The sequence below is a fragment of the Lethenteron reissneri genome, chromosome 7 (assembly GCF_015708825.2).
Source record: "Lethenteron reissneri isolate LAM-NWPU_2019-01 chromosome 7, ASM1570882v1, whole genome shotgun sequence".
In the NCBI taxonomy this organism is placed as follows: domain Eukaryota; kingdom Metazoa; phylum Chordata; class Hyperoartia; order Petromyzontiformes; family Petromyzontidae; genus Lethenteron; species Lethenteron reissneri.
The window spans coordinates 7,229,770-7,346,135 of NC_083785.1; the positions used below are offsets into that span (position 1 = coordinate 7,229,770).

Sequence of the window (116,366 nt, forward strand, 5' to 3'; positions counted from 1 at the left end):
ACATCGCCCCCTCCTGGCAAGACTCAAGCCCACTCGCTGGTCCGTGCTGGCGATCAGCTGGTGCCGCACAGGGGCAGCTGCCACCGGAGGCAGTGGGGAAGGGGGGGGGGGTCCTCGAGATGTACGGGATGGGAGGCGCGGTATGAATAAATAGTCGCCTCCGTATCACTCTTCTATCGCTAGTACTGCTGCTGCTGCTCCGGATACTGTTCCCGTGAACTTCACCGCTTGATTCCTACACCCCGAATCGAGGATTCGGTCTCTACCGGCACTCACTTGCTCGGTCTCATCCTGCGAATTGACTCCCACCACTACCACTACCACACTGCAGGTCACATCAACGAACTCACCAACTCACTCACCCACTAACCGAGTCTCTCACATACTCACCCACTCACTCACCCATTAACTTACTCACCCACTCATTCACCTACTCACTCACTCAAACACTCAAACACTCACACAGACAAAGATCACCCGTGTAGCCTTAACAGGCTATTGGGGCAAGTGCTGTTTGCGAGCACCTGTGAAGGCCGGAGCGCCACACGAGGGCGGTGGGTGGTGAGCACCACGCCCGGCCGCCTTTGTCTCCCTAGTGGCGATATTTACACGCCGCACCAGGTACTCATTTGAGGCTGAGTCGACCTAGGGGAGGCCCAGGACCGGTTCAGATAATCGCCACTGGCGTTGGCTGTGAGCGGAAATCGAACTCGGGTTGCCGGGTTCATAGCGCAGCACGCTAACCGCTACACCACCACTCCCCACCATCCACAGACACCACCACCACAACCACCACAACCACCACAACCCACCACCACAACCACCACCACAACCCGCCACCACAACCACCACCACAACCCGCCACCACAGAGACGCAGGGAGGGAATGGAGGTGTCATCTTTGGGCCATAACAGCCGCGAGGAACGATTTCGGTGCAAATTCTTCCGCGGGTGGAGGGGGGACGAGGGCGGTGGGGGGTGCGGAGGGGTGGGGGGGTGGGGCAGCGTTGCGATGGGGAGGGAGGCTGGGCGGGTATTAATATTAAGCATTATTAGTAATTAATTGGATTATTTATCATTCCATTGTTTTCTAATCACACGCAGAGGCCGTGCGGGTCCCGGGTGCCGCGAACGGGTGCGAGACGTCGCTAATTGTTTCGTAAAATACTTTCAATTAAAAGTTTGATGATGGTCAGAATTGACGTTTGCTCTGACGTCCGTATTCGTGCTGAACTACCTGCCACGGCATGCGGGGTGGCGGGAGTGAGTGGTTAGAAACGTGCTCATTGTGGTAAAATATGGAATATAAATCGGAAATGTCGCACAGAGAAGCGTGGAGAGGCGCATGCTTAGGATTTTCATTGAGAGACAGAAAGAGCGACACGTGGGTTCGAGAAGACGCGCAGGCTTGAGACACCAGGCTAGAGTCGTCATCATCAACACAACGCTCCAGCAAGCAGTGGATAGACCACGATGACGACGATTGCATTGAGAGACAGAAATACGAGCAACGTCGATTGGAGAACACACACGAGGGTTCATGATCAAAGGCATCCAAATCATGAAGAACATGGAGTGGGCTTCGGCAGGTGACGTCGTGGCTGTAGGTGGGATGATGGACAGACGGTCGAGGATAATAACGGAGCCGCGGTCAAGGAGCGGAGCCGGGTCTGAGAGGACGTCAAACCGAGGAGATGGAGCGCTGAGATGAGTTCGTGTGCAGTTGGCGGATTGATTGTCGCATCGCATGACCGTGAGCTGGCTGGCTGGATTGAGAGCAGAGACTTGAATCACGAACGATTTTAGCTCACACACAAGACCCCCCCCCCCCCCCCATGTCTGCTTGAACAGACTGTAGGGGCAAGTGCTGTTAGCGAGTAGCACCTATAAAGGCCGTGACGGCACACGAGGGGGTGGGTGGCCAGCTACAAAGCTCGGGTACTCATTTGAGGCTGAGTCGACCTAGGGGAGGCCCAGGACCGGTTCAGATAATCGTCACCGGTGTCGGCCGTGAGCGGGAATCGAACTCGGGTGGCCAGGTTCGTCGCGCAGTGCGCTGACCGCTACACTACTGCTCCCCACACACACAGACACACACACACAGACACACACACACAGACACACACACAATGTACTAACTTACATAGAGGGACGAGGTAGATTTCCCATCGTCAGCATCTCGCACCGTCCCTCCCTCCCTCCTCTCCTCTCCCTCCACCCCCCATCACGCGCATCTCCCCCCCCCCCTCCTCCCTCCTCTTCAGCTGAATCACAGTCGCCCAAGGGGACTTCTGTGTATAGGGTCGCTCAGCTGAACTGCGTGTTTGGGGTCAGATCATTGAGTCTGCCCTGAGGGCTGCAACGGGGTGGAGGAGGAGAGGGGAGCGGTGGTGAGGTGGAGGAGGGGGGAGGGGCGGTGGGTTGTCAGAATCGCCCCCTCCCCTCCCCCTTCCATCACCTCCCCATGTTACACCTTAAGTGCAAGGATTAGTTGACCGTGGCAGGAATGTTCTAAGAAATGTTTAAAGCAATAACAAACACACACATAGCGTAGAAGAGTAGGCCAAACACCCTCCAGCCAGCAGTGGCGTGAGCAGGCACTTGCCGGGCTGCGCCTTCACCCTTGGCGCACGTGTGTTCGTGCGCAGCAGCGTCTGTGTCGATCCACTGCTGGATGGGGGGTCGTGGAGGGGTGGGGGTTGTTGTTGTTGTTGTTAACGTGTTGTGTCACGGGAGTGGTGGCGCAGCGGTTAACGCAGCGCGCTCCGAACCCGACCGCCCGAGTTCCATTTCCGGCCACGGCCAACATCAGTGGCGGTCATCTGAAGCAAATGCTGAGGGGAAAATGTCAAAACTGGGTGCACCCTGGGTGGCCAAAAACTTGAGTTTTGGACACTCAGGGTGCACCCAGTTTTGACATTTGTCAAATACACTTGATAATTGTATACTAGCACAGTGTGCCAGCACCCCATTCATCCAAACACTTGGTATTTGTATACTGGCACACTGTGCCAGTATACATATGGCAAGTAAGTGTTACTGTAGTAGCGAGCTGGCACACTGTGCCAGTATACAAACGGCAAGTAAGCGAGCTGGCACACTGTGCCAGTATACAAATGGCAAGTTAGGGTATGTTCGCGAGCTGTAAGTGTTACTGTAGTTGCAAGCTGGCACACTGTGCCAGTATACATATGGCAAGTAAGTGTTACTGTAGTAGCGAGCTGGCACACTGTGCCAGTATACAAACGGCAAGTAAGCGAGCTGGCACACTGTGCCAGTATGCAAATGGCAAGTACGTGTATGTTCGCGAGCTGAAAGTGTTACTGTAGTTGCAAGCTGGCACACTGTGCCAGTATACATATGGCAAGTAAGTGTTACTGTAGTAGCGAGCTGGCACACTGTGCCAGTATGCAAACGGGAAGTTGTGGTGCAAGGTATGGAACATGAGCCACGAGAAACATCATTTGGAACGCTCTAAATCTGTGGCGACATATGGATGAATAACGCAAGGACCTAAACGTGTACAAAATGATACATTAAATCGTACACCTTCTTCACCCAGTTTTGACATTTGTCCACATTGAACATCACCCAGTTTTGTCATATCAAAAAGCACCACCCTGTTTTGCCTGTCGTTTTCCAAGACCACCCAGTTTTGACATTTGGGATCCAGTTTTGTCGGCAAAAGTTAAAAACCACCCAGTTTTGACATTTTCCCAAATGCTGAGCCACCCCAAGGGTGGACTCAGCCTTGAATGAATACCTGGTGCAGTGGTGTAGAACATCGGCACCGGGGAGACAAAGGCGGCCGGGCGTGGTGCTGCTCACACCATTGCCGACACGGCGTAGGGATGGCCTTCATGTAGCAGTGGATTGACAAAGAGAAGTAGACCACGAACAAACATTGTTAGCGAGCGCCTATTAAACAATCGACGCGATGTCGTGACCGACACCACCGACACCGCGTCCGATTCCCCCAGCCCAAATAGAAATTCTGATTATAACCCGGCCGCCTTTGTCTTCGCGACGCGGAACACACCGTTCGCCGCATCGGATCAGTCCGAATCTTTAAGGCTGAGACGACCTAGGGGAGGACCAAGCCATGAACCAGACGAATCAAATCTCCGCTGCTGGATGTGGGCGCATTGTGACGAGTCGCGCGCGCGGTGCACAGAGATTCCTGGGCGAAGTTCACGTCGTGGATTGGACTCAGACTGGCTACTGTCAGTACCCGTGGCAGGTTGAGTCGCGTCAAAGACAGAATGCCATGGGGGGGGGGAGGGGGGTTCAGAGTGAAGGTGGCCACATACGTCACGTGGTTTACGGGAGGCTTGAGCTGATTCAGGTAGAGAGGTGTGTCGGTGACAGATGAGAGATGTAACGGGGAGGTAGGAGGCTTGAGATTATTTCGATAGAGACAAATATCTGTAGAAGAGAGGGGGTGGGGGGGGATTCAGAGTGAAGGTGGCCACCCACGTCACGTGGTTTACGGGAGGCTTGAGCTGATTCAGGCACACAGAGAGAGAGAGACATATCTATATACACATACACGCGCGTGAAATGTCACGGTTGGATTCGCCTTTGATGGCCACGTGCATGCGCAAAAACCGCGATGTTAGAAACTCTCCGCTCGCTGTGCGGCGACTGCGGCCACCGTCCAGAAGGGGGGCCGCGGAGAGCGCGAGGACGACGACGACGACGACGCGGCAGCGCCCCGGTGCACCGCCGCTGCGCACTCGCACGACGTCTCTATTGAAAAAACACACGCTTCTTGAGAACTGCTTTTGTCGTGCGGTCGGTTTGGTTGTTCTTCCCCTTCCCCCCCTCCGCGTCTCCGAATCGCACGGTTGGCTACGTGCGGTGCGAAAGAAGTTCAACACGCGCACACACGTGCGCTCCGCGCGCGGCTCCCGACGCAATCGTCTGGCTCCGGCAACCGCCTCTGTCACATCACAGCCGTGGCTTCTCTGCGTCAACATCAGCCGTGCGAAGAACGAGCAGCTCGACACCAAGAGGTCTCAACGTTCCTTGCGGTCATTGCCGGATTATCCGAGTAGCAAGAGCAGCTACACATGTAGTAGATACTATGTAGTAACTACAACACGTGTAGTAGCTACAACACGTGTAGTAGCTACAACACGTGTAGTAGCTACACATGTAGTAGCCACACATGTAGTAGCCACAGGCCCCGCACTTTCAAGGACCCCGCGCTAAATGCTTCCAAGCTATCAATTCCGGTTCAGTGATTCTGCACTTGCTCTATTACTATAGTATTATACCGCCTTTGACTTTTACGAACGACTGTGTGTTTAGGGTTATCGATTTGTTCTATTATCTGAGCTGTATAGCAAATGAAAAAATACAATTACTTTACTGTGCAAGTAAAAAAATGCGTGTTTTAATATTTACGTTATTGTTTTATTTAGGGCCCCTTCATAGCGCATGCTACAGGCCCCGCGCAAGCTTAATCCGGCACAATGAGAGCCCTGCCTCGACTCCGTCAGGACCCAGAGCCCCTGGAGCTCATTGCTCGCGAGCCGCAGTCCGACTCCGACTGCCCCGACTCGCAACGCCTCTCGCGGTCGTGCGCGTGACGCTCCCCGTCGCTGCAGCCTGCTGGAGGGGGGTTGTGGGCGCACGATCGACGCCGATTGACGCCGATTGACAGCGACACCTCGACGCCTATTGGCCGGTGCGTTTGAAGTCGCCAATTGACTTCGTGCGGTCTGGACTCGGGCTTATTGAGTCCGAGCGCTCACCTGAGGACACACGCAGGTGCCATGGGGTGGGGGCAGGAGACTGGGAGTGCGGGGAAGGGAGCGGGGGGGGGGGTCGAGATGGTAGGTGGAAATGGTGGGGGTGGGGGGTGGTGGGGGGTGGTGGGGGGGTGGAGGAGGTAAAAGCCTCCAGGGCAGAATGAACGTGGAGTCAGGTGGAGCGACGGTGGATTATGATGTTGTTCGTGGGTGAGGGTGGTGATGGGTGATGGTGGGTGATGGTGGGTGATGGTGGTGGTGGGTGATGGTGGGTGGTGATGGGTGATGGTGGGTGATGATGGGTGATGGTGGGTGATGGTGGGTGATGGTGGTGATGAGTGATGGTGGGTGATGATGGGTGATGGTGGGTGATGGTGGGTGATGGTGATGGTGGGTGATGATGGGTGATGGTGGGTGATGGTGGGTGATGATGGGTGATGGTGGGTGATGGTGGGTGATGGTGGGTGATGGTGATGGTGGGTGATGATGGGTGATGGTGGGTGATGGTGGGTGATGGTGGTGATGGGTGGTGATGGGTGGTGATGGGTGATGGGTGATGGTGGTGGTGGGTGATGGTGGGTGATGGTGGTGATGGGTGATGGTGGGTGATGGTGGTGATGGGTGGTGATGGGTGGTGATGGGTGATGGGTGATGGTGGTGGTGGGTGATGGTGGGTGATGGGTGATGGTGGGTGATGGTGGTGGTGATGGGGGATGGTTGTGGGTGATGGTGGTGAGTAATGATGGTGTTGATGGGAGATAGTTGTTGGTGGTGATGGTGAGTAATGATGGTGTTGATGGGGGGTGGTTGTGGGTGATGGTGGTGGTGAGTAATGATGGTGTTGATGGATAATGATTGTGGGTGATGGTGGTGAGTAATGATTGTGTTGATGGGAGATGGTTGTGGGTGGTGATGGTGAGTAATGATGGTGTTGATGGGGGTGGTTGTGGGTGATGGTGGTGAGTAATGATGGTGTTGATGGGGGATGTTGTAGGTGGTGACAATGTTGGTGGATGGGTGTGGGTGATAGGAGATTTGTGGGGAGCGGTAGTGTAGGAGCGGTTAGCGATACGAACCTGACGACCTGGGTTCGATTCCCACTCAAGGCCAACACCAGTGACGTTTATTTGAACCGGTCCTGGGCCTCCCCTAGATCGACTCAGCCTCAAACGAGTACTTGGTGCGGTGTGTAAATATCGCCACTAGGGAGACAAAGGCGGTCGGGCGAGGTGCTGGTCACCTACCTTCTCGCGTACCGTTCTGGTCTTCATAGCTGCTCCCTAACAGCACTTTCCCCAAATAGGGGGATCTTTGTCTTATCTTGATTGATAATGATGGTGATGATGAGTGTTGTGGTGGGCTCATATTCTCTGTACTACCACATCCATCATCACAATCAGCTACAGAAGCAGCATTACTCAGATCACTCTCACTACCAACACCACCATCATCATCATCATCACGATCACCACCACCATCGTTATCAATCATCATCACCACTCACCATATCTGGTTTCGAATTAACGGCGTCCATCTCGCCGCCGCGGCAAGGTAGCTCCCCGCCTCATACCAGGCCGAGATGCTCAGCTCCTGCATCGATGGAAAATTAAAGACGCAAGCGACGGGAGCGCGACTGTGGCCATGCAACACAAAGTGTGGAGGACAGTGAACGGAGGAGGGGGAACAGCGACACGACACGACACGAACCCCCCCCCTCTCTTTCTCTCTCTCGATGCTGGCGTTCGCGACCAAAATTATCCATAAGAGGTTTTTGGGTTAGGTCGCGTAAATATAAATGCGTCGTTAAATCCGCCAAAATCTTGTGGGTTTACACTCCAACACGCAACCCGTGTGCTGAACTTGCTAACGAATTGGCACGTTTTGTTGACGTTTATATATTTATACGCGATGTAACCAAAAACATCTATTATGGATCAGGTTAGAAAGTGATAACAACGAATCAATCATCATATAACCCATCAGCATCATCATCAGCAGCAGTAGGAGCAGCAGGAGCAGCAGCAGCATTATCATAATCATCAGCAGCAGGAGCAGCAGTAGGATGGACACCGCTGAAACTCTTCGCACGACTGTCACCATCACGCGCGCGACCAGAGCCGCGGTGCCCGCCACCGCCGTTGCCTCTGATCTCCCCCACCCGCAACCTCCACAATCAAGAGGAGTTTGAGCCCCCCCCCCCCATTTGCCCCACCATCTCCCCCCCTTCCCCACCATCTCCCCCCCTCCTTCCCCACCATCTCCCCCCCTTCCCCACCATCTCCCCCCTTCTTCTCCTGCAATCCACCCACGCGCAGAGCTCTCACCCCCCTCACCCCCCCGCCTCGAAACGCTGCTGTGGCCCCGTCTGCCCCTGATCTCTCCCCCACGTCTCTCCGCTGCCCCCCACCACCACCACCACCCCCACCACCACCACCCCACCACCACCACCACCACCACCACCCCACGGCCCTCCTCCTCCTCTCGGGGTCCCTAGGAATTAAGGGCAGCGATGACGGACGGGGGAGTAAGGGGATATCGCGGCGCGGAGTGGGGGGGGGGGGGGACCTTCACAGAGCCCCCACGGGGGGCCCGCAGCTCCGATGAAGCGGCGCATTCACGGAGCAGCCCGCCTATCAGATGCGTCGCGGCGTCCACTACGCGACAAGCGGCGGAGCGGTGGCGCAGCGGTTAGCGCCGAGGGAGCGAGCGAGGTGGATCCCCGGTGGCGATGGCTGAACGCTGCTCGTGGCGATGGTGCGAAGCCTTTTACGATTGTTCAACCCCGTTAGGAACACGGGTGACACAGAAACAAAAATATTACACTGGTCAACAAAAAAATAAAACATTTTTTTCTGGCCTGGACTTTTGCAGCTGTTCTAGACTAATTTCAGGGTGCTGATTCCAAATCTGATCTCAGATTTGCTCTATCACATCTCATTTTTATGCTATCGGCATACCCCATTTTCATTGATTTTACCCGAAATTAACTCTGTCACTTATGATTGCAAGTTGTCGCGAGTCAGTGACTGCTTTAGTGTTAAAATATGGTGCTGTATTTTTAGGATAGTGTTTATAATATCATTTTATGTAGATATCCACATTTATTTAATATGTTTCTTCTGCAGTTTTTTTTATTGAAAATGCAATATTTTATATCTCAAAAACCTGATGATAGACAAAAACTGATGCCAGATTTGGAATCAGCACCCCAAAATTACCTTGAAACCGTTGGAATACCTTATGCCAGAAAAAGTGTGTTGACCAGTGTAATTGCGCGTGGCATGTGCCGTGGACAGGCACCCATCGTGATCATTCGACCAGCCATGGTCTATCCACTGCTGCATGAACACCTTCCTCCACACGCCGTCGGGAATCCCTGGCGATGGCGTAACGCAACTCCAGCTCGTCCTCGCCCTCCTGCACGAGTTTCATCACTCCGTCTCCGCGACGGCGTACCTACCAATGGGTGCTACAGGACAGCTGTGAAAAAGAGTTTTATAGCTCATCGGATTCCACCGGTATTAACACGCGATTTTCTGATTCTGTAATGAAATGCGTGCGGGTGATAATCTGTGCTCGTGCGCTATTCAATATCTGCCGCTGGTTATCATCCCGCTGCTGCTGATGGTTCTGCTGCTGATGATGGATTCTGCTGCTGCTGACATTGCTACCGCGAATGACGATTCTGCTGCTGCTGCTGCTGGATTATGCTGCTGCTGATGATATCGCTACCACGAATGAGGATTCTGCTGCTGCTGCTGCTCGGCTTGTCGATTATCTGGTGACTCACCGATGCGCGTGCTCCTGCTGCTGCTGCTGATTGGTTTCCGAGGAAAGATGTCCCGAGCGGGAGGGGAGAGTAGGGGGGGGCGGCTTGGGGATTAATCTGTGGAGGATGTGGATGAAGAGGGGGTGCGTGGTGGAGGGGGGGTAGATTTGGGGGGTGTAGATTGGGGGGGGGTGCGTGGTGGAGGGGGTGTAGATTGGGGGAGGGTGAGGGGGGTGAGGGGGGTGCGTGGGGATTGTAGGCGGAGAAGTGGGTGAAGCTGTGGGGGCAGGTGGATGTTCGGGGGGGGGGGGTTAAGGGGGGGGAGGGGGGACGGCGATGGGGGGGGGGGTCCTCTTCGCTTCACTTGACGTTGATCGAGAGTCGCCACGTGGTCCAGAGGTTAAAGAGATTGGACGCTCACGTGACCGCGTGCGGGACGGCTCCTTGCGAAATGAACTTCTTAATTAGAGTCCGCGGGAGAGAGGAGGAGGGGAGATGGGGCGGGAGGGAGAGTGGACAGACGGACAGAGAAGGTGGGGGGGAGGTGGGGGATGGAGAAAGACGGGAGAGAGAGTAGAGAGAGTGGAGAGGTGGAGGGGGAGATGGCCAAAGAGAGAGAGGGGGGCAGGGTAAGGAATGAGAGAGGAGCGAGATCGAGGAGCAGTGGGCGATGGAGGAGGCCGTGTGCTCGATGGCAGATGATGGGGAGCTCTGCATGTAGTTATGAGCTACCCGTCGGAGGCCGTCGGACTGCGAGAAGGGCTGCGTGCAGAACGAGAGCGGGTGAATGAGCGAGAGAGTGAGCGAGAGAGTGACCGAGAGAGTGAGCGAGAGAGTGAGCGAGAGAGTGAGCGAGAGAGTGACCGAGAGAGAGAGAGCGAGAGAGAGAGAGCGAGAGAGAGAGAGCGAGAGAGTGAGCGAGAGAGAGAGAGCGAGAGAGCGAGCGAGAGAGTGAGCGAGAGAGTGAGCGAGAGAGAGAGAGCGAGCGAGTGAGCGAGAGGTGGGGGTTTACATAAAGCAAAGTTACGAAAAAAAATTACGAAATGATGAACGAAGCAAAGTGCCGACTACACCGAACATCTTCTTGTTTCCACTGATCGTAAAAAAGGAGAGAGACCGGGGAGAGAGAATGGGAGATGAGAGAGCGCACAGCGGAGACAGATGCACACAGAGGGGGGGGGGGGGGGAGAACGGGGAAACTGAGAGGTGTGAAAGTCGTGGGGGGGGGGGGGGGGGGCGAGAGAGGGGAGATAAATGGTGAGATGGTGTAGCGTGCAACGAAGTACATGAACGATGGAGGACAGAGAAGAGAGGCCGATACAAACTCGCCACTGACGTTCGCTGCGGCCGGGAAATCAAACTCAGGTTACCGGTTTCGTAGCGCGGTACAATAACCACTGCGCTACCGCTTCCCACTCTCTCTCTCTCTCCCCATGTCAACTCCTGTTGCTATCCTCTTCCATCTCCCCTTGATCTCTCATCTTCTCTCTCCCTCCTCTCCCCACCCAGTCTCTCTCAGCTCTCTCTCTTGCCCCCTTCTCTACCCTCTACCCTCTTATCTCTCTTTTTTCTTACGATCAGAGGAAACAAGAAGATGCTCGGTGTAGTCGGCACTTTGCTTCATTCATCATTTAGTTTTTTTCCAATGCTTTGCTTTATGTGCCCCCCCCCCCCCCTTTTTAAATGAAAGATTTCACAGTTCTCCCTGCCGCCCCCCCCCCCCCCCCCAATCTCTCGCTCCCCCCTTCCTTCCGATGCCACCCACCATCTCGGGCCGCACACGGCTCCGCAATCTCAGCTGCTGACAGCCCCTCCTGACAGCATCTCCTGACTGCCCCTCCTGGCAGGCGGCATGCGGAGTGCGGAGTGCGCGCCGTGGCGAGGCCACCCCGAGACACACGCCGTCTCTCAGGGGCCGTCCAGAGCTCTCTCGCGATCTCTCTCTCGCGATCTCTCTCTCGCGATCTCTCTCTCGCGATCTCTCTCTCGCGATCTCTCTCTCTCTCGATCTCTCTCTCGCGATCTCTCTCTCGATCTCTCTCTCGATCTCTCTCTCGATCTCTCTCTCGATCTCTCTCTCGATCTCTCTCTCGATCTCTCTCTCGATCTCACGCGCGGCACGGGCGCGCACAGCGAGTCTAATCGCACCCGCGATTCCAACAGGCCGAGTTGAAGAGAAACTAAGCAGCAGCAACAACCACAACAACAACAAAACCCCTCCAATGTTGTCGTCCGTTTCTCAGTGCGCTTGTTCCTGGTGAGGGTCGCGGCGGCGGCAGCGTGTTGCGTCGTGGCGGTCCACACCTCCCTTTTCCTGACGACAGACTCCAGCACTACTACACTACACTATACACTACTACACTATACACTACTATACTACTACACTACACTATACACTACTACACTATACACTACTACACTATACACTACTACACTATACACTACTACACTATACACTACTACACTATACACTACTACACTATACACTACTACACTATACACTACTACACTATACACTACTACACTATACACTATACACTACTACACTATACACTACTACACTACACTATACACTATACACTACTACACTACACTATACACTATACACTACTACACTACACTATACACTACTACACTATACACTACTACACTATACACTACTACACTATACACTACTACACTATACACTACTACACTATACACTACTACACTATACACTACTACACTATACACTACTACACTATACACTACTACACTATACACTACTACACTATACACTACTACACTATACACTACTACACTATACACTACTACACTATACACTACTACACTATACACTACTACACTATACACTACTACACTATACACTACTACACTATACACTACTACACTATTATACTGCACACGACTATACACTACACACTACTATAACACTACACTAGACACTACTATACTACACAATGCTACATTATACACTACTACTATCCACTACACACTACTATACACTATACACTACAATACACCACTACACACTATACACAGACCCCGAGCTCTTCCTATGGAATCCCAGGCGTTCCCAGGCCAGCCAAGCGACGTCGTCCCGCCAGCAGCGGCAGCGGCGGCGGCAGCAGCAGCAGCAACAGCAGCGGCAGCAGCAGCAGCGGCAACAGCAGCAGCGGCAGCAGCAGCAGCGGCAGCAGCAACAGCAGCGGCAACAGCAGCGGCAGCAACAGCGGCAGCAACAGCGGCAGCGGCAGCGGCAGCGGCAGCGGCAACGGCAGCGGCAGCGGCAGCGGCAGCAACAGCGGCAGCGGCAGCGGCAACAGCGGCAGCGGCAGCAGCAACAGCGGCGGCGGCGGCAGCGGCAGCGGCAGCAGCAACAGCGGCAGCAGCAACAGCAGCAGCGTGTCCGTCCTGTGGGCCGGCCCCGGGGTCTTTGCCCCCTTGACGTACCAGCCAAATGAGCACGACCACCTCTCACCACCGGTCGTCGCTATCACTAAACGGCAACTCCACGTTCCTATGGCAAGGCCTGACCGTATACGGAATGATGATGGTGGTGGTGATGATCATGATAATGGATTATGAATGATGCGTGGATTTCACGATCGTTGATGTATGCATGTTGAACTTCTTTCGCACCGTACGTAGCCAACCGCGCGAATCCAATGAATATTCATTCATTCGATTGGCTGACGATGACAATGGACTATGATGGGCGATGATGACGATTATGATGACGGGTTTAATGGATGGACTGAGGACAATAGATCAATGGATGTATGATGGATGGACAAATGGAAGATGAGGCTATTCAAGAATCGTGCCTGAATATTGGTAACTGAAACGACTAACGCATGCCGAAACTGATGATTGGACGAACGGTTGGCGACAATTGAATAGGTGGAACAGATTGAATCGCGATGTAAGATGGCTGTATTGATAAACGAATGAATGATGATTCTGAATGGATGGATAAATACTATATTGATGAATGATAATGATAGTAGTGGTGGCGATATGATGATGGCGATGATAATGTTGACGGATACATGAATGATGCAGCTGATGATGGATAAACAATGAGATGAATATGACGAAGAAGAAGCCGAGTTGACCCCTGACCGAGATGTGACCTCACAAGCCTCTCCAATTATTATTTTTTATTGTGGGTGGGTTTTATTTTATTCATTCTGCGCGATTCGCTAATCCGCGCGGTGCGTTTGTGTCGCTGATGCAACAGCAGCAGCAGCTACTGAATCTGGAAATGCAGGATTAATACGGGATTTCCAAGATCCCCTTTCGCCTGCAAGGATACACGTGGCGCGGCACACAACGACAAAGATCCCCCGTGTAGCCTCAACAGACTTTTGGGGCAAGTGCTGTTCACAAGGCGCACCTATGAACACCGGAACAGCACACGAGGGGGTGGGTGGCGAGCCCCACGCCCGGCCGCATTTGTCTCTCTGGTAGCCATGTTCACACACCACACCAGGTACTCTTCTGAGGCTGAGTCGACCTAGGGGAGGCCCAGTACCAGTTCAGACAATGCGTCACACACACTCATTCACACATTCGGGTTGAGTGAGTGGGTAAGTAGGTGGGTAGTTTAGTGAGTAAGCTGGTGATTGGTGAAGGATTGAGTGAGTGAACCGGTGAGTGAGTCAGAGATTGATGGAGGTAGTGAGTGGGTGAGTGCATGGGTAAATTAGTAGGAGAGTAGATGATTTAGTGGGTTAATAAGCCAGCAAATGGGTGAGTGATCGAGTGAGTGGGTGAGGGTTTTAGCGAGTGGGTGAAGGTTTGAATGAGTGGGTGAGGGATTGAGTGGGTGAGTGATCGAGTGAATAGGTGAGAGATTGCGTGAGTGGGTGAGGGTTTGAGTGAGTAGGTGAGAGATTGCGTGAGTGGGTGAGGGCTTGAGTGAGTGGGTGAGAGATTGAGTGAGTGGGTGAGGGTTTGAGTGAGTGGCTGAGAGATTGCGTGAGTGGGTGAGGGCTTGAGTGAGTGGGTGAGAGATTGCGTGAGTGGGTGAGGGTTTGAGTGAGTGGATACACGAGTGCAAGAGCGAGTGGACGAATGAGAAAGTCGGTGAGTGGGTCAGTGATTGACCGACCGACAGACTGACTTTGCTCAGAGCACTGAACTCTCCAGCGTAATGCTCCCTTTGCTACAATCTCGACTCATCATCATCATCAGCCCTCAACGTGGCCGATATAAAAAAAACAACGAGTCCGTACCACATTGTGATCGTAAAAATAAAAATTAATAAAAACAAATACCCAGGAAATATTTGGCCGAGTCTTAGGCCCTGCTTCGGCGAGGCTCCTGCCCTGTGACGCGTGGCCCAGTTTCTTGTCACCCCCCCCCCCCACCCCCGCGGCCCCACTACCACCCCCATCTACAGAATCTGCGGCGAGGTGCCACCATTGTCCGTAATCCGCTGCGTGCTGTGCCGATCGCCGCTGATCCCCAAAGCATTTCCGTCGAAACCTCAAGAAGCCGTCCGTGTCAGCTCTCAGGAGATGGTCAACGTCGCTTGGCATGGCCGCGTCAGCAGGCGCACGCACCGCGCACGGGGGCAGCACGCGGGCTAGTCGGCGTGCCCGTAAGAGACAAGTCCAGCAGAGGAGGGCCGGTGTCGGGACTTGAGGCTGTAGCCCGTGGCCGAGCGAGGATAGTCCAACCCCCTCGTGTTGTCGTGGGGTTTTCTCCGGGCGCTGTGGTTTATTTTCCCGAATTATGAACGACGATGTGATCACGTGAGGGAGAGGAGGGTGGGGGGGGTTCGTCGTTTAACAAGCAGCAGGAAGCTTTGGCTATCAATATTATCCATAAGAGGAGGGGGGGGGGGGTTGTTGGGTTAGATCGCGTAATTATATAAATGTGTCTTAAAGCTTTCGTGACTGCAGGGATTCATATTCTTGGTTCTTTCGGTAAAGTCACGTAGAAGGAAAATAATAAAATAATATTCGTCGAAAAATTTCTTGCTGTGGATTTCACACCTGATGATGATTGCTTGTGTTGCAGTCGAAAAGTCGTGAGAATTTTTTTTGTTTTATATTTATATTATTTTATTATTTCCCTTCTACGTGACTTTACCGAAAGAACCAAGAATATATAAATGTGTCATCAAACCCGCCACCACCCGACACAGACAATCAGTAAGGTTTGTCACGTAAACAGAACGTGGCCAATTCGTCACGAGTACAGCACACCGGTGTGTTGGAGAGCAAATCCACAACATTTACAATCCGAGTACGACGTTTCGACGATAATTACAACCGGCATCATCAGGCGGCAGCCAGATTTGTGGATAAATCCTCCTCCTGTTTCCTTCCTTAGGAGGGGTCCGGACGGAGTGGCCTTGCTGCGACTCGAACTTTGCGTTATGCACTCCATGACCCTCGTTCGATTCACATTTCGCGGCTGGCGTCAGTGACGATTATCCGAACCGGTTCTGGCCCTCCTCTACGTTAACTCGGCCTCAAAATGAGTATCTGGTGTGGTGTGAACACCGCCCCGCTTGTGCGCCGTGCCGGCCTTAACAGATGCTCGCCAACACCGCTCGCCTGAGTAGTCGGTGTAGGCTATACGGGTGGATCTTTTGTCTTTGTACACGATGTGTAGGTCCAGTGGTTATCAAGTCAAATGTGCAAAGCCCCGGTGTGAAACCTATCTGCGCTGCAGGCCATGTTCACTGCCGTTTCCCCTGTGCGAGTTGTGTGCATTTTTTCAAATTTAAATCACGTCGCTCTTGCTTCGCACCGTACGTAAGCCAAGCGTGTTAAACGGATGTTCGGAATGCGGATGCAATATGCCCCCATCACATCAACGTGGAATTTACGACCACTTGAGCCAGGGCCACGAATGAAAAGGATGTGATGAGAGGGACACTCGGACCAAGCCGGGAAGCCGCGAGTCTCAAAAGAGAGTCACCCGCAGAGAATGTGACCCGGTGGCTCGAGGGGGAGGGGGGGGGGGTCATAATGGCCATGTCGGGGAAAACCAAACCGGCGCTGATCAGCCGCCGTGTTAGAATCTCGGTCTCGGGGCGCCCGCGATTACGCAGGCTTCTCAAGCGTGCCAGTGTGGAGGGGGGGGGGGAGGTCATCGATGACTGCACAAAAACACGCCCCACACAACCGAATTTGCTTCGTCACTTAATTTGACAAATTCCTGGGTTTGAGTTTGACCGAAAAAAAAAAAGAAAGCCACGATCCCCGCACGCCCGCCGCCCCCCCCCCCCCCTTTCATTGTCCACGTCGAGGAAAGACCTCGACAGCAGAGCAAGCTCGAGGCGGGCGATGAGAGGCGACTGAAGAGGGGCTAGAGCTCATCTTCTTGGTTCTTTCGGTAAAGTCACGTAGAAGGGAAGTAATAAAATAATAAAAAATAAAACATAATAAAATAATTCTCACAACGTTTCGGCCACAACACAAGCAGCCGTCCTCAGGTGAAGAATGAAACACCACCAAGCTTAGAGCGTATATTTAAGCTGGGTTTGGAGGGGGGAAGAAGAGCGCCTTGACAAAAGAATATACGCTCCAAGCTTGGTGGTGTTTCATTCTTCACCTGAGGACGGCTGCTTGCGTTGTGGCCGAAACGTCGTGAGAATTATTTTATTATGTTTTATTTTTTATTATATTATTACTTCCCTTCTACGTGACTTTACCGAAAGAACCAAGAAGATGAATCCCTGCAGTCACGAAAGCTTTAAATCAAAATTTAGGGAGAGAGCTCACAAGTAGTTATTTAACTCATTTGAAATCGGCCAATCACCCACCAAAGCAAGCAACCTGTTCAATATTTTTCGTGATATTTTTTCCACAGTTAGGGCCCACTTAGCTACGTAGCTCTTGTTCTGGCTATCACAAATGATAGCTCAGCAAAGTGGCTTATCACGTGGGAATTTACAGCAGGCAAATACTCTAAACGCGTGATGTTGTTGATTATAAATGCGGAGGGAAAAACCGGAGGAACCGGTGAAAAATACACGCGACCACGGGGAGAAAGACACGCAAACTCCACATCGACAGCGGGCATCAGGGTCGTGATCGAACCCACAACCTCCTGTATACCAGGCGAGGTAGTTAACATCTCACCACCGTGGTGCCCCACCTGCAAACGAGACTCGAGGGGCTTTCCTGGATACATGAAGGGCTTCGTTGTTATTTGGAATTGCATTGAGAGACAGTGCGCGGAACACATGGCTTAGAGAACATAATGGCATCATTCAAACCACAGAGTTAATAAAAGTCGGCGGGGTTTGGGTCAGCACAGCGCCGCTCGAAGGGACGATGAAGAGGAACGGCCGAGGATTGAATCGCATCGGAGAGGATGTCGGAGCGAGCGAGGGAGATGGAGCGACGAAATCAGCTCGCGCGCCGGGCGACTCGGAATGCCGCGGCGTCACCTCGGGGAGGAATCAAGTGGCCGCCCGGCCGGCCCACTGCCATCTCTCTCGTACAGCCGCTTCGGGGAGCGGTAACACAGAGGCGGATATCGGAACCCCCTTTTTCCAGTGAACTCTGGCCCAAGCGGCAGAGGGCCGCACGGACCCCCACCCTGCGCTCTGCATATTGAGAGTAATGGTTTCCATTCGAGGGTCAGACCCATGTCGAATTCTCAAGCGCTAGAAGCTGCTTGCCGACACTTTCGTTGTATCGCGCGGCCCGTCGGTGGGCGACCGCGCTGAGGCCATCAACTCGTCGCACCCGAGGACCCGGCGTTAGCCACGAGCGGCTGCCCCTGGGACTCGAACCCCGGGCCCTCACGAGCAATGCCAGCTCGCAGCCGTGGGGTAACTTCCGAACCGCGACTTTTCAATTTCATTTCCTAGCTGCAGTCCGGTGCGGGTGACGGGGGGGGGGGGGCAACGCGCTGGGGCAGAGAGAGAAAGAGGGGGGGGGGGCTCGCGTCCCAGGGCCTTCGATGGGCCGCCTTGTGACCGATGGCCCCAGAGGGGGCCCGCGGGACCAACGATGAGAGACGGCGCAGCGCGCGCTCTCTAATCCCGATAAATCCGCGGCGGCTCGGGGCGCCACAAAGCCTCGGAAGTCCGCGGGGCTCAGGTGAGCACACGGTGGGATTGTCTCGCCGTCTAAATTTGGCTCCCCGGAGGGACCGCTCGGCCCTGCAGCAAAACGCGCGGCTCGATAAATCCGAGCAACGCCCTGCACCGACCATCCTCCAGGGGGCGGGGCGGGGGGGCCTGGAAGGAGGGCGACGCAGCGGGGGGGGGGGGGGGGGGCAGAGAGAGCCGGGCCGGGCGGGCAGAGACGCGGACGGTGAGACAGGCAGGGGGTGGAGAGATGGGGATGATGGGGAGACAGGCAGGAGGAGAGATGGGGAGACAGGCAGGCAGGTGGAGAGATGGGGAGACAGGCAGGCAGGCAAGGCAGGTGGAGAGATGGGGATGATGGGGAGACAGGCAGGAGGAGAGATGGGGAGACAGGCAGGCAGGTGGAGAGATGGGGAGACAGGCAGGCAGGCAAGGCAGGTGGAGAGATGGGGATGATGGGGAGACAGGCAGGAGGAGAGATGGGGAGACAGGCAGGCAGGTGGAGAGATGGGGAGACAGTCAGGCAGGCAAGGCAGGTGGAGAGATGGGGATGATGGGGAGGCAGGCAGGTGGAGAGATGGGGAGACAGGTAGGCAGGTAGAGAGATGGGGATGATGGGGAGACAGGCAGGAGGAGAGATGGGGAGACAAGTAGGCAGGCAAGGCAGGTGGAAAGATACGGGCAGGGGACAGTTGGAGAGACAGGCAGAGAGAAGCAGGTGGACAGACAGGAGGTAGCCAGGTAGTGAGAGAGAGAATTGCGTAGGTAGCCAGGTAGACAGTCAAGCAGACAGGCAGAGGGGATAGGCAGACACAATTTACACAACTACACTTCCATACGCAGATGTACACATACATATGTATATCCGAACTACACATAAGTAAATATACACACACACACTCCACACACGTAAACAGAAACACACGTGTATGCATTGACATGGGGTGGGTGCAGCTGTGCACGTAGATGAGCTTCGTAGTGATCAAAACAGGGGAGACGGGAAGAGGGTCGATGGGCAGAGAGGAGGGACATTAGAGCAGGTAAATATGACAAGAGGCAGGGGGGAGAGAAGGATGGGTCGGAGAGAGGGACAGTGAAGAGAGATGTGGGGAGACGGGTGAGAGGTTGGAGAGACAGAGAGAGGGGGGGGGGGGGGGTAGAGAGAGGGGGGGAGGGTAGAGAGAGGAGGTAGAGAGAGGGGGGGTAAGAGAGACAGGGGGTAAGAGAGAGAGGGGTAGAGAGAGAAGGGGGGTAGAGAGAGAGGGGGAAGGGGTAAGGAGGAGCAGAGCGTGCTTCTTCGTCTTGATGTTTGTGTCTACGAAGAAAGTAGCGCAGATTGATTATGTTGCACAATGGGGAAACACGTTAAATCTTTCATTTAAAAAAGGGGGGGGCACAAAGCAAAGCAAAAACAAGGAAAAAAAGAGGTGAGGGAGAGAGTGGAGGGAGGGCGAGAGAGAGAAAGAGGAGGGGAGATGCAGCACTTGTCGTAAAATAATATTACATAGAAAACAGGGGGAACATAGACATGGAGGAGGGAGAGAGGAGGGGTAGAGAGAGAGAGAGGGAAGGGTAAGAAGGAGGAGAGCAGAGCGTGACATATTTTGTGAAATATTTCATTAAAAATGGGGGGAGGGGGGGGGGGGCACATAAAGCAAAGCATTGAGAAAAAAAACAAAAAAAACTAAATGATGAACGAAGCAAAGTGCCGACTACTCCGAGCATCTTCTGAGGTGAGGGGAAAAAGAGAGAGGGAGGGAGAGAGGTGGGGGGAGACAGAGGTGGGGGGAGAGGTGGAGAGAGAGGTGGGGGGGGAGAAGTTGGGGGGGAGAGGTGGGGGGGAGAGGTTGGGGGGGAGAGGTGGGGGGGGGAGACTCCGACAGACTTCAAAGTCCGTGCGTCACATCCGAGTTGGTTCCGGCTGCTCACGGCGCCCGGAGGCTCGGCTCGCATCTCTCCATCACCCGCCCTGCTGGTGACAGCCGTTGCCACGGCGCTGATATAAAGAGATGACATTCGTATTTATTTCTGATAAAACTGACTCACACCCACCAGGCACAAACACCCAGTCACACACACAATCACACAGAGTCACACACACAGTCACACAGTCACACACACACCGCCCATAAACAGGTACACCCGTATACAAAGACCCCCCGTGTAGCCTTAACAGACTGTTGGGACAAGTGCTGTTAGCGAGCACCTATGAAGGCTGGCACGGAACACGAGGGGGTGGGTAGTCAACACCACGCCCGGCCGCCTTTGTCTTCCTCGTGATGATGTTTATAACATCGCACCAGGTACTCATAAGGCTGAGTCGACCTAGGGGAGGCCCAGGACCGTTTCAGATAATCGTCACCGGTGTTGGCCGTGAGCGGGAATCTAACTCGGGTAGCCGGGTTCGTAGCGCAGCGCGCTAACCACTACACTACCGCTCCCCACAAAGACACGCACACATCCACAAGTAACCCCCCTCGAGACACACACCGACACACACACCCACAGGCAGACACACACCGACACACACACCCACAGGCAGACACACCCACAGGCAGACACACCCGAACAAACACACCCACAGGCAAACACACCCCGCACACACCCATATACAAACACACCCATAGACAAACACCCCCCCCACACACACACACACACCCATATAGACAAACACACGCGCGCCTCCACCCCCACCGGAAAACCCTATGACAGCTGATTCAAGGGACTGATGTCAGAAGTATTTTAAAGTCCGAAAACAATTAGGGGCTGGGGCTCGTACGGGACAGCTTTTAATATAAAACGTGCATCATCTTCTTGGTTCTTTCGGTAAAGTCACGTAGAAGGGAAGTAATAAAATAATAAAAATTAAACATAATAAAATAATTCTCACGACGTTTCGGCCACAACGCAAGCAGCCGTCCTCAGGCGAAGAATGAAGCACCACCAAGCTTGGAGCGTATATTTAAGCTGGGTTAGAGGGGGGGAGGTGGGAAGAAGAGCGCCTAAACAAAATAATTTGCATATCAAGAGGAAATTATTTTGTTTAGGCGCTCTTCTTCCCACCTCCCCCCCTCTAACCCAGCTTAAATATACGCTCCAAGCTTGGTGGTGCTTCATTCTTCGCCTGAGGACGGCTGCTTGCGTTGTGGCCGAAACGTCGTGAGAATTGTTTTATTATGTTTTATTTTTATTATTTTATTACTTCCCTTCTACGTGACTTTACCGAAAGAACCAAGAAGATGAATCCCTGCAGTCACGAAAGCTTTAAATCGAAAAACGTGCATCATCAAGGGCTTAGCTGGAAGCGAGCCGCCGTGGCCAGGAAGCTGGACAACTTTGATGAACCATAGAGCAAGAGGGGGGGGGGTCCGCAGAGGCGTAGCTAGGGGGGGGGGCAGGGGGGTACATATGTCCCCGGGCGCCAAGGTAAAGGGGCGCCAAAATGAGGCTTTTATAACTTATTGCGGCGGGCGCAGCAGCCTGAAACTACTGCACAAATCTACAGCTCAAACTAAAAGTTTATATATCCCGCCACACACAGCCTACACGTCATGTAATTACATTTTGTATGTGATTAAACGGGGGGGGGGGGGCACATTTTATAGTTCGTCCCCGGGCGCAAAATATCCTCGCTACGCCACTGGGGGTCCGTGCCCTTCGAAGGTGCGAGCCCAATCGTGCCACGGCTGGGTCTGTGTGCATTGACCAGAGCCCTCGCCGCAACTCTCACCCAGAGTCGACGATGCTAAACCGACTAAAGCTAAACCTCGCCCACATTATAATAATTACAAGTCGCAACGCGTCGCACATCGCCGTCGATCCTGCAAACCCAAGTCATAACCAACAGCTCTGATCTCACGACTACGGTATATCCATGTGACTAACCCTAAAGCAAAGCTCTAACCAGAATACCAAACTTAATTGCAACAATTTTGAACCCCAATGATAATAACAAATCCCCCCAACTCGAATCCGAACACTGTAATGTATAACATCAACCCGAACCGAAACTCTTACCGCAATACCAAATACATCTGCAACCCTAACATCAAAACTAACAGCCCAATGCTAATCAAACGCCGAACCAAAACTGTAGCCTTACGACCAACGATAAATCAAATGCTAACATTAACCCGAACAAAGTGCGCAATAACCAACCATTACCAAAAAACAATCACCGCCCCACCTCCGTCCCCCTACGCCAATACCAGATCTGTAACCCAAATATCCAACCTAAACCATAACCCCAAACCTAACACAGTAGTACTGTCATGTCTATATCACCTCCGCCATGAACAAACTTCGGATCGGTTAAAGGTAAAAACACACACAAGGCCACGCCGAACCGGACTCAAAACCCGAACCGGACTCAAAACCCGAACCGGACTCAAAACCCGAACCGGACTCAAAACCCGAACCGGATTCAAAACCCGAACCAGATTAAAATCCCGAACCGGACTCAAAACCCGAACCGGTTTCAAAACCCGAACCGGACTCAAAACCCGAACCGGACTCAAAACCCGAACCGGACTCAAAACCCGAACCGGATTCAAAATCCGAACCGGACTCAAAACCTGAACCGGTTTCAAAACCCGAACCGGTTTCAAAACCCGAACCGGACTCAAAACCCGAACCGGACTCAAAACCCGAACCGGACTCAAAACCCGAACCAGTTTCAAAACCCGAACCGGACTCAAAACCCGAACCGGACTCAAATCCCGAACTGGATTCAAATCCAGAACCGGTTTCAAAACCCGAACCGGATTCAAATCCCGAACCGGTTTCAAAACCCGAACCGGACTCAAATCCCGAACCGCCCAGCCCGAGCTCCCGAGTCCCAAACCCCAGGAGAGTCCACGGCCGTCATCGTTCCGGGGGGGGTGGGATTGGGGGGGGGATCCTACGGATCTTTTAAGGATCCGGCTTCGTGGTGACGTTATTTATTTATTTAAGGTGATACTTTTTATTAAGGACCGCCCGTCTCGTGCTCGCCATGCCTCTTCTTGTTATTTTGGTTGCCGACTGCCTCATCCACCACAACCCCCTAACCACCACCCTCTCACCACCCCCCCACCTCACCACCACCAACCCCACCACCACCCACCCTCTCACCCCCCCCCACCCTCACTACCACCCTCTCACCTCCCCCTCCCTTCTCACCACCCTTTCACCAACCCCCCACTATCCACCCCCACCTCCCCCCTCACCAACCCCCCACCACCACCTACCCCCTCACTACCACACTCTCACCACCACCCCCTCACCATCCACCCACCCACCTCCTCACCATCCACCCACCCGCCCCCGGAGTTAGTCCAAACATTCGCACGGACACGTGGTCGAGCCACAACACGCTCAGCCGCGTTGGAAAACAACTCATTTGTTTATTTCACATTTGATGACACGGGGGGCGGGGGCCCCCTCCCCCAAAAATGATCAATTAAGCAAACACACAAACCCCCCCTCCACACACCACACGTGAAGGCGGGTTCACACGAGGTCACGCCAAGGGGTCAACGCGTAGCCCACCCCCCCGTGGAGGCTTTGGGGTCAAGGCCGCTTTGGATGCATAGCGGCGCTTTTGCGAAACTCCCCGCAACGCGCCCCCACCCCCTCGCCCCCCGGTCCATGCGGCCAGTGCGACGAGAAATTCCAAAACGTACCCCCCCCCCCTTTCTCGTGCAGGGGGGGAGCGGTGGCGCAGGGGGGAGCAGTGGCGCAGTGATTAGCGCACTCCACTACGACCCCCACCCCGCTTGGTAACCAGAGTTGGATTCCCGGCCGGGGCGACCATCGGTGGTATTTCAAGCGGTTTGGGGGGGGGGGGGGGTCTCCTCGAGGTCGACTCAGCCTTAAATGAGTACCTGCAGCGGTGGTTAAACATCAGCAACGCGGGGGGGGGGGGGGGTCCGGGCGTGATGCTGCCTTGTCCTAAAGACGAAACGCGCACGCGGGAGAGCGGTTGCATAATTCACGTGGAGGCAGCATCTATCTCTCCTCGCTCCTCGCTTGCTTCACAAGCTTTCACCGTCCCACGGGGTCACGGAGTTTGCCAATGCGACCTTTCGACAGAGCGGCCTCACAATCAATCGGCTGGCCTATTTAACTCGGTAAAAGGCGCAATTTCAAAAGCGGGGGGGGGAGGGGGGGGTGATGTAGCGGTTACTTTTTTTCCTTTACGTCCACCTCTCAAACCCCGACGGGTCGACGGGATCGCTCGGAGAGATGGAGACTCGAAGCTGCAGGTGCCCTGGGGGAGGTAGAGCAGCGAGCGAGCACGGAGCGACCCCGCAGCGACGCGTTCACGCGCTAGAGCGGAGCAGAAGCCAGCTCCTAAAGAGCACAAACTTGTCAATTAAAAACATCATCTTGCCAGGTAAGGCCCATTGAGCTATACAGCTCTTTTTCAGAAATGACCTGGCCACAAATGATAGCTCAACGAAGTGGCGTACCACGTGGAAATGTATAGCAGCCAAACACTCCGAGCGCGTGATTCTAAATGTGGAGGGAAAAACCGGCGGACCCTGGAGAAAAATCCACGCGATCACGAGGCGAGAGACACGCAAACTCCAAATATACAGGCGTCAGGGGTCGAACCCACGACCTGTTGTATACCAGGCGAGGTAGTTAAGATCTCGCCACCATGGCACCCACAAGGATGAAAGAACCACAATGTGTTTGTAATACACGACCCTCCGTCACAGTTCGATTCCGAGTCATGGCTAAGATCAGCAGCTTATGATATATCCAAACCGGCCCGTGGCACGCCGCTCGACCATCCCGCGCAGACCAGCGGCGGGAAGAGGTATGGTCAAGCAACCACCGTGGCAGACACTGCATGGGGGGGGGGGGGGGGGGGGAGATGTTCATCCAGCAGTGGATTGACAAAGGCTTGACGATTACATGAGCAGGAATACTTTAACGGGACTCATTCACTAAACGAGGCCACTTTCATCAAACCTCCTAAGGTGGCACCCCACGTAAAAGCATGACGCCACAAACGCACGTTCAAATCACAAATACACATGGAGAGCGTCAGAAAATATCCCCAACATCAAACCAATCGTCAACATTCCACCCAAGAATTGCCCACTTAATTATTGTTAAATTTAAATCACATGTACGTACGGTGTCGGTGTCGTCTTTATGACACAAAATGCTCAATTTCACCCCGGGCTCAAAAGGCGTCAACAACAACAACACGAAGAATGGCAACAGCGGCAGCCAGGGCGGTCGCCCCGTCCACTCCTGAGACAAACGGCGATGAGGAGACTCGCTCGGTGCGCTCCCGGAGAACGCACGGCTCGGAGAGCAACCACGTGGACGGAGCGAGAGGCCGCCCACCGCCACCGCCACCACCGCCACCGTGCCAGGGCGAGCGCTCGTCAGCTTTCGCATCCCACGCGTGATGCGCGCGCACGTAGACACACCGTGCTAATCGCACCTCCGATTAGCACGGTTTGGCTACGTACGATGCGAAAGAAGTTCAACGTACGTGACGTCACCGCGGTACTGGCGCCGGGATAGGTGTACTCGGAGGCCGTCACGTGTCGCGTCGATGGCTCACTGGCAGGTGGTCCACGGGAGAGGGACCCAGGTGTTTTGAGTCGAATGATTAGCGGCAGACGCGCAGACACAGACGCCACACGTACGTTAATGTGTGTGTGTATATATATATAAAATCAAACGTACACTGCTGTCCAGTTTGAACGACTTGCATTCGGCGTGAAATACTCGCCCAGTGTTTTTTTTGGTCCCACTGTAGACCTACCGCAAGCGATTCAACTCATTTTTGACAGCGTCATTTAAAAATTCACAAGAGGTCATCAGAGGTTCAAGTCGCCACCACCTTCGCCTCATGCCAGTGTTCTCCACCAAGTTTCAGAGGCGGGCCACTTTCGCCGATAAGACATCATCAGTGCACGAGGGCAGCCACACATTGACAGCAGCACGATGACGAGGGGGGGGGGGGGGTTGTTTTCACCAGACGTTGTGTATCGTCGGTGGCCGCACAACAGGGGCCGCGCGTTAAAGGTCACCCAGGGGTCACCGTCAGTGGCCCGCGGGGCCTTGCAACGATGAACACCGGCCTTACGGCGCAGGCTTACCTTACGCGCTGGCAAGCCACGTCGCGGCTCACTTGATTCAGCAAGTCACGTGATAACACAGGTGGTGCTTCCCTCCCCCCTCCCCCAAGTGTAAAAGTGGAATTGTTCAAAAGTGAGAAAACGCTGGGCGTGCGCGCGCCAGGTCACGTTTCCACGCGATTACGGACGCGCACGACCAGCGTTTCGGTTTTATACATCGCTCTGGAACTAATCAGTTCGGTTGGCGCCTCCGTAAAAATGTCAACGTTTGTTGCCGATCTTTTCGCCGCCGAGTACGCATGTACACCCAGCGCTGCCCCTGCCATGTTTGAGACTCCGTAACACGACTAAAACTGAAATGTAATCAGGCACGCTCACGATTAGGTGCTTGCACCAAGTACAAACATTCGTCTGCTCCGCACGCCATTCCGATCTTCCTGTAAGAAAAGCCTCCAATGGCGTATTCACAGTGAGAGAATTTGCGAATCTCCGACAAGGACATTATTTGTTTTGTAAACAGAAATACTGCCGAACCTGCAGCAAGCCAAGTAAGGCTTACCCACCTAATGTAAGCGTTTGCCGCCAGTATGAGTTGGCCGAGAAAATATGATTCAACAATAAAACTCCAACATACAACCCACGCAATGGCACCCCGGGTCTTGCTACTCACGTTGGAGCCACCGGGGGATGCTGCCACACTGGAAAGGTTCGAGTGCGGGCAGTATCACCGCATCGCGCGGCGCTTTCAGATGCTCTTCTGCGGCCGTCTGGAACGCTCTTCTTTCCGATATTAGGAAGCCACCGGAAGCTACGCACTTTTAAATAATCTCTAGCTTTAAAACGAATTTCTTTATAACTGCTATTTGTATTTAGTTTGTTGTCTGGCCCCCGCACGTCCGATTAGCGCGGTTGGCTATGTATGGTGCAAAAGAAGTTGGCGCCAGTTCGATTCCATCTTGCGGCTCGACAGTTGAAACAACGGCGTAAGTTTCTTGGTGCTGCCCGATTGCCGATGACGGCACAAAAAAGGCCACCCTCCTCCTCCGCCCCACCACATTCATTTGTGCTTTTACTCAATTTGGCTCAATTCCAGCTCCGAGAAATCAAATATCAGTTTGACTGTCACCGAAACATTGGTTGACAAACACTACTCTCATACAGCAGAGCGGATGGGAAACTGCTGCTGTGCCCTGCTATGTGGACCGGAGGTCACTTGATGGGATCTCAAAAGTAGTTCCGTGAAATATCCTTCCGCAAGCCATTCTTTTTAACACAGGGTGACGCACCACCCTGCCAGAGTTCCGAATGGTCACTTTGTCTCGTGACAAGACGCCTTTCGAACAAATGCAATAGAATTGTGGGAAAAAGCCAAAAAAACAACCCGATTTTTGGCCACCTCAACCGGTAGTGACAAGGCACACACATCTCAGTTTGAGCATACGGCGAGATTTACATCTCGAATAAACGACCGAAACGCATCGCACCTTCGCGGTAAATTAGCCCCGCCCCCACCCCATCCGCCCCTGTTCGTCGTCGGCAAAATCGGGGACACAACCATCGGGAACGTTTTCACCAAAGTGCAAGTGGAGCACGTTTACACGCGCACGGAGGGGTGAGACGCGGCGGCAACACGAAGCCGGCGGTCGGACGGAAGCCGTCCTCCTCACTGCGGCTACCAGCGGCGCGCGCTCGCAAACTCGCCGGAGGGAAGGAAGGAAAAAAAAATTTACGCACATAAATAAAAAAAAGCACGGCCTGCGGTGGAGTGCCGGCGGGGGCCGCGGTGGCCATACATAATCATTAAGCACGACGGCTTGCATCCTCAGCACCAGCGCACAGATATATCTATTCAAAGCATTCTTAAGCGAGCGAGCGCGCGCGGCAAACGGAGGCCAGGGAGTGGGGGGGGGGGGGAAGCGGGGCGGCTCTGCGAAATCTCACGCCGTGGCGGCGGCGGCGGTGGCGTTGGCGGCCCGGTCTGCGCTGGGAGTGGGGCGATGGCCGTGTGGCCACGGTGGCCGCCCCCCCGCCTCCTCCCCCGTCCGGCCGCTCGGGCCCACGACAAGGGCCGAGCGGCCGTACTGAATCACGTGAGTGTAAACACGAGGGCGCCCAGACGTGACAGCAGCGGCGGCAGTAGCGGCCGCGGCAAGTCGGCACCCCGACCTTCCCATCGTGCCCTCCCCGCCATCCCACGGGGTCAACCGCTAACCCTCGAGCACGTGTCACCCGCCAACACAGGAAACGTCCGCTGGAATGAAATGTAAAAAAAAACATGTATATGGGTGCAGCGTGTATAAATAATCACTTAAAAAGAACTAAAGGGAAGGGGACAAAAAAAAAACTATAATTCAGCACTATCTGGCGCATACCACGCACTTGCATATTTGCGGACCCAGACAGTCAGTGGTCAGGGGTTTAAGGCAACAAAAAATAAAAGGAAAATAATAAAAGGAAAAAAAAAACACTCCGAGAGTAAACATGCCCCAGGGAGATGGAGCGCAGGCTGGGAGAGCGCAGGGCGACACAAACACTCCGCGCCCACCAACACGGCCCCGGGGGAGCGCGCACGCACACACGCACACACACACGCACGCACGGCGATCCCCCCACGGGAGCCGACACGGGTGGCAAACTCCGTGAAACCCCCCCCCCCCACCTGCCCCCCCCCCCACTCCACCAAGCGCGGTGGCTCGCCCCGCTGGCAGCACGCACCATCATATCGCAACTTCTTCCCAGGTGTGGACGGCTGCCTCGGAGCGTACCACCTTTTGCGTAGTAGGGGACAACCCTTCCACAATCTCCTGACGTGCGAGATGTGGTAGATGGGGCCGGGCGACTCGGGAGGCAGGGCTGTCGAGAGGTGTGGGATGACGACGGGATGACGGGCGGCGGTTTGCGCGGAGGTGTCAAGAGACGTCGCCCACGCTCCCGGCCGCGCGGAGGGCTCGGTGGACGCCCTGGGTTTGCGAGAGAGCCAAGAAGCCGAGGCTGGAGCTTATGCCGCACACCTGGGGCCCAGGTGTAGGCACCTTCTCCCGTTCCTCCGGCTGCTTCGCGGGAGGCTTGGCCGCCCTGCGAAAGCGAACGTCGGTCGGTCTCGTCACAAGCGGCGAATGAGTTGCGCGGAAGGGCGGGGTAGGTGTTATGAAATTCGTGACGAAATCGCTCGTCAACAAAGTGCTTTCAATTTTAGGCAACAACGACGACGACTACTACCGCACACGGAAGATCAAAGCGTGACCGACTAAGAAGACTTACAGAGTTCACCAATTGAGTGGGTGACCTGACAATATTGAGGGAGGGGGGGGGAGGGTGGAATTGCACACACACCCTCCCCCCCCCACACCAATACCTAATAACGGAGCCGACTTCATGTTTGGTCACCCGTAGTCAAACTGGGCTCAAAGAACAAGTACGTAAAACGACGGCCAAATCAACGCGGCGTTTCATTCCCAAGCCACTTGGGAAGCCACCGAGACGTGGAGCGGAGTGCCGTCGTTTGTGGAGGTCGCGGTGAAATGACAAAAACCCTCCCGCGCGAGTTATGGCTCTGTTTAGAAATTAGTTACACTTCATCACGGCAGACGGCTCTTAAGAGATGTGACCCCAGGCCTGACCTCTACCCCGAACCCCCGACAACAAACCATAACCCTTAACAGACTGGAGTCGGCCACAACTGATGACCCAAACCCTAACTATAACCCTTAACCCTGACCACCAATCATTCCCCTTAACAAACTTTCGTCGGCTTCAACTGCGATGGCCTCAACCCTACCCCGCGAAAACTGCAATCTCCGTCTTGCGAAGGCTTTTGCTCGGCTGCAATTCCCGTCACAATAGTTGGCCACGGGGGCCGATCCGACCCGAACCTTAGCCAACGCTCGTCGGCGCTCGGTCGCGTCCTCATCACTCTCGCAAACGAGCCTAGCCCTGGTCGTCTCTTGGGTTCTCACCTGGTTAAACAGGCCAACTAACGAGACCGTTCCGTGTCGCTGCTATGCCGCCACTGGGGCGGCGGTGCCGTTCACCGTTTGGCGCAGAGGTTTGACGGTTGGCGTCTAAGCAGGCTGCCCCGGTTAATGCTGCACGGGTGTTACCCGTGATATAATCTGCTTCGCAGTGGACGTTAACGATCCCGTCACGTCATTCGTAAGAGTTTAGGTCCTTGTGTCTATGGCATTACGGTGCAAATACGACACATTAAGAAAACAATCGCCTGGAAACAACTCATTAGGAATATAACATAATGAGCATTGTCCCCTACTGCAGAAACATGACATGACCCTCCTGAAAATGAGTCATGAGACTCAGCGAGGCTTTCCTGGGTACACAACCATAATATAACAACTGCTCCCACAAACTTCGCTCCCCCATTCCGCCATCCTGACTGGTTTGACTCATCCACTGTTCAACCAGCACACTGCCGGTCAGAAGAACTCACTCACTCACCCACTCACCGACTCACTCACTCTCCACACTGCAGGTCACACCCACACACTCCCTCGCGCACTCACCCACCCGCGCACTCAACCACCCACCCACCTCACTCACTGACGCACTCTCCACACTGCAGGTCACGGCAACACACACACACCCACCCACTCACCTCACTCACTCACCCACTCTCCACACTGCAGGTCACACCCACCCACCTACACACTCCCTCACGCACGCACTCACCCACCCACGCACTCTCTCCACACACTGCAGGTCACAACGCTTCTCCTCCTGCTGCTGCTTTCCACCCTCGCTGCACGGCTCGATTTGCCGGCGCCCGAGCTGCGAGCGTCTCCCCGCGAGGGTCTCCCACCTGGCGCTGGCGGCCTCGCCAGTGACGACGGCGCGGGGACGAGGCTCCGACCTCGCCGACGGAGTCCACTGCGCAGGACGAGGGGCGAGGGAGCGGGCAGGGAGAGGAACACGACGACGAGTCGGACTTAGTGCAAAGACAAAGATCCCCCGCATAGCCTCAACAGACTGTTGGGGCAAGTGCTGTTAGCGAGGAGCACCTATGAAGGCCGGCAAGGCACACGTAGAGATGGGTGGCCAACGCCACGCCCGGCCGTGTTTGTCACCCCAGTGGCAATGTTTACACACCGCACCAGGTACTCATTTGAGGCGGAGTCGACCTAGGGGGAGGCTCATCACCGGTTCAGATAATCATCAGCGGTGTTTGGCCATGAGCAGGAATCGAACTTGGGTCGCCGGGTTCGTAGTGCAGTGCAACAACACCCACTGAGAACACCACCAACACCGCCACTGGGGTCAGTGGATTTAGAGTGCAGTGGACCAACCACGGCGCCACCGCCCCCCTCTCATAAGTTCAGTAACTACTCCACAAGCACACTGCCACGCTGCATCCACACCACCACCGCCACCACCAAAACCACACCACCACTTGGATTTATCCTGGATAAATCCGATGAGCTTCGAAGCTCCTTTTCACAGACGTCCAGTAGTTGCACACAAACACCATGACCACAATCACTCAACCACCGCCACACCACCGAGCGCCGCACCGTTCCCGACCTCTACTTACGATGTGGGCGGGGTCCTCTGCAGGGCCCAGGTGAACGCCCTTCTTGCAAAGGCGCTTCAGAAGATCGATGCCTGAACAAGAAACGTAGATTCGTTAGAACATTACGACTGCGTGCTTCCCGCTGGGATTCTGCCGTCGCGTAATGGCTAGCGCCACGGACTTGTAAAACCCAGAGGGGGTCGTCGGATCGATTCCATCCCACGACGCAGAAAGTTTCAACAACGGTGCAACTGCCTCTGTCCACCCAGCAGTGCGAATGGTCAACGCCACAGTTCGTCAATCAGCAGGTTGCGTGCGGCGGGGTAAAGTGTGGGTAACTCCCGCTTTTTCTTCCAACACGGTCGGGCGAGCGTCGTGGAAGGGTGGGCCAACACTGCTCTCTGGAGGGGCTCTCTAGATCTCCCTCTAAGAGAAGGCCCCTTCCAGCAGCAGTGGCGTGAGCAAGACATTGTTGGGCTACACCTTCATAAACAAATCTACTTGGCACGTGGCAGGTTTTCGCAGCCATTCGTACGATTAACATTTCATTATTGGGTGAAGTTACGTGACGATCAAGACCCCCATTCTGACACCCTGCATTTTATTCCAACTTCCTGGATCTTGTCCGGAAGATTCTTGGTGTAGTCTCAAGTGCGATGTCGCGTCTCACTGAAAAATGTTCGCGATGCGAATTTAATTATTTTACTTCAATGGGCGAGCGAGCCGAAACAATAACAACCGGCGCGTCATTAACCACTCGTAAACGTGACAGCTTAGGGGCCATCCATTTAGTACGCGTGGAGGGGGAAGGGGGGTTAACCCAAATGCGTACGCTTGCATATGGGGGTGTCTACTGACAATGTACGCATAGGAAACGGGGGGTGGGGGTGGTGAAGCCTCGATAATAATTTGTCGACATTGGCCTACAAATCAGCCACATTTCAGTTTCTTCAGCTCAGACATCAAGTACTACCGGGACAAGTGGGACTGTGGGAGAGGTGTCACTCGTGTGCCACCGTGCCCCCGACTGCAGCCATCACGCAGCTCAGCAAAATAAGTGGCCAAGGTACGCAACTTAATTCTTTAATGCAGCCGGCGGTGGACTGTTTGCTTAAACACGTTAATATTATTAATCCTTGATCGTTTCTGCGTGGATTAAATATCGGCCGTTTTATAGGATTCGGGGGGAGGGTGCGTCAAGCGGGGGGATGTAAAAAGTACGCGCGGGTAGAGGGAGGGGGGGGGGTCAATGACAGATTTTTGCGTACCTTCTAAATGAATGGCCCCTTAATTTGTTTGGCAATGTCAGGTGGCGAAGGGGTGTTACGACACAGATTTTGGCCAGACCATGACGTGGCCTAAAAGCGAATCGCCGCATGGCATCGCGTCATCGGCGGACGGGCGAGCGGGCAGGCGGGACCGCGACGGCACCTGCTGTGGTGCCGGGCGGGTGCGCCAACGTCCAGCGGTGCAGCAGGAGGTCGTGGTAGCGCTGCTGCGCGAAGAAGACGAGGTAGCGCGGGGCGGGAGAGGGGAACGCACGCTCGAAGTGCCCGCACCGCCGCAGCTCGTCCTCCGCCTCCACCAGCACCCGCACGTCGCCCGGCGTCAGCGTGTCCAGCAGCGTGCCGCGCTGAGCCGCCCACCACCACCAGACCACGGAGCCGCGAGGCACACGCACGCACACGCACGCACACGCACGGAGCACACACGCACGGAGCACACACGCACGTACACGCACGGAGCACACACACGCACACGCACGGAGCACACACGCACGCACGCACGCACACGCACGGAGCACACACGCACGCTCGTTAGAAATATTCCGCCCGTCTCGGCTTATTTAAACCGATAATTCAAACACACTTTGCAAAAGGAAGCAAGAATATAAACGTACACCAATTCCTCATTTAACGCGATTCGTGCGTTGCTGAAAAGGGCCGCGTAAAGTGGAAACGTGTTAAGTGAGGAATGACTGTGCACACGTTTATTGGGCATGAGAAAACAATGCACATTTCAATCACATTTGAACAATAAAGTCAAGCCTGCAGCCATTCCCATGGCGGGAAAAAAGTACTGATATGAGAGTAAGCCGCCACGCGGATCGTATCATTCTGCGCGTATACCCAGAATTCCAATGCTGCTCGGCAGCGCAGGCGAAGAAAGTAGTCCGTCGTCGACCGCTCAGAAACCGGGTTATAACAACGGGCGCCGTTACGCATCGTGCAAAAAATATCCCCCGATAGAAGAACCACGGTACAGTGAAAACGCGTCGTGTGAACACGCGTTAAAGCATAGACTCACCGTACAATGTATTTGGTGCTAAGCACCCTGATGCCACGTTTCAAAACTGTTGCTTTTCCCCTTTTGGTATATCAAAGAAGAATCCCCAATGCTCAAAAATTACTCAACTGGGATTAGACACAGCAGCGACATCGCCCCCTCCCCCCTTCTGCGAAACATTGGCCTGGATATGAAGGACTGTGGAGTGGACGTGGAGGTCATTGCCCAGGAGATGAACGAATGGCGAAAGAGGAGCAAGGAATGGAGAACTCCCACGTTGGGAAGACGCCCAGAGGCAGGGAAGCAGGCAGGGCAGGGAGGGAGGGAGGGAGGCAGGCAGGGGAGGGAGGGGAGGGAGGGGAGGGAGGACAGGGAGGGAGGGAGGCAGGGAGGCGACGCTTCGCTGGATGTCGACGATTGTCTCACCTCGTCGAGGTTGCGTGGGGAGAGGTAGAACGCGTGCTTGGAGCGCTCGTTGGTGGCAACGTCGCTCCCGGTCCTCGCTCCGTCACCGCCTCCCTGCAAGCTGGGAATCCGCTCGCTGTGACACGTGCAATGTGCGAGCGTGTAACGTGCGTGCGTGTGAGTGCGTGAGTGCGTGTGTGCGAGCGCGTGAGCGTGTGCGTGAACACGTGCGTGCGTCTCCCCCTACCTGGCTGGAATTTGGAAGCCAGCCATGTTCAACAGGTCCTTGATCATCTGGCCCTTGACAGCGACGTCGAGCGGCGAGTTCGAATGGAGGCTGCGACGCACACGGGCACACCACCGCACAGCGTTCCCGTCAACTCTCCCACCCGGGCTTGCGAGTTTTAAATTCGACTGCGAAAAATTTTCGCGGTTGTGCTGTACGGCACTACGCGACAACAGGCCACTTAAACTAAAAACTAAACTATTTGTATCATACCAGGTAAGGCCCCACTGAACTTTATAGCTGTTTTTCAGAAGCGACCTGGCCACAAATGAGAGCTCAACGAAGTGGCTTATCGCGTGGAGATGTATAGGAGCCAAACACTCTGAACGCGTGACGTTGATTCTAAATGTGGAGGGGAAAACCGGAAGACCCGGAGAACCCACACCCTCCTGTCTACCAGGCGAGGTAGTAAACATCTCGCCACCGTGGCGCCCCAAGTGGGAGAGGGGTATGATGCACAACGGCAGAAACCCTCGCCAAGGCGGTCAAAAACTCTTAGCGCGCGGGAGAAGTTCCTGAAGAAGTACCCAGCAGGCGGAGTGAAACGTCGGACAGGATGCCGAAAACAAGTCGCACGCCGCAGAACCAGGAAACGCGTCGCAAGGTATAGTAATAGGTTTTTGCCCTTTCAACTGGTACAAAAACTGATACCTTTTTAATGCTGTGAAAGTGGATGGAGGATTTTACAGGAAAATCGGTGTATAATAAGGTTTAGTTTTACATGGGGTCGTTTATACAAATTGCATCTCAGCCTTGCCGAGGATCCACAGACAAGCTGAAAGGCAGCCAGGAGGTGAGCCGTTGCCAACATTTGCCCGAGCTCTGCACTCCTCTAAATATTAAGATGTTTTAAGACTAAGAATGAGTGTTTATACACGTGGGAGGAAACTGGAGTAGTGTGCTTATATCAGGAGTATTCCCTAACGATCCCACCCCCCCCCCCACCGGCCAACCAGTTCAAGGCAAGAATGCGAAGCTTATACATCAGAAGTGCACTCATACAAGGTGTGCTTATAATCCAGCATCTACTGCACGGCTTTCTGGCGCGGACCACGTGGGAGGAAGCGGCAGGGGCGAGAGCACGCGGCTCACCTGGGCGAGATGTTGACCTCCAGCAGCCAGGGCTTGAGCTTCTCGTCCAGCATGACGTCGAAGCCAAAGAGCTCGTGGCAGGAGCGGCGGTTCCCCACAAACTGGGCGAGCAGGCTGCTCACAAACGGCTCCGAGCTGCGCGGGACACGCGAGCCGACACGTTTAAAAAAAAAAGTCACGAAGCAAATTTTTAAAACTTATAAACTGAACTATTTTTTTAATTTTACCAGGTAATGCTCACCGAGCTACTTGGCCGTCCACAAATTGATAGCTCCACGAAGTGGCTCATCCCACGTGGAAATTTACAGCAGCCATAAACTCCAAACGCGTGACGTTGATTCGAAATGTGGAGGGCAAAATCGGAGGAGCCGGAAAAAAATCCACGGGGAGAGAGACGCGGAAACTCCAAATATACAGGCGTCAGGATGGGATTGACCCCACGACCCCCTGTATACCAGGTGAGGTAGTTAACATCTCGCCAATGCCCACAATACGCCAGGCCCGACCGCCTTTGTCTTCCCAGTGCTGATGTTTACACATTGCACCAGGTGTTCATTAAGAGAGGAGTCAACTTGGGGCATTGCCCAGGACAGGTTCGGATATTCGCCACGGATGTCAGCCATGTCCGGGATTACATTGCCAGGTTCGTAGCATGCTCACACACAGTGCCCACAACGCACCAACAACAAAGTGAGGTCAGTCCGGGTCCGTCTCATTAGGTCTTGTATCACTGGGGTTTGGAATCACGGTCCAATGTGCCATGGCTCGAATTTCATGAATTCCATAGGTTATTAGCTTTGATACTCGCGTAATGATTTTACAGACCATGTCAATCCACTGCTGGATGACGGGCTCCTCACCCCCTGTTGGTCATGGGGCTTGTTTGACCATACTTCACCACGTTGGTCAATGAGGGATGGTGAAGATGGGGAGTGGTGGGGGGGCGAGGGCTGGTTCAGATGTCACTCGGCACTCCCCCACCATGCTACCCCCCCCAATCTATTATGAGTTGTATAATCCTGTATTCACAATGAACCATTGTTGTATCATCCTGATTCGCAACGAACCACTGGTACCAGATGTCATGAAAATAATTTCATTTTATATCGCGTCATTCATGCAATTGCATCCCACAACGCTGCACATCAATTATCCAGTTCCGTACACAGATAATCCAAAAAGAAATCCCCACTACTTATCAAATAAAAAAAATAATACGTAAATAACGAGATAAAAAATTCACCGCAGAGAAAATAAATTTAAATAAATTAATTCGTTCGGTCTCCATACCCCAGACCACAATCCCAACATTTCGCCGGATTCTGGAGACCCTTCATCTGTGGTGGTGGTGGTGGAGTGGCCAAAAAGTTACAAGCCAGTTGGACAACAATGAAAATGCCTATTTTCCAGCGTATGCCAGGACAAATAAACAGGCCTTCCCGTCGCGAGTGCATGCGGCAACGTAACAACCTACACTACGTTAGGTTTCTCCATCGATTATAATAAAACCAAAGAAACAATTCGGTCCGCGTCCGTCCCACGCCACAAGGGCGGCCGCGTGATGCGGGGGGGGGCAATCACGCGATGACGCAGGGGGGGGGCACTCACGCGATGACGCGGGGGGAGGGGGGGCACTCACGCGATGACGGTCTTGACGGCGATATCCTTGATCTGCTCCCATATCAGGCGGCAGTTGACTCCCTTGTCACACAGGTAGCCCCACAGCGCTTTCAAGGCCCTGCCAAGTCGAGGCACAGAGCAAACACGTCACACGCCGGCACCGTCGCCGACCCCCCCCCGCCCAACTCCCGCCCTGTGTGCTCAGCGCTCTCCCATTAGCATTCCGCCACCGCCGTCTTCACAAGCGCTCCGTTTGAAAGTGGCGCCCTTATCTCTTCCCCTCTCGTGCCCTCCGCTCTCTGGTGCCGCTTATCACCTGCGTGCGTGTGGGCGGACATGTCTGTGTGCGTGTGGGCGCGAGTTGGGCGGGTGGGTGCGCGTTTGGTGGCACGCCTACGGCTGGAGCGACACGTCCGGCGTGGGTGGGCGCTTATCAGCTCGCCGGGCGATTTCGGTCTGTGTATGCCGCGGCCAAACACACGCCGCCGCCCCCCCTGTCACACAAACGTTTTGACAGCGGCGGTGGCGGTGGCGATGGCAGCAGCGGTAACAACGGGTCCACACCCTGGCAACGCAGCCAGCCGGCAGAACGTATTTGAGAGAAAACCCCGCCCCGGATCGCAAACACGGTGAACTCTCCCCGGCGCGAATCGCCCACACAACGGCGGCACCCGTGAGTGAAGTAGCGCGCGACGATGGTTCCTCCTCGCGAGACCGCCACCAAACGTTTGAGACGATCTTCCGCTGGCGAAGGTTTTTTGTTTCGTTTCGAGCTTGCGCCGTAGGGCGCTCTCAATCCCCTCACGGGTCCGTACCACGCAGACACACGATGGAGACGCGTATGGAAGTACAGCAAGTGGGTTCACCCATGTATTTATCGGTGGTGAACATCTCAGCAGCAGCCGGAAACGTTATATGTATGTTGAACTTCTTTCACGCCGTACGTAGCCAACCGTGCTAATTGGAGGTGCGGGGGGAAGGAAAACGACAAAAGATAGTTATAAAATCGAGGGAAGAATTCGAGCCACTCCATCCGAGTTCCTGAAGAAGCACGTGAAGCGAAACGTCGGCCACTGCCCCAAACGACGCGCAGGTACGACCCAGGAAAGCGCGTCGGACAGTTTTAAGCGATGGTCCGTGGCCGGCGGGAGCGAGAGAAGGGGGGGGGGGGGAGGGCGGTGGGGGGGGGTCCCCGAGCATCCGGCGCTCACCACTTGTGGCCCTCGCACTGGGTGCGGTCGTCGTTGCTCCTGTAGGCCGCGTTGTTCTTGTTGACGCTGTAGTTCGTCAGGTGCATGAAGCGGTTGCCCAGAGTCTTCGTGGCAGAGGAGTACCTGCGTGCGTGCGTGCGTGTGACGGTGGCAGCACGTTAAAGTCCGCGGGGGAGGGGGACTTTGCGACGCGTGCGAATCCGTATAACATTGTAAATGACTAATCGTGCAAAAACACATGTACACTCAGCCGCAACTTACCTGGGCCACTCCCGCTGAGGGCGTGCACGGGGAGATAGACACGCATGTGTCAATACGATGAGGCGCACAGACAAAATACAGACACGTCATCATCGCGATCGCCGATTCAACGGCAACATTGACTGTGGTCTCAATGCAGAACCTGGACTCTTACACGCATCTCTGGGACGGGGAGCGAGTGGTACTGGCCATGGGGGTTGTTTGATCATACTTCATCACAAGGCTGGGTTCAGATGTCATTCGCCGCTGATGTAAGCCGTGGCGTTAAGATGTTAAAACACCAAATGGAAACCTTTTGCAAGGAATCTAATTCGCATTAACCACACGTACTTGTGGTGAACATGCTAAAAATTTCTTGCTGTGGTTTTCCCACCTGATGATTGCTTGTGTTGCAATCGAAACGTCGTGATTTATTTTTTTTTCTACCTACGTGACTTTACCGAAAGAACCAGAGTATGGATTCCTGCAGTCACGAAAGCTTCAAATCTAGAATGCTCAGATTATAATATATGGCATTGCCTTTGAAACTGATTGGCCTTTACCAGAGACAGTCTTCTTTAGGGTCCAGTCTCACCAGTGTCAGACCAGCGAACGCCAAAAGGCGAACCGTGATCCTGGCAAAAAAGGTGCCATCGATGACGTTCTCTTCATGCTCTGTTGCACTGTGCCATCTTCACTCTCACCTGCTTCTGGTGCTCCCTTAAAACAACCCCCACATCTCTTCTCCCTTGCCCATCCTCCTGCTGCTACTGCCTCCCAGCTACGGACCAGGTCTACCCCAACCCCCATCACTCATTTCCCCGCACCTCCGATTAGCATGGTGGCCCACGTACGGTGCGAAAGAAGTTCACACACACATAACCGAACCGACCTTAACCCCTCCCATGCTGTCCTCCTGTCACCATCACCACACCACCGCTTTTATGAACAACCCCGCTCTCTAATTCAACCGGGGTCATCATCACGCACAACTTCATGAATCTACGTCCAAAATAAGGACAACTCCGAGTGCGCACCATCTCCCATCGAGACTGGCTCGCCGCCGGGCACGTACTTGCAGCTGGCGAAGCGCACCAGGCCGTCCTTGAACACGTAGACACGCAGGGGGTTGTACGAGCTCACGTACACGTAGATGCGCAGGTCGAACTTGCTGCCCTCTATGAGGTAGGGCTTGTGCAGGTACCTGCGGACGCACGCACGTCAGTCGCTCTTCAAACGCGACCACCGCAGTTCACCCGCTCACATCGCGTCACTCGTCGATTCCTCCTGCTCCATGTCAGGGGACTCGGGTCTCCCGCGCAGATTTGTGTCAACCACCACCCTTCAGGTGACAACAACGCAGCCGCTCACCCGTACACTCACGACGCTCATCCACTCGCTGCAGGTCAGAACACTCATCCCTTTCCGCTTCTTCCCTCGCACGGCTCCACCGTGGAGTTTCCCTCCCAACAAAAGTTTTCCCAAGTTGGCCACCGGTGTTTTTGGGACTTTCGGGTCCCGTGCTGAGCAGCCGTGACAAACAACACGCGCGCTCGTTCGCTCAATGATCTCCATACCAGTCTTCATGCAGATTCGCTCATTTAGTCTCGCCACATTCAGGCTTTGGTGTCAGGTTGTAGTCATCGTCTAAAGTAAATAAACGAAAAGAATAACCTGGAAAAAATAATGAAATGCACTTCGTCGACCAACGGCATCACCACGCATTTCACCGTCAAAACTAAGAGTTCACAATTAGAGGTTAGTTTCTGTTTGGGGTGAGATCGCGTTAATATAAATGCGTTGTTAAACCTGACACATTTATATTTACGCGATCTAAAAAAAAAACCTCGTGGATCTTGGTCGCGAAAGCCGACGTGTTGCACAAAACGACGAGTGGCGCTACCTCTGTACAAGTAGAGGCCTCATCTTGGGCAGCTGGCTCCACTTGCTGACCACCTTGATCCCGATCCCCCTCGCCGACGCCGGCTGGAGAGACAGTCGCACGCACGCACGCCCACGCGCTTCACCACGCGGTGCAGGGAATCCCGTGGCGGCCAGCGGGCTTGCATTCGGCCCGCCACTAAAAACTAAACTATTTTTATTTTACCAGGTAAGGCCCCAACTGAGCTATATAGCTCTTTTTCAGAAGCAACCTGCCCATCACAAATGATAGCTCAATGAATTAGCTTATCACGTGGTCATTTATAGCAGCCGAATACTTTAATAAACGCATGTCGATTCTAAATGTGGAAGGGAAAAAAGAACGGAGGACCCAGAGAAAAATCCACGCGACCACGGGGAGAGAGAGCGTGCAAACTCCAAATATGCAGCAGGCATCAGGGTCTGGATCGAACCCATGACCTCCTGTATACCAGGCGAGGCAGTTAACGACGTTTCGTCCGTAATTACAACTAGCTTCATCGTACTCAGATCGTAAATGTTGTGGCTTGGCTCTCCAACACACCGGTGTACTGTACTAGTGACTAATTGGCCACGTTCTGTTTACGTGACAAACCTTACTAATTGGCTGTGTCAGGTGGTGGCGGGTTTTAACGACACATTTAAATATTTACGCGATCTAACCCAAAAAACGTCTACTATGGATGATATTGATCGCGAAAGCCTACTACGTGTTAAACTCCGTTAACATCTCGCCTTTCCTGGGTCAACAAGTGGCGCAATAATAATAATAAATAATAACAACAACAGCACTACGGCACAAGCCACAAAAATCCTTCGCGAGACGGGCGGGCGCAATTGCCGCCCCGGTAAATTCTCACCGGCTTCACGATCCAGCGCACGTGGGTGCCGCCGCCGCTGCCGCTGCCGCTGCCGCCGCCGCCGCCGCCGCCGCCGCCACTTCCGGCCCACGCGAGGCGGAGGGCGCGGGTGTCCTGCGGCAGCACGAACGAGAGCGGCACGAAGCCGAACGAGCGCCGGCCGAACCGCGCGCGCAGCCGCGAGAGGTTCCGCCACAGCCGGTCCTTGCGCCCGATTTGGAAGGAGCCGGGGAAGTGGTTCAGCTGCGGGGTGGACAACGGTGGTGGGGGTGGGACGAGACAAGAAGCGGGACGAGTCGCAGGGATCGTACGAATCACAGAAACAATGGTGCGGCCGTGCGATCGCTCGCTCGCGGCCACTGCTGACGGAGGAAGAGCCTCTACTACGGGGGAGCCGCCCTAGAGCCCCCTTCCAGAGGGAATTGGATCGACTCTCATCGCATTCCTCACGCCTCGTTTGCAACGCTATTTTTTGTTCGTCCTTAATTTGGAGCTTTCGTGACTGCAGGAATTACTCTTTGGTTCTTTCGGTAAAGTCACGTATAAAGAGAAAGTAATAAATTAAATACTAGCATACGATGTTTCGATTGCAACACAAGCAATCATCATCAGGTATAAATGAAACAGAAACACAAATCTAGTATACTTAGAAATGTAATGTAATACAACAGAGAGTCGGATAACATAACAGTCAACACCCTACCTGGTTGATTACGTTCTTCCTGAGAATGCTAAATTTGAGAGAGATAAAACACAGAACCAGAGACATATACACAGACACATAAGTATTTTGCTCACTCCAGTTGCGCGAGAATGGAATTCAGGTCACCGGGGTTCACAGCCCGGCGCGCACGAACCTCGATGCCACTGCTCGACCACAACAATTCCCAAGTTAAAACGCTTTGGGTTAAAAGCGACGGAGTGGGAGACTCACCTTTTGGTGCTCGCGCAGTGCTCTGAACCCCGGGGACTTCATGTGGCGGCCCCAGCAGCCCAGCCAGTCGTGGTTCTCTGCGGACAGAGCGGCGCCGCGCCAGGTTATCCCCTCGCAGGCAAAGCCAACCAGGCCCGCCTGGCTTGGCCACTCTCATCCATTCCCTCCGCCGATGAAGCACGCACGGGCCACCGTCAATTCCTCAACCTCCCTTTCCGTTCTCCTCTCTTCAAGCCTCACCCTCTTCTCGACTGCCCGTTCTCGTTCTCTTCCCTCCCCTCGCCACTCCACTCCTTCCCATCCCCCTCCACTCATTCCTCAATCCATCGTTTTGTAAGCTACGTCAAGCGCCTTGAGTCGAAGGCCCTGATTGGATTCAAAAGTCAAAAGCGCCATCGTTATGATCAGTCCACTGCTGAATGAAGCCCTCCCCAAGTTGTCACAACTCGTATATCACCTGCACACGAGGTAACGTCATCGCTGGTGGACGGCACGATGGGTGTGATCCCTCCTTGGGCTGCTACTCCTTCATTAGTCTCGACTTCCGTCCCTTCCAGCGACCTGTCCTGCCCAATCCCACTTACTTTTCACATTCAGCCATTCAACTATTAAACTTTTTAAGTTACCGGAACTCTAAAAGCTCTTTTGCAGAAGCAACCTCGCCACAAATGATCACTCAAAAAAGTGGCTTATTGCGTGGAAATGTATAGCAGTCAAATACTCTCAAAGCACGTCGATTCTAAATGTGGAGAGAAAAGCTGGAGGACCCGGGAGAAAAATCCACATGACCAAGAGGAGAGAAACGCGCAAACTCCAAATATGCAGCAGGCATCAGGGTTGGGATCGAACCCACGACCACCTGCATACCAGGCAAGGTAGTTAACATCTCACCACTGCAGAGCCCCGTTGTCGTCATCACCATCACCGCTAGCAATGACCCTTCCGCTGCTGGATGAAGGGCTTCCCAAATTGTTGCCGTGTAATTTCACACGCACCATCCGTATTCATTTATCTGCCGGTGGTGGAACACCCACATTCCTACGACGCGACAGTTTTCTCTTTCTTCCGCGCGACAATTATGGAACACCCACATTGAAGCGCTCCTGTACTTTTGACTTTGCAACAAAGTGTACTCATTTTATTGAGTCAGGAGACATGTCCCCGGCATGGAGCAAATCCCTTCAATCGTTCAATCAGTCGTCATTTTACGTGCCACTATCGCCCTCAATGAAGTGGACGGTTGGCTATGTACAGTGCAAAGAAGTTCAAGATACACACAAGCACGACAGCAGAACGGGACAGCTACAGGGGGCATGGAGCAGCAACAGGAATGAGAAAAAGAAGCCCGTCACGACCTCAGCGGCTCACACCGACTGAGCAGAGTAAATTTAAACCGCCCGCAACGAGTAGCATAAGAAAAGTAATTGGTGATTAAAATAAATATAAAGTAAAGAAACCATTTTTTTCCCCTTCTTATAGCTCAGATTTTATGGGGAAGGCTGGGGATTCAATAACAATAACAAACTACATGTATTTGTAAAGACGACTTCCACTATTCTTTGGGTCTTTCGGTAAAAAAACTACGACGCTTCGATCGCAACACAAGCGGTCGTCATCAGGAAAGGCTTCCACTGATGTCTCACGGAGAAAAATAAACACGTCTCTCTCCGATGGTAAAGAGGGCGCGGGGCCTCCGTCATGTTGTCACCGCGGGCGCAGTAACGAGCAGCGTGAGTCACGGGTGCGTCACGACCGCCGGGATTGTTGATGCATCACTGCTGTCCCCCTCATCCCACTCCACGACAGTGGATTTTTTATATAACAGCGGCCACGTGCACCACAGCGCCCGGCGCAACACTGCCCCCTGGCTGCCTGCTGCTGCACCTGCTCCACAGCCTCCTGCGCAGGCCAGCCGTGCCACGACGCGCGGCGCCCTCTCTCTCGCGCACTCTCTCTCTCGTACGGCACGACGTCCGACGTTTCGCGTCACGCACGCCGCGGAGCTCCTTGAGAAAAGTTCTCCGTGTGTCGAGGGCTTCTTCGGCGAACTTTCCGGAGAAGCTCGCGGTTGCTCAAAACAACAATCGTTATCATCAGGCGCATGCGGCGTGTGTAAACCGCGCCCGCACAAACTATGGCAGATGCGGTTAAACTGATGTACAAATGGAATTTTTTTTAAACTCTCCAGCATTGTGCGACTGTGGTCATCTAGAACCGACCGTACAACGTATAAACGACGCAATGCCCCGATCCACAAATACGAAGGAGACATCACGACGATGATGATACACTCTCGCTGCTCATGACACGGTTGTCTGGCTTTGACCACCCGAATGGGAAATTCAAGTCGTTGCTCTGCATCAACATCAGCCGTACGAAAGAAGAAACAGTAGGAGCGTCCAACGACTTCATCTGAGAACGAACGGAGAAGATCGGCCAAAGGTGGAACGGCAAACCGCGGCCGCGGACTTTGCGAGCACCGGCCCTTGGGACATCGACAGCGGCCGACATTGGGATCGCGTAACGTGACAAGATAATTAGAAAACGTGCGGGAGGACGCGGGCGGGTGGGCGAGGCGCTTACTGGCGGTGGGGCGGAAGTGGGAGCGCGCCAACGCCTTCCGCACGACCTGCGGAGTCACGGGGCTCATCTTCCACTTGAGCTTCCTGCGCAGCGGCCACGGCAGCGTCGCGACTGCGCAGGAGAGAAACAGGACGCAGGCGTCAACGGAAGGGACCCATTTCACGATCCCCGTATTGCATTTCCCGACGCCGGTGACCACTCTCCGATGCGGCCCTTGGCCTCCCCCGAGGTCGACTCAGCCTTAAAATTAGTAGCCGGCGCGTTGTGTAGACGTTGGCGCTGGAGAGATAAAGGCGGCTGGGCGTGGTGCTGGCTATCCACCCTCATATACTGACATAGGCATCCAGAGACCCACAGAGAGACCCATAAATAAGCATGCCTCACCGTGTTTCTGAGAGTCTGCAGATGGGGCTCGCGTTAAACCGCGATATAAATTCAAAGCCTATGGCCAAAAATTACCTGGCATGTGCCCGATCTCAGAAGCTAAGCAGTTTCGAGGCTGGTTAGTACTTGTATCGGTGACCACCAACACATATCAAGATTTGTAGGTATTAAGACTGATAGAGCAGAGAGCTGCCAGGAGGTGGCAGTACAGCAAAGGGCCGCAGACAGATCTAACCCAAAACGCCTGTATTACAGATGATGTTGGTCGTGAATGCCGACGCATTAAACAGATCTAAAAAAATTATGTGAGGCTGTGGATTGAACCTATCTGCGCGAAAACGTTTGCGCGTTTAAGCCCTCCGTGGCATGGCGGAGGTGGCATGGCAGGGGTGGCATGGCGGGGGTGGCAAGGTGGGATCGTCATGGTGGGATCGTCATGGTGGGGGTGGTGGCAACATGGTAGGAGTGGCATGGTGAGGTTGAAATTGTGGGGTTGGGAAAGAGCCCTGATGCAAGAAACTAAATGTAGCTCTCCAGGCCCCTGTGCAATGCCCACGACTCTCTCCACAGCCCGACAACCTGGGCCCCGGTGCAGTTGCACCGACTGCACGCTCGACTGCTACGCCACTGCCTGGGTAGAGGAACCGGCATGAAGCAGAACATGGAAATTCTCACCCGTCTCCTCCGCGGTGCCAAAGTAGATGGTGGGCGGCACGTTGTCGAAAATGCTGGGCACGAGCGCCGGCTTGGGTTGCCCGTCCTGGGCGCTGCCCGGCACACTGCGGGGAAGACAGAGACGGACAGGGACAGTCTTACCGGTGCCAAGAGATCCCTGGCCACGTGCAAGTTTGAAATTCCACGTCGGGTGTTCACAGCAATGAAATCTCCTTCTAACATCGATGCGTTTCTGAGATATGCAAACAGATTCTTCACGAATATAGATTTTTGGACTAAAAGCCACGTAATGATCTGGTCACATTTGTTTCATTAACGCCCTCCCTTGTACGTACATATGTTGAACTTCTTTCGCGCCGTACGTAGCCAACCGTGCTAATCGGAGCTGCGGGAGGACAACAAACTAAACAAAAAAAATAAGTGGCTTCCATTACCCATTATTGCCAAAAGAGTTCAATTAACAATTCGGGGCTTGATGGAATGTTACGTCGCAGGGCGAGGCACGTTAATGACGTGAGAAAGCTTTCATCCAGCAGTAGATATAATCATGGGTGATGATGATCAGTCAGAGCCGTGTGATGACATCACCGCTCACGGGAGTCGCACCTGCAGGCGGCAGTGCTCACGGCGAGGTCCAGGGCCGCAGCGTAGTCACCTCCCTCATCGTCAGTGCTGCTGCCGTCACTCACGTCCACCTCATCTCCCACCTCGTCCGGTCCATCCGGCAGCTCCTCCTCGTCGTCGTGGTCGTCTTCGTCATCACCATTGAGGTCCACAGACTGCGCGGAAGAGACCTCCGAACTGTCATCCTCCACCGCCTCGCTCCCGTCCTCCTCCTCCTCCTCTTCTCCGTCCTGCCCACAGTCCCCGCTGCCCAACTCCAAGGGTGGACTGCCGGCCCTCCACCCGCGCTGCTCCAGCTCACGCCCGCTTTGCCCCTGCCCCGAGTGCGCAGCCGACGTGCCGCCGCTCTTGCCGGCGAGCCGCGCGCCGACCCGGCGCGCCGGCGCGCTCCCAGGGCCGCCCCGTGTTCTGCCCGCGCTCGGCTTCGCGTCCGGGTTTTTCACGCGATCCGATTTCGCCTTGCGCGAGCTCAGCTTGGGCTTCCTCGTCAGCGTCGTCGGACAGACGCTCGGAGGAGACTCGCGCAGCGATGCGATGGGGCCGCTTGGCGGATTCACCGTTGGCTCGCTCCCGCTTCTCGCGACACCCGCGGCCAGTCTCTGCACGGCGGCCGTCAGCTGCATCACGGGCAGCTCCGGGCCGCTCGACGCGTCCGTCACTCCGCCGTGCGCGGCAGGTCCCACGGGCATCGCCACGCTGCCGGCGTTCGCTCCGTTGAGCAGCCGGTGGTCATGGATTGTCTCGACGGCCGGCACGGTGTTCTCCACAAACCCAGCAGCAGCAGCAGCAGCAGCGGTGCCGTCCAAGAGCAAATTGACGCTCGTCTGTCTCAGGAAGGGGTTCACGTGCGCCGGTGGCTTTGGTAACGTACGGTGCGCGGGGTGAGCTCCGAATTTGCGTGCCACCTGCTGCGTCGTCGAAACGTCGCGCTGGCGGTGGGGAGCGGCGCCTGGACGTGCGCTCCACCCCGAAACGATCCGCGGTAAAACGCCGTCACCACCGCCACCGGTACCCAACCCCGCCGCGGCAGTCCTCGAATTCCTTCGCAAACTTTTGCCACGCAGGAAATCCAACCGCTGCCACTGCCCGAAAACCGTCGTCTCTCCCGGCGCCGGTGAGGCGGCGCTGGCGCGGGGGGCCGGGCGGACGGACGGCCGCGCCGACTGCACCCTCCGCCTTCCCGTGAGCCTCGGCTCGCCCGAACCGGCGCGGCAAGGCGCGAGCGTCGTCGAGGCGGGGCCGACGACATCCTGCGCCGGCGACCCGAGGTGGCGCGCTCGGTGCCGCGGGCTGCCGGCGTCGGTCCGGGGCGGGGGGCTACCGTCTCCGAGCTGGGGGGTCGCGGCTCCTGCCGGTAGCCCCCGTGCGGCGGGGCCGCCCGTGTCGGCGTCTGGGCCGAGCTCGCGGCGCAGTGTGCCGCAGTGACCGGCGGACAACGGCGGCGGCGGTGGTGGTGCCAGCGCCATTGTGGCTCATACCTTGCGCTCTCGACTCTTCCACGTGCCTGGTCAAGCGAAACAAACGTGTTACGGGGCTTAAAGCACACGTAGCATAGCGTACAAAATAACACGTACGAAATATACAACGGAGGGGTCGCCAATTGTATTAAACACCGAAGGTAGCTTAATTGTAACGCCTCCACCAGCCCAAGCACAGTTGTAAATGAGACCTGTTGTTGAAGTTATTATCATGCTTCTTTGCCTAGGAAAGCCTCACCAAGTCTCAAAACTCTTTTTCAGTAGGGTCCTGCCAAGTTTTCACAATGGGGGGCAATGTTCCTGCTGCTGCTTCGTGTAAATTCCAATTGAGTAATATGCAATAATTTTTTCATCATTGGGATGTTTAGCCGATACCAATGACATCGTTTTTTTTGCCATGCAGGACAGGGGGATGTGGGCGATGGTTGCAATGTGTAACCACAATCGAGTAATTTGCAGGTACATAATTCAGCATTGGGATGTTTTGGCCAATAACATGAGTTACATTGTGTGGGGTTTTTTTTGGTTATGGGAGGAAAACAGAGGAAAGCCATGCCAAACAGGGGACGAAACATACAAACTCAATCTCCTTCAACCTCACTCGCAAGTTCATAAGCACTGAACCTCACTCGCACTCAGTGGACCAGGGCGCCCGAGTCAGGAGTCGAACCCAGGCCCTTCTTGCTGAGGCACTGCACTACGCTGGCGCCCTATTGTTAAATATTAGCCAAAGTGCAATCTTTGCCCTTTGGTGCAAACTTAAGCGATATTAAAGTCATTGTGACCAGCCACGGATGTCACGCTATTAGGTGGCCGGTCTAACCCCCATCGTATGTTTACCAACCTCCACTCGACAGGACATTCTGTGAGCGTCGAGCGGCACATTCCAGTTGACGGGTAACGCATTTTATGAGGCTCGTGAGAAAGCGAGCAGCCTAGTTTTATAAAAGCTTTAGCTACTCCCAGAGCCCAGCATTACAGTGCTAATCAAACAGAAGATGAAAATAAGCACACCGCACAGTTCTGATATAAGCAACACATTCTCACATTATACTGGTAGAGGTGGGGGGGGGGGGGGACGTTAACGACATCCCATGATACAAACACTCTTCTGACATACACGCACATCCGGACTTGCTCCAAAGGGTGTGTGTGTGTGTGCTTATATCCAGCTGCTGACTAATCCAGTCTCAACACGACACTTTTGGCAGTCGCCCTTCAAATTCCACGCTGCAGAGTAAAAAATGACGCTGGGTCTAACATACGGCAGCTGGGCTGTATATTTTTGCCCGCCTGACGTGGCACTGCGGGGGACTGAAACGATTCAATCACGACTTCTTATCGGACTTGGCCGCTGCCGTGGGTTTAACGGTTCCCATGTTGGACTCACGATCCGGAGGTCGGCGCTTCGATTTTTGCGGCGCGGCTGTTTAAAAACGACGGTGCAGGTTTCCTAACAATCCCCCTTTGCCTCTGTCTGCTCATCAACAGTACAGACCTATGTCAGATACTTATTTGAGGCCAAGTCGACCTAGGGGAGAGGCCGGAGATCGGTTCACACTCATACACAACGAAGACAACTGGCTGCTGAAGTGCTGTTTGCGTGGTAGCCACGAAGCGGTATAGCGTTTACCCTCATACGCTCATTCATTCGCCGAAAACGCCTTGATATATAGAGGAGCCCAGAGCTTGGATAATCGTTGGGTGGCTCCGGCTCCTCCTCACAGCGCCTCCGAGTTGTCCTCTCTTCGAGAGAAAGCACCGCGCGGCGACGTTGGCTATTTAAACTATTTTTTTTTTCACCAGGTAAGGCCCACCAAGCTATGTAGCTCTTTTTCAGAAGCGGCCTGGCCATCAAAAAAATTATAGCTCAACGAAGTGGCTTATCATCATGTGGAAATTGATAGCAGCCGATTTCTATAAAAACGCATGGTGCCGATTCTAAATGTGGATAAAAAAATTACACACGACCACGGGGAGAGCATACAAACTCCAAATATACAGCAGGCATCAGGGTAGGGATGAAACTCACAACCCTCCTGGCATACCAGGCGAGGTAGTTACCTCCTATCCACCGTGGCACCCAAGCGGGAAAATTGGCGTGTGGTGATGGTGGTAAAGTGTGTGTGTGTGTTCCCACCTTTTCCAAGATGTCCGGCCAGCGCGGGAAGAGGAGGCCAAATACACAATATACAGGGGCTCCTCTTGAATGTTCTCTATTGAGAGGCTACCTTTTTACCTCTTGCCAGACCCATTACGCGCCCCTGCTTCCTAGGTGACACCAGAGGTTGCTAATCACAGTCACAACAGCGGGGTCACTTCCCTAGAAACCAGAGCCTTACCCAGAAGCAAACACAGCAGTAGAGCGGTGGGGGCGGTTGTCAATACTGAGCAGGATCTGGCAAAGTCGGGGCGAACAGGGACACCTAGAGCCTGACCAGACACGCACAGAGACCAAGATCCCTTCATTGAAGTCTCGTAGCCTGTTAGGGCAGGAACAGTGAAGCAAGCAACTTTTAAGGGCTGCATGGGGTACGTGGGGGGCGGTGCGGCTTGCACCGTACGTGGCCGCCTTGGTCTCCCCACTTCTGACGTGTGTACGCTGCACCTGTGATGTGTGTGTACGTTGAACTTCTTCCGCACCGTACGTAGCCAACCGAAGGACAACAAACCAAACACACGACTTGTGAGTGTTGAGGTACTGGACTTGAAAGGACTGGGGGACACCCAGGACCAGCTCCCCAGGTTCGTCGTGATGTGCGTTTACCACAAACACCACCAAAGGCTCAGAACGCACAGGTAAGACTCGAACCTGGCCGTACAGGCGAGTCCTTTCAAACGCCAAAGACCGGAGGACCAGGAGGCGTACAGGTGATGAGACCAGGTAGGTTATTTCTAGATTTGAAGCTTTCGTGACTGCAAGGATTCATACTCTTAGGTTTTTTCGGTAAAGTCACGTAGGTAAAAATAAATAAAAATAAAAATCTTTTAAATAAAATAATAAATCACGACGTTTCGGAGACAACACAAGTCTCCGTCATCAGGTGGGACCGTCACAGCTAAAATTTACTGTACGTAGATACCAGGTAGCCAAGGCCAGGTAACCCATACAATTCATGTTGAGACTTACAACCGGGCAGGAAATAAGGACAATATACAACCGAGCTCAGGTGAGAGAGACGCAGACCAACGCATTCGTGATGAACGCACATTAACCTGCGATGACACACGTGGAGCAGACACGTCGGGGGTATGAACGAAGAGAATGGAGGAGGGTGAAGCGTTTTCAGCAGAAGTATAGAACCCCTTTGCGTGCGCGCGTGTGTTTTAGTGTTTATTGTCCTTCCCGTGGAGTGTAAACATCGCCACTGGGGGAGACAAAGGCGGTCGGGCGTGGTGCTGGCCACCCCACCACCTCGTGCACAGCTCCGGCTCGCTAACAGCACTTGCCCCTACAGTCTGTTGATGCTACACGGGGGATTTTGTCTTTGTTGTCCATCCACCCCGCAGCTCCGTTTAGCTAGGTACGGTGCGAAAGAAGTTCAGCACACCACGTTGTGGATACACGAGGGGAGGGGGGTAATGCGACGTGGAGGATGGGAGGAAAGGATGATGTGGACACACGGGGGTCCAAGCATGTGGCATTTTCTTGCTGCGGTTGTCCCACCTGATGAAGATTGCTTGTGTTGCGATCGAAACGGGTTGATTTGTTTTATTTGATTTCTCCCTACGTGACTTTACCGAAAGAACCAAAGAGTATTGGCGTAGCCGTCAACCCGTGATATTTATTTTATTTTTATAAATTTTATTTTTTTACTTACGTGACTTTACCGAAAAAACCCAAGAATACGGTTCAACCCCTTATACTTGTGCAGGGAATTCGAGTTTGCAGGTCACATACGGCGGTACAGCTGTTTCGATACAGACGAAAAAAAACGTGTTTGTGTTTCTCTCTTGCGATGGGGTTTTGTATGATGAACGTTGAGATGAATAAGGCGCACGGGGGGTGACCGATACGGTGTGAATTGACCTGATAGCAAGGGGCTGACAGTGTCTGCGTGAGTAAGGGTGACAGCAGCCGGATAAATGGGAACGCGTCTGGATGGAATCCGCGAGGTAGCGGTGGGGAGGCCTTGATCCAGCAGCGGATAGACCCTGGCTGAAACATATTGATGACCATTGTGTAACCGGACGCGGGCTATGTGGCAATGCGTGACACACACTCTCACACAAACCTCGTTTAACAATCTCGTAGGCCTTGTAAGTGATCGAATTGAGAGAGAAAAAAGCTGAACGTTACTACGTTGACCAAGCGCTTCGTAGCGGCACCGGCTTTTTATTTTTAATCACTCGATCAACCCACCTCGCCAACACGGGCTCCTGCCGACGAGACGAGAGAGGCACCTTGAACCCGAACGACGACGACAACAACACCCGCCACCAACAACGGGCAGACCGTCGACAATTAACTTTGATTTGCTTTTTATAATTTACAAATTAAAATAAAACGAGGCCCACTCGGCATGGAGCGAGGCCTCCACTAGGCGAGCTCCGTGGCGGGACGCGCGCTTTTATAGAGTCAGCGCGAGGTGGGCGTGGTCAACTGGGACGCCGGTTCGCCTCGCCATTGGTCAGGATTCGTGACGTCGGCTGAGATGTTATTTAATTATATGCCACGCATCAATTATGAAGTTCGAGATTTGAAGCTTTCGTGACTGCAAGGATTCATACTCTTAGGTTTTTTCGGTAAAGTCACGTAGGTGAAATAATAAAAAATAAAAATTAATAATAAAAATAATAGAAATAATAATAGAAATAAAGAAAGATAAAAATTTGAAATAGAAAATTTTTTTAAATATTATTTATATTCTTTTTTTACCTACGTGACTTTACCGAAAAAAACCTAAGAGTAATTATGAAGTGTTGATGAAGCTGGTTGTGATTACTGGCGAAACGTCGTACTTAGATTGTAAATGTTGTGGCTTGGCTCTCCAACACACCGGTGGTGCTGTACTAGTATACTACACTATGCACTACACGACTATACACAATACACTACTATACACTACACTATACACTACACACTAGTGCTGCACTCGTGACGAATTGGCCACGTTCTGTTTACGTGACAACCCTTACTAGTTGGCTGTGTCGGGTGGTGGCGGGTTTTAATGACACATACTCTTTGGTTCTTTCGGTAAAGTCACCAGAGTATGGATTCCTGCAGTCACGAAAGCTTCAAATCTTTAACGACACATTTATATATTTACGCGATCTAACCCAAAAACCTCTATTATGCAGGATTTTTTTTTCAAAATGTATGTCATACTCTTGCCACAATAACGTGGAATTTCCACTACTGGCTTAAGACTTTGGCAAGAAACCCACTTTGACATATTTTGTAGGAGGCTGCAGAGAAATTATGCCACTCCCTGGCTCTATCTGTAGACCAGCGAGTGGTCTTCCCTCTCAGCGTTGACAAACTTGCTCCCGCCATACAAATATGGAATTTCCACTGATGCATTTGAGGTCACCAGCGGGGTTGTCCACGAACAAGCACCCCATGGTTCAATTGAAAAGGGAGACACTTAAATGTGTACTCAACATCAGTATATTATAAAAGAAAACATCGTAAGCAAGACATCATTAATTATAGATTTGAAGCTTTCGTGACTGCAAGGATTCATACTCTTAGTGACTTTACCGAAAGAACTACGAGTATAAGACATCATTACTCTTCACCATCGGTCATTATCCCCTACAGCGACGTGCCCTGCCTTGCCCATACTCGCGTTCATCAGCAGTTGAAACTATGCCAAATAGTTAAAAGGTAAAAATATGGAAAGGTACAGCCATGTAATATTGTTTTTTTTACTTATCCAGGAGATCTACACCGAGACGTATGACTCTTTTTGCAGGAAGGGTCCCCCTGCAGCTACATTGGGTTTTTTTTTAATTTTAAGATGTTTTCAACCAATTGCGATAGAGCGTGGGAAGAAACCGGGCCAACCAGAGAAAACCCACGTGCACAAGCGAGGTGGAAACTGCTCAGTGCCCTGTACAGATGGAAACCGATGGCGATTGATCCACTCGCTGTACCGCCATCTCCTGGTGATCCAGGGGTACGGCAGCCTCCTGGACGCCCACGGGACGGGGAGCTTCACAGCAACATCTGTGCGGTGATCCAGCAACTCTCCACGGTGCTGAATTACAGGCAGACCGAGTACAGCAACGTAGCCACCACCATGTCACTGGCTACACAGCAACGTAGCCACCACCATGTCACTGGCTACACAGCAGCGTAGCCACCACCATGTCACTGGCTACACAGCAGCGTGGCCACCACCATGTCACTGGCTACACAGCAGCGTGGCCACCACCATGTCACTGGCTACACAGCAGCGTAGCCACCACCATGTCACTGGCTACACAGCAGCGTAGCCACCACCATGTAACTGGCTACACAGCAGCGTGGCCACCACCATGTCACTGTCTACACAGCAGCGTGGCCACCACCATGTCACTGTCTACACAGCAGCGTGGCCACCACCATGTCACTGTCTACACAGCAGCGTAGCCACCACCATGTCACTGGCTACACAGCAGCGTGGCCACCACCATGTCACTGTCTACACAGCAGCGTGGCCACCACCATGTAACTGGCTACACAGCAGCGTGGCCACCACCATGTCACTGTCTACACAGCAGCGTGGCCACCACCATGTCACTGGCTACACAGCAGCGTAGCCACCACCATGTCACTGGCTACACAGCAGCGTGGCCACCACCATGTCACTGTCTACACAGCAGCGTGGCCACCACCATGTCACTGGCTACACAGCAGCGTAGCCACCACCATGTCACTGGCTACACAGCAGCGTGGCCACCACCATGTCACTGGCTACACAGCAGCGTGGCCACCACCATGTCACTGTCTACACAGCAGCGTAGCCACCACCATGTCACTGGCTACACAGCAGCGTGGCCACCACCATGTCACTGGCTACACAGCAGCGTGGCCACCACCATGTCACTGGGTACACAGCAGCGTGGCCACCACCATGTCACTGGCTGCACAGCAGCGTAGCCACCACCATGTCACTGGCTACACAGCAGCGTGGCCACCACCATGTCACTGTCTACACAGCAGCGTAGCCACCACCATGTCACTGGCTACACAGCAGCGTAGCCACCACCATGTCACTGGCTACACAGCAGCGTAGCCACCACCATGTCACTGGCTACACAGCAGCGTAGCCACCACCATGTCACTGGCTACACAGCAGCGTAGCCACCACCGTGTCACTGGCTACACAGCAGCGTGGCCACCACCATGTCACTGGCTACACAGCAGCGTAGCCACCACCATGTCACTGGCTACACAGCAGCGTAGCCACCACCATGTCACTGGCTACACAGCAGCGTGGCCACCACTATGTAACTGGCTACACAGCAGCGTGGCCACCACCATGTCACTGGCTACACAGCAGCGTGGCCACCACTATGTCACTGGCTACACAGCAGCGTGGCCACCACCATGTCACTGGCTACACAGCAGCGTGGCCACCACCATGTCACTGGCTACACAGCAGCGTAGCCACCACCATGTCACTGGCTACACAGCAGCGTGGCCACCACCATGTCACTGGCTACACAGCAGCGTGGCCACCACCATGTCACTGGCTACACAGCAGCGTGGCCACCACCATGTCACTGGCTACACAGCAGCGTGGCCACCACCATGTCACTGGCTACACAGCAGCGTGGCCACCACTATGTCACTGGCTACACAGCAGCGTGGCCACCACCATGTCACTGGCTACACAGCAGCGTGGCCACCACCATGTCACTGGCTACACAGCAGCGTGGCCACCACCATGTCACTGGCTACACAGCAGCGTGGCCACCACCATGTCACTGGCTACACAGCAGCGTGGCCACCACCATGTCACTGGCTACACAGCAGCGTAGCCACCACCATGTCACTGGCTACACAGCAGCGTAGCCACCACCATGTCACTGGCTACACAGCAGCGTGGCCACCACCATGTCACTGGCTACACAGCAGCGTAGCCAGTTACATTGTTTTTATAGCTTTATTTTGGTGATTTTGAAAACGTTTCAGTTTAGCCATGTTTCTAGATTTGAAGTTTTCGTGACTGCAAGGATTAATACTCTTTGGTTTTTTCGGTAAAGTCACGTAGGTAAAAAATAAAATAAATGAAAACAACTCAATTAAATCACGACGTTTGAAGGCAACACAACGGAGGCTTGTGTTGCCTTCGAAACGTCGTGATTTAATTTATTTATTTTAATTTATTTTATGTTTTACCTACGTAACTTTACCGAAAAAACCAAAGAGTATTAGCCATGTGTGTTTGTTGTAGTACAGAGTTAGCCTGATAACTTTAAGCTGCATTGTCTTACGGTTATTATTGTTTGACTTGCATCCCACTGCGATTTTTTCACACAGCGTTGAAATGCGGTGCTTTTTCCCGGAAGACTTTGCTGTTTTTTCCAGGATTTTTCTGTTTGCGCGTAGCTACTTTAAGATGTTTCTTGTTCATGTTGTTGTTTTGTTGCGGTTGCACCCGAGTCAAGAGCCGCATGGCTCACAGGGTCATACCTAATACATGAAACTGAAACTACCAAAGTACTGCCCGGCGCACGCAACTGCTGGCGTTAGGGGGGCACCGCTAGGAAGGAGCGGCACTTGGCCTACACTTCCACCGCTGCTCAGACGTCTTTGGAAGAGGTGGAAGAACCCGACCTGCTGGTGGACTCACTCTGGAATACCCATTTATACTGCTGGGTGGACACAGGTGGTGGTGGGGGCTAGGAGTTAGGAATCGTGCCCATGTTTCTACTGCCGCGCCGGGAGGTCGTATAGCACCAGCGGCCTCTGCATTGCAAGTCAGCATGTTGAACATTGCACACACGGGCGATAACCTCGAGACAGTATATTCTATTAGCAAATCATCACGATATGGGAAAAACCTCTGAAATGGCAATATACTTATCTGAGTGTGGCGTGGCATTAGAGATGATAACGCGTTAGGAGGGTGGGGGGCGGTGTGTGGGAGGTCCCGTGATACCCTCGCCATGGTGGTCCAGTCCAAGTCCCAGGGATAAACGGGGGTCGGCTCCTCCTCTGCTCCATCTCGTCGTCTCCACTCCCCTCCTCCAACCCTCTCAACTTGGTTTCGCCGGCTGAGTCGCTAGGATCATCTGTGGAAGCTCCGCAACGGTGGTTGAACGCTGAACCACCACCAGTCCATCATCTCCATCCTCTTCCCCATCCAATCCTGCCCGACCACCTCGATCACCTCCTATTCCTCCAGCCCCTGCCCCTGCCCCCCCACCAAAAAGAGATCAACATCTCTCCATCAACATCACCATCACTGGCATCAGCATCGGCAAACGCGTCCAGTCCTGCCATGGTGGTAGGAGGCGGAGGTGAGACAGAGCGGTTGACACAGAGACAGATATCAGATGTGCGGGATGATGTGCGTGCGTGATGCTGTGCATGCGTGCGTGTACGATGCTGTGTGTGTGTGGTACTCTGTATACATGTGTGATGCTGCGTATGTGCGTGGTATTGCGTGTATGTGTATCTTTGTCTTTGCATGGATGTGTGCATGCATGCGATTCAAAATGTGCGTACGCGTGCTGGTGTGTGTGGTTGATGATGTGAGTGCATGCGTGTCATAAAGAGCTGTCGGCTAACCGGCACTTGCCCCAACAGTCTGTGAAATACTACAGGGGGATCTTTATCTTTTGTATGCATGATGTATGTGTGTGTGCAACGCTGTGTGATGATACTGTGTATGTGTGCAAGTGTGTGTGTGTCGTGGTGTGCAATTGTGTGTGAGTGTAGCGGTTAGCGCTACGCTGCGCTACGAACCCGGCTACCCGAGTTCGATTCCCGCTCACGGCCAACACCAGTGACGATTATCTGAACCAGTCCTGGGCATCCCCTAGGTCGACTCAGCCTCAAATGAGTACCTGTTGCTGTGTGTAAACATTGCCACTGGGGAGACAAAGGCGGCCGGGCGTGGTTGGTGGCCATACGCGTCCGTTATCCAGCACCGTGGAGGCGAGGGTGGTGGATCACACACACACACACACACGGTTTAGAAACTCCATTTCCCGTTGGGCGTCGAGGTGCAATAGAGAATGCGAGACAACTACTGTGGACTAATACCATCTGTTCCATCTGCGTGGGATGGCGTGTCGCACTCTACTCCCCTCCGTGCATTCTCTCCCCCCCCCACTCTCCCATCTCGCTCTCCTCCCATCCACTCTCTCCTACCTCTTCCACTCTCATCTCACTCGACAACGCCAGTCAGTCCGTCCCCCAGCCACCCGTGCTGTCGACTCTCCTACCCCCTGTTGATGGAGACTGCACATCTTCGTTCATGTCCCTCTGCCTAGAACCGAGCGCCTATATAAAATAAACACACCCACTGTCCCCTGTACAAGCATCTTGACATGCGGTTGCTTCTAGACGCTGTATGCATCCACACTGCATGATGCCGGGTGTATGGTCTATATGCGTGCGTGATGCTGCGTATTGGTTTAGCCCACTGCTAACGAGACCACCTGAGTTCGATCATCGGCCGCGGCTAACATGATGGGTCAGTGATATATGGACCAGTCGCGGGCCTCCCCTCGGTCGACTCAGCCTTAAATGAGTAGCTGGTGCGGCGTGTCAAATCATCAGCACCGGGGAGACAAAGGCGACCTGGCGGTGTGCTGACCACTCCACCTCATCGCACCGTGCCAACCTCAGTTGGTGTCTGTAGAAAGTGCACGACCCGGTTGTACCGCGTATTTTCACCATGGTGTCCGACGTTTCGCTCCACTCCACGTGCTTTGACCTTCTTCAGGAACTGCCTGGTAAGCAATAGGGGTAGTGGGCGGAATGGGTGAAGGAAGGGGCCATAGAACTTCGGGGTTGAATCCTGGGGTCAGGTTGGCACGGTGCGCGATGGGCACGGCACGAGAGAGTGGCATCTTCCTTAATCCGCAGCGTCGGCAGCGTCAATTAGCGGTGTCAATTAGCCCATCAATTAGCGTTTTAGCTTAATATGCCAGTTCCCTCCTGATTACGGATCGCGCCAGACTTGACACGACGCGTGTGTGGGTGCGTTCTGTGCACACGCGTGTTTGTTTGTGTGTGCGTGGCGGGGGAGCGGCGGCGTAGTGGTTAGCACACTACGCTCTCAACCCGGCGACCCGAGGGTCGATTTCAGCTCACAGCGTCGAGAATCTGAATCGCTCGGAGGTCGACTCAGCCTGCATCCTGGGTCGACTTAGCTGGACGCCGCCAAGCCCCTCGTGTGCCGTGCCCGCCTTAATAGATGCTCGCTAACAGGACTTGCTCCAAGTCCTGTGACGGTGAACCTATGTCTTTACACATGCGCATTTGTATTTACGTTCGCGTAATCTGTATATGCAGCGTGTGTGTGCTGTGCGTTAGTGGGGAGCGGTAGCGGCTAGCACGCTGCGCTACGAACCAGGCGACCCGAGTTCGATTCCCGCTCACGGCCAACACCGGTGACGATTATTTGAACTGGTCCTGGGCCTCCCCGAGGTTGACTCAGCCTCAAATGAGTACCTGGTGCGATGTGTAAACATCGCCACTAGGGAGACAAAGGCGGTCAGGCGTGGTGTTGGCCACTCATCCTCTCGTCTGCCGTGCCAGCTTTTATAAGTGCTCACTAACAGCACTTGCCTCTACAGTCTGTTAAGGCTACACGGGGGATCTTTGTCTTTTTGTGCATTAGTTGCAATGTGCGTTTCATGGAATATAAATATTTATAACAATAGTGTCAGCCCTTTATCTATCCACTGTTGAATGGAGGCATCCCAACACCGTCAGTAGTGGGGTTAGGGGGGGGGAGACGGGAGTTGTTTGACCATACTTCATCACGCTGGTCATTGCGGGTTGGTTAAGGATAGGCGTGGTGGTAGGGAGCGGACGATGGATGGACAGTGTCATGTATATCACTCGCCACTGATGTCACCCGCATTATGCTCCTTTATAGTAGCGCCGTACTCAAATTATACATATACACACACAGTATATACACACACCCGAGTGTATCCTGCATACGGAACCTATATAATACGTGCATTGTCACAGGCTCACTCTGCATGTCCTATTCAGTCGTGATATCAACAATGCCATCGTTACCCAGAAAAGCCTCACCGACTCCCAATTGGGATCTGTGGCCAATTCCATGAATTCAAGGTTTTGGTTTCGTTCGAGAGGAAACCGGAGTACCCGGGGAAATAAAGATATTGAACAAAAAAACAACCCTGCAAGCTTTTTTTGCACGGATAGATGCCATAATCTATTGCTGTAGAGCCATCTGCAGGCTACCTTGCAGCCCGAGACGAGAACACTCGATATTTCCAGACGGTCTCCCGTCAAAGAACTCGCCAGGCCCAAGCGCAGTACACATGGAACGTTGGGCCAACGTTGACCCAAACATTGGTCGGACTTTCCTTAATTACTGGGAGCCCGTTTAAGCTTCCGAGATGAGACGAGATCGGGCACATTTGGGGTGTTTCGGTTGTCCATGGATAGAAAATCTCCTTTCGGGGGGGGGGGGGGGGGGTTGACGCGAGATGTGACCTTGGTTTGAGGAAATGAATGAAAACGAATTCAAACAAGTGGCTACAATTGTGTGGCATGCACATTGGCTGAGCTGCACTGCGCTACGGACCCGGCGACCTGACCTCGAGTCCGCGGCACGGCTAACATCAGTGGCTCGTGAGAGTTCAACCGCTGCTGGGTGCCCCCCCTCCCCTCCATGCACAAACCCGCACTACCCAGCGTGGTGAAGTATGGTCAAACGATCCCATGGCCTGGAAAGTCGATGGGCAAACACGTCTTGTATTTATATGTTCACAGAAGTGAAGTCTGTCTCTGGTTACTCTCAGCCCCAAATCAGAATCGCTGGGTTTACAGTGCAGTGCGCTAACCGCTGCGCCACAGCTCCAGTTCAAACTACTTAGGTGTTTCTGAACCCATATACTTGAGTTCTATTCCTGATTACGGCTGAAGTTCGTGGCACGTGACATCTGAACCACGTCCCCCTCTCCTTCTCCACCACCCCTGACCAGTGCGGTGAAGTAAGATCAAACACAACCCCCGTGGCCCACATGGCGTGCAGGAGGCATTCATTCAGCAGTGGAATAACAAAGGGATGAACATTCGGTCTATGATACAGTGTTTAATGGGCCCCTGCTGTCCCGTGTTACGCAATGACAACGCGCACAGATCAATGGCTCCAGCGATATTGATCGTGGCTGCGCGTCGATAATTACATAAAGCACCTCTGGATCTAACATCCTCAGTCTGTTGGTCTTTGCTAATCCCCGCGAAGGATATTTCAGATTCACGATCTGTTAATCCACATCCACCGTCCTACCTTCATCTTCGGGAAACTGCGGCGGTAGTGGTGACCCCAGGTCACTCTTGCAAACGAGACTCATTCCTGATCTCCTGGATTCCCACCTGGCTAAACCACACTAACTTGACCTTGAATTTTAGCCAGATGAAACCGGCACACTGTGATTCGATTGTCCAACTTCTGCCGAAAATCAAACGGTCACAACGTTGAACCTCGCGGGACTGGTGATGTCAGAGAGCTACCGAGTGTGCAATGGTTCGTTCGCCAGAAGTAACCCGTTCTAATCGATCTCCCGGCACGGAAATTTAAACAATGGGGCACGTTTATTATACCGTCCCCACCCCCTCGCCTGCTCTTTCTCTCTCTCTACCCATCAGTATACGTGGGGTAAAGTGTGGGGTAAAGTGTGGGTACTCTCCCCCCCCCCCCAGCTACCACCACCACTTCCAAGATGTGTAGCCAGCAGGATAAAATGGGCCCAAATAACCTCGAGTGAAACGCCAGAGGTGGTGTGAGTAGGGCATTGCAAGGCTGAGCCTTTACCTCGTGCGTTCTGAACAACCACGGCGCGTCTGTTTATAATGAGCTCCCCCGTGGTGTCGAGGAAGTGAAACTCTAATCATGGATTTACTCTCCTGAGGATTCGGCGAATCGTGACGATTCTGGGCCGCGAATTGATTCGACTCTGATCTAAGTGGGTTTTTTTCACCGTTTCGTAATTTGTCCCGTTTTTCTATCTTCCTCGTTTGTACAGTTTTGTTTGCTCCGTTATCCTAAATGTAACGTTATCATATAATTTGCGTACGATGTGCACACGCGTGCTTGTATGCAATGTGGCACGCATATCATTTTGTATATCGTCATTCATCCATTTTCTGAGACGCACACTTTCGACGCATGTATCGTGAACGCGATCACTGCATCCGTTTTTTTCTCCCACATGTAAACACTCATTGATTGGCCGATAAGAGAGAGACAACGGTAGCCCAGTTTCGCCGTTATTCGGACTCGTCGGTGCAGTATGGTTACCAATTTTCACTGCTGCCAAGTCTCCATCCGGGCCACTGATCAGTGGAGACTTCAGCACCTTGGACAGCGACTTAAGACTCAGGCGGACAAGTTTAACAAATCAAAGGCCTCTTTCCATGACGATTCACCGTTATGATTACTTTAATTCACAGCCTCTCACGTCTTCTTTGGTGACCTTAAGCCAGTGGCGGAAATTGCACAATCCCATGACGGGGGCAGGTATATCCATTCGACCACCACTGGTTGCTCATTTGAGCGATACCGTGGAGGGATGATGGTAGTGGTTGTGATCGTGATGATTAAATTTACAACCTTTCGATTTTAAATCAAGCTCTCCATTCATGCTCTAGTGGGCGGGAGGTCGCTCATTCTCCTCTGTTGTCCCCAATGTCTGAAACTCCCCCCCCCCTAACAAACATCCGTGCTGTGGACTCCCTGTTCAAGGCATTGCCCAAGAGCTTCTTAATTTTCTCTGCCGATGTCTGGCTGCATCCCTGTCTCTTAGAAGCAATTATGTTGGGCGGCAGGGTGGCAACACGTGTGCCTTATAGCAAGAAGGGCTTGGGTTCGGTTCCCTGTTCTGCGTGGCTTCCCTCCGGGTTCTCACGGCTTCCTCCCGTAGCCAACAGATACGTACACAACGAAACTGGCGTCGATCAAACGTCCCAATGCAGGACCCTCCAGACAAATAGGCTTCAGATTCACGCTGGCTCTCCTGGGTAAATAAATCATCATCATTAGTTTCGCTACGTTCACTGTTTTCCGAACGGCGTCTTGAGACACGGATGTATTCGGACGCCGCTATATGAAGCCACGCGGTTTTGCGGGTCCCTATAAGCGCCACTGTATGGGTGTCCACGTGACTTCACGCGCGAGGCACCGAGGGCTCTCCACTGGAGATATTTTCCAGGTCTCACCTGTACAACCACTCCCCCTCCCCATCCTCCCCAAGGTCATTCACGTGTGCTTGGTCTCACCGTCACCCTGGAAACACGGGCGCACCAATTACTGTTACTGGCTGCCCCGTGCTGCTGCCCTGGATCTGGGGGAGGATGGGGGAGGGAGTGATGAAGCGTACCACTGCAAATCTGGCGACGTGCGGTCCGGAATTGGTGGATCAGGCTGTAATGACTCCTAATAAATGTGAATTGTAGTCACTTTAACGTATGCATTGCTGTTTGCAAACGAGCAAATTGGGGTGGGGTCGATTATTAAGGGGTGACGAGTTTGATGATTTATCTCCTCCCCGGGCTCGCCACAAACGCCACGTGTTGCTTCTATTGTACCAGCACCACGGGTTTGGTGTTGCGTGTGATGGTGTGTTATGGGCTGGTGTGTCATGGGCTGGTCTGTTATGGCATGACTTGTCACGAGCTAGCGTTTCATGGACTGGTGTGCCGTATTACGGTGTGTTGGTATACCATGGGTGTGGACCACAACGGGTGTGGACTACGATGTCATGGGATGAGATTGATGTGGCATGGGCTGCTATGCAATGGGCCCCGTGTGCAGTTGGATTGGGCCGGTGTGCCGTTGCTTACTGTGTGACGGGACCACGCACTGCTGCTAGCTGGAACGCTCCGGGCTGGGTTGCTGCTGTCGCAAGGGCCGCTGTGAGACGGGCTGGCACGGGGCCTCTTTATCACTCCATCAGACTGTACAACTGAGAAATCGGATGGATGTGACTCATGAATATTTGAACGTGGGGACGAACCAAGACAAATCTTGACTGCGGGGGCGGGGGTGCAGAGAGCAAGGCACGCGGGGTGGGTGGGACGCAGAGGCGGGGAATTGAGTCTCACCCCCGTGATTGAATAGAGCAGTCCAATATGAGAATTTAAAATAGTTTATTATTATTATTACACGCTTTTTTATTAACTCACTCTGTTGTTGTTGTCGTTGTATCCTCAAATCTTGTGACTCAATTTTAACACACTTCCCAATGTGGTATCGACTGCAGACTTGGTATACTTATGTCATACTGATGACAATACTATATTCTATCATAATTTTTTTTACAAAGTATACATTTTTAAACATTATTTTTGAAATGTTATGTTTCGGCTTGGGTCTAATTGTCCACGCTCAACTAACGTTGGCTGTAAATCACCACGGTCCCTTACGTTACGGCAAGCTTCGGGGCCACTTCCTGGAGTCGTGGAGTTCTGCCATTACTAGTACATTTCATTAAAGCGTGTTTAATTTTTAGCTTTTCAAAATATTACTTATTTAGCTGGAGAGGAGGAGGCTCGGGCAGGCGGAGCGGAGGGAGGAGGAGGAGAGTGGGGGGGTGTGGGCAGTAATCGGGGTGGGGGGGGGGTGTGGTTTAGGGGCGGGGCGGGAGGGGTTTCCAGCCGGCGGCGTTCCGCCTTGCCAAGGTAGTTGTTATGCTCGCAGCGTGCGCGTTTACGTACGCGCGCGCACACGCACGCACTTACGCACGCTCGCTCGCTCGCTTGGACCTTGCGGTGACATCATCGTGCCAGGAGGGATAGAGAAGATGGAGGAGTGGGAAGCCGGGAGCAGAGGAAAGGTGTAACAGACAAGACAGCCGGACAGACAAGACAAGACGCGCATGCGGGCGGACGGGCGTGCGTGCGTGCGAGGAAGATGGAAACAGCCTCGGCAGAAATTAAAGATTAAGGGGATATTTGGGCAAAGCTCGCGTTGTGCTGCTACGCCTCCCATCCTGCCCGCCGCTCTGGACGCAAGGAAGATCGCCACTCCCGGAAACTGGTCCAAGACCCCCCCGGGCTCGCCGGCACATTTGAGATTAAGGACACACGCCCGCCCATAGAGAGAGAGAGAGACAGACAGACACACAGAGAGACAACACTCACGGAGGCGCAGCTGCTGAGCTTAACGTGGGCGGGACGCTTGGGTGTGCAGCGCGGTTAAACCCTCGTCATCATGAAGAGGCTCATTTGCAAGAAGATCTGCTCCTGTGAGTTGCACGGCGACACGCGCATGTACACATCAGTTTCGTGCTTGTAGCGATTGTAATTTTTTTTAGAATTTCTTTACGTTGAATGTTGTTTCTTGACGACGCGGAGAGAACGGAGATTTGCAATCGGTCGCAACGGCGTGGGACAAACTTAGGTGGTGATTTTCAGTGCGGGCTAAGGGGTCCCCACCCCCCATTAATTTGACGGCAGGTGTGGCACAGACGTGACGGCCGCAGCGGGGGAGCTGTGGCAATGGACCACATCTGGTGTGAGGAATTACAGGGGGAGTGGGGGCAGGGTGGGGGAACCCAAAATTAATTATACATTTTGCATTTAAATACAATGGCAAAGCCACGTGGAAAATGGATGCAGCTGCCCAAATCGTGGCCGTGCGTCAACTCGCCGTACATAGTTAAATTAACTCAACACTGTGGTTAACGAAACGTGAAAAGAATGGCTTTTATTTACAAGTAATTTATCTATAACTGGCTCACAAAGATCGTAGTGGGCCGGGATCAGACAGGGCGATAATGTTGTCTGCCCACCACTTTATTCTTAAAGTTGAAAATTATTGAGTATTTTTTCAGCCCGTCGTCAATCAACTGCTGGATGAATGACTACCCATGCTGGGCCTGTCGGGGGGATTGTGTGACCATACTTCACCACGCTGGTCAATGCGGGCTCGTGAAGGGGGTGACCAAGACCGGTTCAGATACTACTCGCCACTGACATTGGTTATGGCCGGGAGGTTTACAGGACGGTCCATGAACCACCGTGTCCCATGACCACAACACGTTTTTATGTACAGTACAGAATATACTTAAAACATTTCTTGGGTTATCAGAATATTCCTTCCGCAGGCTATTAAGGCTACCAACAGTAGGGCTGGGCCAAATTAACTTGAGCCAAGTTCACCCACAGACCAAATCACGATGGGACGCACTTGATCCTGTGAAGTTAAGCAGGCCTGAGACGGGTTCGTACGAGGGTGGGTGACCAACGGGGCCAGGTGTTGTGTCGGCTTAGGCTGCGAGGAGGCTGGAAGCCGTCAGTTGCCCCCTCGTATGCCTGGTGGATTCTCTCCGGGTCCTCCAGTCTCCTCTCAAAACGGAACCAAACTCTCATTCGTTACATTCATGGATAACACATCCCAATGCAGCAGACCCCTACTGAAAAAAGAAAAAGTCACTGAGACTCAGTGAGCATTGCCTAGGAAAACGACATTTCATACGATGAGGATATTTTTTGCGTGCGGTAATTATTGTGGTGGACCTAAGACATTCAGCCGTGTCACCTTGTATAACAACACTATTGTGGTGGCGACCGAGGTGGGATTTGAACCCAGAATGTTCAGCCGAAGTCGTTGAACCCAACCTCGGTGTCTCGAAATGGCCATTATGAGCCTTCCTGTTGCCACTTAGCCATCTTTAATGGGTTTGTGGGCCCCAGTGGAGGAGGTCGGCTGCTGAAACCAGGGTTGGTTTTTAATGGCAGAGTAATCGACAGGATGTAATGGTTAGCGCACTGGACTTGCAATAGAGAAATCGCCAGTTTCACAGGATTTCCCGGCGCGGCAGTTGGGATGACGGTGCAAGTTTCTTGAATCCCCTCTGCCACCTCTGTCCATCTGGCAGCATAATACATAAAGTACACCCTGGTTAGTCAAACGGGAAGGTAGGATGTGGTGGGGTAAAACGTGGGTACTCGCAGATTATATCCAACACCGCTGCCTGGTATGGAAGAGTAGGCCAAAATAACCTCCAGAGGGCCTCTCTAGGAGGACCTTCCACCAGCAGTGTCGTGAACAAGCAATTCCCAGAGGAATGTGGAATTTCCACTGAGGCCTGTAATCAACAAATGAGAACCACCCCCAGGCTAGTTAGACTATTAAAAAAACAAGAGATTGCTTGAAAATGTGACAAAAATTTCACATTCTCTCCATAGAACAGCACTATGCACACACACACATATACAGTGAGTCTACTGCATGTCGCTGTGGATTGATGATGTCAGCAGGGCCTGTGAGCAGCACGCGGCCTGGGGAGGCATTAGCGTGGGGGGGGGGGGGGGTATGGTGTGGTGGGTGGGGAAGGCTTGGTGTGGGGGGGGAGCTGTGATGGGTGAGCGGTACTCATGGAGTGGGCCCACGGCCAGCTGACGAGTCCCTGCCGCCTGTGACCACGTGGTGACACAATCCCGACGTTGTCGCATCCTCCTCAGCGAGCTGTGGTCCGCCACGAGGTTGTGCACTGCTCACTGCAACTGGCCGTGCTAAACCAAGCATATGGCTCCAAGTACCCCCTCCCTCCCTCCCGTATCCTGTCACCCACCCACCCAGTCCAGTGCTGTGCTCCCCGATACATTTACTAGCACCATGGACAGCGCCGTGGACGGCGTTATACGTGGCCACGTGTGTGCAGGGTTGCCATCCATCACCACTTTCATGTTTTGTACGTGCGTACGTTGAACTGCTTTCGCACCGTACGTAGCTAACCGTGCTAATCGGAGTGCCGTTTGTTGCTGACCGCTTGGCGTTCTTCGGCCTTTGGGCCACTGTGCTCTGCGACCGTGGAAAGAGCAAATCGGAATTGGGGGAGGTAAATTGCCGACATGGAGTGGCACTCAGAGAGGTCGTCGACCAGGGAGAAGACCTAAAGCCAGGCGGCGGACTCCGCTGCGAGATCTATACGGGAGGAAAGGACGCGATGGGCGAGGCGCGTGGCGGCGTGGGCTGTGGTGACCTATTGACCTTGACCTTTGCGCGGCCGTGGCCTATCTCTCCCCCCCGGCCAGACAAGGCACACGAGGAGGATGAGCCGGTGGAGGGAAAGGGAGCGCCGGGAGGCAAGGCCAGCCGCCGGGGCCCTGGGCAGGGAGGGGCAGGCCGCAGGCAGGGCCCCTGGTCGGCAAAGGCGGCCACAGGTACGGCGCACGGGGACCCGGCGTTACCCGGATGAGACGTACGCATGCACACAGGTGTAGCTACACAGGCACGCATGTATACAGAGGCAAAGATCTCCCGTATTGCCTTAACAGACTGTTGGGGAAAGTGCTGTTAGCACGACCGCCTTCGTCTCCCCAGTGGCGATGTTGACACACCACACCAGGTACTCATTTGAGGCTGAGTCGACCTAAGTGAGGCCCAGGACCGGTTCAGATATTTGTCACTGGTGTTGGTGGCCATGAGCGGGAATGAAACTTGGGTTGCCTGGTTCGTGTCTCTGTTTGTGTCTCACCTGCATCCATCTCCGTGTCTCTCCATGGCGTCCCCGCATCTCCTTGTCTCCTTGTCTTTTCATATCCCCGTGCATCCATCTAACACCCGTCCGTGTCTCCGTGTCTCTCCATGGCGTCCCCGTGTCTCCGGCCCAGGGCGGGAGGGTGCTGGAGCGGTGGATGAGGAAGACTTCACCAAGGCGTTTGAGGACGTCCCCTCCGTGCAGGTAAGAGCGCGCCGGACGTCTGAGAACAAACTAAACTATGAACACATTTTTTTTTTTTACAGGGAAAGTACCCCTGAGCTATGTAGCTCTTTTTTCAGAAGCGACCTGGCCACGAATGATAGCTCTCAACGAAGTGGCTTATCGCGTGGAGAACAAATACTCTGAGCGCACGTTCATTCTAAATGTGGAGAGAAAACCCGGAGGAACCGGAGAAAAATCCACGCGACCACGGGGAGAGACGTGCAATCTCCAAATATACAGCAGCAGGCGTCAGGGTCGGGATCGAGCCCACGACCTCCTGCATACCAGGCGAGGGAGTTAACATCTCCTAGCCACCGCGGCGTCCTCGCCACAAGCTGGCAAGCCAGTCCATCGAGGGAGCCTCCGCCCTTGTTAGAAGACTCTCCGTGCACAGAAATGCATTGCGCAGTGGCGGTGGCTCAGAGGGTCAGAGTGCGAAGCCGGCACGGATGAGACCCTGGGTTCGAATCCGGGTGCTAGCTACTGGTTAAACCTGCTTCTCACGTGCAGTGAGTCGATGGTCTCGGCCTGGTCACCGAGGACTGTACGAACAACTCCTCATAATGAACATGATTTATTTCTCAGTTATGGATGCATTCCAGCTATTGGAATTAAACGCTTTGGTTCTTTTTCTCAACAATCCGTCCTCCTCCTCTCCCTTAGAGATTTTTCCGATATCCATCTCATCATCCTCATTGCTGCCCTTCCGCGTCCCTGCGCCACGTAGCCGCTCAAATCGTCCCCGTGTCCCCACGCGCCACCAGAAGACGCAAAGCACCGCTGTCCAAATTTGCCGAATATGAATATTACCCGCAAATTACTCGATTATACATCGCAATCATCGCCCTCCCCCCCCGCCCCCCCCCCCTCACTGGCCGACTAATGCCCCAGGTCACACGCCCAGATCAATGGTGTGCTGTCGATATCGAGCGTGCGTGCGTGTCTGTAATTTCATAGAGCGCCTCTGGGTCCCACATTCCCACAGTCTGTAGGTCTCTGCTCAGTGCCCAATGGTGGATATTTCAGATTCTCAATCTGGGAATCCACACCGTCGTCGGGGGAAAGTCGGACGAACACGACATTCTGCGGTCGTACGGGCGCGCTGTTTGGCACGGTGTCCGACGTTTCGCTCCGCGTTCCGGGAGCTTCTGCAGGAACTGAAGCTCGAGTGGTGATGTATTGCAGCGTTTAAACAAAACGAACTCGAGCCTTGCGTCTCCCCGCAGATCTATTCCAACCGCGACCTCGAGGACGCCATGAGTAAGATCCGAGACATCCTGTCGGACGACAAGCACGACTGGGAGCAGCGCGTGGCCGCCGTGAGTGACCGAGCCACACGCGGCACCTTCACAGCAGTTCCACGGGACTAGTGGTGTAGCTACGGAGTGCCCAAGCCTCCCCCATGGGCCGGAGGGGCCCAAGCACTGGGCTGTGAAGGGCGGTGGGTGGGGTCGGAGGTGGAGGCAGAATTGGACAGTGGTGGGCCTCATTTCATTCATTGCACCAGGGCACATGACAATTGATCCCGAGCATTCCCTAGGTCCACTCAGCCTTAACTGAATACCTGCTGCGGTGTGCATACATCGCCACTGGGAATACAACCTACGTGCGCGCCGCGCCGTTCATTTTAAAAGGTGCCCCGCTAACAGCGCTCTGGCCCAAACAGCATCCCGTTGAAGGTTACACGGGGGGGACCTTCGTCTTTGATCTTTCCTCACCTGCGCCGGGCCCCTGCAGGTGAGGGAGGTCCGCTCGCTGCTCGTGGCCGGAGCCATCAAGCACGAGGGCTTCCTGCAGCAGCTGCGGCTCATGGACCCGGCGCTCAAGCTGAGCGTGCGTGACCTCCGCTCGCAGGTCGTGCGCGAGACCTGCATCACGCTCGCGTGAGTCGCCACGGCGCTCTCGTCGTCCTTGTCGTCAATGACGTCATCGGCCTTATTATCACAATAATAATGAGGCGCCCATTAGCACGGTTGGCTAATTACGGCACGGCAGCGTGCGTACGTGCATCGTCGTCGTCAATGTCACCTTGGTTGTCCTCGCCGCCATCGTCGTCATTGGCGTCATCGTCGCTCTCATCATCAACATTGTCGTTGTTGTTATCAGCATCATCAACATTGTTGTTGTTGTTGTTGTCAGCATCATTAACATTGTTGTTGTTGTCAGCATCATCAACATTGTTGTTGTTGTTGTCAGCATCGTCGGCACTGACGTGCGAGATGCGCGAGTCGCGCCGGTATCTTAATCTTTGTTCTCATCATCCTCATCGTCGTCGTCATCAATATCATCATCATCACTGTCATCATCATTGGCATCATCAGCATCATCATCCACAACAAAATCAACACCACCATCACCAGTTACAATGATCACCCTCCACACCACCATCATCAATATTGCAATCACCAACGCTAACGTGGGCATGTCGGTCACTGCCATTGTGTATGTGTGTATGTGTGTAGTGACTACACATGCATGCACTACCACTCCCCCACTACACATGCATGCATGCATGTGTAGTGGGGAGTGGTAGTTCAGGGAGTGGTAGTTCAGTGGTTAGTGCACTCTGCTACGAACCTGGAGACTCAAGTTCGATTCCCACTCACGTCCAACACCGGTGAAAATTATCTGAACCGGTCCTGAGCCTCCCCTAGGTCGACTCAGCCCCAAATGAGTACCTGGTGCGATGTGTAAACATCGCCACTGGGGAGACAAAGGCGGCTGGGCGTGGTGCTGGCCACCCACCACCTTGTGTGCCGTGCCCGCCTTCATAGGTGCTGCTCGCTAACAGCACTTGCCCCGACGGTCCCTTGAAGGCTATGCGGGGGATCTTTGTTTTGTGCACGTGTGCGGGGCGACGCAGGTACCTGTCGGCGTTGCTGCGGAACAAGTTTGAGTTCACGGCGGAGGCGGTGCTGACCGGGCTGTTTGCGCTCGTGCCGAATAGCGCCAAGGTCATGGCCACGTCCGGGCTCGTGGCGATCCGGCTCATCCTCAAGGTACAAAAGGCAAAGATGCCCCCGGAGAGAGCCTTCAAAAGGCCGTAGCAGCAAGTGCCGTGAGTGAGCAGCACCTACGAAGGCCGGCACGGCACACGAGCTGGTGGGGTGGCCAGCACCGTGCCCGGCCACCCTTGTCTCCCGAGTCTACAGACCGTTGCCAGCTACTTATTTGAGGCGAAGTCGACCTAGGGGAGGCCCTGGACCGGTTCACACACACACACACATATTTTACAACAAAGACAAATATCCCCCATGTAGCCTCAACAAACTGTTGGCGTAAAGTGCTGTTAGCGAGGTGGCCACGAGGCGGTGGATAGCGCTACCTCCTCGCACCCGTTGGGTTTCTCCATCATCTAAACCACGGTTGTTCTTCACTCGTTTTGAGAGCTCGCCGATAGGACATCATCGGTGTGTGAAGAGGGCCGCCGCACATTTGAAACCACTGGGGTTTGACAGCACCATGGGATGCATTGTCGGGGAGGCCGCACGTTAGAAGCCGCACTAAAGGCCACCATACATTGCCCGATAACGCCTTGATATATAGAGGATCGCAGAGCTTGGGCAATCATTGGTGGCTCAGGGCTCCTCACCGCCGCATTGCTTCTCCTCATGCCGCCTACGAGTCGTCCTCTCTCTTCGAGAGCGAGCGAGCACTGTGCGGCGGTTGCGGTAGCACGGAGAGAGAACACGCAAACTCCAACTATACAAGCGTAAGGGTCGGGATCGAACTCACGACCTCCTGTATACCAGACGAGGTAGTTGATATCTCACTACCGTGGCTGCGGGCAGAAATCGTTGTTGTTATTGCACCGACCGCAGTGTCTGTGTGTGTGTCTGTGTGTGTCTGTGTGTGTGCCTGTGTGTGTCTGTGTGTGTGCGCACAGAACACGCACGCTCCGCGCCTCACCCCCATCGTCTGCTCCAACGCCGCCTCCAAGGCCGTGTCGGTGCGCAGGTGAGAGCAGCAGGCGACAGGCGAAGTGGACTCGGAAACAAACAACAACAACAACGAGGCTGATTGATCTCAAGCCAGATTTGAGCTTTCAGATGAACTTCACTCAATTGTTCCGTGCATTCTGACCTCCTGGATTGTTCTTCTGACTTCCTGGAGCGTAGCCTCAGTAAATTTGACGTAGCTTCAAACGAAACGTTGTGACGCTCATCGCCAAAGTTAGGAGGATTGCGTGGAGTGGTGGAGGATTCATAATGGACGCTAATTTGGTCGGATCACTACGCGGGCAATTATGAATCGTAACATTGGCTGAGAAAACCTTTTTTTTGTTAAATTGTCGAGACTGTTTCGTTATCACTTTCTAACCTGATCGCGTAAATATAAATGTTGTGTCGTTAAACCCGCCACCACTCGGCACAGCCAATTACTAAGGTTTGTCACGTAAACAAAGCATGCCAAATTCGTATTGGAGAGTAAACCTACTACAACATTTACAATTCGAGTACCGTAACGTTTCGCCGGTAATCACAACCAGCACCATCAGGCGACGGCCAGAGTCATGGAGAAAAGCTCCTCCTGTTTAATTTATATTTACACGATCTATCCCAAAAACCTCTGTTATGGATAATATTGGTCGCGAAAGCCTACGTGTTAATATTCTTAGGTTTTTCGGTAAAGTCACGTAGGTAAAAATTAAATTAATAAAAGTAAAATAAAACAAAATAAAAAATCACGACGTTACTTGATACAGCTGTCGTGGCTGTGACGGTTCCACCTGAAGACGGAGGCTTGTGTTGCTTCCGAAACGTCGTGATTTTTTATTTTGTTTTATTTTACTTTTATTAATTTAAATTTTTTACCTACGTGACTTTACCGAAAAACCTAAGAATATGAATCCTTGCAGTCACGAAAGCTTCAAATCTAGAACCTACGTGTTAAACTGACTTTTTCTAATCTTGTAATTATCTCAAGTACCTGTATTTCCTTTGCACCGCATGGGAGATGCGTTAGAACGAACAAACCACGACGACCACAATGATGATTAGCCATGAGGGGGTAGGTTGAACGCTTGCCGTGTCGTGCGCCTTTTCAGACGCAGTTTCGAGTTCCTGGACCTCATGTTCCAGGAGTGGCAGACGGCTGCGCTGGAGAGGTGAGCGGGGCGGGGCAGGGGAGAACGGCGGTCCGTCACTGTTGGTATGGGGGTCGGGACAGCACCGGCGTTGATGCTGAACGAATGCGGTCATCCGCTAAGCCCTCTGCATCCGCGCCCGCCGCTCTCGAACCACGTGGACGGCATTGTGACGCCGCTGCTCACGGGCCTCAGATGTCCACCACGAGGCAACTGCTGAAGCCTCCCATTGGCTCGCTTGACGACCTCTGCACGAACGCGTCTAGAATTTGTGAATTCGACAAGCAGGACAAAAATGCAGTTGTTCGGGAACTATCGATGGTATTTTTGCATAATGCAGGCAGGCCGAGTGCCCTTTTTCGACACGTCTTCCTGCGTGCCGGTTGAAACTTGTGGTTTTTCCCGACCTGCGTGGATGTCTCTGTCGCGACGATGGGTGTTCTCGCCATTTGCAGATACGATGGACTCACCCACGTGTCTGTCTGTCTCTCCGCCTGTCCGCAGACACGTGAGCCTGCTGGTGGACACGGTGCGCAAGGGGATCACGGACGCAGACTCGGACGCGAGACTCGAGGCGCGGAAGTGAGTGGGAGCTGCGGGGCCCTGAATCAGATCCCGGGTCGTGAAGATCCCTACGGGGCCCAAATTGACGCAACAATAACAACAACTCACCATTGTAATGCGGCCACGACGTAACAGACGTCTCAGGGTGACACACGATTACGATCGTTCGATTTTTATTCTTGATCCGTTTTTCGAGTTGTTGTTGTTATTATCATGACACTCATTGTACCCAGGAAAGCCTCACTGAATCTCTCAGGAGGATCCTGCAAAGTTTTCGAAGGAGGGGGATGACGTTACTGCTGTGTGTGGGATCCCCAGTGAGTAATAATTATCAGTGTAATTTTTCAGCATTGGGATGTTTTGCCCATCAGCGGTTCCACTGAATGGGTTTTCGTTTCTTGAGAAATGGGAGGTCACCGGAGAACCCGGAGAGAACCACGCAGACCAGGGGGGGGAGAGAGAGAGAGAGAGAGAGCACGCAGACTCCACACGGCGAGGCAGCCGAGTCGGGAATCGAACCCGGGTCCCTTGCCGTACGTATGTTGAACTTCTCTCGGAATGTATGCGCTAATCGGAAAGTGCGGGGGTAAGGAACAACGGACTACCGTTGCACACAACAACGGACCACCCCGATCCAAACCATGGGCATCACGGCCCCCCTAACGCGCGTGCGCCCCCCGCACCGCCTCCCAGGGCCTACTGGGGGCTCCACAACCACGCCCCCGGCGCCGCCAAGGCCATGCTGACGTCGCTGGAGCCGTCGTACCAGCGCGCCGTGACGGCGCAGCGCGGGGGCGCCCACCCCAACGGCTCGGGCCTCCTGCAGCCGCACTCGGACCGATCGTCGAGCAGCTCCCAGGAGAGCCTCAAGTAAGGGGGGGGGGGCTGGGGGAGCGGGGGGGGTGGGGGGGGGGAAGGGTGGGGCAGGGCTGGCCACCGCCGTGCCGTGGTGGAGGACGCGGCCACCGCACGGCCCGCGACCTCGATGCCCGCACGGATGACGTGCTGGTGTACGGGAGCCCCGTCACACGCACGAGCCGCTTGTACGCCACGAACACAGACGCAGCGGGTAATACAGCGGATGACAAACACACATTCTGACTTAAACAAAACAGGCGGTGGAACAAACTGCGTCTTTTTCTTTTCCCCCCCCCCCCCCCCCCCTTGAGTTTTTCTCGAACAATACAGTTTTGACTGTTGTACATTCTGTCGTCACCAAGTCATTCCGCGGTGACCCATTCCCTGCCGTATCGAATCAATTTACGTTCAATTGCGTTTAATATTTAAGTGACAAAGGAAAAAAACAACGGCCGCTCGCAAGGGGTAAGCCAAAGAGCCACATGCGGCTTGGGAAGCGCAGGCTGCGGACCCCTGTACGAGTACACCACCATAGAGCTCTAATAGCGTACCACGTACTGACACCGCGACCCCACAATACCGAGACCGTGGCGCACCGACCGTTCTGTCGGCTCCTGGTGGAGCCGGGTACCGTGGAAGACCTCGCCACGACAACAGGCCGGGCCACATCTTCATCATCGTCATTATCACGAGTCATGGTCTATCCACTGCTGGGCATTTCATCATCACGTGCGCGATGCAACTGTGGTGGCAGGACACGAGAAGAAGAACGCCATGACATTACAAAACCGTATCGCAACAACTGCCGCCGTTCGCCACTGAGCTGGCGGCGACGCCACCACGGCGCTTGTGCCAGGCTAGATGCACCTTGGGGCCCACGTGAAGTGTCAAAGGCTCGCTGGCAGGTCACGGGACAGGCCCAGGTCTTACGGGTTGACTGACTGACATGACTGGCAGAAGCACCAGCTGTGGTTCTCACTGTGCCAACGAACACATCACTGACACGGCGACACCAGAAAAATGTCACACGAACACCATAGAACACTAACACAGGTGAGCAGTGCACTCGCCTGTGCTCACCTCTGCCCCCCCCACCCGCCCCCGCCCCACCCCATCCCTCAACCTCCTGTCCCATCCCCGCTCCGAACACAGCCGCCACCTGGGCAAGAGAGGACTGCCCCACAACGTACACAAGGCGACGACGACCAAAGGTGAGCGCCAGTCAGAGGTCGAAAACGGGCTTTGATTCCTTACCCGTACCCGTACCCGGCCGCACCAGGGTCGCAAACGGCTACCCGTACCCGTACTCGGCTGGGTACGGGTAGCCGGGTATCGGGTACCCGGTTGCGACCTCTGGCGCCAGTCAGGCTGTGTCGTCGCGAGCGAGTGACCTACGAGGTGGCCGGCTGGCTCGGAGGTCAGGGCGTTGAGATCCTGGGCGTGAATCCAAGTTTCAGCCACCGCTCTGCTGCCTGTAGTTAAACCGGGTTGGTTCTTGCGTGCCGTGAGCCAGAATCAGAATCTTTATTTGTGACTGGAGGAATCCGATGAGCTATGAAGCTCTTTTTCACAGATGGTCCAGTAGGAGCACGGGGTCAGAACGTTACAACAACAAACAATACAAAAACACGGGAGGAGTGCAAAGTATAGGAAAGGTAAACAAATCACTAAAACAAGACAAATAAAATGAATTTTTTTATTTTACCAGGTAAAGCCCACTGAGCTATTAGCTTCTTTTTGCAGAATCGATCTGGCCACAAATGATAGCTCAACGAAGTGGCTTATCAAGTGGAAATTAAAACATCGCCGCATTACATTTTACGAATTATTTAATGGTAACTGCTTCGGCGGGGGGGGTGCAAAAACACACGTAACAACAACAACAAACAACACATTCGACTTTGCGTTAAATTTGGTGCCCGACTAAACGTGGCGTTGCTGAGTCCAACTCTCCTGTCTCTCTGCCAGTGCCGGCCGGCGCCCGCAAGCCCCCGCCCTGCGCGCCCGGCGCGATGCAGCGCTCCCGCAGCGACGTGGACGTGGGCGCGGCACACAGCGCCAAGGCGCGCATGGCGGCCGGCTCGGGGGGCGCCTCGGCCGTGGGGTCGGGGGTCGCGTTGGGCCGCGAGCGACCCCCGACAGCACCGGCCCGGCACCACGTGACGAGCAGCGGATACGGTGAGCGGTCGCACTGCAGTGATGACGATAATGACGATGACGATGATGACGATGACGACGATGATGATGACGATGATGACGATGACGACGATGATGACGACGATCATGATGATGATGACGATGATGACGATGATGACGACGATCATGATGATGATGACGACGATGACGAAGATGATGACGACGACGATGATAATGATAATAACGATGATGACGACGACGATCATGATGACGACGACGATGATGATGACGACGATGATGACGAAGACTATAATGACGACGATCATGATGATGATGACGATGACGAAGATGATGACGACGACGATCATGATGACGATGATGAGGACGACGAGGATAACGATAATGACAATGATGACAACGATGATAACGATGAAGACGATAATGGCAATGATCATGATGACGACGATGATGATGACGACGATGATGACGATGACGACGACGATGAAGACGATCACCGTCATTCGTTTTCGTTGTTAATCCGCAATTGCATTTTGGGTTAGGCCACGAAATGATCTGACCAAACTTATGTCGTGTAACCCTCCACCACCCGACGCTGCCCAATGTATGTACTGTATATGTATGTTGAACTTCTTTTGCACCGTACATAGCCAACCGTGATAATCGAAGGTATGGGGGAAGGACAACAAACTAAACACAAAATCAGTTCTAAAGAAACTAGTTTTCAATCTAGATGATTTAAAAGTGCAAAGTTCCGGTGGCTGCCTAATACCGGAGGGAAGAGCGTTCCAGACGGCTGCAGACGCGCATCTGAAAGCGCCACGCGATGCGGTGACCGTCTTTGTTAAATTGTCACGCGGTGTACAATCGTTTACCGAAGCGGCAACCATGATCATCGCAGCTCGCTCGACGGATAGGTTGAAGGAAAATTCTCAGGGCCAAGTTTAGCGATTGTACTCGCGACGTTTCTCTTGAAACTACACAAAGCATCAGCCGGTGATGGTTCACGTAAGTCCCATCAAAGCGGAGATGTTTTGCGTTTTCGAAACTGCTAACTGATGCGACAACCTACGCGCTAAGTTGGGGTCGTTGTCCTTGATCGTCATCATCAGCAGCAACGTCATCATCGTCACTGGTGGCAAAGGAAGCAACACCATCAAACACCACCATCACTACCACCTCCACCACCACCATCACTACCACCTCCACCACCACCATCACTACTACCTCCACCACCACCATCACGACCACCTCCACCATCTATACCACCTCAACCACCATCACTACCACCTCCACCATCACTACCACCTCCACCATCACTACCACATCAACCACCACCATCACTACCACCTCCACCACCACCATCACTACCACATCAACCACCACCATCACTACCACATCAACCACCACCATCACTACCACCTCCACCACCATCACTACCACATCAACCACCACCATCACAACCACCATCACTACCACCACCACCATCACTACCACCTCCACCACCTCCACCACCTCCATCACCACCCTCACTACAACCTCCACCACCACCATCACTACCACATCAACCACCACCATCACTACCACCTCCACCACCATCACAACCACCTCCACCACCACCATCACAACCAACATCACTACCACCACCACCACCATCACCACCATCACGTCACCATCACCGCCGTGTTCCCCAGGCATCCTGCACAAGCCGGGAGGCGTGGGCTCTCTGGGCTCTCCCGGCGAACGGCACGGACGCCCAGCGGCGAAATCCGTCTCCCAGAACCAGCGTGGGCCCCACACCACAGCTTGCACTCGCACACACACGGACACAAGGTCACAGGACAACAGACACACACCCAGGCTAATAGACAGACACACGTACAGACAGATCGAGACAGACAGGACGGTTGGCTATGTACTGTGCGAAAGAAGTTCAACATACACATACAGACAGGCAGAGACAGAGGACAGCAGACACAGACACCCACACACCCAGGCTAATACAGACACACACACCCAGGCTAATAGACAGAAACAAAATATCCCCCAGTATAGCCTCAACAGACTGTCGGGGCAAGTGCTATTAGCGAGTAGCACCTATGAAGGCCAGCACGGCACACGAGGGGGTGGGTGGCCAGCACCACGCCCGGCCGCCTTTGTCTCCCCAGTGCTGGCGATGTTTACACAATCGCCATTTCGCATCCCCCCCCCCCCCCCATCCAGGCAGCCGCTCCAGCTCCCCGGGCCGGTTCCTGGCGGGGATCGGAACGAGGGTGTCGCGTGGGCCCCGACCCCCGATCCCCGCGCCGGCCTGCGCCCTCCCCGCGCCGCCGCTCCTGTCCCAGGCCCCCCAAGCGGGGGCAGGGGGCCCCTCGGGGCAGCGGGGCAGCCTGATCCCACACAGCCTCGGGGGCAGCCGAGACTCCAGCCCGGCCAGGCTCGGGCCCTCCGGTATGGGGGTGCCGCGCGGAATCAGCCGGAGGGGTCGGAGAAGACATTATATTTTTCCACCTTGGGGTCGGAGAAGGGTTAAAATGCAACGCGCTGGTAGTCGTTGACGTGGCGTGTAAACGCGACCGCATCCCACTCCTCTCCGCGATGCTGCGCGGGCGGCGTGAGTGAGTCATTGAGAGTGGTTGGGTAGAAAAAAAGAAAGAGGGCAAGAGGAACGATCGCAGATGTAGGGTTGGACGAACGGCGGGGGAAGTGAAAGTGTGTTGGCGTCGTTTGGGAAAAATTGAAGGAACCGGAAATGAGAGGAAGACCCAATAGAGATTGGCTTGACGACGACATCACAAGAGATTGGTGCCAGAAAGATTCGGCCACTGCTTGAGTATATTGGCAGAGGAAAAGTGTAAACAAATGCCCAAATGTGCAATGGACACCTACAGGCTATTTGCCCTTGGATCGTGATGATGATAAGATAAAAAAAATATTAACTGTTTATTCAAATTAGTATGAACACAAATGAGTGTTTAGCCTTGACCCGAGCAAAGGGCAGAGTCTCAGCCACACCGGAGTACGAGAGGAACAGAATTCCAGACAGCAGGAGCGGCAAGAAGCAGATCTCGAGAGAAGGAGCGACCTCCTTGCAAGGAGCGATGCTCGATGAATGTGGGTGGCTTTGTGAGGATGCCTCTCTGGCCGCTGGAGCGCCATGGGCAAGACCTTGAATAATCTAAAAAACAACGGGTGCTGCAATCTTAGAGAGAGCAAAAGAAAGTCGGGTAGCGTGGTGGTCAGGCAGGGCCAATACCTGGCGTCATTTGCATAAATCATGCCCGTAACTCTGAATCAATCTCAATTAAAGGAGATGTTCCCTTGAGGGGTCTTTATGCAACTGGCTACTGGAGTCTAGTCCAAAATCTCGGTCGGAACCATCAAGTTCCTGGGAACTGACGCAGGGGCCCGAGCACAGGACTTGCGCGATTCTAGAAATGTCGTAAGTTGCGAGGCGTCGTAGCCCCGATTCTGTAAAAGGGTTCAGACACAAGCGTCGTAAAGTTACTGCGGGTGTGTAATAACTATGGTAACGCTACGCGTCGTCTGCTGGGAGTTAAAAAATCCCCCCGATGTCATTGGCTAGTGGGGCCATCGTGTGCCGGCGTCAGGGGTGCAAAATTTGCCAAATTAAAAAATTCACACCGCAAAGGACTAAAGTGGGATCGTGCGCACACACACACGCAGCAGCAGCAGCAGCAGAAATCGTTGCCCCCAACTTGCAGACCGATGCCCCCCAGGTGACTCCTTGCAAATGAGCCTCATCCTGGTCTCTGCGATGTCTCACCTGGTTCAACTAAAGAACTCGGAATCTCTGTGGGTGATTCTTTGTGAGTGTCCATTCTCGCCCCCCCCCAACGCCCCGTCCTGGCAGTTCGGGAGAGCCGCATCCCGCGAGTGAGCCTGAGCCAGGGCTGTAGCCGCGACACAAGCAGGGAGAGCAGCCGCGACCCCAGCCCCGTGCGAGCATTCGCGGCGCTCTGTGAGTGAGAGCACTCGCTCGCTCACTCACTCACTCTCTCACTCACCCGCTCATTCTCTCGCTCACTCTCTCGTTCACTCTCGCTCAATCACTCGCTCATTCTCTCACTCTCTCGCTCAATCATTTGATCACTCGCTCACTCGATCGTTCACTTTCTCACTCACCCGCTCATTCTCTCACTCACTCTCTCGCTCACTCAATCACTCGCTCGTTCACTCACTCGTTCGCTCACTCACACGACTGTGTATACACTGATCGAGGCACGAACACACAGATACACATACACCCGGCGGTCCCGTTTGGGCCGGTATATGACGGCGCGCCTTACCGCCACTTCTCAGAACACCAGACGCACGCGCGCCGGCCCCATTCAGAACGGTTCCTACTCCTAAATCCCGTCTGGTTAAACCCAGGATGATGGATCGTAGGCAGGCTGCCCTGAATGCTTCGAGCCGGCAAAGGTATTGCTGCAGTAAAGGGGCCCACGGTTTACGAATGTAGAGAAGAGAGGATCATAAAACGACCCGGAGCTTCGTGTGGAACGATATGCCAGGTGGCTTCCAATACAGCCACTGGTGGAGCCAGTGGGGGGGGGGGGGTGGCACGTGCCCCCCCCAATGATCCAATCGAAATCCCTAATTTCGATCGGATCATTGGGGTTTATTAGTAATAAATCGGCATTTTGCGACCCCCACTGTCACTCTGTAGCATATTATTACGTGCCAGGGACTCTATGAGATGATAGGACAATAGTCTGAGTCCATAATTGGCAATAAGTTAACGGCAAAGCGGTTATAAATGACTCAGAATTGCGCGCAGTTGTGTATACAGTCCACGACTTTCCTGAAGGCATTCAGCTTCAGCGAGCGCGATGCCGATCACACGATGCGGTTCGAATTCGACCCTCGATCGATGGCTGCGCCATCGCTGCACACGTGTCGAATAAAAAGCAAGGGACAAGTCATTACTTACTAACAACTCCTTACTTACTAACAACTCCTATCATTTTTCATTGCTGGAGGGGTTGCCCCCGCTACCTGAAAATCCTGGCTCTGCCATTGAATACAGCACCGGGATTTCCTCCGGTCACACCGCGGCTTTGTCCCGCACCCCGTGCCCTGACTGCCGTTCATCAAATTCCTGCCTCGCCTAAAGCGATGTTTTGATCCACCACCTTTGCGTCCACTTGCGCGTGTGTGTGCATATGTGTGTGCGTGTGTGTGTGTGCGCATGGGGAGCGGTAGAGTAGCGGTTAGCGCACTGCCCTATGAACCTGGCGACCCGAGTTCGATTCCCGCTCACGGCCAACACCGGTGAAGATTATCCTGAACCGGTCCTGGGCCTCCCCCTAGGTCGACTCAGCCTCAAATGAGTACCTGTTGTGTAAACATCTCTACTGGGGAGACAAAGGCGGCCGGACGTGGTGTTGGCCACCCACCCCCTCGTGCTCGCTAACAGCACTTGCCCCAACAGTCTGTTACAGGCTATACGGGGGATGTCTTTGTTGCGTGTGTGTGTGTGCGTATGTGTGTGCGTGTGGACATGTGTGCGCATGTGCGAGTGTACATGTGCGTGTGTGCGCGTGTGTGCGTGTGTGCGTGTGCGCGTGTGTGTGTGTGTGTACATATGCGCGTGTGTGCGTGTGTGCGTGTGGACATGTGTGCGCGTGTGCGTGTGTGCGCGTGTGCGTGTGCAGCCCGCGGGAGCCGCATCCCGCGAGTGAGCCTGAGCCAGGGCTGCAGCCGCGACACAAGCAGGGAGAGCAGCCGCGACCCGAGCCCCGTGCGAGCATTCACGGCACTCTGTGAGTGAGAGCACTCGCTCACGTAGAGATATCAAGACAAAGCTACCCCATGTAGCCTGGTCAGGATGTTGGGACGAGTGCGGCTAAGCGAGCACCTATGAAGCCCAATACGCTACACGAGGAGGCGGTGTGGAGAGCACCATGCCCGGCGGCCTTTGTCTCCCCAGCGGTGATGCGTACACACCGCACCACGAGGTACTCATTTAAGGTTGAGTCAACCTAGGCGAGACCCAGTACCGGATCAGATATTCGTCACTGATCTTGTCCGTGAGCGGGAATCAACATCCAAGCCTGCGGGTTCATAGTGCAGTGCGGTAACCACTGCACTACCACTCTCTCCCTTAGATTGACCTTGGCCACCACAAATGATAGCTCAAAGAAATGGCTTATCCCGTGGAAATGTATAGCAGCCAAATACTCAAAACGCATGTTTTTTCTAAATGTGGTGGGAAAATCCGGAGGACCCGGAGAACAATCCACGCGACCATGGGGGAGAGAGAGAGAAGCAAACACCAAATATACAGCAGCAGGCATCAGAGTCGGGATCGAACCTACGACCTCCTGCATACCAGGCGAGGTAGTTAACATCTCCTAGCCACTGTGATGAAGAATGAGAGACAGACACGCAAACTCCAATTATATAGCAGGCATCAGAGTCGGGATCGAACCCACGACCTCCTGCATACCAGGCGAGGTAGTTAACATCTCCTAGCCACCGTGATGAAGAATGAGAGACAGACACGCAAACTCCAATTACATAGCAGGCATCAGAGTCGGGATCGAACCCACGACCTCCTGCATACCAGGTGAGGCAGTTAACATCTAGCCACCGTGGCACTCACCTGATGACACAAACATAAGATGGACCTGTGTTCCCCCTCCCCTCTCCGCCCCTCCGCCCCCCCCTCCAGCCACGCGACAGCAGTCCCGCTCCACCAGCGCCCTCACCAACAGCTTTGTGCCTTCAGGTGGGCGAAGGGGTCGACGGGACGACGCGCGGGGCAGTGCGGGCTGTGTCCGTGTCCGTGCGTGCCACCCCGGCTAGACAAACCGATAGGGCGGCGAGCGCCGGCCCCGGCTGGCTGGCCGTCAATTCGGAAGGCGCTAAGCGACCGTTGTAAACCCGCGGTAGCATTGACACTCAAGGCAAGGGGATTAGAAATGCACGTTTAATTCGATTATTTAACACACCACCATCCTTGTGCGAACATTCATTGGTGCTCGTTAACAGCACTTGCCCCAATAGCCCGTTAAAGGCTACATGGGCGATCTTTGTCTTTGTGTGTGCTGGGTGCTGGGTGCATGTAGACCCCTACTCGCTGATGCAGAGTCGGGGAATCTCGTCGTCCGTGAACGCGATGCGATTCCTCGACCCGGGGTCCGACGTGGAGGCGGCTGTGGCGGATGCGCTGGTGCCGCATGGGGACACGGGGGGGGGGGGACACGGGGGGGGGGGACACAATGGGGGACACACGGGGGGGGCACACAATGGGGATACAAGGCGAGGGGGACATGGGAGGGGGACACACAACGGGGAAACCAGGGGGGGGGGGTACACGGGGGGGGGGGGACAAAGAGACATGGAGGTGGGGGTCAAGGGGACACGAGATATGGGACATAGGGACACGGGGACACACACGATGTCACAGGAATTCGTGGGGAGACGTGAAGACGCACAGGGACACAGACATAGAGAGACACAGGGAGACAGGAGACAGGAAGACATGAGACAAACTTGGACAACAACAACGACCGCCGTTTGGCACTCAGTCGCGGTGACATCACAACAGCACCTGTACCAGGCTAGGTGCACCTTCAGGCCACATGAAGTGTCGAAGACTCGCTGGCAGGAGGTCACGGGACAAACCCAGGTGCCATGGGTTGACTGACTGAGATGACTGGCAGATGCACCAATCGTGCTCCCCACTGTGCAAACTTTCTGCGTTTTAGCCAATGTAGATGCACCACTACCACCATCACACACACACACGTGTGCATGTACACAAAGACAAAGATCCCCCATATAGCATTAGCAGACTGTTGGGGCAATTCCTGTTAGCAAGCATCAATTAAGGCCGACACGGTACACGAGGGGGTGAGTGGCCAGCACCACGCCCGGCCGCCTTTGTCTCCCCAGTGGCGATGATTTTGCACACCACACCAGGTACTCATTTGAGGCTGAGTCGACCTAGGGGAGGCCCAGGACCACTTCAGACAATCGTCACTGGGTGCACACGTACACCACGAGACACACACGCACACACACGTCTCCCTGTCCCCCTGTCTCACTTCTTCCCGTGTCGTCCCACCCCCCCCCCCCCCCCCCGGTCATCTCGCTGTCCTTCTAGACCGGAAGCACCAGAGCCAAGGTGAGGCGGCGAGTCTGGTGAACTACGCTCATGACCGCACAGCGACGGGGGCGTGGGGCGTGCGCGGTGGTCGTGGGTGATGAGTGTTTGCGGTCGGGGTTGGATGGATAACGGACGGTGATATTTCACGAATCGCTGTGACAGGAACGGTAGAACATGGGGATGTGATGATCCTGTTTCATAACGGTAGATGATGATGATGATGACGCTGAAGAATGCCGATTCATTGTAGTTTAAGACTGTGGCAGATGAATGATGCCTGGCATGACGTTTTCTGATACGCCGCATACTATTGTAGTTCATACTCTTGGGTCTTTCGGTCATGTCACGTGAATAAAAAGTAATAAATCACGACGTTTCGATCGCAACACAAGCAATCGTCTTCAGGTGAGAGAGAGAGAAAAAGCTGCTGAGACAAGGTCTTATATAGGCCTGAGATGGGTGCATGAAGGTAGATAGGTGGAGCTTGCTGTTACTCATGGTGCTGATACTCATGCCGCTGCTTCCAGTGCCGGATTAAGCTAGTGCGGGGCCTGTAGCATTTGTTGTAAAGGGGCCCTAAATAAAAAAAAAACGAATAATAAAACACAATTTTCTAACTTGCATAGTAAAGTAATTGTATTCTTTCATTTGCTATACAGCCAGCTAATACGACAAATCGCTAACCTTCAACACCCAGTCGTTTATAAAAGTTGAAGGCGGTATAGTACTATAGTAATAGAGCAAGTGCAGAATCACTGAACCGGAATTGATAGCTTGAAAGCATTTAGCGTGGGGCCCTTGAAAGTGTGGGGCCCGTAGAATTTGTAGCTACTTTTGCTACTAGGATAATCCGTCACTGGGGGCTGCTGCTGATGAGGATGATGGCAATGCCGCTTGCTGATGGTATCTCTTGACCAGTGGTTCTTAACCTTTGCTGCAGCCTTGCACCCCTTTCCTTCTCCATCGTAATTTTTTTCTAAAATGTTAATACATACAAGGGGTATGATGACGCACCGTGGTTGTACTTGCGTGCCCGTGCTTAGTTTGTCTTTCGAATATTTGCCCCCTAAAGAAATCTGGCCGTGTCTCGTACCTCCAGAAAGGGCATCAGGGGGTGCGTGTATGCACCCCAGGTTAAGAAGATGATCCACTGCTCTTGACCATTGTTCTGCCGCTGACGGTAAAGTCACCTGCGCTGCCAATGATGACGCTATCTCTGTCCAACCTGCTGCTGCTGCTGATGATACCGATCTGCTGCCGATGATGACTGCTCAACCCGAGCTAATCATGCGTTGGCATCTGGATTTGCCTTTGTGCTGTTCGCCTTTTGGTGTCGTTCTCCGGTCTAACACCGGCGGCGAGGCGAGGCCACAAGGGAGGTTGTCTGGTGGAGGCCAATCCGCTTCAAAGACAATGTGTACTCTCATGTCACAGCGCGCTTGTTTGCATGTTTAAGCACAGAACACGACGTGTGGTTAATGCAGACGCGATGTCTTGCAACGGGTGCCCGTTTTCAGTGGTTCTTCATTGCAAGGCAGAGGTCGCAATCGGGTACCCGATACCCGTACCCTACCCGGCTACCCGTTTGCGACCCTGGTGCGGCCGGGTACAGGTACGGGTAAGGAATCAAAACCCGTTTGCGACCTCTGTAGCAAGGCCCCGCGAGGCCACTGACGGTCCCTGGTGGCCTTTAGTGCGGCCTCCGACAACTCCACACAACAGACAACTACACACAACACACAACTCCACACAACACACAACTCCACACAACAGACAACTCCACACAACACACAACTCCACACAACACACAACACCACACAACTCCACACAACACACAACACCACACAACTCGCGTGAAAGACACGCCCCACGTGCTGCTGTCAATACCCCCCAATGGTGTCAAATGCACGTTCGGCCCTCCTCGCACCGATGATGTCTTCTCGGCGCAAGTGCGCCCCACCCCCCACTGAAAATGAGCCAATAACACCGCTCCTAGTTGCTGTTCAAACATCCGAACGCCTCCTGTATTGATTCGCCGCGATCGATTTGCCTCGCCGCCCACACACCCTTCTCTACCCCCCCCCATCCATCTTCTTGGTTCTTTCGGTAAAGTCACGTAGAAGGGAAGTAATAAAATAATAAAACATAATAAAAATAATTTTATTATGTTTTTTTTATTACTTCCCTTCTACGTGACTTTACCGAAAGAACCAAGAAGATGAATCCCTGCAGTCACGAAAGCTTTAAATCGAAATAAGTATAACCCGTAAAAACAAAGTTTTTCACTATAAATCCTTTATATGCGTGGCGGCTAGAGTCCTCTCGTCCTCTGGCTTGAGATGGCTGCCACCTATGGGTCAGATGATTGTCTGCCAGTATTAAGCAATTGGTAATTAAATATTTAATTTGTTTTCCCTAAACAGTGTAAAATTTTGGAAAAAAAATTTCACGAACATTAATTGTCTCGCACAACGAGTCTGTGTGCAAAATGTCAGCTCGATTGGATCACGGGAAGTGGGTTAAAAAACGACCGAAATGTTTGCACGGTCGTAAGCAAGCAAGCAAGCACGCAAGCAAGCGAACTTAATATAAAGGATTTAAAAATACCCCCCTCCACTCTCTCCCGGCACGGCAGCGCAAGCCCGTGCGCCGCCGCTACGACGCCTACGGGATGACTTCGGACGACGACGCGATGAGCGACGCCTCCAGCGCCTGCTCCGAGCGCTCGTGCGGCTCGCGGGGGTCGCGGGGGGCTCACGGGGCCCCCCTCGCGCCGGGGGGGGCCCCGGGCCCCTACCTGGCGCGCCAGGCGGAGGACGTGGCCGACATCCTGAACCGCTGCGCCAGCTCCAACTGGGCGGAGCGCCGTGACGGGCTGCTGGCGCTGCAGGCGCTGCTGCGGGCACAGCGCACGCTCAGGTGCCGACACTGCGCATCCTCCTGCTGCACATGCTGCTGCACATGCTGCTGCTGCACATGCTGCACCTGCTGCTGCTTGCCCTGTTCCTCCAGTGCCTCCTCCTGCTGCTGCTGCTCCTACTCCTCTCTGTCTCCTGCTGCTGATGTTTGTAATGCTGCTGCCTCCTCTTCCTGCTGCTGCACATGCTGCACATGCTGCTGCTGCTTGCCCCGCTCCTCCAGTGCCTCCTCCTCCTCCTCCTGCTGCTGCTCCTACTCCTCTCTGTCTCCTCCTGCTGATGATCGTAATGCTGCACCTGCTGCTGCTGCACATGCTGCTGCACATGCTACTGCTGCTGCTGCTTGCCCCGCTCCTCCAGTGCCTCCTCCTGCTGCTGCTCCTACTCCTCTCTGTTTCCTCCTGCTGATGATCGTAATGCTGCTGCTGCCTCTTCCTGCTGCACCTGCTGCTACTGCTGCTCGCCCCGCCTCCTCCAGTGCCTCCTCCTGCTGCTGCTGATGACAGTAACACTACCGCCTCCTCCTCCCCACTCCCCCCGTGTGTCTCCCCGCGGTCTCCTCGTGTGTCTCCATGTATCTCCGCTTGTCTCCCCCCCGCTTGTCTACCTGCCGCGTCTCTCCTCCTGCGTGTCTCTTCCCCGTGTCTCTCCTCCCCGTGTCTCTCCTCCCTGCGTCTCTCCTCCCCGCGTCTCTCCTCCCCGTGTCTCTCCTCCCGGCGTCTCTCCTCCCCGCGTCTCTCCTCCCCGTGTCTCTCCTCCCGGCGTCTCTCCTCCACGCGTGTCTCCTCCCCGTGTATCTTCCCCCGTTTCACCTCCCCGTGTCTCCCCCTCCGCGTCTCCCCCCCGTGTCCCCACAGCCGCGTGGAGCTCAAGCGTCTTTGTGAAATCTTCACGCGAATGTTCGCCGATCCGCACAGCAAGGTGTGTGTGGCCCGCGCATCACGTGGCCGCGGGGCTGGTGGGATGTGTAAACAATTACGTTACCACGAGGAGAGGCCGACGTGAGACAGACGTTGTCCACTTGTGATGATTCTGTGTTGTGTATTTTACGCACTGTATGTATGGAGTGTTGCGTAGAAATGGGAGTCACATCTAGCAGAGGGTCAGTTTAACACGTCGTAGGCTTTCGCGAGCAATGTCATCCATAATACAGGTGTTTTTTTGGGTGAGATCGCGTGAATGTATAAATGTGTCGTTAAACCTGCCGCCGCCCGACACAGCCAACTAGTAAGGTGTGTCACATCTATGTGAGGGATGAGTATTGTCTGATCATTATTTTATCACTTGTGCACCTGATATCCGGTCACCTGGTCACATGGCCACCTGGTCACCTGATGACCTCCAATTCATTCGCACACCTGCGGACGAGCTAAGCGGCAGAGCTTATCCGCTCCACCATTTACAACGGCTGCGGAAATGAACGTGGCCCCATTTAAAAAATCATACATTTGATAGGCATGTGCCATTGGGGACGGAGGGAGGGGTGGGGGTGTGGGGGGGGTCCCGTTGAATTCCCATCGTTGTTTGTGGTGAGAATCAGGTGAGTTGGTGAGCGGTGGGTGTGCCGGCTGGATCTGCGACGAGAGTCACGCGAGTTGTAATGTCACCCCCCACTCGTAACGCAACGTCGAGAGGCGAATCCGAAATGCCCTTCTTGCCATTCCCCTAAAGTCTCCAACCCCTGTGCCCCCCCTGTGCCCCCTGTGGCCCCACGTGCCCGCTGCCCTGGATCGGGATTCTGCAGAGAGTGAGTTCCGCACAAACACTCGGCCAATTCTGATGCGGCGTACTACGCAGCCCCAGCACTGGGGCGGTGCGGCGGTTTGTGCTCAGCGCTGCGAACCCGTGTCCCCCCGTCCTCACGTCCCCCCGTTCTCACGTCCCCGTCCACCCACGTCCTCACGTTCCCACCCCCCCCCCCCGTTCTCACGTCCCCATCCCCCCACGTCCCCGTGTCCCCCCGTTCTCACGTCCCCCCACGTCCTCACGTTCCCGTGTCCCCCCACGTTCTCACGCCCCCATCCCCCACATTCTCACGTGCCCGTACAGACAATGTCCTCACGTTCACGTGTCCGCCTATCTCCACGTCCTTTCGTCCCCGTACCCCCGTGTCTCTATGCCCCTATACCCTCGTGTCCCATCCTCCTTACTCCATGCGTTGCTGCATCCACGCCTCTCCTCCCCCAAAACCACCGCATCCCAATCGCCCAACTCCACGCACCCACGGCCCATACCTCCAACGGTGCTCCTCACCTCTACCCCCCCCCCCCCCCTGTGCACCGCCCCCCCCCCCCCCCAGGTGTTCAGCATGTTCCTGGAGACGCTCGTGGACTTTGTGCTGACGCACCGCGCGGAGCTGCATGACTGGCTCTTCGTGCTGCTCACTCAGCTGCTCAAGAAGATGGGTGCCGACCTCCTGGGCTCCGTGCAGGCCAAGGCCCAGCGCTGTCTCGACGTCACCAGGTGAGGCCGGCGCGGGGTGAGGTCGCCCCGGCGTGGGGTGAGTTTGCCTGGTGAGGGGTGAGGTCGCCTGGTGAGGGGTGAGTTTGCCTGGTGAGGGGTGAGGTCGCCCGGCGAGGGTTGAGTTTGCCTGGTGAGGGGTGAGTTTGCCTGGTGAGGGGTGAGGTCGCTGAGGGGTAAGGTTGCCCGGCGCGGGGTGAGTTTGCCTGGTGAGGGGTGAGGTCACCTGGTGAGGGGTGAGGTCACCTGGTGAGGGGTGAGGTCACCTGGTGAGGGGTGAGTTTGCCTGGTGAGGGGTGAGTTTGCCTGGTGAGGGGTGAGTTTGCCTGGTGAGGGGTGAGTTTGCCTGCTGAGGCAAGCTGAATGAGGGGTAAGCACCGGGTGAGCCGAGCAAAGGCACCAGGCGAGGTCAGTTTGGTGAGATCAGGTGGGGTCACCGGGTGAGGTCAAGTGAGGTCAGCAGGGGTCACCAGGTGAGGTCAGAATGGTGAGGTCACCAGGTGAGGTCAATGCATGGTTACCTGGATGTTAAGGTCACCAGGTGAAAGCAGAACAGGTCAGCCATGTGAGGTCAACTAAGGTCACAAATTAGGGTGAGGTCAGTGTGGGGTGGGTGGTGTACTGCGGTGCGGGAGCGATGCAGTGGTGGGATGGTTACGCCATTGCTGCAGTGGCATCAGCTGGCGTGATTGTGACGCTGGAACGGTGCGATGTGATGGTGTAATCATGATGTTGTGATGGTCTGATGCCATGTTCTCATGCTGAGCGCATTAATGTGGACATGTTACGATGGTATGATGTGTTGGTATAGTGTGACGATGTGACGGTGTGACGACGATGGAACGATGCGAAAGTATGATGTGATGATATCATGGTATGATGTAGCGGCGTGACGGTACGGCGTGATGGCACGGTGTGATGACGATGCGACGGTGTGATGACGATGGGACGATGCGGTGTGCGCGCCCACAAGGGAATGCTTTCCCCCGGACCTGCAGTTCAACATCCTCATGCGCTTCGTGGTCGACCAGACGCAGGTGCTTAACCTCAAGGTGAGATGCGTCCTGCGTGCTCCACCGCCTACAAGAGACAACAACAAGAATACTCAAACACGCGCGCGACGGTAGGGGGAAGATGACGTTCGGTGGTCCGCACAGATGGGTTCACGAACCCACACTGCCATCCCTACGGCTTTGGCCGTCAGCGCAGTGGCGACGCTCGCGCCTCGCGGCGAGGAAGCCCCTGGGTTCGATTCGGGACCCCGGGCCACCGTTCCGTGTGGAGTTTGCGTGTTCTCGCTGTTCTGCGTGGATTGTTTCATCCGGGTTCTCCGGTTTCTTCCTAATAGCTAAACAATGACCACCCACTCGGTACAACTTGTGTCGGTCAAAACATCCCAATGCTGAAAGATCACCTGCAAATGTACCCAATTGGGATCATGCACAACAGCAGCAGCATCGCCCCCTACTTGCAAGCACGTGGCAGGACCCTCCTGACGACGAGTCTTGAGACTCAGCGAGGCATTGCTGGGTAATACAAGCGAAATCCCGATTTAAAAAAAAATCAACAGGTTCTTGTGAACGCACTGGGCCGCGTGACCTGGGCCGCGTGACCTGGGCCGTGATCGTCACCGCGCCCTCCACCCCCCTCCCCCCCGCTCCCCCAGGTGAAGGTGGCAGTGCTCAGGTACATCTGCGCGCTGAGCCGCATTATGGAGCCGCGGGGCTTTGTGAACGCGAGCGAGACGAGGCTCGCCGTGTCGCGCATCATCACCTGGACCACGGAGCCCAAGAGCTCGGAAGTCAGGAAGGTGCGAGGGCGCCCACGTGACCACACAAAGACAAAGATCCCCAGCCCCCCATTATAGCCTTGCAGTCTGCTAGGGGCAAGAGCTGTTGTTAGAGAGCGGCAACGGTGAATGCCGGCCACGGCTCACAAGGGCGCAACGCTCGGCTGCCTTTGTCTTCCGCCCCCTCTGGCCAATGATGTTTACTACACACCGCACCAGGTACTCATTTAAGGCTGAGTCAACCTAGGGGAGGCCCAAGACCGGTTCAGATGATCGCAGATCTGTGTGTGTGTACTCTTGGAGACGCAGACACACACGGGTCTGTGTTCCCTTTAGACGCAGGTATGTGTGTGCATCTTCTTTGTGATGCATGCGCACCCAGACCCACAGACCCGTGCGTGCGTTCTCCCTCCTGCCCCCCACCCAGGCGGCCCAGGCAGTGCTGATTGCGCTGTTCGAGCTGCACCCCCCGGAGTTCACGATGCTGCTGGGGGCACTGCCCAAGACGTTCCAGGACGGGGCCACTCGCCTTCTGCACAACCACATCAAGGCGGCACCCAAAGCCGGGGGCAACCAGGCGAGCCTACGCCCCCCCCCCACTCACCTCTTGAACCCCCCCCACCACCACCAGCCTCCAATACCAACAAACGGGACCAACCGCACACGTAACTTCCCCATCACTCCGGCACGGTGGTGACGGTCAAGGTGGTGGTGATGAGTGCGTTCGTTCTGATGATGGCGATGGTGATGGTGGGGGCGGCAGATCATGGGGATGGTGGAGATGATGGGGATGGTTAGGATGGTGGGGATGGTGGAGATGGTGGAGATGGTGGAGATGGTGGGGATGGTTGAGATGGTAGAGAATAACGCCATGGGGGGAGGATGGCGATGATGTAAATGAGCTTCACTTCGTCAGGTCATTGTCAGGTCGTGATTGGATCACGTGGGTCTGCTCTGGTCCAGTTGATTCAGGTGATGTCGGGTCACAGCGGATCAGATCACGTGGGTCGGGTAAGCTCACGTCGGGACAGATTTGGGTCAAGTCAGGTCAATTCAGGTCAGGCTGGGAAGGCCGTACGAGTCGAATAAGTTGCGGTCATTTTGTGTCGGATCAGGTTGGGTGGCGTCAGGTCACGTGGGTCAGCTTGGCTCCAGTTGAGTGGGCGTTTGGTTGATCAAGTCATGCGAGTCTGTGTAAGTGGGGTCAGGTCAAGGGGTCAGGGGTCAGGTCGAGTTGGGCCAGATCAGGATAGTTGGGTCGGGTCAAGTTGTATGGGTCTGGTTGGGTCACCCGAGGTCGTCGTCTGTGTCGCTCCCTTCCCCTCCCCGCTCCAGGCGTCCGCGAGCGGAGCTGCCCACCGTGCCCCCATGCGCCCCCCAGCGAACAGGGTCAGCCCCGTGACCTCGCCCTCCGCCTCCTCCCAGGGGACCGTGTCTCCCGGGTAGCCGCTCGCACCGCCCTTGACCACACACAACCACACTCACAGCCACACACACATTCAACCACGCACACCCACACGCACGCACAACCACACGCAGAGCCACACACACATTCAACCACGCACAACCACACGCACGCACACTCACAGCCACACACACATTCAACCACGCACAACCACACGCACGCACAACCACACGCACAGCCACACACACATTCAACCACGCACACATCACACGCACAAGCACACGCACGCTCGACTACGCACAACCACACGCACGGTCAACCACACGCACACTCGACCATGCACAACCACACGCACGCACAGGCACACGCACAGCCACACACACATTCAACCACGCACACCCACACCCACGCAAAATCACACACACGCTCAACCACACGCACACTCGACCACGCACAACCACACGCACGCACAACCACACGCACGCACAACCACACGCACACTCAACCACGCACAAGCACGCGCGCACAACCACGCGCACACAACCATACACTCAATCACGCGCAACCACACACATCCTCAACCACACACACCCTCAACTACGCACACCACACTCACCACACGCACCTTCAACCACGCACGACCGTGCACAATGACAAAGATTCCCCCCCGCATAACCTTCAGAGACTTTTGGGGGAAAGTGCTTTTAGCGAGCAGCACCCGCTCACCAGCCCACACGCACACCCGCGCCGTTGCGGCAGCAGCAGCGTTGCCGACCGTGCCCGTCTCGCTGCGCTCGGACGAACTCTGGCGGCAGGACGAGCGAGGCGGACGGGGAGGCGGCGGGGGAGGAGTTCTACCGCTCCCTGCGAGGCGTGTCGCAGGCGATCCAGAGCTACAGCTACCGCAGCCAGGAGGACCTCACCGAGCAGTCGGCCGCCAACGCAGCCGCCGGGCGCGAGCAGGTGATCGTCAGCATCGCCGCAGCCCGTCGACGTGACGGCCACTATCGTTGTTATCTTTCGATTTAAAGCTTTCGTGACTGCAGGGATTCATCTGCTTGGTTCTTTCGGTAAAGTCACGTAGAAGGGAAGTAATAAAATATCTTTTATTTTTATTATTTTATTACTTCCCTTCTACATGACTTTACCGAAAGAACCAAGAAGATCGTTGTTATCGTTGCCGTTGTTATTATCGTCGGTTATCGGCAGGGTCGGAATAACCCATCGGCTAGTAAAGCCTTTGGCCTTCGTATTTTGTACGCCCTCCATTAGGGCCTCCTTGCCATGTTGAATTAACAGCTGAGTGACGGTTGTTTTTGAATTAAGAATTCGTGCACTTTGCCACAGCTGAAGCGAGGAGAACTAATTAAATTGAGTGCGTTTAAAGAAATGAGCGGAGCGCACGATTTATGTTTGATGAATTTACCTTGGGTTGCATAACGTTGGTAATTTTACACGGGTAAATGAATCGATACATATGTGTGATGCCTTCATAGAAATATTTGCAATGGAATGTGGAACTTCCACTATTGGCTCAAGGGTGTAAACAGGAGATGGCCACCGGTGTGTGCTTATATCCGAAGTAGTGTGCTTGTATCCGAAGTTGTGCTTTACCTTCCCCCCACCAGTGGAACGTGAGGACTCGTTGCTTGTATGAGAACTGTGCTTGCACAAGGCGTGCTTATATCCAGCTTGTGTGTTGCCGTGTTCAGGGCACGGGGGCGGCATTGGGGAGGGAGGGCGAGGGGGGGCGGGACACCCCCGACAGTGAGTGGCGCTCACACCACCACACCACCACGTCCACGTGTGGCCACACGCACAAACGCACACCCATGCTTACACCCAACCATGTACCCACCCACTCACTCACTCGCTCAGCCAGCCATGAATCAAACCACTGGTCGGTCCACACACCCTACATTGACCTAACCACCCATGTAACCGTCTACACACCCACCCATGGACCCACCCACCCATCCATCCACCCATCCACCCACACCCAACCACCCATCCACCCACACCCACTCGCCCACCCACCCAGCCATCCACCCACACCAACCCACCCACCCATCCATCCACCCACCCACACCCGCCCACCCATCCACCCACCCATACCCACCCACCCACACCCACTCACACATCCAACCACACCTCCCCATGCTTCTCTCTCGCCCCCCCCCCACCCATCCCAGGCCAGGGTGGACCCCCGGCCGCCTCGTCCCTGGCCGAGCTGCTGGCCGAGCTGACGGGCCCCGGCGGGCGCCCCGAGGAGCGGCGGGCCGCGCTGCGCGAGCTGCAGCGCGCCGGCCGCGAGGAGCCGGCGGCCGCGTGGGAGGAGCACTTCAAGACCGTGCTGCTGCTCTTGCTCGAGACGCTCGCGGACGCAGACGTGAGCCAAGCCCGCAAGTAGTTCTGCGGCGTCCACTTCTGCGAGCCCGTCGAGCTTTTCGTCTCGGCGACCGGCCTTTTGCGTCTTCGCTCGGTGCGCCTTTGAACAAGATCGGTTCGTAACGGTCACCTGTCACCCCCCGCCCCCCTCCACCCTCCCGCTTATCCCCGTCGTCCTGACCGTCGCCCTCAGCACGTGACCCGCTCGCTGGCGCTGCGAGTGCTCAGCGAGTTCCTGCGTCGCCAGCCCACGTGCTTCCGCAAGTACGCGGAGCTCACCATCATGAAGGTCCTGGAGGCACACAGAGACCCACACAAGGAGGTATGGGAGGGAAGCAGCCACCACCACCACCACTCTCGCGCAACACCACCAAAATCATAACTGGTAAACAAAACGCTGTCGTCGATAACACTGTGGCTTTAATGTAAAAAGTATATTAGAGGGGATGTTTTGGTCAATAGCTCTTCTTCATAACTCATAAATAGAGGCTAGAGAGGTAGGAGAACCACAACCATCATCACAACTATAATCATCGCTGTTGCCCCCAGCACCCTAACTGAGATCAATCAACACCACAGACATTTCCACCACCACCACCATCATTATCGCCATCAGCTCAACCACCACCACCACAGCCACCACTAACACGATCACCATCACCGCAACGAATCCCACCGGCGTCACCAGTACCATCGCCTTCACCTCAAACCCAAACCTACACCGCCAACCGCCCTCAACGCATGCTCGCGTCACCCCACTCCCACGTCACCCTGGACCCATGCCACCCAGTGCTCACGTGCTCACCCCGCATCCACTTCACCCCACTCCAACCGTTCTAATCGGACCTCCGATTAGCACGGTTGGAGTGGTTGGCAACGTACGGCGCGAAAGAAGTTCACCACACATACAGTCTCTGACCCCGCTCCAACGTGACCCCGCCCCCCACCCGCCCCATGCCCGCACGCCGCTAGGTGTGCCGCGCCGCCGAGGAGACGGCGTCGGTGCTGGCGGCGTCGCTGCCCGCCGAGCAGTGCCTCAAGGTGCTGTGCCCCATCGTGCAGACGGCCGACTTCCCCATCAACCTCGCCGCCATCAAGATGCAAACGCGCGTCATGCAGCGGCTGCCGTACAACGCGCTCATCCAGCTGCTGCCCGACATCATCCCGGGCCTCTTGCAGGTGTTTGTTGTTGTTGTTGTTATTTCGACTGTTACGTGGGAAACTACTCGATTGGCGCTGTTGAAGGTAGCCTGAACCGACATTGCCCGAGTTCTGCGGTCCTGTATTAGCCACACGGGTAGACTTTGCCCCATGTACGGTTATGAAAGCTGGCTAGGTCTTTACAGCAGCAGCTCTGCTCCAGAGAGCGTTCATTCATTTATTTAAAGCTGCTTCTTGTTGTGTTTAGTTTGTTGTCCTTTCCCCGCACCTCTGATTAGTATGGCTTGCTATGTACGGTGCGAAAGAAGTTCAACATACATACGGAACGTTTAATGAATTCCATTGAGTGCCTGATCGATTAAGTCCCAGATTATTCTCTTTTTTTCCCTTCTTTCCCAGGAAATCTTTGCCGAGTCTTCTACATGAGGGTCCTGCCAACTTTTTTCAATAATGGGGCCTGATGTTGCTGCTGTGTGATCCCAATTGAGTAATTTGCAAGTAATTATACAACTTTGGGATGTTTTGGCCCATGCCAGTTACATTTTATGTTTTATTTTCTTTATCTATGGGAGGAAACCAGAGAACCCGGAGGAAACCCATGCAGAACAGGGGGAGAACACACAAAATCCACACGAAAAGGATTCGAACCCAGGCCCTTTTTGCTGCCACCACACTACCGCCCAAACAACAATCAGACGCACACACGCCTGAAAACATTATCGTATGTCAAGCGCCTTGAGTGAACACGCTCTATAAATATCAATTAGATAATTATAATCATCATCAGCCACTCCGAAGTTGGTTACAATGGCCGCCCCCCCTCTGCCCCCCCCCACCCCACCAGGGTTATGACAACGCGGAGAGCAGCGTGCGGAAAGCGAGCGTGTTCTGCCTCGTGGCGATTCACACTGCCATCGGAGAGAGCCTCACCCCCTACCTCACTCACCTGTCTGGCAGCAAGGCGAGTCTCCCTTTCACCTGCTACCGAATTCACTGCATTCTAAGATTAAAGTTGCAACTTTTACATTGCGAACTATGCACTCCAATCACCGTAAACCTTCCTGGATGACACGTGTAGGGAGACACTGGAGTGTTATAAACTTCACAATTCCTTTGGCTTTGCCCCTATATCCCATATGTACAGTGATACCTCGGTTCACGAACGCTTCGGTTCACGAACAACTCGGTTCACGACCAGAAAATTTCATAAAAATATGCTTCGGTTCACGAACTCCGCTTCGGTTCACGAACAGGAGCCGCGCCCATTTTTATGCTAATTCCAGGCTGTCACATGGTCGTGATTTATTGTAACGGGAGCGAGCAATGCAAAATCAGCCGAGGGAGTACCCGCCTCCTCCTCCTCCTTGGGGGCTCCCGACACAGGGTGCGCCCGCCTCTTCTGCCCTTCACGCGCAGGCTACACGCGCGCACGCACGCGCACGCACGCGCGCGCACCCCGGAATGAGCGGAGAGGCACACATGCGCCAGCTGTGACAGTCATCCCTCTTCACCTAAAAATAAAAAAACCCTGAGCGATGGATTTTTTTCCACGTATTTTCGTCAGCGTTGACCACAGCCCCCCGAAACGATCTCTCCTTGAAAAATCCATTATGCAAAAATGGAATGAGTGCCATGACTTTTTTGAAAAGCACCACCCCAACATAGCTATCACGAACAGAGTGTTAAATCTCATGAATTATAATGTGGTCTTTCAAAAAAAAGGTCAGAACGGATTAACCGGATTTACATTGAACCCTATGGGAAAATGTGCCTCGGTTCACGACCAATTCGGTTCACGACCAGAGTCATTTCACGAATTAAGTTCGTGAACCGAGGTATCACTGTATAGTCATTCACACTAAATCTGCCTCCCTCTGCCCCTCCCTACAGATGAAGCTGCTGAATCTGTACATCCAACGTGCAGAGAGCAATGCTGGACCAGGCTCGCCCGGGTCCCCGGCTCTCAGCCTCTCGGGTCAATGCAGCTGATGGCCGCTTCATCGCTTCAGCACCCCCTGTCAGCTGGGCAGCTCCCGATATTCAACCTAAGTTTCAGTACCCTCCTATTGGCTGGACAGCTCCCCACCCACCAACTCTATTTCGTGTCAGCACCCCCTATTGGCTGGACAGCTCTCCATACCGAAAACAATTCCTGTTTAACACCCCCTTTTTGTGTGATAGCTTTCAACACCCCAGCTGAATTATGTTTCAGAACCCCACCTATTGGGTGGACAGCTACCCCACTACCGAGTGTACTTTCTGGTGTCACCACACAATAATCCCTCACTTAAAAAGTACCCACGCCACGGGTATGGAGTTGATGACGATTGCAAGCACGGCCCGATTATAAATCACGCAAGTGTCGTTATTATTGGGCACACGTTGTCCGTAAGGGCAAGTTCTGCTCGGGTGAGCTATGGGAATTCGAATCAGCACTGACATTACATGTGTTTGAATACATGGTAAATATGCAGCGCAAACACACGCTATAATACAGCGCACGAGCTCTTAGAATGTAGCAGATGTCAATGCCTGGAATAAGGGCGTAAATTATTAAACAAACTCCTCTTCCCGTACCTTCACGGTGCCATTCTGAACAGAAAGGATTCGTTCTGAAAACACTCGTGAATTCAATTGTTTTTGCAATTTGGGGGTCATATCTTGGTATTATTTTATAGTTATACATCTATTTATCAGCTAAGATATTTCACGTTCAGAATCCCTGCAGACGGAACATCTCAATTGCAAGGTGTCCACACGCAGACAAACACAGTATATACACAATATACCGTGGCGTGTAGGCATTTCATTTTTTTTATCATAACGCCTCTTTACTCAGCCCAGCCTCACTTGAGTCTCAAGCACTCCTTTCTTGGATGGTCCTGCCAATTCGTTTTTTTTGTTGCAGTAGGGCACAATGGTCGCTGCTATGTGCAATCCCACTTGAGTAGCTTGCATGTATATTGATCAGCATTGGGATGTTTTAGCCAATACCAGTTACATCGTACGGAGGGGTTTTTTTTAGCTATGGGAGGAAACAGGAGAACCTGGAGGAAATCCATGCAGAATAGGGGGAGAAAATCCAAACTCCACACAGAATCGCCCCAGTCACGAATTAAACCCATCTATGGACTCGAACAGGACGAATGTACAATCTCCAGCGGCGTGAATATTCAGAATCTGTAGCGGTGTGAATCTCCGTGACACACAGCCGTATGAATCGATATTGGCATGGATTTGTAAGGCTGCGTGGATTTATGGTGTGTACACAGACATTGGTATGGATGTCAACTATAGAGCGCACAATCTATACCGCGTATAATGCTATGAATACATAAATCTGGACCATATAAATCTATATTAATCTGTGGACTATGTAGGGATGTGCAGCTACTAACGTTTCGACAAAATTACCATTCACTTAATGCGGATATTCCGCAAATCCAAATGGCAAAAGCTTTTCGGGGAATTTTTTTGTACAAGTGCATGCCAGATGAACCTCGGGCGAATATGGAAATAAATAGGAAGCGTGTCTATACAACAGTCAAGTGCACACGGTGTGCCCCTCACACGGTGATGCCAGTGGTAAACACAGCATCCGTGGCATTCTTTCTGCTGCCGTTATATCGTTCAAATCAAGATTGCCGTTATGTCTTGAACCGTTCATCGTTGCACGCACGCGGTCGAAGATGTGTCAAGACTTGCAGACGCGATGTGGGCAGTGCCAACCACTCGAGCTTGAGGATGACCGGGAGCGCCGTTCGTCCACCATCGTCGTGAGCCCAGAACATCATTCCGCTGTGGATGAAACAACGCGGAACATTTTGTGGGAAGCAATCGCAAGTGACTCGCGAACATACTTGCCCCGGTCATGGGAATGTGGATGCATATTCACCACTGGTGGATTGCAGACACTGCAGCGATAGCAGAAACAGCAGCAGCAGCTAAAACACATTCCTTGTGCGGAGGGAGCTGGTAGGAACGCTGGGTTGCTCAGTCAATGGCCAGGGTCAACGGCGGCGTGGTGTATTCCGCAAATATGCCCGACTGTGAGGGCGGGCACAAACCGGCGTGAGTAGGTTAAACGTTGAGTTTTATAAGGGCACCACAGGGTGACCAGCCCCTCCCCACCCAGCCCCGCCCTCCCCACCCAGCCCCTCCCTGCACGACGGACGGACGGACACAATAATCCCCTGTGGGCTGGTGTAACCAGGAGGTTCCTACCAGTCAAATCTCTATCAGCTGGCTTAGTACCAGCGGCAGTAATGGCACTCGTAGTTGGTGTGTTGGTGGTGGAGGGAGATTGTGGGAGAAGACCCATAATGAATAGGCATGCAACTACTCTACAAAACTCTCTTGCACCCTCCTGCATCCCACCCTCACAAAGAATCGACGAATCGTAACGATTTAACAATCGGCTTTAAAAAAAAATAACCGACTTGCTGTGATGCGTCCAGAGTTCCATCCCCACGCGATCCACAAACTCATTCATTCTTAGAGAGTTGTTTCTTCACAGAGGCTGGCGTGGTGGCAAACGTAGAGTGCGCGAAACACAAAGAAGCAAGTGGAGGGTCCTGCCAAAGTGGAGACGGAGCGAACTTTTTTTTGCGTGTGGGTACCGTGACTTTAGCGGTAGATCGAGACTGACTGACGGATGCTGCTAAAGTATATATTTGCCGTATTGTGTCTCTGTGATAATATGAGGGTCCAGACGATGACGTGATGTAATCGATGTTAATCATCGATTACATTGCATGGGCGACTAATCCCAGTCGGTTTCCTTTCGAGCGGCCCCTTGCAATGCGTCGTTTTTGCTGGAATTTGGGGCCGGAGGTGGAACCGAGACGCAACGAACGAATCAACAGAGCCCCCTGCTCACGATCGGCGATGATTAATCGAGAGTATCGGATTTCCACGGGTGAACACGCCTGTACCCGCACACAGCCTCTAAGAGATTAACAACACACAAGTTAGAAATCTCGCTTATTTCAGCTCTTCATCAAGTGTATTGTCATTGGCTGGGAACTTCGTGATTATACTGCGGATTATAAGACGTACCCGGAGAGTGAGACTCACGGTATTAATACGGTTATGCAAGTGTCGTCTCTCACACAGATACAGACCGGATTAAAAGATTAACCCCCAAACTTTGTTTTCAAATACATGGGGGTAATTCTAGATTTGAAGCTTTCGTGACTGCAAGGATTCATATTCTTAGTTTTTTTTCGGTAAAGTCACGTAGGTAAAAAATGTAAATGAATAAAAGTAAAATAAAAAATAAAAATCACGACGTTTCGGAGGCAACACAAGCCTCCGTCAGGTGGTAATTTTTTACCTACGTGACTTTACCGAAAAAACCTAAGAACATGGGGTAATGTCCGTCTTATAACCCGGAGAATGCGGTAGGTGATGCTTTTTTTATTGTATGAGGATGTGGGGGTTGGAGGAATGAGGAGCGAACGTAATTCGCACCGAATCGAACTAATTTCAACATTTCGTAATAATCAGAATATTTGAAGCTGGAGGAATCCGACGAAGCCACAAAGCGCTTCGACCACAAGAGGTCAAATTAACATTCGTGACCACGCCCTCTCACGACTAGCCACGCCTCCGCCGCGCACCGTCAGCCAATCGCGAGGCGGCTTCGATCGGCAGCTCGACGGTGATTGGCCGTTGGCTGCACGGTGAGCGGAGAAGTCGCACGCGATTTTATTTTTGTTTTCTTGGTTCTTTCGCTAAAGTCACGTAGAAGGAAAATAATAAAATAAAAAAAATTTTCTTGGTTCTTTCGGTAAAGTCACGTAGAAGGGAAATAATAAAATTATAAAAATAAAACATAATAAAATAATTCTCACGACGTTTTTATTATGTTTTATTGTTTTATTATTTCCCTTCTACGTGACTTTACCGAAAGAACCAAGAAGACGAATCCCTGCAGTCACGAAAGCTTTGAAATCGAAATTAATTTTTGTTCTCCCCCTTTTCCAGCCTCTGAGCAAGCGGATATCACCGCAACAAGCAGATCGATTACTTGAACCTTCACATCGACTGATCGTCATCCAATTCAACGATCCGGTTAATTTCATTTTTTCCGAGCCGATGGGACCGAGCGCGACTGAGTTGCATGCGACAGCGATCGCTTTGAAATGAGCACACGGGGGGGGTCTGGAGGGAGTGAGGATTAGGATGGGATGGGATGAGGAGGGATGATGATGATGATGGATGTAATTGCGCGATGATCCATGGCTGCCTCGTCATCTTGGCGGTGAAGGGGAACGTTGTTGATGGTTGCCGGGTGATTTGTACATCGCCCTTCCTCGCGCGATTAAATTGCTCGTTTGCACAAAGATGACACCTGGAGGGAGCGGCGGTGTTGTGGTGTGCGTCGTGTTGCCGGACTCTCGATTCCTCTAACATAGTTCGCTGTCACCACCGGTGACGATTATCTTGGACCTCCCCTAGGTCCACTCAGCCTCAAATGAGTACCTGGTGCGATGTCTTCTTGGTTCTTTCGCAAGCAGCCGTCCGTCCTCAGGTGAAGAACATGTCTGTCGGAAAGACAGCGTCTGAATGAGCACCACCAGGCTTGGCAGCGTATATTTAACCTAACCCTACTCCCTCCCTTTGATGCTGCTAATCCTGCACAATGCATGGGCACAATATTACCGAAAGAACCAAGAAGATGAATCCCTGCAGTCACGAAAGCTTTAAATCGAAACTGGTGCGATGTGTTAAAACATCACCACTGGCCGAGTGTGGTGCTGGCCACCCACCCACTCGTGTGCCGTGCCGGCCTTCACAGATGCTGCTCGCGAACGGCACTTGCCACAACAGTCTGTTAAGGCTACACGGGGCATCTTTGTCTTTGGTGTACAATTGTGTTGGGATACGACTGGGTGGAATGGTGGTGGTGTAAAGTGTGCGACGTGGTATTTATAGAATGCTGTGGTGGTATGGTGTTGTACAGTGGTGTGTAGTGTGTGGGGTGGCTGTGGTGGTGTTCTGGTAGTGTGTGTAGTGTGGTGGTGTTCTGGTAGTGTGTGTGGCTGTGGTGGTGGTGTTCTGGTAGTGTGTAGTGTGGTGGTGTTCTGGTAGTGTGTGTAGTGTGGTGGTGTTCTGGTAGTGTGTGTAGTGTGGTGGTGTTCTGGTAGTGTGTGTAGTGTGGTGGTGTTCTGGTAGTGTGTGGGGTGGTGGTGGTGTTCTGGTAGTGTGTGGGGTGGTGGTGGTGTTTTGGTAGTGTGTGTAGTGTGGTGGTGTTCTGGTAGTGTATGGGGTGTTGGTGGTGTTCTGGTAGTGTGTGTAGTGTGGTGGTGTTGTGGTAGTGTGTGTAGTGTGTAGTGTGGTGGTGTTCTGGTAGTGTGTGTAGTGTGGTGGTGTTCTGGTAGTGTGTAGTGTGGTGTTCTGGTAGTGTGGTGGTCTGGTAGTGTGTGTAGTGTGGTGGTGTTCTGGTAGTGTGTGTAGTGTGGTGGTGTTCTGGTAGTGTGTGTAGTGTGGTGGTGTTCTGGTAGTGTGTGGGGTGGTGGTGGTGTTTTGGTAGTGTGTGTAGTGTGGTGGTGTTCTGGTAGTGTATGGGGTGTTGGTGGTGTTCTGGTAGTGTGTGTAGTGTGGTGGTGTTGTGGTAGTGTGTGTAGTGTGTAGTGTGGTGGTGTTCTGGTAGTGTGTGTAGTGTGGTGGTGTTCTGGTAGTGTGTAGTGTGGTGTTCTGGTAGTGTGGTGGTCTGGTAGTGTGTGTAGTGTGGTGGTGTTCTGGTAGTGTGTGTAGTGTGGTGGTGTTCTGGTAGTGTGTGTAGTGTGGTGGTGTTCTGGTAGTGTGTGTAGTGTGGTGGTGTTCTGGTAGTGTGTGGGGTGGCTGTGGTGGTGTTCTGGTAGTGTGTGGGGCGGTGGTGGTGTTCTGGTAGTGTGTGTAGTGTGGTGGTGTTCTGGTAGTGTGTGTAGGTTGGTGGTGTTCTGGTAGTGTGTGGGGTGGTGGTGGTGTTCTGGTAGTGTGTGGGGTGCTGGTGGTGTTCTGGTAGTGTGTGGGTGGTGGTGGTGTTCTGGTAGTGTGTGGGGTGGTGGTGGTGTTCTGGTAGTGTGTGGGGTGCTGGTGGTGTTCTGGTAGTGTGTGGGGTGCTGGTGGTGTTCTGGTAGTGTGTGGGGTGGTGGTGGTGTTCTGGTAGTGTGTGGGGTGGTGGTGGTGTTCTGGTAGTGTGTGGGGTGTTGGTGGTGTTCTGGTAGTGTGTGGGGTGGTGGTGGTGTTCTGGTAGTGTGTGGGGTGGTGGTGGTGTTCTGGTAGTGTGTGGGGTGGTGGTGGTGTTCTGGTAGTGTGTGGGGTGGTGGTGGTGTTCTGGTAGTGTGTGGGGTGGTGGTGGTGTTCTGGTAGTGTGTGGGGTGGTGGTGGTGTTCTGGTAGTGTGTGGGGTGGTGGTGTTCTGGTAGTGTGTGGGGTGGTGGTGGTGTTCTGGTAGTGTGTGGGGTGGCTGTGGTGGTGTTCTGGTAGTGTGTGGGGTGGTGGTGGTGTTCTGGTAGTGTGTGGGGTGGTGTTCTGATAGTGTGTGGGGTGGTGTTCTGGTAGTGTGGTGGTGTTCTGGTAGTGTGTGTAGTGTGGTGGTGTTCTGGTAGTGTGTGGGGTGTTGGTGGTGTTCTGGTAGTGTGTGGGGTGTTGGTGGTGTTCTGGTAGTGTGTGGGGTGTTGGTGGTGTTCTGGTAGTGTGTGGGGTGTTGGTGGTGTTCTGGTAGTGTGTGGGGTGTTGGTGGTGTTTGTCCGTGTTCGCCGTATGGGCCCGAACACACAATTTCCCTGTACAAGAATATGGAGTAAAACCGTACGGGTTGACAGGAATGGCTTAAGCACTGGGGAGACAAAGGCGGCCGAGCGTGGTGTTACTGCCCAACCACATTGGCCTTCGTAAGTGCTCGCCCAAAGCACTTGGCCTAAGAGTCAGTGAAGGCTATACGGGAGGGGAGGGCATCTTTGTCTTTATCTCCTGCCTCCACCGCGCACGCAGCACGCATACTGATTGCGTTGTCACGGCAACGAGACCGCCCCACCCAACGTCCAGAGCCCCCCCCCCCCTACCACCAGGGGGAGAGGGGAGGGATTGAGAGGGAGGGAGAGGGTGGGATTGAGAGGGGGGGGGAGAGGGTGGGATTGAGAGGGGAGGGAGAGGGGAGGAATTGAGGAGGGAGGAGCGGCAGGGAGTGAGAGGGGGGAGAGGCAGGGATGAGTAGGCGGGCGAGGTGGATTGAGCGGGAGGGAGAGGGTGGGATGCGAGGGAGGGCGAGGAGTAGCAGGATTGGACGGGGGGGAGCGGCAGGGATTGAGAGGGAGGGAGCAGGCATGGGATTAGAGGATGGGAGGGAGAGGGTGGGATTGAGAGGGAGGGAGAGGGAGGGAGGTTGAGATGGGAGTGAGAGGGAGGATTGAGATGCGGAGGAGAGGGGATTGAGAGGGGGGAGGTGGGATGAGAGGGAGGGAAGAGGCAGGGATTGAGAGGGAGGGAGAGGGGTGGATTGGAGGGAGGGGAGAGGGCAGGGATTGCGAGGGAGGGAAGAAGGCAGGATTGAGACGGGAGGGGAGAGGGAGGGATTGAGAGGGAGGGAGAGGGCAGGGATTGAGAGGGGGGGAGAGGGCAGGGATTGAGAGGGAGGGAGAGGGGGGGGGGGATGAGGGAGGGAGAGAGGGATTGAGAGGGGGGAGAGGGGATTGAGAGGGAGGGAGAGAGGGTGGGATTGAGAGGGGGGGGAGAGGGGAGGGATTGAGAGGGGGGAGAGGGAGGGGGGGAGAGGGGGGGATGAGAGGGAGGGAGAGGGGGGGGATGAGAGGGGGGGGGAGAGGGGAGGGATTGAGAGGGGGAGGGAGAGAGGGAGGGAGGGAGGGGGGGGAGAGAGGGGGGATGAGAGGGAGGGAGAGGGGGGGATTGAGAGGGAGGGAGAGGGGGGATTGAGGGGGAGGGAGAGGGGGGGATTGAGAGGGAGGGAGGGGAGAGGGGGGGATTGAGTGGGGAGGGAGAGGGGGGGATTGAGAGGGGGGGAGGAGGGGAGAGGGGGGGATTGAGAGGGGGGGAGAGGGGGGGATTGAGAGGGAGGGAGAGGGGGGGATTGAGAGGGGGGGAGGGGGGGGATTGAGAGGGAGGGAGAGGGGGGGATGAGAGGGAGGGAGAGGGGGGGATTGAGAGGGGGGGAGGAGAGGGGGGGATGAGAGGGGGGGAGAGGGGGGGATTGAGAGGGAGGGAGAGGGGGGGGATTGAGAGGGAGGGAGAGGGGGGGATGAGAGGGGGGGAGAGGGGGGGATTGAGAGGGGGGGAGGGGGGGATTGAGAGGGAGGAGAGGGGGGGATTGAGAGGGAGGGAGAGGGCGGGGATTGAGAGGGGGGGAGAGGGGGGGATTGAGAGGGGGGGAGAGGGGGGGAGTGAGAGGGAGGGAGAGGGGGGGATTGAGAGGGGGGGAGAGGGGGGGAGTGAGAGGGAGGGAGAGGGGAGGGAATTGAGAGGGGGGGGAGGGGGGGATTGAGAGGGAGGGAGAGGGGGGGATTGAGAGGGAGGGAGGAGAGGGGGGGATTGAGAGGGGGGGAGAAGGGGGGGAGTGAGAGGGAGGAGAGAGGGAGGGATTGAGAGGGGGGGGGATGGAGGGATGAGAGGGAGGGAGAGGGGGGGATTGAGAGGGAGGGAGAGAGGGGGGGGATTTGAGAGGGAGGGAGAGGGGGGGATTGAGAGGGAGGGGAGAGGGAGGATTGAGAGGGAGGGAGAGGGGGGGATTGAGAGGGAGGGAGAGGGGAGGGATGAGAGGGGGGGAGGGGGGGAGTGAGAGGGAGGGAGAGGGGGGGATTGAGAGGGAGGGAGTAGAGGGAGGGATTGAGAGGGGGGGAGAGGGGGGGATTGAGAGGGGGGGAGAGGGTTGGGATTGAGAGGGAGGGAGAGGGAGGATGAGAGGGAGGGATGAGGGGGGGGATGAGAGGGGGAGGGAGGGATGAGAGGGAGGGAGAGGGGAGGGATTGAGAGGGGGGGGAGAGGGGGAGGATTGAGAGGGAGGGAGAGGGGGGGATTGAGAGGGGGGGAGAGGGTGGGGATTGAGAGGGAGGGGGAGGGGGGGATTGAGAGGGAGGGGGATGGAGGGGGGGATTGATGAGGGGGGGAGAGGGTGGATTGAGAGGGAGGGAGAGGGGAGGGATTGAGAGGGGGGAGAGGGGGGGATTGAGAGGGAGGGAGAGGCAGGGATTGAGAGGGAGGGAGAGGGGGGGATTGAGAGGGAGGAGAGGCAGGGATTGAGAGGGAGGGAGAGGGGGGGATTGAGAGGGAGGGAGAGGGGGGGATGAGAGGGGGGAGAGGGGGGGATTGAGAGGGAGGGAGAGGGGGGGATTGAGAGGGAGGGAGAGGCAGGGATTGAGAGGGGGGGAGAGGGGGGGATTGAGAGGGAGGGAGAGGCAGGGATTGAGAGGGAGGGAGAGGCAGGGATTGAGAGGGAGGGAGAGGGGGGGATTGAGAGGGAGGGAGAGGCAGGGATTGAGAGGGAGGGAGAGGGGGGGATTGAGAGGGAGGGAGAGGCAGGGATTGAGAGGGAGGGAGAGGGGGGGATTGAGAGGGAGGAGGGGGGGATTGAGAGGGAGGAGAGGGGGGATGAGAGGGAGGGAGAGGGGGGGATTGAGAGGGAGGAGAGGGGGGATTGAGAGGGAGGGAGAGGGGGGGATTGAGAGGGAGGGAGAGGGGGGGATTTGAGAGGGAGGGAGAGGGGGGGATTGAGAGGGGGGGAGAGGGGAGGGATTGAGAGGGAGGGAGAGGGGGGGATGAGAGGGGGGGAGAGGGGGGGATTGAGAGGGAGGGAGAGGGGGGGATTGAGAGGGAGGGAGAGGGGGGATTGAGAGGGAGGGAGAGGGGGGGATTGAGAGGGAGGGAGAGGGGGGGAATGAGAGGGAGGGAGAGGGGGGATGAGAGGGAGGGAGAGGGGGGGATTGAGAGGGAGGGAGAGGGGGGGATTGAGAGGGAGGGAGAGGGGGGGATTGAGAGGGAGGGAGAGGGGGGGATTGAGAGGGGGGGAGAGGGGGGATGAGAGGGAGGGAGAGGGGGGGATTGAGAGGGAGGGAGAGGGGGGGATGAGAGGGAGGGAGAGGGGGGATTGAGAGGGAGGGAGAGGGGGGGATTGAGAGGGGGGAGAGGGGGGGATTGAGAGGGGGGAGAGGGGGGATTGAGAGGGAGGGAGAGGGGGGGATTGAGAGGGAGGGAGAGGGGGGGATTGAGAGGGGGGGAGAGGGGGGGATTGAGAGGGAGGGAGAGGGGGGGATTGAGAGGGAGGGAGAGGGGGGGATTGAGAGGGAGGGAGAGGGGAGGGATTGAGAGGGGGAGGGAGGGATTGAGAGGGAGGGAGAGGGGGGGATTGAGAGGGAGGGAGAGAAAGAGAGTGAAATTATGAAGGGGTGGGGGGGCTGTGGAGAAGTGAAGGACTGAGTGAAGGACTGAGCGAGGGAATGAACAAGGAATGAAGGGAGTAAAAGACTGAAAGAGCGAATGAATACGAAATAAAGGAGTGAAGGACGAAGTGATGGAATGAACGAGTAAGGGATGGAGGGAGCGATGAACTGAGGGAATGAACGAGTCAGCAATGGAAGGAAGTAGAGAGGGAGTGAATGAATCAGGAATGAAGGGAGTGAAGGACAGAGCGATGGAGTGAATGAGTGAGTGACCTCTGCTGTCCATGCTGTATCCCGACACAAGCAGGGTGACTGCAGTTGTGAGCGGGGGATGAGGGAGGCGGGAGCGGTGGTGCAGCGATTAGCGCGCTGAGCTGCGAACCCGGTTACCCCGCTCACGGTCAGCACTGGTGACGATTATCTGAACCGGTTTTGGGCGTTCCATAGGTCGACTCAGCCTCAAATGAGTACCTGCTGCGGTGTGTGTAAACATCGCCACTGGGGAGACAAAGGCGGTCCGGCGTGGTGCTGGCCACCCACCCCCTCGTGTGCCGTGCCGGCCTTCTTCTTAGGTGCTCGCTAACAGCACTTGCTCCCAACATTCTGTTAAGGCTACACAGGGGACCTTTGTCTGTGGTGGTGGGGGCTGGTGGAGGATGGCGGTGGGGGATGTTGGAAGATGCGTAGGCGGAGCGGTGAGGGTTCGGGGCGGTGATGATGGTGGTGATGGTGATGATGATGGTGGTGATGATGGTGGTAGTGGTGATGATGATGGTGGTGGTGGTGATGATGGTGGTGGTGGTGGTGATGATGGTGGTGGTGATGATGGTGGTGGTGATGGTGGTGGTGGTGATGATGGTGGTGGTGATGGTGATGATGGTGGTGATGATGGTGGTGGTGGTGGTGATGATGGTGGTGGTGGTGGTGATGGTGGTGGTGGTGATGGTGATGATAGTGGTGGTGGTGATGGTGGTGGTTGTGCGTTGTATCAGTGAGGAGGGGTGACGGAGCGGTTAGCGCACTGCGCTGGTAACCCGGCGAACCGAGTTCGATTCCCGCTCACGGCCAACACCGGTGACGATTATCTGAACCGCTCCTGGGCCTCCCCTAGGTCGACTCAGCCTCAAATGGGTACCTGGTGCGGTGTGTAAATATTAGCACTGGGGAGACAAAGGCGGCCGGGCGTGGTGTCGATCACCCACCCGTCTTCGTGCGCCGTGACGGCCTTCATAGGTGCTCGCCGAACTGCACTTGCCCGTAGAGAGTCTGTGTGCCTGTACGGGGGACTTTTGTAGTTGCCTTTGGTGACGAAGCGATGAGCGCAGCACGCCGGCGAACCTGCGAAACCTGAGTTCGCACCCCCCCCCCCCCGGCCACGTTTAAGGAACATCAGCGGGCGAACGTGATGTCTGAACCTAGGGGCCGTCCATAAATGACGTCACGCGCTTTTGTACGATTTTTGACCCCCCCCCCCCCCCCTTCGTCATACGGCGTCACAAAAAGTCAGACCCCCCCTCAAATATGACGTCACAAAGCTCTGCCCCCCCCCCCAAAATAAATAAAACATGCTTCAAATCGCTTTAAACTATTGTCATTGTAGTGCGTATTTAATGTGGCGCTGCACTCTGATGTAGGAGAAAACATTTATTAAAAAGTCTATTTAATCAAGTAGAACGTGTTGTCTATATTTATTTAAAGTTGCGCATTTTGATGTGACGTCACACATCGTCACAAATGTCTGACCCCCCGCCCCCCCCCCCTAGGTGCGTGACGTCATTTATGGACGGCCCCCTACCCGTAGGTCGACTCGGTGTGAAATGAGCGCACGGCGCGAGCGTGTGAGACGTCACGTGCGTCCCGTTCGCCCGCCTGTTTGCGAGCGCCTTAATAGGTGCTCGCAAACAGCCTCCGGCAGCGAGCAGCGTGAAGGGGGCCTTTTGTCTTTGTTGTTGACGGGGTGGTGCTGCGGTTAGGGGATGAGGTGGGGGTCAAGGGGGGTGACGTCACCTATCACCAAACAAAGGAGGAATCCGCCCAGCGCTGAGCCAATATGGATATCGGTTTATATTGTTGTTGTTGTTGACACCACCATACAAATATTGTACATGTTACGAAATGGACACGGGGGTTGCAACAACAACAAACTGCCACCGGCGTTCTTCTTGCTCGCAAATGCACGTGGCAGAGTGGAGTGTGTGGACGATTGCGGTGGAGGTGGTTGGTGGTGGTGGTTGGTTGGTGGTGGTGGGAGGTTGGTTGGTGGTGGTGATGGTGGTGATGGGAGGTTGGTTGGTGGTGATGGGAGGTTGGTGACATCTTCGCAGCCTCCCCCATCCCACCCCCTGCCTCCTCTCCCCCCAACGTCACCGCGCGGTCTCCTCGGCTGTGGTCCGGCCCTCGCCAGATGCTCCACTCGGCACAATCGCAGCAGAGAACCCGGTGGCGCTCACCCAGCCACTCACCAGCACACGATGTAACCAGAATGTGTAGTATTCACCCATCCACTAATCATAGCACCATATATAACAACACTCACCCAGCCACTCACCATCACCCCATATATAACAGCACTCACCCAGCCACTCACCAGCACCCCATATACACCATCACTCACCCAGCCACTCACCATCACCCCATATACACCATCACTCACCCAGCCACTCACCATCACCCCATATACACCATCACTCACCCAGCCACTCACCATCACCCCATAAACACCATCACTCACCCAGCCACTCACCAGCACCCCATATACACCAGTACTCACCCAGCCACTCACCAGCACCCCATATACACCATCACTCACCCAGCCACTCACCATCACCCCATATACACAATCACTCACCCAGCCACTCACCACCTCCCCATATATAACAGCACTCACCCAGGCACTCACCACTTCCCCATATACAACATCACTCACCCAGCCACTCACCATCACCCCATATACAACAGCACTCACACAGCCACTCAACAGGACCCCACAAACACCATCACTCACCCAGCCACTCACCATCACCCCATATACACCAGTACTCACCCAGCCACTCACCACCTCCCCATATACACCATCACTCACCCAGCCACTCACCATCACCCCATATACACAATCACTCACCCAGCCACTCACCACCTCCCCATATATAACAGCACTCACCCAGGCACTCACCACTTCCCCATATACAACATCACTCACCCAGCCACTCACCATCACCCCATATACAACAGCACTCACACAGCCACTCAACAGGACCCCACAAACACCATCACTCACCCAGCCACTCACCATCACCCCATATACACCATCACTCACCCAGCCACTCACCATCACCCCATATACAACAGCACTCACACAGCCACTCACCAGGACCCCATAAACACCATCACTCACCCAGCCACTCACCACCTCCCCATATACACCATCACTCACCCAGCCACTCACCACCTCCCCATATACAACAGCACTCACACAGCCACTAACCAGGACCCCATAAACACCATCACTCACCCAGCCACTCACCACCTCCCCATATACACCATCACTCACCCAGCCACTCACCACTTCCCCATATATAACAGCACTCACCCAGCCACTCACCACTTCCCCATATACAACAGCACTCACACAGCCACTCACCAGAACCCCATAAACACCATCACTCACCCAGCCACTCACCATCACCCCATATACACCATCACTCACCCAGCCACTCACCACTTCCCCATATATAACAGCACTCACACAGCCACTCACCATCACCCCATATACACCAGCTCTCACAATACCAGGGGCACCACAGTAGCGAGATGTTAACGACCTCGCCTGGTATGCAGGAGGTCTGATGTATATTTTGAGTTTGCGTGTCTCTCTCTCCCTGTGGTCGCCTGGATTTTTCTCCGGGTCCTCCGGATTTTCCCTCCACATGTAGAATCAACAACACGCGTTTAGATTATTTGGCTGAATTCCCACGTGACAAGCCACTTCGTTGAGCAATGATTTGTGGCCAGGTCGCTTCTAAAAAAGCCGATATAGCTCAGTAGGGCCTTACCTGGTAAAAAAATAAAATGTTATGCAGTACACCAACAAGGTTTTTAACAGCAACCATGTATTATGCCCTAACCTAGTAGATGTATTTTGAGTAGTGTACAGGTGTCCATGTGAAGCCCTGTTCGTCAATCCACTGCTGGATGAAAGAATGCCCAGTCCGTTCCGGTCATGGGAAGTGGGGGGGGGGGGGTTGTTTGACCATACTTCACCACGTTGGGTCAGTGCCGGTTGGTGAAGCTGGAGTGGGGGCGGGGGGGGGAGTGCGTTCAGATACCACTCGCCACTGATGTTAGCCGTGGTCGGGAATCGAACTGAGGTCGCCGGGTCAGAGTGCATCGCTTAATCTGGTCGCGGCGTAAATGAACCAAAATGACATCTCCAGTATCGTTCTGCCGTGGCGAGGGCTTAGCGGAGGAAGAGGGAGGGAGTGATGCGGGAGGCTGGGTCGGGGAGCTGTATAGTGACGATGTTTTTGTTGCGTCAAATGTTAAAATGAGAGTCCCCGTGTGACCGCAGGCATCGCGAATTCAGAACGAATTCTCAACAATAAGCGCACCCACCCCGCCTTCTTCCACACGAATAGAAACAATGACAGCCCCCCCCCGCCACCTGTCCCCACATCCCTGCCGCATCGCCCCCCCCCCCCCCCCCCCCCCATCTTCCCATCTTCTCCTCTCACTCATTCTCCACCATCCTCGTTTTCACCGCTCCCATCCTTGCTCCACTCTGATGCCACAAAATAATGGCCGCCCCATAAATCCTGCCGCATCCCCTCCCCCATCCCCCCATCCTCTCCGCACCCCCACCTCGGCCTCCATTATCCCCCTTCTCACCCCCCCCCCACCTTCCATCATGCCATCCTCCCATCCACGCCCTGGACATCCGTGCAAATGAGATGTTCCATATCAATAAATTACGCCGGTGAAATATTTGTTAAATAAAGAATACATTCGTTAACCCCCCCCCGATCCTCCCCCATCCTCTCTACCACCCTACATACCACCCTCCAACCTGCATCACAATCCCATCCTCCCATCCTCCCCCCCCCATCTTCCCCCATCCTCCTTCATCTAAATCTCCGCCATTCTCTTCCCTCCCATCCTCTCATGCTCACATATCCTCCCCCTCCCATCATATTCCATCTCATCCATCTTATCCTTCTCCCCCATCCTCCACCATCGCATCTACCAACTCCTCCTTCCACCCTCACCCCCCATTCTTCTCCATCCTCCTCCCCAATCCTGCCCCCCCCCACCTCTTTCCGCATCCTTCGTTCTGCATCCCCATCCTCCTCGAATCTTCCCCTCATCCTCTATATCATCCGGCAGCATCATCCTCCAAAATCTCCCGACATCCAATTCTC

The 116,366-nt window shown here is 54.3% G+C and overlaps 2 protein-coding genes across 5 annotated transcripts; one reads left to right on the plus strand and one right to left on the minus strand.

The window, feature by feature from the left end:
- Positions 1–29,368: 29,368 nt before the first annotated feature.
- Positions 29,369–53,322, minus strand: LOC133356720 (tubulin monoglutamylase TTLL4-like). Of its 4 annotated transcripts, none has more exons than XM_061574394.1 (17): positions 53,158–53,322; positions 47,299–48,820; positions 46,693–46,796; positions 45,634–45,744; positions 43,051–43,127; positions 42,117–42,359; positions 41,240–41,322; positions 40,412–40,540; positions 39,097–39,219; positions 37,905–38,003; positions 36,266–36,400; positions 35,135–35,224; positions 34,909–35,008; positions 33,628–33,829; positions 32,218–32,288; positions 31,489–31,556; positions 29,369–29,750 (listed from the first exon to the last, which is right to left on the minus strand). In XM_061574394.1, the coding sequence occupies exons 2-17, from the start codon at positions 48,780–48,782 to the stop codon at positions 29,585–29,587; spliced, it is 3,285 nt and encodes a 1,094-aa protein (XP_061430378.1). In that variant the 5' UTR covers positions 48,783–48,820; positions 53,158–53,322; the 3' UTR covers positions 29,369–29,584. The 4 variants fall into 4 exon arrangements, with proteins under 4 accessions (XP_061430378.1, XP_061430351.1, XP_061430369.1 ...); XM_061574367.1 differs by having other exon boundaries at positions 34,909–35,023; XM_061574385.1 differs by lacking the exon at positions 53,158–53,322 and adding an exon at positions 51,137–51,234 and having other exon boundaries at positions 34,909–35,023.
- Positions 53,323–58,007: 4,685 nt separating this feature from the next.
- Positions 58,008–104,928, plus strand: LOC133358849 (CLIP-associating protein 2-like). The gene is given in 37 exon segments (XM_061577304.1): positions 58,008–58,250; positions 65,734–66,191; positions 68,986–69,114; positions 69,565–69,635; positions 70,883–70,975; positions 71,394–71,539; positions 72,520–72,655; positions 73,543–73,613; positions 74,704–74,763; positions 75,247–75,324; positions 76,000–76,176; positions 77,317–77,375; positions 78,133–78,342; positions 79,199–79,260; positions 79,706–80,105; positions 80,542–80,769; positions 82,193–82,300; positions 83,997–84,104; positions 85,016–85,072; positions 85,413–85,516; positions 86,453–86,473; positions 89,091–89,374; positions 90,231–90,294; positions 90,473–90,475; positions 91,673–91,836; positions 92,807–92,885; positions 93,500–93,643; positions 94,050–94,199; positions 94,958–95,064; positions 95,843–95,990; positions 96,740–96,794; positions 97,225–97,240; positions 97,242–97,416; positions 97,609–97,737; positions 98,388–98,594; positions 99,421–99,537; positions 100,467–104,928. Coding segments are annotated over 36 exon segments (4,293 nt in total). The 5' UTR covers positions 58,008–58,250; positions 65,734–66,157; the 3' UTR covers positions 100,566–104,928.
- The last annotated feature ends 11,438 nt before the right edge of the window (positions 104,929–116,366 follow it).

Coding starts and splice junctions, on each gene's coding strand:
- LOC133356720 (XM_061574367.1), bottom strand. CDS start 48,782: ATGGCGCTGGCACCACCACCGCCGCCGCCGTTGTCCGCCGGTCACTGC. Junction 39,220..40,411: donor GTGCGCTTCGCCAGCTGCAA/GTACGTGCCCGG, acceptor GCACGCACGCAG/GTACTCCTCTGCCACGAAGA. Junction 31,557..32,217: donor CAGAGGACCCCGCCCACATC/GTAAGTAGAGGT, acceptor CGTCCTGCGCAG/TGGACTCCGTCGGCGAGGTC.